This window comes from Camelina sativa, chromosome 14 (assembly GCF_030686135.1).
Source record: "Camelina sativa cultivar CO46 ecotype springtype chromosome 14, ASM3068613v1".
In the NCBI taxonomy this organism is placed as follows: domain Eukaryota; kingdom Viridiplantae; phylum Streptophyta; class Magnoliopsida; order Brassicales; family Brassicaceae; genus Camelina; species Camelina sativa.
Genome location: NC_141893.1, coordinates 31,852,742 through 31,961,070, shown reverse-complemented (window position 1 = coordinate 31,961,070; position 108,329 = coordinate 31,852,742). Strand labels below are relative to the sequence as shown.

At 37.0% G+C, this 108,329-nt stretch overlaps 6 protein-coding genes, 2 long non-coding RNA genes, 1 other non-coding gene and 4 pseudogenes across 13 annotated transcripts; 6 read left to right on the top strand and 7 right to left on the bottom strand.

Annotated features, from left to right (window-relative positions):
* The first annotated feature begins 396 nt into the window (after positions 1 to 396).
* On the top strand, positions 397 to 2,169 carry LOC147928895 (uncharacterized). Its single transcript, XM_087486311.1, has 6 exons — positions 397 to 675; positions 768 to 987; positions 1,106 to 1,287; positions 1,402 to 1,494; positions 1,598 to 1,744; positions 1,795 to 2,169. The coding sequence occupies exons 1-6, from the start codon at positions 397 to 399 to the stop codon at positions 2,167 to 2,169; spliced, it is 1,296 nt and encodes a 431-aa protein (XP_087342437.1).
* A 1,464-nt stretch (positions 2,170 to 3,633) lies between these two features.
* On the bottom strand, positions 3,634 to 4,792 carry LOC147928894 (uncharacterized). Its single transcript, XM_087486310.1, has 2 exons — positions 4,421 to 4,792; positions 3,634 to 4,260 (listed from the first exon to the last, which is right to left on the bottom strand). Exons 1-2 carry the CDS (start codon positions 4,790 to 4,792, stop codon positions 3,634 to 3,636), a joined length of 999 nt encoding a protein of 332 aa, XP_087342436.1.
* Positions 4,793 to 12,957: 8,165 nt separating this feature from the next.
* On the bottom strand, positions 12,958 to 16,272 carry LOC104742835 (receptor-like protein 7). Of its 4 annotated transcripts, XM_087483129.1 has the most exons (3): positions 15,432 to 16,128; positions 15,256 to 15,383; positions 12,958 to 15,183 (listed from the first exon to the last, which is right to left on the bottom strand). In XM_087483129.1, the coding sequence occupies exons 1-3, from the start codon at positions 16,103 to 16,105 to the stop codon at positions 13,115 to 13,117; spliced, it is 2,871 nt and encodes a 956-aa protein (XP_087339255.1). In that variant the 5' UTR covers positions 16,106 to 16,128; the 3' UTR covers positions 12,958 to 13,114. The 4 variants fall into 4 exon arrangements, with proteins under 4 accessions (XP_087339255.1, XP_087339254.1, XP_087339253.1 ...); XM_087483128.1 differs by having other exon boundaries at positions 15,256 to 16,128; XM_087483127.1 differs by having other exon boundaries at positions 12,958 to 15,383.
* Positions 16,273 to 21,876: 5,604 nt separating this feature from the next.
* Positions 21,877 to 22,432, top strand: LOC104744121 (uncharacterized; annotated as a pseudogene).
* A 4,272-nt stretch (positions 22,433 to 26,704) lies between these two features.
* Positions 26,705 to 26,811, bottom strand: LOC147928893 (small nucleolar RNA R71). The gene has a single exon (XR_015581081.1). It is a non-coding gene; the product is annotated as a small nucleolar RNA R71 (small nucleolar RNA).
* Positions 26,812 to 38,693: 11,882 nt separating this feature from the next.
* Positions 38,694 to 39,140, top strand: LOC147928892 (uncharacterized). The gene has a single exon (XM_087486309.1). It carries the CDS (start codon positions 38,694 to 38,696, stop codon positions 39,138 to 39,140), a length of 447 nt encoding a protein of 148 aa, XP_087342435.1.
* A 1,458-nt stretch (positions 39,141 to 40,598) lies between these two features.
* Positions 40,599 to 53,786, top strand: LOC109130640 (ACT domain-containing protein ACR5-like; annotated as a pseudogene).
* A 765-nt stretch (positions 53,787 to 54,551) lies between these two features.
* On the top strand, positions 54,552 to 56,879 carry LOC147928891 (uncharacterized). The gene is made up of 4 exons (XM_087486308.1): positions 54,552 to 54,896; positions 54,980 to 55,030; positions 55,137 to 55,202; positions 55,620 to 56,879. The coding sequence occupies exons 1-4, from the start codon at positions 54,552 to 54,554 to the stop codon at positions 56,877 to 56,879; spliced, it is 1,722 nt and encodes a 573-aa protein (XP_087342434.1).
* A 2,429-nt stretch (positions 56,880 to 59,308) lies between these two features.
* On the top strand, positions 59,309 to 60,320 carry LOC147928890 (ethylene-responsive transcription factor 8 pseudogene; annotated as a pseudogene). Its single transcript, XR_015579421.1, has one exon. The product of XR_015579421.1 is annotated as an ethylene-responsive transcription factor 8 pseudogene (transcript).
* Positions 60,321 to 68,656: 8,336 nt separating this feature from the next.
* Positions 68,657 to 69,055, bottom strand: LOC104744107 (putative 2-oxoglutarate-dependent dioxygenase AOP1.2 pseudogene; annotated as a pseudogene).
* Positions 69,056 to 97,936: 28,881 nt separating this feature from the next.
* Positions 97,937 to 99,585, bottom strand: LOC104779333 (F-box protein DOR-like). Its single transcript, XM_087483194.1, has 2 exons — positions 98,614 to 99,585; positions 97,937 to 98,531 (listed from the first exon to the last, which is right to left on the bottom strand). The coding sequence occupies exons 1-2, from the start codon at positions 99,284 to 99,286 to the stop codon at positions 98,518 to 98,520; spliced, it is 687 nt and encodes a 228-aa protein (XP_087339320.1). The 5' UTR covers positions 99,287 to 99,585; the 3' UTR covers positions 97,937 to 98,517.
* Positions 99,586 to 101,949: 2,364 nt separating this feature from the next.
* Positions 101,950 to 102,715, bottom strand: LOC104780537 (uncharacterized). The gene is made up of 2 exons (XR_766772.3): positions 102,467 to 102,715; positions 101,950 to 102,267 (listed from the first exon to the last, which is right to left on the bottom strand). It is a non-coding gene; the product is annotated as an uncharacterized LOC104780537 (long non-coding RNA).
* Positions 102,716 to 103,746: 1,031 nt separating this feature from the next.
* On the bottom strand, positions 103,747 to 104,755 carry LOC147928889 (uncharacterized). The gene is made up of 3 exons (XR_015579417.1): positions 104,642 to 104,755; positions 103,894 to 104,163; positions 103,747 to 103,804 (listed from the first exon to the last, which is right to left on the bottom strand). It is a non-coding gene; the product is annotated as an uncharacterized LOC147928889 (long non-coding RNA).
* Between the last annotated feature and the right edge of the window lie 3,574 nt (positions 104,756 to 108,329).

Sequence of the window (108,329 nt, the reverse complement as noted above, 5' to 3'; positions counted from 1 at the left end):
TTTTTACTTACTACTTAAACGCTTTTAGGGTTCTTTCTTTTTCTCGTAAGATCGCTTCTTTCTTTAAGCTAGTCAATCCCGTAGTCGCCTTTTTTTTCTATTTTCGTTTTTATGGCGCCTCTTGAGCTTTGCGGAAACCATATTCCCCCGATCACTTCCGATAAACACCTCGCTGACCTTCTTCAGAAACACGGTGTACCTCAGGGGGTCGAGATAATGCTCTCTCCCGGGGGCCCGTTCACTCCGGAGACTGTTCCCACGAACTTTTGCTGCGCCTATACGACATACTTCAAGCGGTGTGGGCTCGTGTTTCCTATCCCGAGAATCATCCTGCAGATCCTCCAACGCCTTCGAATGGCACTCCTCTAGATGTGTCCAAACTTCGTTCGACACGTCATGGGTCTTTACGTACGAGGTCGCGAGGAGGGGCTCGAGCTTGGAGTCGATGACATCCTCCGGTTATGCCAAATCAAGCATAACTCGGGTTTTCCTGGGACGTTTTATATGTCTCGACGCCAGGACCGAGAGATCATCGAGGTGATCCCCAACAAAGATGACTGGTGGAGAGAGAAGTATTTTTACTTCCGAGTCAGCTCAGCCTTGGTGGGAAGCTTCAACTTTGCTCGTCTCCCAACCCAATTGACCGTTTGCGTTGGTCTGGATGACCCCCTGGCCGTTTGTAAACCTTTATCATTGTCGAAACAGTTGCATTTATGTTCTTGGACTAACGTTCTTAAACTTCTTGCATTGCAAATTCCGGTGACCAGCCGAATACCCCGACGACGCAAGCATTAACAGAGAGACTGCGAGGAGGAGAGGTCAGGTGGAATTCGTTCACGCGAGCTCGCATCATTGCCGCACTCAACTCCCTTCCTGCCCAAGTTGCTCCTACTCCTGCCCCGATCGTCCCTGCCGAGAATCCAAATCCGCCTGTTTCTCCCAATCACCCTAGGGATGGAGGTGCAGATACACCGCCCATTCGCAGAGGTAACAAACCCGACCTCCGTTGATATTTTTTTTTTTTGAACTGATTCTTGTGTACGTCCCTTGACAAAGTACCCCCCGCCCTTAAGAAGGACAAACTGTTGGTTTAATGTTTGTGCAGACGTTTTGAGTTCATCTTTGACTTCCAGCCCTTTACTCGCTATGGTCAGAAAACCAACACTCCACGAGCTCAGAGAGCATACACAATCCTCCCGCCGAGTACGCGCAGGGGATGTCGATGCGGCGCTGGCCTCCGCTCTCCGTGCCGCCCAACCTGAACCGGTTCCTGTAGGCAGCAAGGAGGTGAACTAAATACTTCCCCTGTGACTTCGGCTGGACCCTCCGAACCAACCCGGGAGGTTATGCTTTTCAGATCCCAGACAACTCCCAGCAAGCCCCCGAGGACCGGAGCCGTAGGGGGCCGCCCTGAAGGGTCCACAGGCGACCCCGTCGGCAAAGGACCTTGCTGAGCGGGAGGCTTATATCGAAGCGATAGCATCCCAAGCGATGGTAAGTCCATTACCGAATCTTTTCGTGGGCTGCTTTATGTTTCGTTACGTCTCTAGTTATATATGTTTTCTGTTTTAACGAAAACAACGCATTTTTTCTACAGGCTGCGGCTGATAGCAACAAGTTGGTGGCACTCTATGAGCGGAGGTTGAAGGATGTTCCCCAGACTGCCGAGCTGGATAACACGATGAGGGTGGTCCACGAGCTGACATCAGCGCTAAAAGCTAGGAGAGGGAGGCCGTCGCGAACGGCAAGGTCGCGTCTCTAGACCACGAGGTTGCTTCCTTGAGGACTGCCCAGGAAAAGCTACTCGTCGTGGAGGCGGACCTCGCTTCTGCTCGAGCTGGCCAGGCCAAGGCGGTGAGCGATCGTGACCTCCTGCTAAAGGAGAATCGATGGTTGAAGGAGAAGGTAGAGGGGGTGGAGCAACGACATGCGGAGACGACTCGTCAGGCGGTCCATGATGCTAAGAGGCGGATGTCGCAAGACTACCGGGTTATTTTGGACTCGATCAAGAGCAAGTGGGAGAAGAAGAAGGAGCTATCCGTACTCGAAGGCGATCTTGCGGAGATCGAGTCCAACCTTCTCATGATCAAACAGATCAGTGAAGGAAAGACCTTGGATGAGCAGGAGCTACGGAGCTTGGGAGCCCAGAAGGCTGTTCTTGCTGCTTGATCCGATTCCCTCATGGTCTCCGACTTTTCAGTGAGAAAGCTCGACCTCCCCCGCTGGTCGGGAAGGAGATAAAAACTAACGACGCGTTAGTGCCACCCCTTTATTTCTTTTGCTTTTAGGATTTTGTTTGGCTTGCCCGGGAGGGCTTTCATTCGATTTTGGACTATTTGCACGAGGAGGCTTTTAAACCTTTTTAGTGCTTCGCTTTTCTATCACGTTTCTTTATTTAATCCGTTTTCAGCGCATTTGACTATTAGGTCCGAGTTTATGAAAGAATCTGTAGGTTTGTTTGTTGTCGTAGCAAGGTTTTTATTAGACTTGTGTGAGGTTGCCTTTTGGCCTTCAAGTAAGACCTCGCGGGGCTGATGGAAGAGGCCCGAGGCCAAGATGGTTAATAATAAGATTTCGAGACTCGATAAGAGGTAAAGTATGATACTTTGTTATAAGTTGAAGATCATGTGGTTTAAACCAATGAATGACCGATTGGTGTGGTGGCTGTGCTCGTTGTGACTGAGCTGCCTACGTACCCCGTAAGGGGATCAAGCTAGATCGTAGTTTGGTTATTTTCAATACTTACTGGAAGTACTTCTTTAAATTCGTGATGTTCCAAAGCCAGGGCCGCCTCTGTTCTCGTCTTTGAGGCGGACGACCTCGGTGATCTGGTAAGGACCTTCCCATTTTGTTCCCATCTTTCCGGCATTCTTCTCTTTTTTGTGATCGAAGACTTTCTGGAGTACACGCTCTCCAACCACGAAGCTCCGAGGTTGGATTTTGGAGTTGTAGAAACGGGCTATGGCGTTTTGGTAATTTTGTGCTCGCACAAGGGCATGCTCTCTCTTTTCATCGATAACAGTGAGCTTATCGAGCAGCGCCTCATTATTCGCTTCTTCATTCTTGGGGGAGACAATTCGAAGGATGCTGCCTACGGAGATTTCTGCTAGCACAACGGCTTCGATCCCGTAAGCTAGGGAGAAAGCGTTTTCCCCCTTCTACCTTGCGGGGTTGTTTGGGTGGCCCATAAGACACCGGAGAGCTGGGCGTCCCAGCCGGACTTTGCGGCGCCTAGTCGCCGCTTGAGACCATGCAGGATTAATTTGTTGGCTGCCTCGGCCTGCCCGTTTCCTTGAGGATACGGGGGTGTGGACGGGGTAAGCCGGATGCCCCAGTCGTCGCAAAACTTTTGCACTGCCGAAGACATCAGATTAGTCCCATTATCTGTTACGATCTCGTAAGGGATGCCGTGCCGGCATACCACGTTCTTCCAAACGAAGTATTTAACGTGATCCTCGGTGATCGACTGATAGGATTCTGCTTCGATCCACTTGGTAAAATAGTTGGTCACGACCAGTAGATGTTTCACACGTTGTCTCTCCGACTGTTCGAGGGGGCCGATGGCGTCCATCGACCACCGCATGATAAGATAAGGGGCGGAGACTGAGCTCATTAGCTCAACGGGCTGGTTGATCATGGGTGCATGACGCTGACATCTTTCACAGCTTTTGGCATGTACATCACAGTCGGCGAGCATGGTTGTCGTTTTATCCTGAGGGCTAGTGATCGGCCTCCGGAATGATTTCCACAGGGTCTTTCGTGAGCCTCCTTCATGATGCTTTCGGCCTCATCACTATGGATGCACCTAAGGTATGGGCCGGCGATGCAGCGCTTATAAAGTTTTTCGCCGATAAGGCAAAACCTCGCGCTTTGTGCTTTGAGCTTACACGCTTGGCACCAGTCTTTGGGAACGATTCTGTTTGCGATGTATTCGCGTATTGGGATCCGCCAGTCTGTCTTCGCCTTTGTGCTGTGCTCGTCTCCTGAGATATGTTCATCTAGGAACTCGGCGCCCTGGTCGGGTGCTTGTTTGGGCTCCTCCACGTTGGGACCGATGCCGCCCTCAACTTGGTGGACGCTCTGGGCTTTTACAGGAATAGAGATGCTGGGCTCGTCTATTCCTTCCACGGGTATGACCCGCTTGACTGAGGGATCTGAGGTGGAAGCAAGTGCGGCCAGAGCATCGGCCGCTGAGTTCTGTCCTCGTGGGATTTTGGTGAGCTCGAACGATGAGAACTGTTCTGCCAAAGACCGGACAACCTAAAGGTAAGCGTCCATCCGTTCGTTGTTTGCATCGAAGTTCAAGTGAAACTGGCTAGTGACGAGCTGTGAGTCACTGAACGCAGCGAGCTCTTTCACTCCCACGCCTAGCGCTAACTGGAATCCGGCTGTTACGGCTTTGTTATTTGAGGCCGCGAACCCGCATAAAGGATTGTTCCATGATTTCCTTAGTAGGGGAGATGAGTTGAATCCCAATCCTGCATCCTTGTTTGGACGACGCTCCATCCACATACAATGACCATTTATTTGAGCTGTTTTCCTTGTTGTCGGCAGCTGCAGCGAGCTCGATCACAAGTTTGGCGAGAACTTGCGCCTTAGCACAGGTTCGAAGTTTGTATTCGATATCGTACTCGCTTAGTTCTATCGCCCACTTAGCTAACCTGCTAGACTGGCTGGGACTGTGGAGGATTGAGTGGATGGGTTGGAACGTTATCCCCACGATCGTGTGTGACTGGAAGTACGGATGTAGCTTGCGGGCTGACATCACGACCGCCAAGGCTAGTTTTTCCATGGTGGGGAATCATGTTTCGGCGTCGACCAAAGTTTTACTGACGTAGTAGATGGGTTTCTTCTCCCCCTCGTGTTCCCGCACCAGTACTGTGCTTACTATGGAGTCTTTGACAGCGATCTAGAGGAAGAGGTGCTCCCCGTCCACCGGATTTGAGAGCACAGGAGGCTTGGAAAGATACGTTTTTAATTCCTGGTATGCTTCCTCAAACTTGCTGTCCCACTCAAACTTCTGGTTGCCTTTCAGCATTTGGTAAAACGGGAGACAGCAATCTGTAGATTGTGCAATGAAGCGGTTTTGGGCGGCTATCCGTCCTGCTAGCCTCTGCACCTCCCGGGTAGTTTTTGGGGAGGGTATCTCGAGGAAAGTAGTGATCTGCTTGGGATTTGCTTCGATCCCACGTTCAGTGACCAGGTATCCTAAGAATTCGCTAGACGCAACGCCGAACGTGCACTTGGTCGGGTTGTGTTTCATCCTGTACTGGTTTAGAATTTTGAAACACTCTTTGAGTTGGGAAACGTGGTCTTGTTCGCGTGTCAACTTGAAAAACATGTCATCGATGTAAACTTCCATAATTTTCCCGATGTGTTGGGCAAACATTTTGTTGACCAGTCATTGGTACGTTGCTCCGGCGTTTTTAAGTCCGAAGGGCATCACTTTATAACAATAAGTGCCTCGATCAGTTATGAAATTGGTTTTTTCTTAGTTAGAGGTATCCATCAGGATCTGGTTGTACCCCGAGAAGGCGTCCATAAAGGACAGGGTCTCGTGCCCGGTGGTTGCCTCGACCGGCCGGTTGATGTGCGGGAGAGGGTAATTGTCTTTCGGACAAGCTTTGTTAAGATCCTTGAAGTCGATGCAGATACGCCACTTCCTGTTTTTCTTTTAGACCACGACGGGGTTGGCCAGCCACTCGGCGTATTGGACTTCCCGAATGGAACCGATTTTCAATAGCCGGTCGACCTCGTCATTTACTGCTTTGGCCCTTTCGTGGCCGAGCTTACGACGTTTTTGCTTTATTGGTTTGTAGGTGGGGTCGACGTTAAGTTGGTGTGAAGTGACGCTTATGTCGATTCTTTTCATGTCATACGAAGACCAGGCGAAGGTCGCATAATTTTGTCCCAAGAATTGGATCAATTTGGCCCTTGTACTGGCGTTCAGATCGGCCCCAAGACCGTCCGCGGGTGACGGTATGGCCTTCCAAGACCGTCCGCGGGTGACGGGGTCCTTTCGACCCGCGAGCTGACGAGCTTGAAGCTCGTCACCAATCATTAATTGCTATTGACCGGACTTTTTGATTAAGTCGTAGACGACATCTTTGGTGTTTGCGTTTGCTTCTCTCGCCTTCTCTCCCTATTTTTCGAGGTCGATTTCCCCGAGCTCCCCTGCTTTATATTTTCTTGCAAGGAGGCGTCCCACGGTTCGGCACTCTTTGGTTGAGTGGCCTCGTATCTTATAATACTTGCAGAATTTCTCAGGATCAAAGTTTGGGTTTTTTGGTCTAGGTACGGAGTCGACCGCGAAAGCGTGAAGACCGGGTTCGAGTGGTTCCCTCCAGAAGGTTTTCTTAGGAGGATTGAAGGGTGCCTTTGCCGACATATGAAGCTCAGACATGGCAGCCCATTCTTCCTCGGCTCTAGCGAAGATCTATGAAGAGCATCGTCGAGTGACGGGGGTTGTCAGACGGTGAGGTCCTCCCGAAATTTCAAAGTGTACCATAGGCCGTGTCCGAGGGCCGCTAGGGCGACCTTGTCGTTCAAATTTGAAATCCTTGCTTTAGTCGACTTGAAGCGAGTTATGTACTCGCGGAACGACTTGTCCTTCCCCTGGACGAACAGCCAAAGGTCGGACTCCATAACCTTCGCTTGGAAGAAGACCGAGTACTGCTTCAAAAAAGCGGAAGCGAGCTGATCAAAGGTGTCGATGGAATTGGATTCCAAGGAAGTGAACCATTCCAGTGTCGGGCCGACTAGGTTCTCGGCGAAATATCGAAAGTAACCGGCCTCACACTTGCCGTCGGTAAGGTAGGCCTTGGTTATTGCTAGTCTGAAAGCTCGGAGGTGCGCTCCGGGATCCGAGGTGCCCGCGTACTCGGGCAAGCGTAGCTTACCCACATCTCAAAGGCAAACTTTCGCGACCCGGTCGGTAAACGGGGTGCGTCGTGTTTCTGCGATTACGCGATCAATGTCCGGCGCTGCGCTAGTGGTCAGATGGAGTTTAGAACGGATTTCAGCCATCTCGGCGCTTCCTTTGTCATGTATTCGGTAAGGAATTGAGCGCTGATTGCGTCATTCCTTGGGGGACTGGGGGGACCGAAACTTCCGACTGTCATGTGACGTGGAAGCCCGCTTATGAGTCCCTCGGTCAAAGCTGGGTTTGTCCTCTCCGAGGGGTTCTCGGGAGCACTGGGGGTTCTGACATCATATACCGCTGAGTCGACGTACCCGACTGAGGGCTGGTAAGCTGGTCGCGAGATCGTGTTGTTGTTTAAAATCGACAAGCTCAAGGCTCGGGGTTTTTCCGAGGATGCGAATACGGGTAGCATCTTGATCCCGGGTGGGGTAATGTGCACTGCCTCGAAGTTGAGGCGTGTTTGAGGTAGCGCTCTTTCCGCGGAATCGGTTGAGGTCGTTGCTGGAAGGCACGTGGTTTCCCGATGAAGGTCGGGGTTTTCGAGAAGTGCGAGCTCTTGCTCGTGTCGCTCGATCCGGCTCATGAGAGCTCGATCAGGACTTTGGGACTTATCGATCAGGATGGCGAGCATCCCTCGAATCTCGGAGAGATCAGTTCCGCTGAGGGTCCCCGAGGAGGACAACATAGTTGGGTGCTGTCCGGGTCGGGTTGGCTCAAACTGGCGGGATTCTGCACCGGGATGGGTCTTTGGCGGGTGAGATCCGAGCAACCCGAGGAGCTTTGGTCCGTAGTCTGGGTGTCTCTAAGCAGCGATTCCGTCCCGGGTCTGGCCGAATTTGGGCCCTCTCGATCGGACTGGACTTGGATCTGCTCACCGTGAAAATGAGCGTTGTTAGAGACGGATCCCTGGTGTGTTACCGATGATGCAACGTCGCTGGTGTGCTCGTGAATGTTTTCCGTCATGGTTGCGTTAGTCGTGGATGGATCCATTTCGCCTAGATTTCTTCAAAGTGATTGAGTTTTGAGAATAGAAAGACCTATGTCCCCACATGCGGCGCCAAATTGGTTATAGGAGAAACAACAAATAGATAGTTTTGGAAATGAAATATGATCTGGGCAGACTTTCGGTTTAAATTAATAAAAACAATGAAGAATGACGAACTGGATTTTGTATTGAATATTTTTCTTGTTCTCGGTTAAAAATTACATGCCTTTCCTCAACCTAGATTCCTCTATTTAAACACAAAACAATCTCCTAACAATTTCCTCTATCTGCTCCGAATATCTTGGCTCGTGATCCCACGATCTCGAAGCTGACTCGACGCGCCTCCTAAACGGACCCTTCTCTCGGGCCCATAACGGATCCTTATTGGGCTTCTCCTATGGGCCTGCCTATCGTCGAAACCCAACCCCAACAGTAATGAAAGAAACGATGATAATAATGGTGTTATTTCACTAAGAAGATCAACGAGACACAAAGTGAAACAAGCATGGATGAATGATTATGTTATGATGGCTGAAATAGAAGGCGAAAAACTTCTTACTATGATGATAATGGTGTTATTTCACTAAGACGATCAACGAGAGACAAAGTGAAACCAGCATGGATGAATGATATGTTATGATGGCTGAAATAGAAGGCGAAAAACTTCTTACTGTGATGAATGATGAACCTTGGGATTTTAGAGAAGCTAAAGATCACAAAGTGTGGATAGAGGCATGTGAAGACGAGCTTTCTTCGATTGAGAGGAATAAAACGTGGAATATAGTTGATCCACCTCAAGGAGTTAAACCTATTGGTTTAAAGTGGATCTTCAATGTAAAGCGTAATTCCGATGGTAGCATCAACAAACACAAGGCACAATTAGTAGCAAAAGGATATGTTCAAAAGCATGGAATTGACTATGATGAGGTGTTTGCTCCGATAGCAAGAATGGAAACTGTTCGTTTCATCATTTCTCTAGCGGCTTCAAGAGGCTGGGAAATTCACCATCTGGATGTTAAGACTGCGTTCTTACATGGTGAATTAAAAGAGGAAGTCTATGTTAGTCAGCCCGAAGGCTTCATGATCTCAGGAAGTGAGCATAAAATCTATAAGTTGGAGAAAGCTCTTTATGGCTTAAAGCAAGCTCCCAGAGATTGGAATGCAAAGCTCAATCAAGTACTTAAGTAACTAAGGTTTCGTTGATGCTTAAAGGAGCCTTCTCTCTATCAAAGGATTGATGGGGAAAATCTTCTTATAGTGGCGATGTATGTTGATGATTTGTTAGTGACAGGTTCCGTATTAAGCTCGATTAAAGATTACAAGGAGGAAATGGCAACTAAGTTTGAGATGAGTGATCTTGGGAAACTCACTTATTATCTTCGGATAGAAGTACAACAGCAAGAACATGGGATTAGCTTGAAACAAAACAGATATGCACAAAAGATAATAAGATATTATGTGAAACAGGAATGGCCGATTGCAACTTAACACAAGTGCCAATGGACTTCAATTTGAAGTTGTCTGAGTCGCAAAAGGAGAAAGGGATTGATGCGACGGGATACAAAAGGACTATTGGCTTTCTTTGATATCTGCTGAATACACGACCTGACTTGTCCTTTAGTGTTGGAGTGTTGAGCAGATATATGCAAGACCCTAAAGAATCCCATGGAGCTGCTTTGAAACAAGTTTTAAGGTACTTACGTGGAACCACTTCTCTTGGACTCTTTTTCAAACAATCAGAAGTAAGTGGCTTAGTAGGCTATAGCGACAGTTCACATAATGTCGACGTAGATGATGGGAAAAGTACCACTGGGCATATATTTTACTTTGAAGGTTGTCCTATTACTTGGTGTTCACAAAAACAAGAGACAGTTGCGTTATCTTCTTGTGAGGCTGAGTTCATGGCAGCTACATAAACTGCTAAACAAGCAATTTGGCTCCAAGTTCTTCATGGAGAAATTGTTGGAGAAACTGGCAAGAAGGCAACAATACGTGTTGACAACAAATCTGTGATTGCACTCACAAAGAATCCAGTATTTCATGGAAGAAGCAAACGCATTCACACAAGATTTCATTTCATAAGGGAATGTGTTGAAAATGAGCAAGTGGAGGTTGAGTATGTTCCTGGTAATGAGCAAAAGGCTGACATTTTGACTAAGGCGCTTGGAAGAATTAAGTTTAAAGAGATGAGAGATCTTATTGGGATTCAAGATTTAGAAGAAGATAACTTCAAGCTTAAGGGGGAGAATGTTGTGTAATCTTGAAGTACATTGAGGCTCAAGCAAAGTATATTTAGGAGTAATCTAAATATACACTTATAAGAAGAATAGGAAGTTACGAGTTATGTTAAATTTCCTTTTGTTAAGAATTCTTCTATTTCTATGCCTTGAGCAAAGCATATATATACCAAGTTGTGGATTGTGGTAATGGTTGAAGGTTGTAAGGTTTGAGTTATTTTACCTAAAGAGAGAGTTTTAATAAGAAGAGATTTTTCTTGTTAAGTTTGTGTGTTAATAGAATTTACGTTTTCAGGAAATTGGATGCCTTAAAAGATGATATATAGGAATAAAAAAATATGGTTTGATTTAAGGTTAGATCGAACATTTGGAAATATGGATTGATACTCTCTATTTTCTCACACTAATGTATGATATCTTAAGATAATTAGATCGAATCACATGCCGAATTTGTATAAATAGCTTCAAAGGATACTCATGCACATCATTTATTCTGATTTGATAAAACATGGGTGTAGAAATTAAGGACTTGAGGAAGTGATTGAATATTGTTGGTCACGGACAACGGGACAACCAATTTTTGGACGCCATGCATCATTTAGGGCCAAAATGTCAAGATGCTAAGAACTCTTGTGGTCTAAAACCACTTAGCTTGGTTAAGATCATTTTTCTTACTGTTCTGCTCTAGTTTTCTTGACAAAGGATGCATCCGATCTTCCATGCGATCCATCGAAATGACCTTCCAGCTTTTCTTGGTTTGGTCGAAGAGAGAGAATCGTCGCTGGAGGAGAGAAGCGAGGAGCAAAACACAAACAACACGGTTCTGCACATGGCTGCGAAGCTTGGTCACCGAGAACTCGTCTCCAAGATTATTGAGCTCCGACCGTCCCTCCTCTGTTCCCGCAATGCACACGGAGACACACACCTTTGCATCTTGCTGCTCTTCTTGGAGACGTAAACATAGTTACGCAGTACGCAGATGTTAAACACTGGATTGGAGTGTGTTCTGCACGCAACAACAAAAACAAAACACCTCTCCACTAAGCTTGCCTTGGCATTTTCATGGAGGCTGCTACACTCATAGTGGAAAACACGTATTCAGTCGACCTCGATGAACTCAATTTCGCCATATCAAGTGGAGCTACTTGTAAGTTTATAGTATACTAGAATGTGAAAGAGCCTAAATGTTCCCATAATATTTCTTGTACGTCGTCTTATGATCCAGTTTAGTGTTAATTAGCCTGGATGTTTTATGCGTATTATAGTTTTACTTTATCCTAGAAGCAGAAACACTTCTTTGGTTGCTGACTGAGATCAAGAGCAGAGAGGTAATGTTTTCGTAATGCTTCTCAGACTCTTATTCTGTGCCAATCATATTTTGCTTAGAATATGATTGGCACAGAATAAACTTGACTTCCTTTCTGCATTAATTTGGATTCGAATTGAAGCTCATTGCTCACCATACCACCTGTAATCAGTTTAAGTGCATAATTATATCTAATCACAGACACAAAGACAAACACAATCATGTACATCTATAGGAGAGCTTTGAGTAAACGGACGTGCTTATCAAATGGCTTGTGCATTTTAATATTGATGTTTTGTTATTGAATTAATCAAGAACTAGATTAAGACCCGTGCCAGAGCACGGGTTAAAATTTATTTTATTTATATTATAATTTTTTTATAAAATATAATGCAATAAAATCATATGCTAAATATGACGACTTGAAAAAGACACTTATTTTTGAAAAAAACACTCATATTGTTAATGATTTTAGATAAGTACTTGTGCTATAACACTAGTTAAATTTTATTTTGTACAAAATTTTGTATATTTTCTATTTTAAAAGAAAATTTTAATATGTTTTATTAGTTTATGTACGTGAAGTTATTTCAACAATGTATATTCTACCTCATGACTTGATGTCAATATAAGACATAATTTTGTTTTTGAAAAGCGAGTTATTATATTATGAGTAATTTAATATATTGTTATCCTTTTTGTTTTAATATGCTTGGTTTTTTAAAATTCTTTTATATTATAGTGACATATTATTGACATTGGTATAACAAACCAATTTAGAGTGTTTATAGTTTCTAACTTTAATATAAAGTTTCAATATTTTAAAAATATTTCAAAATAAATTATTTAAAGTTTATTCTATTATATAAAATTATAAAATTCAACAAAAAAGTATGGAACTTAATTTAAATATTCAAATTTTGACCCGTCACTCAGTAAAATTTTTAATTCAATAGATATTATTTTTAATGAATAATATTAATAAAAATTGAATATTTATAGATTGAATTATTTATATTTGTTTTAAAAATTCAACTTATGGTATATCCAGAAATAAAACTATTTTTAATTATAATTACTTCAAAAAATAGACTCATATATAAAAATGAGAACTGAAGTATAAGAATAATTAACAAATTAATATGTTAAGTTAGATATCAAAAGATTTTATTTGATGAATATTTTAATAAAGGAAATTAATATGGTAAGTTAGATGATATCAAATGATTCTTTAGAATATTCTCTTTAAGATTGTTGGAAACAATAAATCCAGACTATACAAATAATATAAAACTTAATATATAACCTATTTGTAACTAACTTATTAAAATTATAGTCTACAACACCACTCATGCTTGTATACTTCTGTTTTATTATACAGGGGATGTAATATTGCATTCACTCAACAAACCGTATTGTTGTCTTTTTTTAGCTATGGGTGATTACGGTAGTAAATAACAAAGTCAAATTATCTAATGAAATTGTAATATTTCTATTATTCACCAACTTTTATTTTTGCCAGTCTTAATTTGGTTTAATAATAGTTCAAAACATATTATACAGAACTTGATTCAGCACACACTTAAAACTTGAAATACAACAAAAATTTAATGAACTTAACAACAATGCGATAATTAAGGAAGAGAGAATGATGGATGAGTGACTTAACGAGTTCTGATGCTTTGTTGCTTGTTTCGGCCAAATCTCTTCATGAACCACCACTCATGCTTGTATGAAACTGCTATGTATCCCATCGCCAGCCCAAATACAACTCCAGGTGCAAAGCCTAAACCTGCTGCTACCCAACTGAATGATGCTTCTTCTTCTTCTTCTTCATCTTTTGTCGCCACCAGTTCGGGTTGTGGTGGTGTTGGCGTTTTGATATCTCTGCAAACATCCTTAAGGGAAGGACCATTAAGTCCGGGGTTTCCTTCATAGGACGAGCAATTTTGTCGTTGAAACTGTGTGCCTTGTGGTATGGAACCTACAAGCTGGTTATGTGAAACGTTTATCCATGCGAGAGAAGAGAGGGTCCCAAGCTCAGGAGGAATCTCACCAGAAATCTTGTTCTGGGATAGGTCTAGTGACTCCAGATTCGTCAAGTTTGCCATAGTAGATGGGATGTAGCCTGTGAAAGCATTGCTTGACAAGTTGAGAATACGAAGCTCTTTAAGCAGACCAACAGAATCAGGAATCGGTCCATGGAGTTGATTTCTTGAAAAATCGATGGCTGTGAAGATTGTAAGGATACGTTCCATCTCCATTGTTATTCCTTTACTCATCAACACAAGTGAAAAGTAGTAGTAGTAGATTCGCGTAGAACTCTGGATGTACTCTGGTTCCATATTATCATCACTCTTGGAGGACATCGCAGTCCAGTTCAAAAAGTAATCAGATGGCAAAGTACCGAAGAAGTCATTATGTGATACATCAATGATTTTCAACTGAGGAAATCCAAACCAAACCCCATCAGAATTATGTAATGTGCCACTAAACTTGTTAGAGCGAATGACCAGAACGTGAAGATTCTGCAAAGAATTCAAGTGGAAGGGAAACATGTCGTTGATTGTGTTGCTTCCCACGTTTAACACTTCCAAGGCAAAACAACCACCAAGAGAAGCTGGCATTTTTCCTTCTAATCTGTTGTGACTGACGTCAAGTGTTATTAAGTTCTTGGCGTTCTGAAATATTTCAGGAAGAATGCCGCTGAGTTTGTTGTTACGGAGATTTAGATCTGAAAGAGAACTCATCACCAGAGTCTCTAAGCACCGAGGAATTGAGCCGTTGAGGTTGTTGTTTGATAGATCTAGGACCGCTAGAGAGCTTACTCCACATATTGATCGAGGTATCTCTCCGGTGAAGTTATTCTTAGAACCCAAAAAACGATAGAGATACTTCGAAGGTGGAATGAAGAGTGGTCCTTGGAAAGCATTTGAGCTTAGATCAACTTCACTGATTTGACTCTCAGGAGAAACTTTTAAGGATCCATTGTAACCGCTGAGAGAGTTGTTAGAGAGATATACATAGGACAACTTTGGCAGACTCCACAACCAGTCTGGTACTTGACCTTTGATTTTGTTGTTGGAAAGGTCTAGCCATCGTAATTTTGTTACGTTTCTTATGAACTCAGGGAACTCAGTGATGTTGCAGCCTCGCAAGTACAAAGAATCCAAATTTGGTAGAAAATCCGAATCAGAAGTAATGTTTGTTGTTGAAAGAGGAATGCCTGAGAGAGATAATCTATCTAGCTGCTTGAGAGGCGAGAAGACATTTATGTCAACTCCTCGACCGACTCTGTTGTAATTTCTATTGTGAATTGAAAAATATCGTAAAGTAGGCAAGAAGAAAGAGATATTCCCAATCCCAGTAAATCCGTTGAAGTGGTTATAACTCAAATTGATGTCAGTCAATGAGGGAATCTTGAGCAGAGATGAAAGAATGTCTCCCGTAAAAGAATCATCTCCACCAAAAAAAGACTCTAATTTGGAGAATTGGCTGATGTTTGGTAGAAGGAAACCTGTGAACTGATTTGAAGAGAGCCAGAGAATACGTAGTTGGGTAAAATTGAGTATCGAAACTGGCAAATTTCCATTGAGCTTGTTAGAGCTAACATCAAAAACAGTCAATTGTTTTAGATTGCCAATTGAAGATGGGATTTCACCAACAAAATTATTTCTAGAAAGATCGAGATATGAGAGATGAGAAAGGTTCCCAAGTGAAAACGGAATCTTCCCTGAGAACTTAGAGAAGGAAAGGGTCAAAGAAATCAAATTTTTGAGGCTGGTAATGGAGTCGGGTATGGGACCTGAAAAGGCTGTTTTGTAAATGGTCAGCTCTACCAAAGAGTTATTTTCACGAAAAACGGGAAGATTGCCTCTAAGATTTAGATTGAAGCTTAATCTAATGGACTGTAAGCTCGGTATCAGAAGAACACTACTTGGAAATTCTCCAAAAAGGTTGCAAATTTCAAGATGTAGTGACCTTAGAGATTGCATGTTCGAAAATTCATGGGGGATTTTTGAAGAAATGTTTACATAGCTCATATCCAGTTCTCTAAGATTCCTCAAATTTTTAGCAAGTAGATGAAGAAAGGATCCCTCAATGGATAAAAATGAAGAATCAAGAGAAGAAAGATCGAGAGACACCAACTTGGTTAGCTGAAGAAGGTTGATTGGAATTTGGCCTGATAGTGAAGATCCGGAGAGATTAAGTCTTTTCAGCCCCATGAGTTTGTCAAATTCGGCTGGGATTGGCGAACTGGTGAAGTTGTTGTAAGCAAGATTCAAATCTCGGAGATGACGCATTCTAAATAGACTGCTCATGGATTTAAGCGTGCCATGGAGGTTGCTGGAACTAAGGTCTAGCCCGATCACTTTGCCGGACTTAGCAGCACAGGTGATGCCATCCCAAGAACAACAATCACTTTTATTCACCCATGATTCTGTTTTCGGAAAATATGACCGAGCTTCTGAAAAGTCCCAACGAAGCTTCTGGATCGAAAACTCACTCTTTAACTCAAGAAGAGCATCCCTTTGGTCGGAATGACACAAGTGTTGTGTAGAAGAAACAAACGTGTTTAGAAAACTTGAAACAAGAAAAAGGAAACAGATGGAACGAAGAAGGCTCATTTTCTGATTAGACAAGAAAGCTTTCATATTTGTGGAAATGAAAAAGTAATATGAAGATGAAGTAGTGATGGTAAATTAGTGTTGCAGGTCACTAACATATATATAAAAAAAACAAACACATGAAGCTCCATTGACTTGATGATTTGAAGTCTTTTTGAAGAAAAAACTTCCCTACTAAAAATCTTATGAGTCCTTCCAAAATGCAAGAGACTTGAATTGAAAGACCATAAATTCGTTCTTGGCCCCTAAAAACATGTTTTAAAAAAATTAGAAATTTGGAGTTTAGTGAGGACAATAGAAAATCAAAGTGCCGTGTAGCTTAAGCCAACTTTTCAACTTTATATGGGAGTTGGGACTCCGTATGGCATTTTTTCAGTGAAATGCCTTCATAGTTGTCCTCTATCCAATTCCAAACCTGAAACATACGTCACTTTCCAAAATTTGCATTTCCTTAATTTCGAGCCACAAAACTAATATTACTTTCAATATTATTTAATAAATAAAGACAAAGAACAAAACTTGTAGACTTGGCTAATTTGGTTGAAGAGTTTTGTTCTCAAAACTGTGCTACTTGCATTAGTAAAAAAGCGATGCCCATTTTCTAATATCACCAAACCCATACGCCACGTTTTATCTCTCATCACTGCCTCTTCATCTCTCAAATTTCTGTTTACTCATGTAGTTTCTTACATGATTCTGATGGCAATTGCTATTAAAGTTGACAATCAAATTTTTTGATACAAAATCTTCTCTTTTTGTATAAAGTTGAACTATTGTCTAAATCAACTGGTTCAGAATTGATGATTTGTTTCTGTTTAATCATGTAACCTAAAAGTGTCAAACAGATTAATTTCAAAGCTTCTTTATAAACACAGATGTGTACATTTAACATCTTATTACATTTAACATCTTATTATATATCTTACTAGAAAGTTGCCTAGGCAATGCGTGGGTTTTTTAAATAATTTTTTTAGTAATTATAATATGATTTATGGTTCTATAAAATTAAGTTGGTGTAGTGTATATAAATAAATTCGAATAATATACATCTGTAATATAACTATTGTTAATTATATTTATATTTCAAATAATTTACAATGCTAGTTTAGATTATTAGTTTCTAAATATTCTCCACGCAAGTTTTTATCTCGTTATTATATTTTAAATAATTTACAATGCTAGTCCTACTGTATCAATTGGGAAGTACAAATATGAAACCAACCTTAAAATGTGTAAAAAATTACATTCATTTGCCATTAGAAAATTTCAATTAATTAATCTTTATTAATTATTAATAAACAAAAAAAAATCGTAGACAGATCTAATTTTATTAAATTAAATCTACAAAATTAAATAAAATCTACAAAAGTAAATAAAATATATTCAAATTTAAACTAATTCGTACTTGAAAAAAAATATTATTAAAAATTTAACAGCTAATATTTTAAAAATCTAATTTAATAAAAATTTAATATCTAAGAATCTACAACTACAAATTTTAATCAACATTTTTTACCAGAGCAGGTTAATTTTTTTTAAAAAATCTAATTAAATAAAATCTATATCAGTTTCGTTTAACAGCTTAGATTTTAAAAATTAATAAATAACATAATAACAAAACAAATTATTACAATTTTTTATCAAAAAAAAAATCAGCCTGCGGATAACCGCAAGTTAGTACCTATTTTAGATTATTAGTTTTTAAATATTTTCGACGCAACTTTTTATATCGTTAAAATTATATATGTTATAACTCTAACAAAATATATATATATATATATATGTTATAAAATAATTATTATTTAACTAATTGTTGATAGAGAACTAATTCAAAATTTAACAATGAAATGATTGTGAGATGAGTAACAATTGTTGAATATAGTTTCTCATGGTATAGATAAAAAAGAATGTTTTCCTAATTGATTTGTGACTTTTATCTTTGCAAACCTTATTTCTAGGATTTTTAGTGATAATTTTTTGATGTCAGTGTAGCAATGTTTTAAAAGTATTAAGGTAATTAAAAGAAAAAAGGGGCATTTCCAAAAATACCTCCTTTTCCATGTCTCTTTTTTAAAATACCCCTTCATGTTAACCATTTTTAAAACTACCCCTCTTTATATACAAAATAACCAAATTACCGTTTCTATGAATGATAGCAAAAATGTACAGTCACCAAAGTCAAACAAATTTCCCGCCAAAAATGAAAAAATTTCCCGCCAAAAATAAAAAAATTCCCACCAAAAATTATTTTTTTCCTCCCAAATCCAAAATATTTCCCGTCAAAAATTATTTTTTCCCGCCAAACACTTTTTTTTCCCGCCAAATTTTTTGAAATTTATACCTTTTAAAAACCTTGTAAACTCTTTTAAAAATCTTGTAAAATAGTTTACGAGGTTTTTAAAAACCATATAAAAACCTCGTACAAGCGTTTACAACGTGTTTAAAAACCTTTTTAAGAACATTTTGAAAACCTTTTTAAAACCTTATAAAACCTGGTAAAAGCGTTTAAAATTTGTTTAAAAAACCTTTTAAAAACCTTTTAAAAACTTTTAAAACTCTTCTAAAAATCTTATAAAAGCGTTTATAAGGTGTTTATAAGACTTTTATAAGGTTTCTACCTTATAAAGCCTTTTAAAAACCTTTTAAAAACCTTGTAAATTTTTTTTGGCGGGAAAATATTTGGCGAGAAATTTTTTTTCTCGAAATTTTTTTTGACAAATTTTTTTTGGCGGGAAATTTTTCGAAAATTTTTTGGCGGGAAAATCTGTCGAAAACTTTTTTGGCAGGAAAATTTTGTTTTTTTTTTTATTGAATAAAATATTTTTCATCTAAGGTAAAATTGCCTTTAAAAGTTAAAGGAGGGCAAAAATAAAAGTGCAAAAAAAAAGGGTATTTTTGAAAAGGGGTATATCAAAAAGAGTATTTTTAACAAATTCTCAAGAAAAAAAAGAGAGTTCATTTAAAAGCTTAAAGGGGTATATTGTAGCAATGATTGTTGAGAATTCTAAATGAATTATCTAAAATAAAGAAACCATTTTTTCTCTCCCCCAACAAACGACGCTAGAGGCGATAAGCCAACACCATGGCTTCGGCCGACGTCTGCTCCGGCGTCGGACGTACTCCTTCTGTTCGTCTATCATCTTCTTAATTTATCTTATTCCTTCATAGATCTAGTTTTTTGTAAGATTCAGATTGTGTTCCAAGTCTTCTCTCATAAAAAGGAGGTTTCCTGGGAAGAAGATATTCATTTTTAAGGCAAGGTCTATCCTTATTATCTCAAGCATCCATTTTGGTGATTATGATTATGGTTGAAGAATGAAGATTATGGGTGTAAAAGATGAAATGGTTGAAGAATGAAGATTATGATCATGATCTCATACTCACTAACATCCTACCCCAATCAATACAAACAAGAGAAATAAATAACAATATTAAACTAGCAATACTCCAATTAATCAATAATTAATAAACCAATAACCAAACATCATCATTGTCAAGAACAATAAACCAACATCCTAACAATATCTTAATGACCAGCATCCTAACAATAAACAACAACATTGTCAATGAATACCTTTGCATCGACAGACGTATTCCTTTCTTCGATCGCTGAAGCCTCACGCCTCCACCAAATCCCTAGCTGCGTCGACCGATATACTCCTTGCATCAATCATTGCAACCGTGCATCTCCACCAAATCTTTAGCTGCGTCAATTGATGCACTCCTTGCATCGATCGATGCGGTCTTTGCGTCAATCGATGCAGTCACGCGAAACATCACCGAACACGATCTCTCTCGACTCCTCTCGGCTCCAACTGTCGTCACTACGTCTGTGATGCCTGATATGCTCAAATTAACCCTAAAGCTACTCTCTCAAATTAAGAGATCATTGTAGATCACACAATAATTTATAGAGTTTTATAATTACGCTAAACAGGTTTATTTAAATTAAGAAAAACAATGCAAACAAAAATAAATTAAAGAGTTGTAAATTCAAGGGATTTAAAAGCTAGGTCTAAGAAATTTCAGAATATTAAATCAATAAATTAATAGAATTCAATCAATTAAAATCAGATCTAGAACTCTAAACCTTATTATAAAATAAATCAGTTCTCACTGCAAATATTATCTAAGTTTAAAACCCGATTCAAATCTCTTTGTAAAATTCAAGTTAAAAACCAGCTTTGAAACAAGTTAAGATTGTTCACAAAATTACTAAATCAAATCTCTTTGTAAAATGTAATTTTGCTCATCAAAGGTTTTATCAGGAAAGTCAATTTTATTTTCCTAGGTTATTTAATTCTAAGTGATCAATCAATAATTAATATGAAAAATAACCTATGATGAAGATCTCAGAAGATAATGAATCCTAAAAATAATCAGATCTAATAAACCATAAAAATTTGTGAAAAAGCCTGAACCTAACAAACAAACTATTCAGACATGAATAATATGCAATAGAAATTAAAAGAGTAAATAGGGATTTTAGGAATCTTCTCTCTACAGATGAATTCAGATCCGTCTCTCCCAAAAGCTCTCAATATCTCTATCTCAAAAGGTTGCAGAAAATAAATATTAAGGGTTTCTAAAACCTAAAAATAATGATATATCAATGCCAAATTCATCCTTCACATGCAATGAACACCACGACAAACACTCACAAACAAACACATAAGCAATCAAACACACAAAATCACACAAAACACACATCTAATCGCTTAGATAAGCCATGGTCCTGCACTCACCTCTTAAACAAGAAGATTCTGAACCAAAACGACGAGAATCACACCACAACAAGCTTTCCACCACGCTCTTCGCCACATATCTCCACTCCATGAACAGATCTACCCAGAAACGGCTTAAAACTCCTCAAAAACGCTCACATGAACTTTGAGAGAGAAAACTCTTCTTCTTAAATATTTAGAACGACAAAACGGCTAACCCCAATTCTATGGGGTCGACTTTAACCTTCTATATGAACCCTAGAGTTGTCCCGTTAAACCGTGCTAAACCGAAGAAATTAGAATTAACCTGCACGCGAACCAACCACTAGCATCGATCGATGCCCTCCCCTGGCGTCGATCGATGCACGAACTGGAAATCCGGTTTCCGGGTGTTACATGGAATCTAATTTTTTTTAACCATTTATTTCATTAAGCATAAAATTAATACAAAATACATAATTTTTATTTTATTTTTCATTTTACGGATATCCGTGGATATTCGTAGATAATCAGATTTTTAACATATATCCGGATAACGGATATCCAAAATTTCCGAAAACGAATACAAATGATAAATTACGGAGAAAATGAATACGGATACGGATGCATGTATCCCAAAAAGCGGATATCCGCTCCGTTAACAGGGCTAGGTGATAACACATTTAGAAGTAATAAAAAGTAAGGTTAAGAGGGTGCAGTAGCCCAAAAATTGGTGGTTCACTTGTAAAACTAATTTGTAAGGGTTTTTTTTTTTTTTTTTAAGTTGATCATTCTTTCAATATTTTTGTGAAGTAATTACTACGTTTTATATAGTTTATCATTACATATATGAAAAATATCCTAAATGGTTTTTTCAATTTTTTATTTTCGATAGTTAATATAGAAGTTTTGAAATAGTAATATGGTATATTTTTTTTGACATCATTTGGATCGACTATGTCGAACCTATAAATATAATCTCTAATATGTGGGGTAATGAGACTGTTTGGAGCCAAAGTCTAACATTTCATTTATTTTCTATGTTTGTATGGGTATATTAAAGTATATCTTCCCAAATATAAGAAGTGGCAATATATGGTTAATTGCATATGGGTTTGTTTCCTTCTTAACTACCAAGATGGGCCATGGAAAGGGAAAGTAGGTAATACAGCAGCGTTTAAAGTCTTTGCAATATGTAACAACATGGCACTGTTCAAGTCATTGAGCATTGTTATTCTTCTCGTTGGCATCATACCTTACCAAAGGAAACCCTTGAAGAAATTACTAGTAGCCACGCACAGGATGATGTGGGTTTCTGTAGGGTTCATGGCAACGGCTTATTTTGCGGCATCTTGGGTGACCATACCTAATTCCCCCGGATCACGATGGTTGTTTCCGGCTATTGTCTCCAATATTGCTGGTGGATCATTGACGGTTCTCTTTTCTTATCTAGGAGTTGAGACAATCAGTCGTTGGTTTAAGCAGATGCATCGCGTAGGAGGAGGACTACCGGTTTGTTTTATCAAAAAAACCCCGTGTGAGAGATATACCTCCCATTTCAAGGGCCATCTCAGATTGTACAGTGCCTTCCCTTGCAAGGACCAACTCAGACTTCGCCGCCTCCAAAGGATCAGGCTACTTCACCTATTGAATCTTTTGGATAAAGTGTCTAGGCCTAGGGGACGTAAACAAATACCATCTATGTTGTTTCTTTAAGAGTGAAAGTCCAAAGAGTATTGTCATATATATAATAAATGATGTGCTATAAGACTTTCTCTCCTTTCCTTTGACTTTCTCTCCCAAAAACGCGATCCCTTTGTTTCACCTCTCACCTTCACCAATCTCGGCGTTGGTCCCCTACACCCTTTATAGGCAAACAAAAAACCAAAAGAAAACCCCCTCGCGATATCCCCACTAGATCCGCGTCGCGCCCAATTCCTCTTCGTCGAAGTGTACCCCGCCTAAATCTCCGAATTCAGCTGGGGGTACATCGTCATCCAATCCATCAAATCAGTTGCCTGAATCTCCCAAGATTCCAGCCGACAACAACATGACCGATTCCTGCCAAACAGTTGCCCCGGTTACTGTTGAGGTAGCAATTGAAAACCCTAGATCTAAAGTTTCAGGGGAAATTACTGCTGCTACAGGTCCTAAGACGATCGTACTAGCATCTGAAACGACTATTGTCTCCTCTACTAGGGTCGAAGGTACTCCTGCCGACTCCCTCAAAGCCACGTCGGTTCCGATAGTGCCTACTGATGCCTCTCCCAAGCCATCAGAGGAATCTCCTTGGAAAGATCTGGTCAAAGGCCTTTCTGAGCCGCTGGAAAAGAAAGGTACTCCCTACACTCTCAATTCAGGGGAGATGTATATTACTATCCCCAACTCCGTCATCGAGAAAAACAAGAAAGCTTGGGACTCCTTTATCCTCGTTCAATTCTATGAAGAACCTCCTCATCGGGGTGCATTCCATGCCATTGTGAATGGCATTTGGAGCAAACAACGAAGAGACATCACGGTATCCAAGATGGAAGGACACTCCTTCCTCTTTCGTGTCCCCTGTCCCAACGTCAGGCGCCGTATTCTGAGTCAACCTCTCTGGCAGGTTGATGGGCAGAAAATGTTTGTTGCCAAGTGGCCTCCGGATATAACACCCAAGAAGCCGGAATTAGCCAAGGTGCCAGTATGGCTTGACTTCCATGGAGTGCCATTGGAGTTCTTCAACAGAGATGGGTTGCAATACGTCGCAGGCCTAGTTGGACATCCAATATGTTTGCACCCACAAACTGAGAAACTTGTCAACATTGAAGTTGCCAAAGTGTACACCATTATAGATCCTCGTAAGCCACTTCCTGAGGCAATTAATGTTCGGTTCGAGTCTGGTCAGACTAGAAGAATCACAGTGTCCAGCCCCTGGTTACCTTCCCTCTGCAGTCATTGTAAGAAGATTGGCCACACTGATAATCATTGCACAAAAGATCCACCAACCTGCATCCTTTGTGGCTCTGCAAAACATTCTGCTGACTCCTGTCCGCGATCAGGGCATAACAAGAGAAATGGAAAAGCCCCAGTTCAGATTCAATTGCCTATTGTGGAATCAGTCTCTCGGGTACCTAGTAGCTTACCACAGCAAAAGGATGCAATCTGGCAACCAGTTAAGGCACCCAAGCATCCAAAGTGTGGTACTCAGTTGGTCGGTGAATCTAGTAAGGATTTGGCCATTGCTAAAAACTCCTCGGTGGGCATTCAAGCTTCTCCATCAAAGTAGAAACTAACCATTGACGTGGGGAAGTTATGCGTTGATCTTTTGGATAACTTGTTTACTACTTTGAGGCACAATGTGGAAAACGGGGATAGCCATTTGGATGAATCTGAACCTGACAGCGTCTCTGGGGATGATGATAATCCAGAAGCTGAGTCTGATCGTTTCTTGAGCGTAATATCCAAAAGAATAATGAAGAAAAAGGATGGTCGAGTCAGGGCTGGAGGCCCTCAAAGCCTCTAAGCCAATATCCCCTTAATGGATATTATTTGTCGTAATGTAAGAGGATTTAATGATCCTGTAAAGTGGAGAAGTTTGAGGAATTGGATTAAGGTATATAAACCTTGTTTTGGTGGGATTATAGAAACCCGCGTCTACCCTGAGAAGGCGAGTCATATCCTTTCGAGCAGTCTTCCAGGGTGGCTTTCGGCAGATAATTATGAATTTTCACCACTTGGGAAGATTTGGGTTGTGTGGCTGATAACTCTCTAATTTACATGTTTTTAGAATCCCTTTTTGTCCATATCTTGCATTGTTTTCAGCCTAACCTTAGCATTTTTAGATCATTTACTATAGGAATCAACATTTAGGCCATCTAGGGTGTTGCATTCTTGCATTTGCATATTTTGGATGAAAACAGGTACTTAAGAGCTGAAAATGGGGAGAAACAAGGTCTAATCCGAACATGTACCCGAAGGAACCATCGAGCTGGAAGAATAGTCCGAACCCCAACACGATCGAGGAAGATCCAAGAACAGAAAGAACAATCTGAGAGCCTACCCGAAGAGCAATTCGAGCGCATCCTCGTGCACCCCATCGAGCAGGACTGGGAAGCTAGGGTTAATGGGTTTCCATATATAAACCCCCCTCTTCTTTCTTGCAAACGAGCACGTCGCAGACCCTCAAACCAGAGAGCGAGAGATTCTGAGAGAGATCTTGAGGGACTCAAACTCTTTTCCACTTTTGTTAGGATTTATTTTACTTATTTTTGTTATCATTTTAGATTTCTCCTTTAAACTCTTATACTCTACTCTATCTTTAATATAATGCTATTTTCGTTTATCTATGCTTTTATGTTTCCTGCAATGAGATCTGAGTAGTGTAGTAAAGTTTCTATGGATGGGATAGATGATTTTGTGTTCCTGATCGGTTAGGATGTTTTAGTTTGATTGTAAAAGTTTTATAGATTCCCTTCTAGGTTGGTGCTCTTAATGCTGTCAACAAACCGAGAGGGTGAGATTAGATCTAAGGTTTTTTACCACCGAGAGGTGTAGATGAAATGCTTGAATCAACTAATGCTAGAGATTTACTCACTTAGCCTAAGAGATTAGATGAGTAAGGGGTTTATTGACAATAATGAATCGGTTCTTACTGCCAGCTTGGTCATGTTTCTCCAACGAGAGTTGGGTAGGGAAGTGATTAAGGTTGATTGTTTCTATCACGAGAGTGTTTTAACAAGATTTTAGAGATTCATTATCTAGGGAATATTTTCTTGAGGCATGTAAGACATCTGTATTGGCAGTAACACTTAGGATTTGATTACCCCATCCTTAAAAGCTTTCGTATCTTAATTGTTTGCATTTTTATTCATCACTTGACCCATTACCCGAACAGGTACACGATCACCTGCTTCGAGTAACACCTCGAGTTGTTCATATCTTCTTTGCTTACTCGATCACCCCACCTGATCCTGTACTCGAATGCTTGCATCGAGTGCTTAGGTCGTGTGGTTTCTTGCTTATATTCTTTCTTTATTCATTCTAGGATTGTTAGATCAAAACCATCTTTTGCCTGGCTTGACTTGCATTGTTATGATTGCATCCTTCCTGCTAGCATAAATAACCATTTGGATTGATAACCATTTGTACTACAACTGCATAGGGAATTGATACCTTGGGTGAAAATCTTGTTATCAATTTGGCGCTGTTGCCATTTGGTTGAATTTAATTTTGCTACGTTTAGGATTTCAGCACTTGCTAGATCAAGTTCTTGTATCCATATTGGTTCCGCATCTGACTTGTTTGCTTTCGTGTTTGTTTGTTTTGAATTATAGGTACAACCCGAGCACCCACCCGACTCGTCACTCGATCACCTGGATCGAGTTGACCCTCGTGTACACACTCGGTCACCTACTTGTGCATGCAAACACGATCCAAGGGTAACCAAAACCTGAGTCCATTCATCGACAACATTGATCGACCACGGTTACTTCGATAACAACAAGTTCAACAACCGCAACCAGCAACCATTGAGGAGACAATGAACAATCAGAACGGTCCACCAGCTCCTCAAGCAAGGACCAACATAGGAGTAGGAGATGCTCCATCTACTCATACTCAAAGGAATGGCATTGTGCCACCTGCTGTCCAGAACAATAATTTTGAGATCAAGAGTAGTCTCATCCAGATGATACAAAGCAACAAGTTTCATGGATTGCTAATGGAGGACCCGCTGGATCATCTAGATGAGTTTGATAGGATCTGTAGCCTAACCAAAATAAATAGAGTTAGTGAGGATGGATTCAAACTCCGGCTTATCCCATTCTCTTTGGGAGACAAAGCACACATCTGGGAGAAATCACTCCCCAAGGAGTCCATCACCACCTGGGAGGCATGCAAGAAGGCGTTTCTAGCCAAATTCTTCTCCAACTCCAGAACCGCAAGGCTGCGAAATGATATTTCCAGCTTTGTTCAATAGAACAACGAGACGTTCAGTGAAGCTTGGGAACGTTTCAAGGGATACACTACCAAATGTCCTCATCATGGCTTCAGCAATGCTTCATTGCTGAGTACACTTTATAGAGGAGTGGTCTCCAAGATACGGATGTTGCTGGACACTGCCAGCAATGGTAACTTCCTCAACAAGGATGTTGATGAAGGTTGGGACCTAGTGGAGAACTTGGCTCAATCAGACGGGCATTATAATGAGAAGTATGATCGTACTGTGCGATCTACAGGAGAGGAAGATGACAAATACAAGAGGGATATGAAAGCCCTAAATGACAAGTTGGATAAGCTCCTAAGCCAGCAGCAGCATGTCCATGCCATCTCCGAGGAAGAGCAGTTTCTGCAACAAGATGGAGAGAATGCGCAGCTTGAGGATGTGAACTACATCAACAACCAAGGAGGCTACAACAAGGGGTACAACAACTACAAACCAAACCCGAACCTGTCCTACCGTAACCCCAACGTTGCTAATCCTTAAGACCAAGTCTACCCATCCGGAGTCCAAGGGAACCAAGGTCAGCAAAAGCCTTTTGTTTAATACAATCAAGGCTATTCTCCTAAGCAGCAGTACACGGGCAACTACCAACCAATTCCACCACCTGTATTCCAACAACAGCAAAGCCCGCAGAACAATTCCCAAGAAGCTGATCTACGCGGACTGATTCAACAAATGATCCAGAGTCAAGCATCAACTGCAATGGACAATGCCAAACGATTTGCGGAGATGAGCAACAAGATCGATTCTGGATACAAGACTTGACTGCTAAGTACGATTCTCTCAACACCAAGTTGATATACCTCGAGGGCCACCACAACAACCAACCACCTCCAAAGATCAACCAGCTTCCAGGTAAAGCTGTTCAGAACCCAAAGGATTATACCACTGCTCAAGCCATTTTCCTTGATGATGATTATGAGGACTACCTCACTGAAGACAGAGATGTTCAAGATGGGGAGGCTATGGATCACTATGGGATAAATGAGGCCAAGTACTACATATCCGAGTATGAACCCAAGCCATTACCTGAGGAGAGTGATCGAGTTGATGATCGAGCACCGGTTCGAGAATCACAATCTGAAGAACCACCCGAGGCTGAACCCGATGACTCACTCGATGTTGGTGATCAGATGATACATCGTGCAGATGTTCAGATGGCAGACCAACCTCAATTGCTCGAAGCAGCAGAAGGGAAACTAGAGGAAATGTTCAATTAGAAACACTTTCAGAGCGTATGGCCAAGCGCAAAGCTCCACCTCCTAAACTTTTACCACCACACGAGCTTCAAGAGGAAATAACCAAGGAGGCAACTCAGCTGGAGATTGAGGTTAAGGAATCTGTCAAGGAGATTGGGTATGAGATTCTCAGGAGTGGAGTTGATATGTCTATATTTTGTCTCTCCCTAGCATATATTTATCATGCATTTAGGTAGGATAACACATTGTTTTGCGTCATTTTCTAGTCCTTTCTATACACTTTGCATGTTTAAGTAGTTCTTGCATCATCCTTGCATACATTGTGCATTTTGGATTATTTCAGGTATCTAGGAGACGTCGGGAACGCATCGCTCGACCCATCCGCTGCACAACACTCCCAGAACCGTCTCTCGAGCCATCTCCGGGAAGCGTCAACCAAGCCATCCGTTCGAGCCGTTCCACTCGAGTGGGATTTAGCTTCCAACATCTTCATCAAAGTTGTAGGAAATTGAGTTATCTTTCCAACGCAGTTTATTTCAAGCCAATCGGAGGCGTGGTTCAAGAGTTATCATCGTTTTAGTGGATGCGTATACACCATGCTCGAGCCATGCTCCCCCGCCACGCATTCCAGCTTGTCTGATCGAGCCATGCTCCCCCGCCACGCACTCCAGCTTGTCTGATCGAGCCATGCTCCCCCGCCATGCACTCCAGCCCGTCTGATCGAGCCATGCTCCCCCGCCACGCACTCCAACTTGACTGATCGAGCCATGCTCCTCCGCCACGCACTCCAGCTTTCTCGGATCGAGCCATGCTCCCCCACCACGCTTTTCAGCCGTCCGTCCGGGCCATGATGACATTGCATTTCATTTGACGCGCACGGACTCGATCGCACATGTCGGGAAGACGTTTGGTTTCACACGCTTCAGGAGTTTACCGAACTGACGCTTTACCTTGTCGTTTTAAGTTTTAGGGTTTTCCATGTTGGACTACTATATATACATTTTGTTAAGTCTTTGCTGAGACATCCTATCTTTTATTCTGGTATTTGTTTTCTTTCCCAGAAGGTTTTTACGCTAGCCACCAAAAACGTTCTGAGACTTGTAGTTCGACATCTTCGAGTTTATTCAGTTTTTGTACTTGATTCCTTCTACAAAGTTGTTCTTCTCATTTTTATCTACCTAAAAATGCTTGTTTCAATGTTTTCTGTTTTTGCATCCTTGAAAATGATTTTCGGATCTGAGTAGTGTAGCAGTCCTTGAGGATGGGATAGATTAGGTGGAGGATCTTAGGATGTAGAGTGTTTAAGCTTTGATTTTTATTATTCCCTTCAGGACTAGTGTTAGAAATGCTAATTTCTCTTTGATCAATTGGAACTAGGTTTGAGACATTTCCACACCCAAAAGGTGTTTGATGAAATGTCTGACCAACTAGTGTCAGAGACTTACGTTCCTAGCCTAAGAGATTAGTTGTCTAGGATGTTTGTTGACATGAACGAACTTGTTTGTCATGCCTGCTCAACAATGTTTCTCTAGCGAGAGCTGGGTATGGAAGTGGTTGAGTCTGAGTAGCTTTTGCCAAGAGATTGGATTAGCTAAGTCGTGATATTCGTTGTTTAGGGATAGATTGCTTGTGGTATGTTAAACACTCTGTAGACTAGGAGACTTCACCGACATCAATTACTCCCATCCTTAGGACCTCTTTCTTTCTGATTTTTATTACATTCCTGAGACTGTTTGTTTCTTGCGTTTTAGTTCACGCTTAGACTTGTTTCAGTTTTTATTCATTTTCGCTTCTTGTCATACATTTTCGTTTCTAGTCCTATAACACATTTCCGTTTTGCATTTTGATCACTCTAGGATTGTTAGACATAAAATCACTCTTTGAACTGGCTTAACTTGTGATTGCTTGATTGCATCTCAATTGTTAGTGAAATTTCCCAACTGAATTGACACCTTAAGTATTACAACTGCATAAGGTTAATTGAACCTACTAGGAGACACAAAAATCCTAGTATCAGGAGTGTGCTTAGATCCTGGGCTGCGAATAGAAGAGAAATTGGAAGAACCTGGCTCTTTTACTTTGCCATGCTCTATAGGACTTCGGAGTTTAAAAATTGCTTGTGCGACTTGGGAGCCTCAGTCAGCATCATGCCACTGTCAGTTGCCAACAAGATGGGTTTCAGCAGTTTCAAACCGAGTAGTCTGTATTTGGTTCTAGCTAATTGAACAATCAGACATCCGATTGGGATCCTAGAAAATTTGCCTCTCAGGATTGGAAGGGTGGAAGTCCCTACTGATTTCATGATCCTTGATATGGATAAGGAACCAGTTGATCCACTGATCTTGGGGAGACCATTCTTGGCAACAATAGGTGCAGTCATTGAGGTGAAGCAAGGCAAGATCAGAATTGAGCATGGGGAGCACTTCAAGATGGAGTTTGATGTCAAAAATGGAATTAAAAGGCCAACCATTGATGGTCAAGCCTTTTCCACTAAGACAAAGCAGAGAAAAGTCAAGCATCTTGAAGAAGTCAATACTACATTTGCTGTGGAACCTGGACAAGACTTGGGAAATCCATTGAATCAACTTGCTATAGAGGAGAGGATTCCAGAACCTCTCCCTCCTAAATCCCATGCTTAAAGAGCATGAAGAGTCAAGCTTAGTGACTTTAAACAAGCTCACTTGGGAGGAAGTCCCAAAGGTATCCTTTATTTTGTTTTAAGATTTATCTATTTATTTTTCTTGATTTTCTATTTTTGCATATTTATTTCGTTTATCTAAAATATATATATATATACAAAAAAGAAGAAAGAGAAATTTTGGGGAACCCGAGGCTCTATCTGAATCCGTACCCGACGCGCAGGCCCGACGCGTAGCTAAAGCTGGTAAAGCACAGGCTTTAAGTAGTAGATAATATATTCAAATTTATGGGCATCATATTTGAAGAGTTGTTGTGGTACAATGATCATGTTCTTCACATACTTGCAGGGCTTGACGAGTTCGAGCCTGGGAAATGCATGTTTTGAATATTTTTTTTTATTGTGTTTAATGGTGAATAATTTTTTTTTTGCTTTAGGCATCCAATTAATTTGGGCCGGCCCTGCCGACGCGCCATGTCATGTTCTCCATCGAGTGGCGAGTGGAGTCCGAATTCCACAAACCCAAGCCCAATCTCGGGGAAGCCCAAGTTGCCAACCCTCTTCTATTTAAAGGGACTATAACCCTTCTCCCTCAGCAGCACAAATCGATAAGTCTCTCAACCCTAAAAGCTTTTTGCATTCCTACTTTCTATTTTTCTCTCAAGGGAATCGAGACTTTTCAAATTCTTGGGAACTAACCCTACTAATCTCGAAGTTTAGCTTTTCTCTCTTTTGAAGGATTCAACAATGGCACCAAAGATGAACACCTACCAAAGGAAGGGAAGAAGATCAACCTCCGCCGCTGCTACAACCGGAGGTGATACCGTTGATCCCCGATAATCCCAAGGAAGAGGAGACGTTCCGCATTCCCAACCGCTGGTTGGACGTTTCGCTTCTCCAACCGATGCTCAACCCGATCCATCACCCGGTCTGGTACTCGAGCAACCGATCGTGTAGAGACTCGTGTTCTCTGCCCAGATCCTGTAGCTGTCACAATCCATCGATCTCCTCGACGTAGGGACCTGTCTACGTCCGAGAGAACCGTTACCGACCCGATGGAGGTCGATTCTGATGCCGGTGGAGGAGAACCAGAGGAAACCCAAACCTCGCGGTTAAGGAGCAGAGCTGCAGTGACGAGGGGGAAGAGACCAGCCTCTGAAAGGGCTGAGAAGGTAGCCGAGAGAGCAGCTGAGGAAGAGGATCAAGATTCAAAGGAGGAGAGCCGTGACCAAGAAGATGAGCAAAGAGAACGCACACGCCAAGCTTCGCGGAGGCTGAAGCAGAAGGAAGTGGAGACTCCGGCCAAGCTTTTCAAGGTCCTCCGCAAGATGAACTTTGTTGGTACCCGCTATCCTCCCCGTGAAACAATGAAGCAATTGGGCATCGCTTGAGACGTCGAGTTCCTGTTCGACATGTGCCACCTGGGCAAGATGATGCAAGCCAACCTCGAGGCTTATGAGGAGGAGACGGTCCACTTTCTCTCAACATTAAAATTGCACTATTTTGAGGACCACCCGACCCTACTACCCGATGTGGGATCGGGTTCATCACCTTCTCCGTGCGCAACAAGGAATACCGAATCACCTACAAGGAGATGGAGAAGCTGTTTGGTTTCAAGGCTGGGAGTGGAGAGAACATGGAGGTGAGCAAGGAAGAAATGAAGTCTCTATGGCTGAAAATAGGCGACAAGCTCCCTTACAAATCCACAAGCTCCAAATCTGCTCAAATAAGGAGCCCTCTTTTGAGGTACTTTCACGAGTCTCTAGCTTGTACCTTATTCGCTAGGAAGGAGACTGGGAATGTGAACGATCATGAGCTTCAGCTGCTAGATATTGCCTTGTGTGGAGTCTTAGATAATGCTAGGGATGGTACACCACTAGTAGGGGATGTTGCGGATACTAGCATGGTCTTTGTGCTGCTCGATCAGTTTCTTTACCTGAAATCTTGGGCCATGAAAACTGAGAGGAGGGATGGAGCTGGAGAGATCTCCATTGGAGGAATGGTCACACCAATCTTGGTTGCTTGCCATGTGCCCCTAAAGGGAGTGGTTCATGAGCCGAGATGGCTAGACGTCGACTACCTCACATTAGCGAGGTTCTTGGCTTATGAAAACCCAAACGACATGCTGCTCTTCAAGTTTGTCCATCCGACTGCCGGAGCCGCCCAATTGATCCTACCTAACGTAATGTGCACCAAGGTCCGGCTAGGGGACAACATCGACTTTGCACCACCTCTGGAGGAGCTGTACAATCCAGAGGAGGAATCAGTAGCTGAAGAGAGAGAGGCAACCGGTCAAGGACAGGGAGACAGCTCAGAAGATTATGACTTTGAGGAGTATGTTTGCTCTCAAAAACAACTCGTTGGAGTGAGGGAAGCCCACAAGAGCATCAGATGGCTGAAGAGGATGAACAAGTTTTTGGTAAGAAAGGTGAAGGATCTTACCGGTTCGGTGAAGATTATGGGAGGCCAGATCAAGGAACTGAAAGACAAGGCAAGTTGTGCCTCAGCTCCTACCTTGGCATACGCACCAACTTGGATGGGAGACGCAGACCGCTAGGAGGAATTCGAGGACTGGCACCTCCAGAAACTCACAGAGCATCACCCTACGAGCCCCAAGCAGAAGAGGGTGTCACGAGACCTGAAAGATCGCGGAGAAGCCACTCAGACGCCTATCTGATGTCCGACACGATGGGGTACACAATGCCTTATCCGATGCACCCATCGAGCAACCATTCGGGTGAGTACTCAGGGCCTTTCCCTCCGCCTTACCAAATGCCGTATCAGATGCCTTCCCGATGACCTACGCGATGCTTTACCCGATCAACCCCTCGGATGCTGGTCCGAGCAAGTCGTCCGTGCGCATAACCGAGCTCTCTGATGAGCGAATCCCGGCGCCTGCTGAAGCCGGTGGCGACCCTGGCTACACGCTGGAGAATATGGAGGCTGCTACAACCTCCTTCTTCACCAACCCATGAGGTACCACATTCATCTAACCTTTGTAAATAACATTGCATTTAGTTTTATTCCATCTTTTGTGATTCTTGGACTCCTTTTCAGACTTTTATTTACATAGGGACTGTGTAATTTAAGGTTAGGGGAGGGTCCTAGGATGTATATAACATTGTATTTTATTTTCTTATTTCAAATTTTTGCATACTAGTTTTATTCATTTGAGTCTGCATCTATTTGCATTAAAAACCCCTAAAAATTTGAAAAATTAAAAAAAAAAAAAAAAAAAACAAAACAAAACAAAACAAAAGAGTGTTATCATGTAGTTGCATTTACATATTAGGATTGAGTCTAGTTTGCTTCATATAGGATTGTTGCATATGCATCTTAGGGGACAATGATTAAAACCAACTTGTTTAAAATCAAACCTTAGGATTGAAGCTATAGCCCTTAATCACAGTTCATTGTTGCTAGATCAATCTTTGGAAAAAAATGAAAAATCTTTGCTTAGAACCTTTTGTCTTTTGAATGCTTCCTCCACTTGTTTGAACATCTCTATATTATTGGACTTAACTTGAACATAAACTATCTTGCTTATGGAATTTGAATACTTGCTCATGGTAGCTCTAAACTCGGGTTAGAACTCCATTTTTACCAATCTTTTCGTTTAACCCGATTTGTTTTTCCTACCCTTGAACCCAAACCTTTCTTTCAAACCTTGTTATGAAAGATAGGTGGTTAGCATGTTTATTTGGGTTGGGTTAAGGAATAAAAGAAAAGAAGAAAAGAAGTCCCTAAGGTTAGAATCAAATAGCTCTAAGTCTCTTAGTTAAAAAAAAGAAAAACATCTTGCTAGTGTCCTAGAGAGAAAAAAAATATATATATATACATATTAGGAGTTTAGCAAAGAAAGAAAAGAAAGAAAAAGAGAAGTGAGCTAAAAGTTTAAAGTTTAAACCTTAGGGATTGCAAAAAAAACAAAGAGTTAAAATCAAGGTTGCGGGTAGTTTAATTCTAAGGGGGTTTAAATTAAAAAAAATGAATAAGAAAAGGGTAGATTATCAAGAATTAAGCTTTGTATGCCCAAATTGTTCTCAATCTTAGATAGTTTTCACAACTTTCTAGCATTCTTTCTTTTGAGAGAAAACCACCCAAAGAATTTGTTTGAAACCACCTTACCAAAATGCCTTACCCTTGAAACCGATTGAGCTTGATTCACCTTCCATTTGCAATAATTTGTCAAACACTTAAATGAATGTGAAAGAGATATTCTTTACTTTTAGTTGGAGGTTGAACTAGATCGATGCATGGTAATAAGCATAGAAAAATATTTGTAAGTATGTTGATTGATCTTAGCACCATTAAACTATCTTTAAGGACTATAGCTTGAATCATTCTCTTAGCATATAAAGGTTATGAGCACCCATTTTCAAACCGCACCCTCTTACTTCCTTGCTAGAGAACTAGCAAGATTTAAGTTTGGAGGTCTGATAACTCTCTAATTTACATGTTTTTAGCATCCCTTGTTATCCATATCTTGCATTTTTTTCAGCCTAACCTAGAGATTTACTCACTTAGCCTAAGAGATTAGATGAGTAAGGGGTTTATTGACAATAATGAATCGGTTCTTACTGCCTGTTTGGTCATTTTTCTCCAACGAGAGTTGGGTAGGGAAGTGATTAAGGTTGATTGTTTCTATCACGAGAGTGTTTTAACAAGATTTTAGAGATTCATTGTCTAGGGAATATTTGCTTGAGGCATGTAAGACATCTGTATTGGTCAGGAAAGCTTAGGATTCGATTACCCCATCCTTAGAAGCTTTCGTATTTTAATTGTTTGCATTTTTATTCATCACTCGACCCATTACCAAAACAGGTACATGATCACCTGCTTCGAGTAACACCTCGAGTTGTTCATACCTTCTTTGCTTACTCGATCACCCCACCTGATCCTGTACTCGAATGCTTGGTCGTGTGGTTTCTTGCTTATATTCTTTCTTTATTCATTCTAGGATTGTTAGATCAAAACCATCTTTTGCCTGGCTTGACTTGCATTGTTCTGATTGCATCCTTCCTGCTAGCATAAACAACCATTTGGATTGATAACCCTTTGTACTACAACTGCATAGGGAATTGATACCCTGGGTGAAAATCCTTTTATCAGTGGCACCCTTCTGTAAATGTCACAATTTTATCAAAGTCCTTCCCGATGATCACTTGTCTGGTAAAACTCCCTTTTGTGTCAGAGGAAATGGTGGTGTTTATAGTATATGCGTCGTAAACGTGTAGTGAGGAAAGGGAAAATTTATGGTTGGAGATTCAACTTCTAGAGAGTTCATCTGCAGTGGAGAACAGGCCCTGGTTAGTTACAGGGGATTTTAACCAAATTCTATCTCCTGAGGAACACTCAGTCCCTGGTGCAATCACAACTACAAGAGGTATGCGAGACCTTATGCAATGTCTCACTGTTTCCCAACTCTCGGATCTCCCATACTGCGGTAATACTTTCACCTGGTCCAACAAGCACTCCATTGATCCCATATCAAAGCAGCTTGATAGAATTTTGGTCTATGACACATGGATGTCTGTTTTTCCAAATTTGTTGGGTGTCTTTGGTGATCCTGGGTTCTCAGACCATAGCCCCTCTTGCGTTTTTGAGGACTCTGGTAAGCCAAAGATACATAAACCCTTCAAATTCGTGGCTCTGCTCAATCACAATGCGGACTTTGCCCCTCTTATCAAACTATGGTGGAATGCTCTATCGTTTGACTGTTCAAAGATGTTGTTGGTGTCAAAAAAACTCAAAACGTTGAAAAGGGTGATCTTAGACTTCAGCAGAGATAACTACTCTGATTTGGAAAAAAGGACTAGTGAAGCTTTTGTATCACTCCAAAAATGCCAACAAGCTCTCTTAGCAACCCCGTCACCTCACTTGGCTCTATTGGAAAAAGAATCACATAAGCTATGGTGCACCTTGGCTGCTGCAGAGGAGTCGTATCTTCGTCAAAAGTCCAGAATCTGCTGGCTGGAGGAAGGAGATAAAAGCTCCAAGTTCTTTCACCGGGCTGTCCTGTCTCGTCAATCACTAAATCAAATATTATTCCTTCTTGATGAGAACGATCAGATTGTGGACTCCAAACTCGGCATTCAGCAAATGGCAGTTGGTTTTTACAAATCTCTACTAGGTGATAAAGGACCAACACAACCTCCTACGGTTGAGGAGCTTGCGGATATTGTGCCCCAAAGATGCTCGCAATCAGCAATCCATGTCCTCTCTTCACCTTTCACTCCGGAGGAGATCAGGAAAGGATTTTTCTCTCTTCCAAAAAACAAGGCTTCGGGCCCAGATGGATATAGTGCGGAGTTCTTCACAGCTCATTGGGACACTGTTGGTCCGGATATGGTAGAAACTATAATGGAATTTTATAAATCCGGCCAGCTCCTTAAGCAGTGGAACACTACCCTGCTAACCTTGGTACCAAAAACGCCTAATGCTTCAAGAATGTCTGAATTTAGACCTATTGCCTGCTGCAACTCCATATACAAGGTAATCTCGAAGCTCCTTGTCAATCGCCTCAAAACTGTCTTACCTGATCTTATAGCAAATTCGCAATCTGCTTTCATCCCGGGTAGACTGTTGGTTGAAAATGTTTTATTAGCAACAGAACTGGTGCAAGGATATAATCAGAAAAATATCTCTACAAGAGGCATGTTGAAGGTGGATTTGAAGACAGCCTTTGATTCGGTTGACTGGCAGTTCATCATCAATGTACTAAGGACCATGGCATTCCCAGACCACTTTGTCAAGCTCATCACTGAGTGCATAACGACTCCTACTTTCTCGGTTTGTGTTAATGGTGAGAGTTGTGGCTATTTCAAAGGGGCTAAGGGGCTGAGACAAGGAGATTCTATTTCCCCTTACTTGTTCACGATTGCAATGGAGGTCTTCACACAAATGCTGACTAGCAAGTTCAACACCAACCACATTGGCTTTCATCCCCAAGCGTCAAATCCTCAAGTGCCTCCTTCTGGCTTTTGCTGACGACATGATGGTTTTCTTTGATGGTAAAAAAGATTCTCTGGAGAACATCTCAATAGTGTTACAGCAGTTCTCGGTCTTATCTGGCCTTTTAATGAACAAAGACAAGACAGATCTCTACCTAGTAGGAGTGAACCAGGATGAAACCTTACAGTTTAATTCGCTTGGCTTCAACCTTGGTTCACTCCCTATTTGCTACCTTGGTTTGCCCTTGATGCATAAAAAGCTCCGGATCTCAGATTATAGACCTCTAATAGACAAAATAGCAGGAAAATTTTCCTCTTGGACTGCGAGTGCCCTTTCATTTGCAGACAGGAAAGAATTGATCTCTTCTGTTATCTATGGAATTATCAATTTTTGGGCCTCGGCTTTTATTCTCCCCAAAGGATGTGTGAAGATCATCGAGAGTCAATGTACCAGGTTCTTGTGGTGTGGGGATATTTCTAAAAAGCCAAACGCAAAAGTCGCTTGGTTATCCTTATGTCTGCCTAAAGAAGAGGGTGGCCTAGGTTTTCGTAGCTTAAACCGATGGAACAAAACTCTCTGTCTTAAGCTCATCTGGCGACTGCTAACTGCCAGAGACTCCCTTTGGGCGGATTGGCTACGGAACAACAAGATCAAAGACGAAGTGTTCTGGCAAATTGATGCAGAGAAACAAACCTCTTGGACTTGGCGAACAATCCTCCACCTGCGTTCTCTGGCTCTTGTTTTTCTTAGGTGTAATGTGGGTAATGGGAAGACAACAAGCTTTTGGAACGACTCTTGGACTCCATTTGGACCTTTGTTGGATTTTATGGGGCCAACGGGACCTTCCCAAACGAGTGTATCACTCCTGAGGACTGTGGCACAAGCATGCTCACCCAATGGGTGGATCCTCAGACCTGCGAGATCGCTGCAAGCTGAAGCCCTGCAGATTCATCTCACAACCGTACCGTTACCAACGCTATGTTCAGAGCCAGACACGTTCACTTGGAAAATTGATGATATGGAGCTTGAACACTTCAGCACAATGAAGACCTGGGAAGTCTTACGCCCAAGATAACCCCCACAATCCTGGACCAACCAAGTCTAGTACAAAGGAGCAATCCCAAGGCACGCTTTCATGATGTGGCTGATGCATCTTGACAGATTACCAACTCGAACAAGACTGGCCCATTGGGGAATACAAATCGAAAAAACTTGTTGTGTATGTGGCAGGTTTCCAGAAGACAGAGAGCATTTATTCCTCCACTGTGACCTTAGCGAGGACCTGTGGACAGAGGCAACAAGGCGTCTGGGATATAGGCCTTTCGTCTTTCACACTTGGAATGCTCTTACCGCTTGGTTAGACGTCAACGACTCCACTTCCTCCTTAACTCTGAGGTGTCTAGTCGCACAGGCACTGCTTTACACTATATGGTTTGAGAGGAATGCAAGACTACACAACAACAAGGCAACTAGTCCACATGTTCTCTTCAAGCTCCTCGACAGGCAAATCCGAGATGCCATCATCGCAAAGAAGCACCGCAAAAACTTTAAAGATCTTCTTCAAGATTGGCTGACATTTCTATAATTTTCCTTTCATGTAAAGGGTATAAACAGTTAACCCTCTCTTTTTATTTTTTTGGGCAGGGGTTATCTTTTTGTTTCCCACGCTATTGTAATTTCTACAATCGAGTTTCAGTAATGAAAATTCACATAGTTACAAAAAAAATGATGTTTTAAATGACTAGTGTTAATTTATTTTGCTTGTTTTTAATGATCGTTATAGAATAATAACAGACACATTAATCTTAATAATTCTCATAAATACCACTAAAATGAGATTTTTTCTTCAAAAATGTCATTTTAAGGTTTTTCCAAAAATATTAATAAATTTTTTATCTTCCAAAAAAACCACAAAATTTAACTAAAGTTTTAATATTAAAAAATAATTCTTAAATCTCAAACACTAAATCCTACAATCTAGAATCTATATTCTAAATCTAAAATTGTCAATCCAACCTAAAAAGAAAGACACTCTTAAAAATCCATTTTTGTGTTGGTGGTATTATTGGAAAAAAATGTGGTATTTTTGACAAAAAAAAATGTGGTATATTGAAGTAGAATGTCAACAATGATGGTCAAGTGGATTTATCTCAATTTCGGCCTGATTTCGTCTTGTTCTGTTTGAGTCCAGTTCGCTCCTAGATAGTTCAGTTCGGCCCTAATTTATGTTTTTATTTCTCTAAAGATCTGAGTTCCAGTCAGGTATGCACGTGGCTTCTTGTGGTAAACATGTGCATACCTATTGTACGTCGTAATAACTGTGATCGAACTTCTTATGACGACATAATGTTATATATAATATACACTTCATATACTGTGAATCCCAATTCATCAATACAATAAAAGTCTTTGGTTTCTCTTCAGAGCTTGACACATCAGCATTGAGAACAATTCTGAAAGTGACACATCAGTTAAAACGTGTGACCAATTAAATTAAGACAATTAAAACAGCTCAGCCCAGTTTTTTCTTACCTGGCAACATTCCGAAATATTCACGATTTTAAATTAAAAAATAACTTTGTCAAGCTCTTCTTCTACATCATTTTGGACGAGCGATCCGCTCGCAGAGAACAACAACAAGCTCACCTCCGATCTGACTTCCCTCATCCACCAGGTTAGTTCTCAATTTCATTAAGTTGATCCAGTTTCTTATTCCTTACCATTTAGTTTTTCTCCTTTTGATTCTCTTTTACACAAATCACCAAACGAATCGAGAATGGGTTCGTTTACTTGTTTCTGTTTATGTTTAATTCCACTTTGATGATTGATTTTTTTCTGGATTTGTCTTTGTTGATTAGTTTCCAAAACTGTGTTTTGTTCAATTTTAGGCATTTTTTGTCTTTGCTTTGTTTTTTAATCTTTCTAGGGTTTAGTCTTTGTTTTTATTTCCCTTTTGAAAGGGGTCTTCGTTTTGATTGAACCAATTGTGTTTTCGGTTCGTGTTAATATCAGTTTTTTTCCAGATTTTTGATTGAGATATTCATATAATATGGATGATAAGATTGCAAAGTTCATTAAAAGAGTGAATCCACCAAGGTAAATTGAATTTGTTTTGTTCTTCTTCCATAAGTTATGATCTATCTTTTCGATTTTAGGCTGAGTTTTTAATTTGATTTTCATTTTAGGATTGTGATCGATAATGAGGTATGCAAGGATGTCACTATCATTAAGGTAATCAAAATTTTCACCGGGTTAGGTTTGGTTTGAGTAGAATGGAAGAAATGAGTATAAACATTTTGTGTTTTGTTATAGGTGGATAGTATGAATAAACATTGAATACTTCTGGAGGTTGTTCAAGTTCTAACTGAGCTTAATCTCACCATTAAGAAAGCTTAATTATATCTCATTTGATGGTGGCTGGTTCATGGATGTTTTCAGTGTTACTGATCATGAACAAAGTCACCAATGATATCGTTCTTGAATATATTTGTACATTAAGTAATAGCGATCATTTTCTTGGTTTATATTCAATTTTGGTTAGTTTTGATAATACGGTTATCAACTCTTTCTTTGGTGTGTGATTGTAGCAGTCTCTGTGTCCTGATGAGTCTTCTTACTTCAGTCCATCAATGAGATCATCTATTGGTGTCAAACAATATGTCGACTTCTCTGTGATTGAGCTTACAAGAACTGACAGACCTGGTTTTTTTTATGAGCTTTCGCTGTTCTGATGGATCTGCAATCCAATGTAGTAAATGTTGAGATATGGACGCATAAAGCAAAAGCAGCAGCGGTTTTGCAAGTAACATAAGAAGAAACCTGCTGTACAATCACCGATCCAGATAGGTTATCCAAAATCAGGAAACTTCTTCGTTATGTGCTTACAAGTTGACGTAGTGGCAGAAGATTATGTGAACCGAAAATCATGGTGTAATCTGCTCTCAATGAAACTCACACGGACCGTAAGCTTCATCAATTGATGTTTGCTTATAGAAATTACGATGAATGGGAGAATAATGTTGATGATGAGGATAAATGTGGGAGAATAGTTCCAGATGTGGATGTCTCCAATTTGCATGATTTAGATTACTCAATTGTGATGATCAAATGTAAAGAAATATCAAAGCTTCTTTTTGATACCGTCTTTTCTTTGACGGAAATGGAATATGTAGTACCAAGTACTAAGTACCATGTAAGAAATACTATATCTTTGTTACTAAGTACTAAAGTAAGAAGTTCAATGTATTTAGCAACTACCTAATTATATTTATATTTACGTTATTGCATAAACCGTTGTAAAATAAATTACTGAATTATTTTCCATATATTAAATATGGAAGTACAATAAGAACAAATGAGTTTATGCAAACTGGATTTTTAACCAGAAAAATAAAAACAAAAAGAGAAACAGTATGAAATCAATTAATTCAAAAAATAGTTCAACAAATATTACAAAATTTTCCAACGGATTATGACGAAAGTCATTCAAGACGTTCAAATTATCATGAGCTTACGTGAATCATCAATCATGTTTTTTCATTTTAATGATTACAAGGTACCACCAACAGGACATATGTATACGGATAACTCTATGTTGCATTATCAAAAGTCACCTAAAAATGAAGGCATCAATCAAAAATGTCATTTACAAAGAGATATTCAACAATTTCCACGACAAAGACACATGTATTTCCAAACAAAACAAACATAATAGTAATACGTTACCCATTAAATATCTCCAATAAAACCAAAATGAAACAAATATATAATGCAGGTGAAGATAACCAAGAAAGAAGAAAATTAAGTCGGAAAAGTAACATTTCATATTTTCCAAACAACTATTCTCGATTATAAAACTCATTTCATAATCTACGGTCTTATGTAAAAAAAACAATGGCAATTCTTATAAATACCACTAAAATATGTATTTTTTTTTTCAAAAAATACCACACTTCAGTTTTTTTTCCAAAAATACCAAAAAATTAAAATAAAGGTTTAATACTAAAAATTAATTCTTAAATTCTAAATACTAAACCCTACCCCCTAAAAACTATATCCTAAGACTAAACTTATTAACCCAAACCTAAATAAATAAACACCCTTCAAAATCAATTTTTTTTTTTGTGTTTGTGGTGTTTTTGGAAAAAAAAATTGTGATATTTTTGGAGAAAAAAACTAAAGTATGGTATTTTTGGAAAAAAATATTTTTAGTATTATTTTGAGGAATTTCTCAAAAAGCAAACAATTATTCTTAAATCCAAGTAGGTATTTTACGTTACATAAACAATACGATTTAGCTATTCTACCAATAATAAAAAGCATACACAAAAAAACCAACAGAGTAGATGCCACTAAATAAAAATTAACATCCAAAATTAATTAAAACAAAACAAAAAAAACTAAGGGTACTAATGGTCCTCCAATACATCCTAATACAAGAAAAAACGAAACTGGTTATATTTTACAATTCCATGACAATAATAAAAAAAAAAAAACAGCTAATAATTATAACAACCAATACAACATAAAAAGCAACCAATGAACATTTTGTCAAAAACTATATTAATAATGATTTTTAATTACAAACAACACCATACAAAATAATCTAAAAAATAATATAAAAAATAAAAAATAATCTCACGACGTAGCGCGGATACTATCCTAGTTGACTTTAAAAGCTCAAGGATGATGAAACGAGTAGTCTCGTAATATATTGAAATTTTTTACAACGAAAATCAGCTACTTCGTGAGCCAAATGTCGGATTAGTTGAGCTTGAGTATCACACTGTTTTGGTTTTCTATCACGAGTGTTTCACTAGGGATTTTATCTTAGATATTTTAGGGAATTATTAATTGTAAGAGCATCTATTGTTTATTTAGGGAGTCTTAAAATTTTTTTAAAAATTAAAAAATTAAAAAATTAAAAAATTAAAAAATTAAAAAATAATATGAAGGTATCTTTAAAATGAAACTCATCTATATCTATCTATCTATATATACATTTTTAGAGACATTTATGAAATAAATCCTGAAGTTGGTATTTATTTACAAGGAATGCCATTAGTATTAAAATTTAAATTTATAAATTATAAAATGAAATTTAAAACCAAGATTTTGTGCAGAATAAAAATTCCTAAAATATCTCTTTAATCAATCAATGACTAATTACAATGTCTCGTTAAATATTTGTTTGTAAAATTCCTAAAATATCTCCTTAATTCATTACAATATTTAATGCTAACAATAAAAATATATGTGAAAATCCCAAATTAATCTTTACGTCAATACATAATTGTTTTGGTTTTGGTTTTGTTCAATCTATTTTTTTGAACCAAACATTAATTAAATTAAAAGAGAACTCCAAGGTTGGTTGCCCAATCTATTTAAATTACAATATATATAAACCTTTAATTATCGAAATCTATTAATAAATTACTGAAAAGAAGTACACAACATAGTATAAGTTTTTTGGGTATGTCACTATGCATTATTCGTCTTTTTGGGTGTTGTTGGTGTAGTTAAAATGACATTTGGGTAGTTCATATGTGTGGCTATGTAGTTAGAAATCATATATATTAATATTTTCAAAATATATTTTAAAGAGAATCTTTTCTTTTCTAAGATATTATATAAAATGCATTACTATTGATTTAAATAATAGATTAGGAAGTTTATCAAATGTAAATACGGAATATGAAAAATACTTATATACAGTACATGTATCTAAACAATATCTTGAATTAATTATCTACTATCCTCATAACCAAACACAATTAAAAGATTTTGTTTGAAATATAAAACAATAATTTTTAATTAAAATTATGATTTTCCTATCATCTTTGTTTGATTTATTTAGTTTAATTGCTTTAAATCATCATAAAATACATAAAACTAATGGAACTATTTTTTTTTTGTATTTTTCCTTATTTGGATTTTGAAAAATGTGCATATTGTACTTAAGCAAAGAAGAAAATTTGTGTTTAGATATCTAGCGGGATGGGTTTGGGTATTAATATAAATTAAAAATTATATCATAAAATGTTAGTAAATCATCAGTTCATTATTTTGTGACATTAGAATATTAGGCATATCTAATTGAGTTTATTAAATTAAGATTATATAAAATAAACAAACAGTACTAGGTATACCACAAGTTATATTGTGAATTTAACAATTTAAACCGGTAAACCTAAATTTTTTAACCGGTAAACCTAAATAATCATATATATAAAAGTAAGGTTTCACTCTCTTCTTATTGGCTGATTTTCATTTAATATTTTTTTTTATATTTTTATTTTATTTTTCTTTATAAATCATAATTACAAATCCATAATTTCAATATAACTTGCTACTATTAAATGCCCATATAATTCATTTTGAAGTTAATCACCCACTTACCACCATTATGATTTTTCTAATTGATTGTGTCAACTTTCAATTGACAGTTACATATTGTGCAATTACTACATATGAATTTACGTATGAATATATATCATAATTACAAATCCATAATTACAATATTACTGCCTACTATTAAATGCCCATATAATTCATTTTGAAGTTAACCACCCACTTACCACCATTATGATTTTCCTAATTGACTGTGTCAACTTTCAATTGACAGTTATATTGTGCAATTACTACAATAATGTATGAATTTACGTATGATTTTTTTTTTTTAAAACTCATAACCCATAGAAATCTTATTTATTATAAATAGTTGATTCTAGCTATCCTAACCCTCAGAAAATATGCATTATGCTGTATACTCTAGCCTTTTTTTTGGTGAAGATGATTTGTTTTTTCTTTTCTTTTTTTTGTGAAGAGCTAATTTGTTACTTCTCTTTTCATATTTCTCTATTATTTACATATTCTCTATCTCCAAACTCTAAATTTATAATTTTAGATATAGAATAATGCACGAGGGTCTTATACTCCCTCCATATGTGATGAATTATTAAGTTTTTAATAATCATTGCTTACAAATTTAAAATTTATATTTTTAAATTAAATTCTGAGTAGATCTCAAAATCTTACAAAAATTTATTTTTCAGAAAATTTATGACTTTACATACTAATGTTAGACAATAGCCTAAATAAAGTTAAAGTAAAACGTCCAAATTTTTTAGTGTTATAATAGAAGTATATAATATTATATATATTGAAAAGAGGAAACTTAAGTTCCATTGTAGGTCTTACTGTTTATTAATAAAATAAATAGTATTTATGTTTATGTATTTATAATGCCATAAAATGTTAATTATTTTTTCTAAATGTAATTTTATCATTTTATATGAATCATAGTCTATACACAATTGAATACTTTAAGATATAATAACCTAATAAAAATAGTTGCTGTTTTTATTATTTTATTTTCATAGAAAATGTATTAGTCTAATAATATATTGTTAGACTCACTTAGTTATATATGCATGAGACATTGCAGACCTAACATTTCTTATTTTGATTTTCTCTTAACTGAAATATTTTAAATCTATTTAAGCTATCACCATAAATGACTAAAAATAATGCATCACTAAGACCACAAAATAAATTTTATTAAAACAGTTATCACAATGATTTTGAAATATGACTACAACTACAAAAATATATGGCATGGAAAGTACATAGGACTTGATTGTACCAAATATATTATCGTCAAAAGAAAAATTAATTTATTTAGTTTATTTAAACTCATACTACATAGTTTTTAAATTTTGATGTACACCAAAAATAAAATAATAATAACATGTTTATTTATCTTATTTTTTAAAAATATAATAGTGATTATGAAACAATCCACGCATAGCGTGGACTAATACTTAGTATATAGATATATAAGGAATATATATTTAAAATTTACATATAGTTAATCTACTAAAAAAAATAATCTCGCGGTGTACTGCGAATTAAAACCTAGTTTTAAGGTGTTTTTGCTAACATTGTTTAATTCTAAAGTGTAGTTGTTTTCCAATTTTATTATTAAATTATATTTAAGACAACTATGAAAATATTTGGGATAAAGATGGTCTAAATCTCAGTTTCTTCGTGGCAATAAATATTTGTAGTTCACACTATCCCATATTCCACATTTACGTGTTTATATATGTTTGTAAAACGTACGTGTACACTTTATTCTTTGTAACGTACGTCTCTGGCTCATCAATAGCTAGATGATATATATAGAAGCTTCGAACATGCAGATTTTTTAATTAAAAAGGAAAAAAAATGGATAGAGAAGAAATCTCTAAAAGCACTTGCATGTCTAGTTACCGCCTTGAGTGAAAATACCCCAAATCTCTCTTGTGGAATACGTGTTACGCAGATTCTTTTGTTCGATCGTTATATCCACTTGCTATAACTTTTTTGGATTAGGAAAGAGAATTAACTTGGTTATATAATGAAGTCATATATCTATATTAACATTTTTAAAGTATATTTTATATTATGTTCTTTAAATTTTGCTTATTTAAATTTTTATTTATAACATTAACCCATAAAAAATTCCATAAATAATATTACAGAGAAACTTAAATACTAAACTTTCTTAAATCCACCAACATTTCTTACATTTATTGCCATAAAATCTTAACAATATCTATACATTCCGATTTTTCCAAAAACAGCTCAATCTATTAAATTTTTAATCTCATAAAATCACCAAAACTATCTTTAGATATTTTGTTTGTATAGACTTTCAATAGAAATTTTTGCTTTACATATTTTGATTGTAAAATGTAGATTTAGTCATCTACATTATTTGATTTGAGGTACTTAGGGGTTGATTTCTCAGATTTCTCAAATTATAATAAATAAAACTAAATAATTATCCCGTGGTGTTTCTATAAATTGAAGTACATTTGGTGTCTTTTAAGTTATACTTATTTACAAAGTTAATCCTTAAAAAATTGCAAATACAAACAGAATCAATTAGATTCCTAAAATGTCTCTACAAATTTGGTTTATAATTTCCTAAAACAATTTATATATTAAGAAATTTATTACACTTAATAACATATGCCAAAAATATCTATACAATATTTTCTTCTTTTAAAAACTATAATATTCAGTAATAAATATATTGTTTCATATGAACAATTAAATTTTAAATGGTTATTAATATGCTGATAAAAAATACAAAATAATTATTTTACGGGTTAAATCTAATAATTGGAGTATTTATAATATAAATTAATATGCGGGCAAAATAATTATTTGGGGTTAAATCTAAATAACTTTAAACTTACGGATTAAATTTAAAAACATTAAAAATTTAAAAATATAATAATGTAAGAATAATTCTTTCACGGGTTAAATCTAAAAAACAGTAAAAATTTCTATTTTTATAACCATAAGAAATTCGATACGGTACAAATATAACATTAGTATAAATAAAACTAAATAATTGTCGTGTGTTTGCGGTATACAACTAATTTAATTTTATAATTAACAGTTAAAATACAATTATACAATCTTAAATACTAAATAAAAGAAATAAAATTAACAAACAAATACAATTTTTTAAAATTTAATTTTTTTTTGTTGTAAAAATATGGTACCAGTGTACCGCAGGTTAAAATCTTATTGTCTATATAATCGTTCTTTAAAATTAAAGTTAGTATCCCGGTTCCGGTATAAGAAACGAGAAAGAGCTTTTTGAATTCAACGTGAGATATGATCGTTAATCTAATAACGCTATTTTTGTCGAAACGGCTTCGTCTGACGTGAAAGAGAGAGTTCACGCGTTTTTTGCATTAAACCGTGGTTCCTGAGCCGTGCGTCCTCGTGATTTTTGCCACGTTTCCGAAAATTCTCTCAGATGTGCCGTTGCTTTTTTTTCTTTTTTTTCGTAAATTTTCCAGATTCTATAATGCAATATCTGCGTTTCTTTAACAAGCTATTTTTATTATTGCTTTTGTTTTGCTAAATTATCAAATTTATAAACCATAATTTCACGTAATTGCTAAAGATCATTTATATATAGCAAGAGGAGGAATGATGTAAAACTTTTTGTTAACAATTATTATTAGCCTTTCATACGATTTTGATATATTATATATTTTCTCCATTTCAAAATATATAATATTTTAACTAAAAACATTCATATTAAGAAGTGTTTACTTTTAACAAGTTCAACTAATCAAAAACAATAATAGAAAATATTTAATTAATCTAAAGTTTCACAGAAACTTGAAAACATCTTATATTATAAAACAAAAAATCATCTCTAAAACATCATATATTATCAAACGGAAGGAGTAGTTTTTAACTGCACAATTATGATGATATTAATTTATGTCAAATTACTTATACTACATGACATCAACCCTTTGGCATGTAGGTTCCATTACTATCATAAATTAATAATTGTAAGAACTTATATATATGTAATTAAGAAAAATTAGCAAAATAACATATTAAAACTAAATTAAGTAAGACGCCAACCATGTTTTTAATATAAACAAACCAAAAAAAATAGTCAAGAAAACAAAGAAAAATGGAACAGTAAGACAATATAAAGTTGGCAAAATTCATAAAAAATATATAAATTATAAACGTAGAAAGAGTATAAATAAAGAAAATTCTAAAAAAATATTATAACAAAAAAATTCATATTCTTAAATAGGAAAATTTTCAAAAATATACAAATCTCTCTATTAATTAATTATTATTAACTTATCGATAAATTAATGACTCTATAATTTAATAAAATTCATAATCCTGACATTATTAGTTTATAGAAGTTTTGCTCTATAACAGCTTTAAAATAAATGTTCGACTAAATAATTTCACACTAACTACGTAAAATCTAAATGGTAATACAATAAATAAATCTATACTAATAGAAAGTAGGAGATATAAACTCCTAAAGACGTCCACATAGGATTTTAAACCTCCAATTGTGATTAGACACTTCATTAATTAACATTTTTTAAAATCTCCAGAATTTTCTATATTAAGAATTATTTTAAACAACCAATCAGGATTTGACATGTCATTCATTAACATTTTTTAAATTTCCAGAAGTTTTTAGAAAAAGGAAAATTTTAAATTTATGGAAATAAAAGAACTATGCACAATATCCCACATCGGCTAGAAAATTTTTAGACAATGGTTCAGAACCAATATAAATAAGATTAATATGCTTCCAACAACGAATGAGCAGGAAAGCTTGATTTATCAGGCGTCCAAGTTTAAAAGTATATTCGGTTTGATCCGGGTTTTTATTTGATCAAATTAAAACTTTAAAAAGTTTCAAAAAATAAATTATAATATTTAAAAATTTTAAAAGTTTTAATATTAGAAATATTGAAACTTTTAAAAGTTCTTAGCTTTTAAAAAGTTTTTAAATATTATAATTTTTAAATTTTAAAAGTTTAAAATATTATAAATATTGAAACTTTTTAAAAGTTTAAATATTATAAATATTGAAACTTTTTAAAGTTCTTAGCTTTTAAAAAGCTTTTAAATATTATAAGTTTTAAATTTTAAAATTTTAAAATATTATAAATATTGAAACTTTTTAAAAGGTTCAAAATTTATATTTCGAAACCTTTTAAAAGTTTAAAATATTATAAATATTGATGTAAAACATAAATTATCTTATTTATCTACTTTTGTGTTTTTTATTTCTTATGAGCTGTAAAACATATTTTTGTGTATGATTTTATAGATAAGTTGATATTTTCATTAATTTTTTTTTATCTTATTTTTTATTTTTATGAGAAAAAAAGGATTTTAGTTTGATGGATTAACAAGTTGTGTGGTAGTCTAAAAAAAAGGTTTTTTAGTGGAAGAAAGTGAAGAAGTTGACCAGGATGAAGAAGAAAAAAAGTATAGAGAAGAACCATACGGTAAAAGTAATGATGACGATTACCACAAATTTTGACAATAGAAATGACAAGAAAGAATATGAAGAATAAGAAAACATTGAATAAAAAACACGAAAACATAGGTGGTAGTGATCAATTAAATATGAAAACAAGTTAAATTCATGATGATAAAATTGTTTTGTTTTTCTGGTGGTCAAAAAAATGGTTTAGGATATGTGAGGTCATCAGTTTAATTCCCATCGCCTGGATGTCGAGTTAAATTCATGATTTTTTTATCGGATTTGATTTAATAACACAACTGATTTTTATATTTCAAAAAATTGTTTTCATATTTAATTTGATTTTATAACACAACTGATGTCGAGTTAAATTCATGATTTTTTTATCAGATTTGATTTTATAACACAACTGATTTTTATATTTCAAAAAATTGTGTATCTGAAATTTAACCTTTTCCTTGATACTAATTTAATTTTTTTATAAGATAATATTTTACTACAGTCATCAATCATATATAGTTTTCATCAAAATATATCAAATATATCCACGCGTAGCGTGGATTCAAAACCTAGTGACATATATAACAATTTGCTAAATTACAAGGATCTAGCTTATACGTTGTTCAAATATTCATTTTTACCAAACATGCACATAAATTGTAGCTGTGCATCCTTTTTTTTTGTCATCATGGTATCGAAAACTACTAGACAAATTTTGATGATTTTGTTCGATAATATTTATATTTTACCATTTAAACATACAAATCCCCTATATATTAATAGAGAAGCATACTCTTGAAAAAATTGATGTATCGCCGTCAGAGAGCTCTGTGCATCTGTTAGCAAAACAAACTTAAATTTTCTACTTAATTACATTAACATGCCATTATATTTTTTTGTTAACAATTAACTGAATAATAATTAGATATGGTATCATTTCTCACACAAATTTAAATATCACATATTAAAACTAATTAAATAATTACATACTATTTTAAGGCAAAATTTCACTAAAATTTACTTACAAATATACAAGTCAAAGTTATATTGATTTCTTAAAATCAATATAGAAATCAATATAAATATTGATATCTTCAAATCAATATAAGTAAAAATTCTAAAAAGCAAAGAACATATAACTTATTAACAAAATCATATAAAAATATAATATTATTTTTTATGTTACTATTATTACGATAATAATTTAAATAACAAGCTTTCAATAGTTATTATAATTGATTATAAAAAAGAGTATATTACCCCTGAATTATCTCCAACTCACTAAAAGAAACTTAATTCCCAATAAATATAGATTTATATATAATCATAAATAAATATAAAAATGACAACAAATTAGGGGATATCATGTTGTGTGATTATTAATATATATATCTAAGTATGTAAACTAATTAATCTCAACATTTAGTGTGATTATTCATTAAAAATGGAAATATTGATAACTGAATAGGAATATACGTTATAATTGTATATTCATCTATGTGCTATTAAATGAGACAATAACCCTTATCATTATAAATAAACTTAGCACCCACAAAAAATCATAATATATTTATAATGAGTGATTATTAGATTATGTAAAATTGTTATACGAGTTACTCGAAAACCCAGAAATATAAATTTGATTTTTAAAACACACAAAAATATATATTGCTATAAATTGTAACATTTTATAAATATTTTCTTTACCATGTTCACGTATTTAAATGTATTCTTACACGAATACGTTGATTTTGGAATTTCATTAATTTTTTCATAATGGTTTTTTCGGTAATAATTCGTCATTTATAGTAAATATTAACAAACCGACTAACTCCAAAGATTTAAATAACTTAATCAAAAATATTAAATCAATAAATTAGATTAGCTTCAAAAAATTTGGTATAAAATCCGATTGTTACTAACAGATAATAATTTTAAATAATTAAACTACCAAGTAATTTAGTAGATGTTGTTATGGTTATATAAGAAACATGCAAAATTGTTATGATTACAAAAATAAAACATAAGAGATATGAATTTGATTTTTAAACCACACAAAAGATATGTTGTGATAAATAGTAAAACCTCTTACACATTCAATGATTTCACGGGTGAAATTTTGTTTTTACACAAAACAACGCAAATTTGAATAAATAAATAAAAAACTTTAGTTACATATTATGTTTGACAAAAATAGATATTGGTTCTACGACAATAATTTTACTTATAATAATTTTCTTTAAATCGATTTATCCTGTACACAGTGCAGGTTATTACCTAGTAGTATATTATTTTTTTGGTCGGTACACTGAACTACAATCTGACCTGAAAAATCAGTAATATACCATTTTTATCAAAAGAACATGCAAATAAAATTTATCTAATTTTTTGTCATTTTTGTCATTATAATAACGTCATATATAACCACCTGTTAAATTTCCAAATTTCAAATATTTTTGTTTGATAATATATATATTTACCAATTAGACAAGAAAATAACAATTTCGTTTTGTTGCCGCCGTAACAACATAACAACGGTCCACTAAAATACAATGCCAAACTTTTTGTTGGCACGGTTTATCTTTTACAAAATAATATATGTAACGGTCAACTAACTACAATTGAAAAATTTGTTCAATGTATATATCTTTTACCAAATAAGCATGCAAATAAAAGAAAAAAAAAATTCTGTTATAGTAACATCATATATAGCAAACTGCTAAATTACAAAGTTCAAATATTTTTTTGTTCGATAATATACACTTTTACCAATTAGAAAATAATATATATATTTTTGTCGCCACCATAGGCTACATACTAACGATCCACTAATCTATAAATCCAATTTTGTTTTGAAAATAACATATACACACTAAACTACAATCGGAATATTTTATTTGATAATATATTATTTACCAAATAGGCATGCAAATAAAATATATATATTGTACCCTTTTACTAAATAGACATGCAAAGATATATATCATACAACTTTACTAATTTTTTTTTTATATAATATAGCTTATTAGACAAGCAAGTAGTAATGGTAAGCCAAAGATACATAAACCTTTCAAATTCCTAGCTCTGCTCAATCGCAATGCGGACTATGGTGGACTGCTCTATCGTTTGACTGTTCAAAGATGTTTTTGGTGTCAAAAAAAACTCAAAACGTTGAAAAGGGTGATCTCAGACTTCAGCAAAAATAACTACTCTGATTTGGAAAAAAGGACCAGTGAAGCTTTTGCATCACTCCAAAACTGCCAACAAGCTCTCTTAGCAACCCCATCACCTCACTTGGCTCTGTTGGAAAAAGAAGCACGTAAGCTATGGTGCACCTTGGCTGCTGCAGAGGAGTCGTATCTTCGTCAAAAGTCCAGAATCTGCTGGCTGGAGGAATGAGATAAAAACTCCAAGTTCTTTCACCGGGCTGTCCTGTCTCGTCAATCAATAAATCAAATATTATTCCTTCTTGACGAGAACGATCAGATTGTGGACTCCAAACTCTGGTAAGCGAAAGATACATAAACCCTTCAAATTCCTGGCTAGACAAATTTTGATGATTTTGTTCGATAATATTTATATTTTACCATTTAAACATACAAATAGTATATTATTTTAAAGAATTTCTCACTAATGCTCCTTCTTTGGTACCCCTTTTTAAAAATGCTCCTTCTGGTGGCCATTTTTAACTATACTCTTCATTTATTTCGTAAATACAATTTTGCCCTTCTTTATAATTATATCTAGTACCGACAATCTTCTCCGTCGTTGATTTCTCCGTCATCTCTTCACCATCTCCGATTTCTCCGTCGTCTCACCATCTCCGATTAAAACAACAATCTCCGTTGTCGTCGATTCAGATCTGATGCATTCACATCGACAATCTTAAATCTCTCTTTTACTTCGTCGTCTCTTATTCTCCCATCATGTAAGCTTGTTTCTGAATTTTAAATTTGATTTCAATTTCAAGTTTGTGTTAGCTATTAGATTGTTGTTTCGATTTCAAATTTGTTGTCAAAATATTTTTAGGTCTTAAGTACTTGTTCTTTAGATCTGTTCGTGATTATAAAGTCCTTTATTAGATCTTTCCACATCTTCCTTTAAATCTCTCCTTTGTAATTCGTGATATTGGTTTGTTTTCTCATGACTTGTTTGGGTGTACAAATGATTGAATTGTATTCAGTATGTGGATTGTGGAAGCTGAACAACATCATTCATTGGGAATTTGAGATGGATAATGAAAGGGGAGCTTCTTTGATTAACATTGATGATAATACTAGATTTAGTGATTTGGTAAAGATCCTATTAGAAGATTTTGACATTGATATTCAGGCACAATGTTTAAAGCTTAGTTATACATTGCCTGCTATGTCTTCTACCATAGGTAGTATTCCTATCTTTATTAGAAATGATAGGCAGCTTGAAGCTTTTAAACTCAAATATGCACAAAGTGGAGGAGTTCTTCATCTATGTGTTACTGTTGAGGATTTTTGTGTGACTGTTGAGCAGGTATTTTTTTTAAACTCATTCTCTTATTCTTTCTAATAATGTTTTAGAGAAAGTAACTGATTTGAGGAATGTTTCTTTATGAGGGCCAACCTAGCTCTACTCCTTTTATTGAGAGTGTTACTGCTGTTACTCAGGTAACTTTCTACTTTAGAATTTTTAATTATTTCTTGCTTACAAAACCTCATAAAATCCTTTGAAAACACTTGTAAAACTTTTTAAATACTTTACATCTCCTTTCAGGATCAAACTAGCTCAAATCTGTTTGTTGGGAATGCTATTGATGTTTTTACTACTACTCATAATCAGGTAATTTACAATGACATAAATGTTTTAATTGCCTTTTCAACCCCTTTTATAAATCTTTGAAAACAGTTGTAAACCTTATTAAATTCTTAGAAATCACTTGTAAAACCTTTTAAATACTTGTATTTTCAGGGTCAACCAATACCAAATCCATATGTCGAGAGTGTTCCTCGTTTTTATTGTTCTCTTGTTGCTTCTTCAAGTCAACATATTGGCACCGATGATGATTTTACTGCTACTACTCATACTCAGGTAACTTACTATGGCATTACCCCTTTTAAAACCTTTGGTAAATCTATTTAAACACTTTAAAAATCCTTTGAAACAGTTGTAAACAGTTATTAAATCCTTTGAAATTACTTGTAAAACCTTTTAAATACTGTACAAATCTTTTAAAAATTCATTGATTTGTAATTTCAGGCTCAACCAATACCAAATCCATATGCCGAGAGTGTTCCTCGTAACATGACAACCTCTGATTCTTCACACTCAACTGGTCTAATCGATGTTGATTCACGGTTTTGTGGGAAGTTATTCAAAGACAAAACAGAAATGAGAAGTCAGATGCGGATGTATGCAGTCAAGCATAGTTTTGAGTTTCACACTTTTAAGTCAGACAACAAGAGGTATGTTCTTCATTGTATTGATGAAAAATGTAGTTGGAGGCTACGTGCAACTAAGGTTAAAGCTTCAGATAGCTTTGTTGTTCGAAAGTATATTAGTCGGCACAACTGTGACTCTGCTTTAAAGAATGTTAATCATCGCCAAGCATCTGCAAGGACTTTGGCTGGTTTGGTTAGTAACCATTTTGCAGGAGGAAAGCTTCCCCTCAGACCTAAACAGCTCATGGAAATTTTTAGGAATGGCCATGGAGTTGGTGTCTCGTACTCAAAAGCATGGAGAGCTCAAGAACATGCATCAGAACTTGCTAGGGGTATACCTGCTGATAGTTATGAGGTTTTACCGAGTTGGTCCCACATGATAGAAAAGAAGAATCCAGGTACTATCACTTATATCAAAGCTGATTCTGATAATAAGTTTAGATACGCTTTTCTGGCTTTTGGTGCATCAATTAGAGGCTTTAAGTTGATGAGAAAAGTTATTTCTATTGATGGCGCCCATTTGAAATCAAAATATAAAGGGACTTTGCTTGTTGCATCAGCTCAGGATGGTAATTTTCAGTTATATCCTATTGTTTTTGCCGTTGTTGATTTTGAGAATGATGCATCATGGGATTGGTTTTTGCGGTGTTTGAAAACTATTATTCCTGATGAAAAGGATCTAGTTTTTGTGTCTGATCGAGCTTCTTCAATTGCAACTGCGCTTTCATTAAATTATGTACATGCTCATCATGGGATCTGCACTTTCCACTTGCAAAAGAACCTGGAAACACGATTTAGAGCTTCTGCTTCTCTCCTTCCAGTTGTTCATGATGCTTCAAGAGCTTACACTCAATATGATTTTGATTATTTGTTCAGTCAAATTTCCAATGGTAATCCGGAACTTGGAGAATATCTTTGGCTAGCTGATATTAGGAAATGGTCACATGCATATTCTCCTTCTAACCGGTACAACATCATGACATCTAATTGTGCTGAGTCCATTAACTCTTTGTTAAAAGAGACTCGCGAAGACTCGCGAAGACTCGCCACCATAGGCTACATACTAACGATCCACTAATCTAGAAATCCAATTTTGTTTTGAAAATAACATATACACAGTAAACTACAATCGGAATATTTTATTTGATAATATATTATTTACCAAATAGGCATGCAAATAAAATATATATACTGTACCCTTTTACTAAATAGACATGCAAAGATATATATCATACAACTTTACTAATTTTTTTTTATATAATATAACTTATTAGACAAGCAAGTAGTAATAATATTGTCGCTACCATAACCATAACGACCTACTAATGGTCCACTAATTTACAATATTTATTTTTTCCAGAATAACATATATAACGGTAACAACTCCAGAAATTTTTTCGTTAATATACATTTTTACCAATTAACACATAAATAATAATATATTTTTTGTCGTCAGCGTAACGACATAACAATCTACAAATCCTAAATTTTGTGTGATGAGATTTATGTTTTCCATATAATGTATATATCAGTAAACTAAACTACAAACGAACAAATTTGTTTGGTAAGATACATTTTTACCAAATAGACATGCAAATAAAAGATACTCCTACCTTTTCATAAAAAATGTTATTTTTGACACATTTTACATAAGTTAAAAAAATCTTGAATTATATAAAGTGAATGATTATTTAATTTAATTCTATGAAATGTACCTCTAGGTTAAATCTTAATTAGAAATTTAGTGTAAAAAACACTTTAAAAATGTAGAATAACACATTTTGAGAAACAAAGTTAAATCTCTAGAATGATTTTTTTTTTTTTTGAACAAAAAATCTCCAGAATGACACTCTTTATAAAATATAAGGAATATATGTTTTGGTCGTTACAAAAATATTATATAAAGCGCTAAATTACAAATTTATTTGAATGGTAATATGCAATTTTACCAATTAGACAAACAAATAATAATAATCTATAAAGACAAACAATGGTTCACTAATCTATAAAACCTAAAATTTTGTTTCACAAGATTTACTTTTTACATAATAACATATATAACGATAAACTAAACAATAATCGAATAAATTTTCAAAGTGTATCATATTTACTAAATAGGCATACAAATAAAAGGACTATATATTTTTGTCATTATAGTAACATCATCTAACAAACTTAACAAAAAAAAAATCGAAAATATTATTTTTGGCTAATTAAATAAGCAAATAATGATTTTTTGTCGCACCGCAACGACATATTAACAGTCCACTAATTTTTGTCCGAAAATATTTATTGTTTACAAAATAACAAGCAAAAAAGAAATATTTCCCTCTATTGATAGTGTAAAACTTTTAATCGAAAATATTCATTTAGTTACATAGATATGCAACGTAGTAAGTTTTATACTTATATCGACACCACATAAAACCCAAAATACTAGTATACTAGGTATCAACCCGCACTATGTGCGGGATAAATCAATTTAAATAAAATATTATGAGTGAAATTATTATTTGAGATTTAAGATTCATTTGTATAAAACAAAATATGTAAGTAAAATTCTTTTTGTTCTTTAATTTTGCATTTATTTTCGGTAAAATACGTTTCACCCGTGAAATATTTGAACTTGGAAAAGAATTCTAAAGTGGTGTAGAAAGTTTTGATGATTTTTTATGTTTCTAAAAATCAAATTCACATATGTATGTTTAACAATATTATCTATATCACTATACCATTAAAATTGATAAATTAATATTTTTTAGACTAATCGATGTAATTTAAACTAATCATAAGTTTAAAAATGTAACGAGAAAAATGATAAAAATGGTAAATTTAATTTTTTTTCTTGTTTGTGAAATGTAATTTACTTTTAATATGTAAACAGGTTATGAAAATGATAATTAAATTCATTTTCGGATTGAATAGTTGATTAAATATTTCATTTTAAAAACTAATAGAAAAATATTGGCTCATGATATTTTAATGACATATTTATGTAAATAATAATAAGAAGTTAGAGCATTTATTAAAAAAAGTACAGACTCTATGTGAGCACGATACATCAATTTTTTGGTAAAAGTGCTTCTCTATTAATATATAGGGGTTTATGTGTTTAAATTATCAATTGTGTCGTCATCTAAATTTAAACTCCATGTATATTACATTATTGTTGATTAGAGAAATTAGCGAAAAAGATTAACAATAATGTTTTATAGAGTTAATACAAACATGTTTTCAACCAATTTGTAAGATATACCTTTAATATAGGCCAGTAACTCTAATTAAAAATAACAGTTTGTACTCGATACATTATTGAACGTATTGTGATTTGTGCAGTCTTTGTTTCAACGAAAGGGTAAAAAAAAAAATATTCTTTGCAGTAGGAGCACTGAACACGTGGCCTGAGATAAGTGGATATGTTAACAAAATAAAAACAGTTTTTAATATGTGTGAGCCAAAAAAAAAAAAAAAAAAGGCATTTGGGTTTGTTTGACTGTTCACAAGCTCCCCAAAAGGAGCGTTGCTTTACTCTCTCTCATTCTCTCTCGCCTCCGATCCTATTTAAGGCATTTTGTTTTCCTTTCTCTCATTCATATCATTACCACAAAACTAAACTCATTCCTTCTTCACCGATCTTCTCGTTCCTCTCATTCATTTTCGATCAGGCAATGACGACGAACGTGGCTTCGAAACCCGACCCGGTTGTGGTTTCACCACCTCCTACAAACCCGACTCGTAACAATCATAATAATAATAATAATAATAATAATAATGCCGCCAAAGAGATTCGTTACAGAGGCGTCAGGAAACGTCCATGGGGACGATACGCAGCTGAGATCCGAGATCCGGTTAAGAAAACTCGTGTCTGGCTCGGCACGTTCGACACGGCTCAGCAAGCGGCGCGTGCTTACGACTCAGCCGCGCGTGAGTTTCGCGGTTCCAAGGCTAAGACCAATTTCCCGACGTTTCTTGAACTCCACGGGAACGCCGTCGGTGGTGGTGGTGGTAATAATAGTCCTTCTTGTCAGAGTAGCACTGTCGTCAGCTCGTCTTCTTCTCCTAAGGCGGCGCGGTTTGTTACACCACCGCCGCAGCTAGAACTCAGCTTAGGCGGCGGCGGTGGAGCGTACCGTAGGATTCCGGTTACACGTCCTGTTTACTACTTCAACATGACGACGGCGTTTCCTAAGGTGACTGCCTGCGGTTTCCAGTGCGAGTCTGAGACGTCTTCGGTCGTAGATTAACAATAATGTCGGAGAAATAGGCCGTGAAGGTGGAGCTGGGAAGATATCTCAGCCGTTAGATCTGGATCTTAACCTAGCTCCTCCGGCGGAATAGGCCGTGAGTTTTTTTTTTTGGGTTATATGTCGTCGTTTCTTTAGAGTAAAAAATAACGTTTTTTTTTTTTTTTCTGCCTTGGAAAAAAAAAGTATTATCCGTTTTTGTAGAAGTAAATGGAGAAAAAAAGCTCAAATATAGTAATTTTTAGCTGACATGGATAAGAAAAAAAGTTGTCCTATGTATATGTAGTATTATTATGAAACCCTATTATATAAAAATCAACGCAATTAACATAAGATCTGAATTATGGCAGTAATTTTAGTTTGATACAGTATGTAGGAGAAATATAAATTATTATAGTGCTTTTCTTTGGGGGGTCGTGTGTGTGCAGACGAAATATATTATTATTGTATTTGTTTGTTATTAAAAAGACTAAAAATAGTTTTATTGAGTATCGTCGTCGTCGGCTTGAAAAGACAATGGTCCAAGTGTCGTGAACACACGCACCAATCGTGGGTGAGACCGGACCCATCTCTCTCTAGCTGCGGCGTACGTTAGAAGCATTTACTTACTCCTTTACGCTTACGTCATTTTCACAGTTTGGACTGCTTTTTTTTTTTACTTTTGACTTTTTTTGTGTGTGTTTGTGTTTTGCATCAAATCTTCTTTTAATAAGTCCAATGACTAATTACGAAAGATTTGCTTTCGATTAAGTGATTCGATTTTTTGTAGAACAATAAGAAGGCGGAATTTATAGAACAATAATTAGTAGTAGCATTCGATTAAGTGATAAAAGGATAAGAAGGCGGCTTCATAATGAGAGACAAAGGAGAGGATTGAGATTTGATTTGTTTGATTCTTTGTCGCCAACTTTGTGATAAAAAAAAAAACTTTGTGATAAAAAAACGTCACCCTGGGAATATTATCCGAACCAAACCGAACCGAGATTTTCAGTTTTTGGTTCGGTTTCGGTTAAAAGAAGAAAACCGATCGGAAGGATATATAATATATAGTCGGTTATCGGTTCGGTCAGTTCGGTTCATCCTAACTGATCGGTTAACCAAATTTAACCGAATTACCCGTAATACCTGAAATTATCCGACCCGACCCAACCCGAATTATCCAAACTATCCGAAATAACCAAAATTACCTGAATTTACCCGAAAATAACCAAGATTTTTGACCTGATTTAACATAAATAACCAAACTAACCAAAAAAATAAAAACTTCGGTTAGTTTCGGTAGCCAAAAATAATAACCGAAAAACCCGATACCCGAACCGACCTGACCCGTTATTTAATTCGGTTATTTTCGGTAATACTTCTCAGATTCCGAACTACCTGACTATCCGAATTACCCGATCCGAAGTATCCGACCCGACCCGAATTCGCAGGCCTAAAAAAACGTATAAAACAGTTATAAAAGCACTATCGTCGTCGCCGTCTTCAGATCCAACGGATGGAGTCACTGTCATCGTCACCACGTGGAGGAATCATGTGATAACAACACTCTACTGTTGTAAACTAGAGAATCAAAAGGAGGAATTATCTTGTTCTTATTATTGATAATCGAATGAGGTTACATATATATAGTAAAGTACAAGGGCTAAAGCCCATAACCGACTAGGAAAAAGAATAGGCCAATGGGCCGTAAGGCACTAAACGTACATGGGCCATACATGGCCGGTTATGGAGTCCACCATCCAGTGCTTTACAACACTCCCCCTTGGATGACATAACCGTGTCGATGCAAAGAGATCGTTGCAGTACGCTAGGGGGTGCTGCCTCATTAAAACCTTATCAGAAAAACCCAATGGGACAAAACCACGGTGAAGAAAAAAGAGTGTAGCACGCACTGCTCCCCCTGTTCCAAGCATCACTCTAAGTCCTTAAGCCTCCGCATTCCAATCTAGTGCATAAGCTTCTTGAATGTTGTTGTCGGTAATGCCTTAGTGAAGAGATCGGTTGAGTTGTCGCATGACTGCACCTGTACCACACGAACTTCTCCGGCCTTTTGTAGTTCATGTGTGAAGAAGAACTTCGGTAGGATGTGCTTTGTCCGATCTCCCTTGATGTAACCTTCCTTGAGCTGTGCGATGCAGGCCGTATTGTCTTCATAGATTACAGTTGGCTCTTTGTCCGCGATCATACCGCAATTTGCTCTAATGTGTTGAGTCATCGACCTCAACCATACACTCTCTCGTCCGGCTTCATGAATTGCTAGGATTTCCGCATGGTTGGACGAAGTGGCACGATGCTCTGCTTCATGGAACGCCACGAGATCGCCGTACCATCATGTGTAAACACGTAACCTGTTTGAGACTTACCATTTTGTGGATCAGATAGATAACCTGCATCAGCAAAACCAACTAAACATCTTTGTTATAGTTAGTATAATATAAACCAAAATCTACCGTCCCTTGTAGGTAACGCAACACATGTTTAATACCGTTCCAGTGCCTTATAGTCGGACAAGAACTAAATCTCGCTACCATTTTGTGCGATATCCTGCATCTCTTTCGAAGAAATGGTAACTCCTAAACACTCTATAGCTCCACCATTAAAACAGCCTTTTATCTACCAAGCCTCGATTTCACTAGCTTAATGCCCTTAATGAGAAGCTCACGCCAATTTTAATTGAATGTAAAGAGTCTTTGTCTGGAAAGTGATCTTTTTCTGGGTTTGATTGCCAATTATGGTTCTGGTTTTGGAGATGTTTGCTGGAGAATTTTATCGGTATAGCTTGTTCTAACACATGTGGTCTGCATGTCATGGTCTACTCACGGTTTCTGAGGTTTTTGCGAGTTCCCACCTTGGCTCTCTTGCCGCTTGGTTTGAGTTTGTTTGAGGACAAACAAAGATCTAAGTCCGGGGGAGTTGATATGTTACGGTTTTGACTCACTTTGACCCCGTTTATTTGATAGTTTTGTAGTTGTTTGAGTCCTTTTCAGGTTATAATAAGAGGCTAGGAAGCTAAAAGCAAAGATTGGAACAGCAGGAGCAATCGGAGCAGAAAGGAGTTGAATTGGAGCAGAAAAGCTGATTTTAGACCCAGGAGCACATGCTCCCGATTTCCGAGCACATGCTCCCAACTCTACGGTTTCATGACGACACGTGGCAAGCATTTAGGCGCCGATTCCCTGCCTAATTCCCCTTATTTTAGGCGATCCTTTGTGAGAGAAAGAGGGCTGAGATCGCTTTTTAATAGGGAGATTTGAATTTGGAATCTTTCCTTATTTTTCTCTACTTGTATGCTATTTAACCTAGGGTTTTTAGGAGAGATGGATATACCTTTTTTTCTTTTGGTTTTTGAGCGACGCTTTTGTGAGAGGGAGAAGAGCGGCTACCTTGTGAAGCATTCTCTGAACCCTTTTTATTTTTATGTCATTGAATTTCTCATCTTTTGCTATGATTCATTTCTCTATGTCTGAGTAGTTTTCTTTGCTAGATTAGGGGTTTCAAAAGGGGTTTCATGGGTTAGCAACAGAACACAAATAGGGCTTTATATAATCGATTGTCTTCACTATTGTTAGACTTAATGCTTAGGTTGATTTGATCACCCAATCTATGATTCTAGGTTTATCTATTCATCAAAAGTGTAATAGGTTGCTAGAAAAGACATTAGTGGGCAAATTATCCTAGACCTGCGAAAGTTGATGTGTAGGTGATTTGTGAACTTATCATTCATGTTCTTTAATGCTTGTCTGCGATTCTGGGCTCAAACGACAGTTTAGGGTTTATGGACCGCCGAGCATGTGCTCCGGATGTCTGAGCACGTGCTCCGCGTTTCCGCACAGAATCGATCAGATAGAGTTATTGATACCACAACAGTGGATCAGTTTATATTTATGTTTGAGTTCTAGACTGGTACTTAATCTATGCCCTGAATAGTTGTTTAGTTGCTATCTCTGAAATTCCCGAGAATTACCCCTAATCTAGTGTTTTGCTTATTGCCTTTTTATACCGTTTTAATCGCGTTACTGTTACCAAACAAACCCAACTTTGAATTGTCTCAGCTTGAAATTGAACCAATAGAACCATAGAGTAAAACTTGGTTTTCGTGGGATTCGACCCCTAAGTACTACTTCTTTGTTGTGCACTTGCAGTAGGAAAATAGGGTTTAAAACTATGTGTATCACTGACACAGTTCCCTGTTTTATCTCTAAAGGTAGCCGGAAAAGATCCTCTGAGGCCTCAAATACCGCCTTTCGAAGCTTGGCAGTGACTTTATCGAAAAAGCCTTTGAAGCATCCGTATTCTTCCAGAGCTCTCCGCACATCACCGCTCATCAAGTCCCACTCCACAGTTCCCGGCTTTAAATCTCAGCTTGTGAAATCAATGATAGGGAGCTTAAGAGGAGGTTTGGTTTCCAAACTCACCATTTCTTGTGCTCACAAACCTGTTCTGGTTCTTCCTATGACCAATACACTTAGCTTATATTCTGAAGGGTGGGTGGGGGAAAAAATAAGTAAACAAACAACAACTACACGTTTCTTATGTTGTGACAACACATTGCTTTTGTGGGAAAAGGGTAAATTTTAACCTGTACTATTTCAAAAGTGTAAATTTCTACCAAGACAACAGAACCCTGTGTTTTTCAACCTATACCTTCACTTAGTTTAAATTTACTACCTAGACTTCGAATTTTTATCCATATTCCTATATTGACTCAACCAGCGTTAGTCAACCGTTAAATGTTTTGATCAATTTGACATGTAAGCGATGATGTGTTAAGGTCGTTGGGTTCGAAACCTTAAAACGACGTCGTTTGGAATGAAAGGTTAAAACGACGTATTTTAAATTGGGGGAAAGATCTTAAATTAGGGTACTTCAGTAAGTTTGATTTCAATATGCTTGTGTCTCTCTTTCTCTTTATCTCACCATTAGATTAGTCTTTAGTTTTTGGCACACCATTTTCGCTGAACAGACACTGAGATAAAGAGAAAGAGAGACAAGAGCAGATTGAAATCAAACTTACTGAAGAACCCTAATTTAAGATCTTTCCCCCAATTCAAAACACGTCGTTTTAACCTTTCATTCCAAACGACGTCGTTTTAAGATTTCGAACCCAACGACCTTGACACGTCATTGCTTACATGTCAAATTGATCAAAACATTTAACGGTTGACTAACGTTGTTTGAGTCAATGTAGGAATACAGATAACGATTTGAAGTCTAGGTAGTAAATTTGAATTAAGTGAGAGTTTAAGTTGAAAAACATACGGTTCTATTGTCTGGGTAGGAATTTACACTTTTAAAATACTACGGGTTGAAATTTACCATTTTCCCTTGCTTTTGTCTATAATACAGAAACGTAGAAAGACTAAATTAAACTGTCTTTATCTTTGTAATATAAAAGTTCAGAGCAATTACGATAAGATCAAATCACTGAAATAAAAAAGATTTAGAGTTTTCTTTTGTCTTTTTCAAAATTTCCTGAATAAAGATATTGTGAGCTTATCATAACATGTGGATAGATTACTTTACATGCACATAAGTGACGAGGTTTTAGTTGGGAAACAACTCAGAAGCAAAATCAAACAAATTTATTTTTAGAAAGACATTTATTTTGATATATCCACAATATAACTAGAACATTTTGCCTTGATGGTCGACTTGGGCACATGGGATTCCTTGGTGGCATTAAAAGATCAATCCTTTTGTGTACGTCAAAATTTTATGGGAATGGGGTTTAATAAGAACAAGTGTCTAGTATAATACGCATAAATTTTTGTTTTTTTTGAATTTGATGTTAAATTATATTTAAAAGAAAAATAAACGTTTTACAAAGTTTATGTGGCAATAAACTTTAAAACAGTTTGAAAATAAAACATTCAGTAGAATCTAGCCTCAAACCAAACTTGAATGGATGTGCTTTGATTTCCTTGAAGTGTGGTTAGACGGTTGCAGACATACTTGTCGATCTGCTTAATCAGGTGCTCTGTCGTCAATGGGTGTTCACAATGTCATCTTCCATTCCTTTCTCTCCAAAGTAGGTAAATGGTAGTTTGAAAAGCATAACCCAGGATGAATCTTAACGTTTTATCAAGAGCATTACCCGCAAGAAGAGAAAGAACTTCTTGCCAGCGACTTGTGTATTTGTCTGTGAGGAGCTTTTTCACTAACCCTTCCCACACCAACTGTGAATAAGAACATTGAAAGAAAAGGTGGTCTCTAGTCTCTAACGGGTGATTGCAGAAGATACAGCTTATGTTAGCCTGTGGAGACCATTGCTGCATTTTTCCCCCTGTTGCGACTCTGTTCTTGAAAATCAACCAAATAAGAAAAGCATACTTAGGAGTTGCTTGTGAGAACCATATCACTCTGTATTCAGCTAGCTGTGGGCGAGAGACATGGATGTGTGACCAAGTTTCCTTGGTAGTGAAGCTGTTCCGGTAATAGTCATTTTCCCCCTTCCAAAGTGGTACATCCTGTACCTCACGAGAGTGATGAAGCTGCAGTTTCTCTATCTCTTCCTCTACAATATTAAGTAAGGAGAGCCTATGTCGCTGTCGCCGCTGCCTAGGAAGTACTTCAGCCACGGTGCTTGTCTTTGGGATTCCGAGATCAATAAAACCCTTATCCCCCAAGACATCATATAAACAACCCAGTGAATACTAGTTATCAAACCAAAAAGAGGTAGATTCACCGTTATGCACTTCCCACTTAATGAACTGCTTTGCTAGGCTCCTATATTTCAAAAGTTTCCGCCAAATCCATGAACCACACGTTGTGTTATCCTTTTCTGCCCAGAAAGAACCACTGCGAATAAGAGACCTCTTCACCCATAATACGCATTGATTACATTACACGTATGCCACAATTTGATTCAATTTCAAACATTTTGCCATGATACTATATATACTTGGGCATATGGGTTTCTTTGGTGGCATAAAAGTTAATCATAACCATCAACAATACAAGCAGCGAGAGGCTAGAAAGAAATCAGATATAACATGCAGATTCATATACAGATTCAGAGTAAGACATTAGGACCAACTGTCTCCTCGTTAAATACAACATTATGCTTTGAGATAACTTCACATCCCAAAGAAATCCAAAACTTTATGTACAAAATTACATAAGTTCATCAAACACCAATTAGCTATAAGTGAAATGAATGTTTTATTCTATCATATAAAGGTTCATAGATTTCATCTTTGCAAAATTCGGATGTAAATTTTGTATTTAGATTTTGACCCCTACAAATTTTGCATTTTTACCACTTTGAGACTTAATTTTTACCCCCATTAAAAATAAAATTTCAATTTAAACCCTTAAATTTGCATTTTTATCCCTTTTAAAAAAAACATTTTATTTAGACCCCTCTAAATTTTTTATCTGGCTCTGCTATATATATATATATATATATATATATATATATATATATATATATGAAGTTTAGAACAAGTCTATAGTACAAAACTACAAATTAGTGAATTACACTGTATAATACACATAATTTAAACTAAACTGTATAATAATTAGTACATAAACTCATATAAAATAAATTTTATATTTTGCTCATAGGAGTTATTAAATACCTTGAACAACATAAAAGAGAGAGAGTAGAAACAAATCAGAATGCATGCAGAACCATAAAACATTTTGTTTAGTGTCCATCAGTTATTGGCTCTTTCGGTAAAAACAATACTGAGATAACGTTTGCATCACTTAAATAAGGTATTAGAAGTTCAGAACATAGTAATCTACTTCATAAAGAACATTATTACATGTGATCTCAAATTTAATTACCTTCACAGTGAATTTAATTTTTATTATTATGATGGAGATATATTTACATGGAAACCAGGAAACAGCAAATCAAACAACTTTATTCTTATTCTTATTCTTATTCTTTTATTTGGGGAAAGACGTTACTTTTTTGTATCCTCTGAAGCCACAATAAGTCCTAAGAGCACATAGATCTGTCCTTCCAGGCCCCTCAGTAGTATATTGGAAGTATCCTTCAAAATCAACAGGCTTATACAAGCGAGGATGCTCAGCGTCAACCATTTCTTCCGATGCATATATCAAATCCTTTGTTTTCGGAACAGAGAACAATCCAGCCGAGAATCTGAAAACATGTACGCACCCGACCATTCAAGAGTACCTGAAAACATGTTTTACACTGTAAACATCATATAAATTACTCTACGTTAATTTAATAAAAGCCTGGCTTAAACTTACGTGCAGCATGGCTCCGCCAAGAACGATCCATGAATAAAGAATCTTGAGAAGGATTGGCTTTGATCCAATGCTTATCGTCTTTAGTTTTCACCTCGATTCCATCTTTTACATCGTTCTGGCACAGTATGGTGAGCATGTTCCTGTCTGTATGAGCCTCCATGCCTAACTCCTCTGTTTCTTCAACTCCTTGGTATTTCATCAGCCGCACGAGACATTTCGTCGACTTCAGATGTTCGTCTATGTAGTTTTCGTCGAGCCCGAAACTCTCCATTATCATTCTTTGTGTCATGAAGTCCAGTTCTGATACTTTTTCCGCCAATGACATAACCGCCTCGCAGCGGAAACAGAGCAGTTTTAGGGTTTTTATGTATTTCAAATCCGGATTTTATACAACCACAATGAAAAACCTGAAACTGGTGTTGCCTTGGGGCCAAAGCTTATGAGTGAAGGCACTAACTTTATCAACATCTTCTGCAAAATCGACGCCCATGACTTCGAACAAAGGTAACGTAGGAATCTGACCAACATATCCTCTGTATTTTCTCTTTGACACAACTCTCTGTTTGGTTTCTAAAGGTAGTTGGAAGACCTCGTCAGAAGCATCGAAAACCGCCTTTCGAAGTTCGACAGGGACTTTATCAAAGAAGGCCTCGAAGCATCCGTACTCTTCTAGAGCTTTCCGGACTTTGCCTCTCACCGAGTCCCATTCGACAGTCCCGGGTTTTGGGTCTCGAAAATCGATGATCGGGAGCTGAAGAGCAAGAGTGGTTTCCAAACCCACCATTTTCTCTTTTTAACAAACTTGTCTTGTTTTTAGATGTCTCTTGATGTGTTCTTATATAAGCTTTCTAAGACCAATAGAGTTTTATATTTTTCAAAAATATTATCATAATTCCAAGATCATCATATATTTTTATGGAGGGAAAAAAAGCCAAAATACTCCATCTATTTTCTATTTGGACATTTAATACCTTGTCTTATTAGGTTGGAAAAAAAATACCTCATCTAATTTTCATTGGTTTAAAAATACTTGATGTTGAAATTTTTGCTAGATTCGAACCCGTGACTTAACTGTTGTTAACGGACGTTACAGATCATTTAACGGCTGTTAAAGTTTAACCACGTATATATATATATACGATAAAGTGGCGTTTAACACTCTCCTTCATGTAGATTATTTTATTAATTTAGAATCAACTGTCTTCAATGTTTAAATTTATACCTCTCTATTACAAAGATTTTATAAAGTACTTTATATGTGTGTATTTTGATATGATCTACAGACATATACGGGTGTGCATGTAAACTAATCAGATTTAAGTACCTTTTCATCCACGATAATAACTTCAATATGCCGAGATTTATTCCAGGATTATCTTTGACATGACTTCGCAACTTCGGGATAAAAGAGCTCTTCATCTTCCATTCCTTTTTCGATAGAATCAGTTAGGAACTTGACTATAATCCAATCACATCTTCATTTTGTTTCCAGCAAAGAGGATCACATATATTTTAGGTAGAAAAGTATAGAGCCGATGGAACTGAGATGAAAAAAAAAAACTAATTAAACGTTTATATATCCATGAATCGAATAAAAGTGATGCAATAGATGCAAGGGAGAGAAATAAAGATAAATTACAGTTTCACTTGAGTTTTATAATAGAGGAAGTAGGGGAACTGTTTTAAGAATCGTGGTAGTTTTTTTTTTTTGGTCAAAAGAATCGTGGTAGTTTTGGATGAGAAAAATTGGGGATTTTTAAATTGAAGATTTTGTGCTTTTAATTACTTTTACGTTTATTTTGTTCAGTTTTTACATATTTGCTTTTATTTTTTAATTTGTTTTGTTTTGTTTATTTTTTTTGAGTGAATTGCCAAATGTCACAATTTAATTGCACAAGTGACTTGTGTTTTATAGGATATAATTAGATAAATAGTGATTTATAGAAGGAATATACTGTGTGTGTTTTTTTTGATTTATAGATAGTAGTATTTTTATTATTTAAAAAAAATTAAAAATAGGGTAGTATTTTTATTATTTAAAAAAATTTAAAAATAGGGTGATTTACTCAAATGTTATCCAAATTAGGTAATATTACCAGAATCCAAAAAAAAAGATTTTATTACTAGAATATTTCAGATATTTTCAAAATACCCAGCGTGCCCTTGTTTTATGTTACCGGAAAAAACGTTATTATAAAAATGCCATTGCCATGTCAGAAGCCACGTCAGAAATCGCTGACATGTAACCATAACTCATCCGTAACGCGTTACAGATGAATGTTGCGGTTGAGTTATAGGTATGTTGCGGATGAGTTATGGAAAAAAACATTTGAGTAAGAGCGGACGGTTGACTTATAGCATAACTCAACCAAGTATTACGGTTGACTTATTAAAATCTTGTTGAGATATGCTATAACTCAACCATCCTTACGGTTGAGTTTTCACCCGATGGTTGAGTTGTCAAAATTTTGGCTGAGTTATCAATACGACACGACTGAATTACCATTTTCCGATTGGTTGAGTTATAAAAAAGGCTGACTTATGAGCAACTGTTACAGTTGAGTTATTGTACAACTCAACCGTGATAGGTTGACTTATCGTACAACTCAACCGTCATAGGTTGACTTATCATACAACTCAACCATTTGACAGTTGACTTAGTAGCAAAAAATTAATTACTAGAATGTTATTCAGTTACGGCTGACTTATTAAACGATACGGCTGAGTTACATATTTTCAGTTGATGAAGCGGCTGAATTTGGCATCAATGTTTTTGCTTTTTAATTACTGTAATGTTTTTTTAATTACTGTAATGTTTTTCATGTTGTGACTGAGTTTTATATAGGCTGAGTTATTAATTGTTTGATGGCTGACTTGCCACGTCGGACACAACATCCATGTTAGCATTCCATGTCATCTTTTTTTTTCTCCGGAAATACGAAACGTCGTTCTTCAACTGGTAAATAAGTGAACTATTAACCTTCTTCTTCACTTTTTTTCTTCACCTAGTTCTTTCTACTTCTTCTTCACATTGTTCTTCACCTTGTTCTTCTACTTCTTCTTCACCTTGTTCTTCATTTTTCTTTCATGGATCCAGTTCCGGTTCTAGTTGTTTCCGGTAATTGGGTAAAGACACTGAGATATGTATTTAACACCGACGATAGAGGTTGTATAGTTGTACAGATAGATGGAGGCACAACACACGAGAAGCTTGTGAAGCTTGTTCTTGAAGACTACAGATTGGACGCGTTTAGCCATGAGCTAAAGCTGAGCTACATGTTCTCGAACAAGGCACTGAAACTAATAGCGCATGATACTCCACCAGTTTTTTTCTCCAATGATCGACAGTTGCAATGTTTTTTGGGGCTATGGAAAACCGATCAGCTACGTCTCTGTGTAGAATTTTCAGCGAAAGAGTCTACAGGAGCTAGAGGAAGTATGATAAGCAGTGACTCGAAAGTAGAACCTACATACGAAGTGTACGGTGGGGGATTTGAAGGCACTTGTTTTGATTATGGTAAGATCGTTGACAAAGAAAACGAAGAAGAAGAAGAAGATGTCAAAGTATCATCAAACAAAGAAGAAGACGATGAATTTTCAAGCCGATTTGATTTTTTCGACGACTCCAATGGTGAGTCATCTAATGATGAGCAATTTTCTGTATTAGGCGAGCCTCAAAGTAAAGAGGAAGACCCACCTACTCCACCTCCTCAGAAGAAAGCTCATAAAGATGATAACTTTGTTGGATCAAAGATGAATCTGGAGGCTATTACGTTGGAGGTGTCTATGCTAAAAATTTCTGTAAGACAAAGATACAAGAGATAAAAGGAGTTCAGGAATCACGTGAAACTTATTTCGGTTAAGGATGGATTTGATTTTATTGTACCAGTATCAAATCCGAGACAAGTGGTTTTTAGGTGTTGGGTTGAAGGATGTCTTTGGAGAGTTCGTGCATCTGTACAAGGGAATGACCCAGATTTTCATGTTCGTGTGTACGATTCGGAACACACATGTTCTGTGACGGAACGTTCTATTAGATCCCGCCAATCAACAGCTGATGTATGGGCAGGTCTTTACAGGGACTATCTTGGTGATCTTGGTCCGGATGTTAAACCTAAAAGTGTCGGAGTCATTTTCAATAACAATTTAGTATCAAGGTAATAACTATGTTTCGACTGACTTATTGATAATAATGGCTGACTTATATGTATGTATAGGCTGCGTTATTTACATGTTACAGCTGATTTATTCATTATTTACGGCTGACTTATTCAAATGTGTCGGCTGAGTAATCTATATGTAATGGCTGATTTATTAATTTGTTTGGTGTCAACAGATGGGTTATTGGAAGGCATATCGAACACTCCTGAATGCAAGGCAGATCGATCAGAGGACTCCTGAGGATAGTTTTAGTGAGTTGCCCTCTTACATATACAAGTTAAGATGGGAAAATCCGGGTACAGTCACGCGTCTTCAAATAGATGATGAAGACAAATTCAAATATGTTTTTATTGCTTTTGGTGCGAGTATTGCTGGGTTTGCTTTCATGCGCAAAGTTGTTGTTGTCGACGGAACGTTTCTCCATGGTAGTTACAAAGGGATGCTTCTAACAGCCCTAGCTCAGGATGGTAACTTTCAAATTTTCCCATTAGCTTTCGCTGTTGTTGACACTGAAAATGATGAGTCTTGGCGTTGGTTATTTACACAACTCAAAGTTGCCATTCCTGACGAAAAGGATCTTGCGATAATCTCTGACAGACATAAGTCAATCTGGAAAGCGATTGGTCAAGTGTATCTGTTGGCTTCGCATGGAATTTGCACTTACCATTTGTATAAGAACATTGGTGAAGTTCAAAGGAAAACATTTGTTCGCTCTGGTGAAAAAAGCGGCAAGGTGTTTTAGGCTGTCTAATTTTAATGAGGCTTTCAATGAGATTGAAGCACGTCATCCTGAACTACATGGATACCTCCAACGAGCTGGTGTCCGAATGTGGGCGCATGTTCATTTCCCGGGGGAAAGGTACAATTTAATGACAACAAATATTGCAAAATCAATGAACCATGCACTGTCAAATGTTAGAAGTCTTCCCATAGTTCGACTGCTAGAATCGATACGGAATATGATGACCAGATGGTTTAAAGAACGGAGAGAGGATGCAAAATCGCAGCTAACAACGATCACTCGAGGTGTTGAGAAACTGTTACAGGTAAGTTTACATAACTCAGCCATAACAACTTTCATATATCAGCCGTAACTGTTTCCATATATCAGCCATTACCATTATAATTTCCATAAATCAGCCATAATTGTTTTCATAACTCAGCCTAAAACATTTTTTTTTGTTCTACTCCCTACTAGGAACGTATCACCGCAGCAAGACTTATGGAGGTACTAATGATTGATGTTGTACGTGTGCAAGTGAGCTATGGATCATCTTTGCATGTTGTAAATTTGGAACTAAAAAAATGCACATGCCTTCGTTTCGACCACGAGAAAATACCATGCATCCATGCAATCGCAGCTGCAGAGCATATGGATGTGTCTCATATATCCATGTGCGATCCAAAATTTAGGAGTGTCGATTTGGTTAACGGATGGGCTGGTTCAATCATGCCTCCAGATGAATCATTCCCTGCTCCTGAAGCTGTGGATAATCAGAAGTCCTTGCCTCCGATTGTTGTGAACCAGCCAGGAAGGCCCAAGAAGCGTAGGATTAAATCATCTTTGGAAGTTACCATTGAAAATAAATGCCCTAGGAAGCAACCAGCATGTTTGCGATGTAAGCAAGTTGGGCACAATGTGAAAACTTGTCGGATGTAGTTAGGGAGATTTGTTTTATTTTGTGTAATAACTCAGCCGTCAAGTCGTAAAAACCAGTCGTTTGCTCTCATATTGTTCCTTTTGATAACTCAGTCGTCAAGTCATATATATCAGCTATCTACTTTCAGATTGTTTCGTGTGATAACTCAGTCATTACTTACGATAACTCAGCCATCAACGAGACCTTTCGTTTTTCCATAAAACTATAACTCATCTGTTTAGAAAATTTTTGGCGGGAAACCGTAAGTTAACCTAATAATAGACGCGACCTTTCTTTTGATAACTCAGCCATTATGGATTATTCATTTTGATAACTCAGCTGTCACATGAATAGATGTGACCTTTCTTTTTCCCGAAAAACTATAACTCAGCCGTAACATTATTATAATTCAGCCTCAAAGTGAGAGTAGATACTAAAATGTGGAAGCATAAAAGGTGGATACATAGAACATATTAAGGTAAAACTGGAAATTACTGCTGGAAACCCTAAAGGATCTCAGAGACTTTGAGGGACAACCACAAAAGGTTACAATTTTTGCACATGATTACATAGTCTCCATAGCGGAGAGAATGGAAACCATAATCCAAACAACACATCCAAGCACAAGCGGGTTAAGGGAGTAATAGGCTGTCAGGGTAGCCATGGGAGGCTGCGTATGAGTTTTTCCGGGCCGTCTTATAACGAGATAACTCATACAGAAAATCGTTACCGGTTTCCATGGCATCCGAAGACATCAGAGGATAATGATGTGCATCAAACAGCTGAAGGTAATGGACGGCCATAACCTCATTCCCTTGACAAATATTTAGTACCCCACATGCTAAGGTGGCATCAACATAGGCCGGTAAAATACGACTGAGAATATCAATCGCACGCTGGATATCTCTATCCTCAGCCACAACCCCTAGCCCTTTGTAGTAGATGGAAATGGGGTTGCCGGGGTCAAAGCATTTGACGAAGAAAGGCCTGTACCGCCCTTTAATTTGGAGGCCACCATCAGGGGCATTGGATGTGTTGATTTGTGATGGATCAGTACAAAGGCAATAGATAGCAGCTGTCTTTAGAACTTCTTTACTGTATACTGCATTTTTTCCCCTACGACCAGCCCTTAAAATAGAACCAAGTGACCACCACTGATCCTCTGCAGCAAGGGAAACGATTTTTATGAAAACATCGTCGGGGAGATCCGGCATATTGGGTGCTCGAGCGGACATAGTGTTGTAAAAAATAATTTTATTCTAGTTTGTAGTTGAGAGGTAATAGAATAAAGAAACGGGAATATTATAACTCAATCACTTGGTTCTATTTGTAGTTGAGAGGTAATAAATAGACTAACAATTTTATTTTTTTAAGCAATATTTTGGCGGGAAACCAAAAATTAATCCTGTAATAAACGCATCGACGAGACCTTGGCTGAGTTTATAAATCAGCCGTCACATGAAAAAACGAGACCATTTCGTTTTCCCGTTAATTTTATAACTCAGTCGTCACATGAATCGAGGTGACCTTTTGTTTTCCCGTAAAACTATAACTCAGCCGTAAAGCAATATTTTGGCGGGAAACCATAAGTTAACCTAATAATAGACGCGACCTTTTATTTTGATAACTGTAACTCAGCCGTCACATGAATCGACGTGACCTTTCGTTTTCCCGTAAAACTATAGCTCAGCCGTCAAGCAATATTTTGGCGGGAAACCATAAGTTAACCTAATAATAGACGTGACCTTTCTCTTTATATTCATATAATTCATTGTATTGTTTCGGTTTCTTCTTCTCCGCTCATTGCACCTATAAATATTGGATCTTCGTCTAATAGTCCACCTTCCAATCTCATCTATCTTTACATTGCATTTCCTTCGATCGTTACACATGTAAGTCTCCTCTCCATGCCCTCTCAATCTATTGCATATTTTCCGATCATTGCATATATTAGTTGGTGACAGTTGTTTTTATATTAATAGCAGAGCTATGGACGGAGAGGGTTCCAGCAGAAGTGAAAAACACAAGGCAGAGTTGGGAGACGAAGACAATCAGGCATGCATGGCCGGCTCAAGTTCCAGTAAACGTCAAAGAAAGGAAGATTTCGAGTGGGAAGAGGAAGCACTATTGGCCGTGTCCGAAGCTTTTAGTCAGACAAGAGCCGCGGCCGAGGTGGAGACAAAAGATCACTATGCAGCAATTCTGCATATGATGGCTAATCATATGCAGAAGAAGGAAGAGAAGACCGCCCTCGAGCATCAAGTGGAACTAATCGACGCTCAAATATCCCAACTGAATTAAATCTTGGGTGGAGAACTTGTCGACTCAGAGGCAGAGCACCAAAGGTTAGAGGTTATGAGAGAGATTGCCAAGGCCGATTTTGAACAGTGCGTGGTTCCTCCTCCTCCTCATTGGGATAAACTAAAAGTTCGTGGCTCCTCCTCTTCTTAATCGGTTTTCAAAAGTTAATTTCATTGTACTGTTGTCTCGTCTTCTATGAACTCTGAACTTTTTTCTTTTGATTTCTTTCTGTAATGTTTGATATTAATATAATTTAACCGGTATTACGATAACTCAGTCATTACAAATTTATAAATTACTATAACTTAGCCGTCACATGAATCACTATAACCGATTTATAAATCACTATAACCATTTTCCCGTAGCTTTTACTTGCAGATTGTTTCTTGAGATAACTCAGCCATTACTATAACTCAGCCGTCAAGTGACATTTAGTTTTCCCCGTAAATATTATAACTCAACTGTAAAATCATATTTATCATCCATGTACTTGCAGATTGTTTGTTGTGATAACTCAGCCATTACTCACTATAACTCAGCCGTCAAATGACCTTTCGTTTTCCCCGTAAATATTATAACTTAGCCGTCAAGTCGTATTTATCATCCATTTACTTGTAGATTGTTTATTGAGATAACTCAACCATAACTTACTATAACTCAACAGTCAAGTGACCTTTCGTTTTCCCCGTAAATATTATAACTCAGCCGTAAAATCATTTTTATCATCCATGTTCTTGCAGATTGTTTGTTGTGATAACTCAGCCATTACTCACTATAACTCAGCCGTCAAATAACCTTTCCATTAAATTTGAATTGATTACATTCAGCTGTCAAATGATCTTTCATTTTCCCCATAAATATTATAACTCAGTCGTCAAGTCGTATTTATCATCCATTTACTTGTAGATTGTTTATTGAGATAACTCAACCATAACTTACTATAACTCAGCCGTCAAGTGACATTTCGTTTTCCCCGTAAATATTATAACTCAGCCGTAAAATCATTTTTATCATCCATGTTCTTGCAGATTGTTTGTTGTGATAACTCAGCCATTACTCACTATAACTCAGCTGTCAAATGACCTTTCCATTAAATTCGAATTGATTACATTCAGAGCCGTAATTCACCAAAATAATAATAATAATAATAATAAAAAGCGAACTAGTTCCCATGGGAAGGCTAATAACGAGTCTTCTGATATCACTGATTCCCATCACTAGCATTCTGGACGGTCCTGAAGTCTCAGAATGGGAGCCGGACCGAATAGATCGGACTCCAACGGTTCTTCCGCCACCAGCTTGCTCAGTTCAGATCGCAAGATATGACGATCCCGCCTTTCCATCAGCACTTCGGAGCCCTTGTACACCATCTTCTCCAAGAATGCACATGGACCTTCTATGCCATGGCTTTCGCGGAATAAATGGTCCGTTGACTCCAAGTAGTTGATGTACCTCCTCAGCCTCTCTACGCTGGCTCGATAGGCCTAGACGTCCGTGATGCGCGGGAAGTCAGACTCTCCCAAAGGTTCGTAATCACCTTCGGGTAAGTTGGGCACAACCATACAGGAGACCTGTTCTTCGCACGAGGCATGCTCAACAAGTAGACGAGTCATGCGCCACTTCACCAGAAAGAAACCTTCGGCCATGAGCTCATCCAGGACTCAAATAGTCCCTTCCAATCGGTAGAGCCGAAAGACTTGCTCGAGTTTAAGACAAAGTGCATTGATATACGCGCCTAGTCTCTTGCGGTGAGCCCGGTACATCCGGAGTTCCTTTCGCAAAGGATCCACTTCCTGCTCGATGACGTTTAAACTTGGAACGAGTTCACGGGATCGAGACGTCTCCGTCTCCTCTTGAGGGGGGCATTATCTGACGCATTTGGATCGAAACCGCTTGCTCCAGCGGCTGTCTGTTCTCGGGCTCGTTTCAACCATGCAGATCGAGTAGTCACTGGCATCTTTGATAGTTTCGGTCGAGTTTGGAATGCTCTGAACATTTCCAACCCTTCCCCTATTTATACTAAAACTTGGAACGAAACTACGATCCCCTTCCACCAATAAGATTGCGGCAGGATTCTCGCTGTGTCCCAAGACCTTTCGTTTTTTGTTTTTTACCACGCGTCCCTAAAAAATCACTATAACTCAGCTGTAACATGAATCGACGAGACCTTTCGTTTTCCCGTAAATATTATAACTCAGCCGTAAAGTCATATATCATCCATTTAGTTGCTGATTGTTAATTGTGATAACCCAGCCAAAACTAACTATAACTCAGCCTCACATGACTTTTCGTTTTCCCGTAAATATTATAACTCAGCCATAAAGCGATATTTTAGCGGGTCACCATAAGTTAACCTAATAATAGTCGAGCACCAATCAGATTGCGGCAGGACTTTCGCTGTGTCCCGAGAACCACTCTAAAAGACCGTGCAAACATTCAATGTTTTTTGCCACGCGTCCCTAAAGAATCACTATAACTCAGCCGTAACATGAATCGACGAGACCTTTCGTTTTCTCGTAAATATTATAACTCAGCCGTAAAGCGTTATTTTAGCGGGTCCCCATAAGTTAACCTAATAATAGACGAGACCTTTTGTTTTCCTATAAATATTATAACTCAGTCGTAACATTGAAATAAATCAGCCATTTATTTTCAGATTGTTTTTTCAGTGATAACTAAGCCATCACGGTTTTATTAATCACTATAACTCATCCGTCACATAATCTATCTGATTACAACAAGAAAAGGTCTTACTTAACAATCATCTGTTGACCATATTAAAGCTTACTCTCTCAATTTCCCACACTCCTTTCGTATCTTTTCTTTCAGCTTCATCTTTATCCAAACAAGCTCTGTCGTAGTTTGAGTAGAAAGATATAAGATGATAACTGGATGGGTGGCTGGACGAGAACAAATTATCCCTATGAAAATATTGATAGTTCTTGCTATTCATGTTGTAGAGACCGACCCGATCACTAGCCGCCACTGATACGACGTCGCTACTTGGGAACCAAAAGGGTTGTGCATATTCATCTTTCAACGCTGTAGGTATTGTTCGGGTTTCCCCAATAATACTTTTTTTAAGATCGAGGCATGTTGTAAATGGATAATTTAAAAGAACGAAAGACCAAAGAAAGAGAGAAGAATACGTTTACATATTATTGAGGACCGTAAACAATAACTCAGCCGTCATAAATGGTATCTCAGCCAACCCTCAAATTAGAATGACTAAATAACCGACTAAACCGAACCGAACTGAATTTTTTTTCCCCAATTTGGTATTTTTGTATTGGTATGTTTGGTTAATTTCGGTTATATTCGGCTTATTTTCGGTTATATTAGGCTAATCTACTTAATTACAATGTATTTTGGGTCATTTATGGTTATATATTAATCTATCTGACCCATAACCGGAAATAACCAAAAATTAATTTCAAATTTTTTTAAAAAATATTCAAATGGTAATCATATTAGTATATCCATATTATCACTTTAAACCAAACACATTAAAACCAAAACCAAACTGTTAAATTAAAAACAAATAATGTTACTCATCTACACCCCAGACCCTAACCCTAACCCTAACCCTAACCCCTAAATGTCATGTTTTGAATGTTTTACACATATTGATCAGAATGTGTAAAAATCACTCTTTGTCTATAATTATTACTCATTATTGGTTATAATAATTGTAGTATTCATTTTTCAATTCTAAATTTAAATTTTGAGTTATAATAATTTAAATTTACATATATTACATAAGCCAGCCGTTTAGGACGATAACTCAGCCATACCATTCAATTGTTGGGGTTTTTTTTTTTTAATTACAAAAGGTTCAGAAATTTGAATTCAAATTTTGAATTTCTTTTTATTTTAATAATAGATCGTTGAAAATGTATTTATTACGCGTGTGGATTATAACAAGAAACATAACAAGAAACGTAATTATTGTTTGCGTCTCCCCAACAACACTTTTTGTATTCTCGAAATGGTATATAATAAATTAATATGGCTGTTGCATAACTCAGCCGTATAGCTGTTAAATAACTCAGCCGTAGCAATATTGTAAAGTACATAACTCAGTCGTCACATATATTATTGTTAAACGACGTCGTTCGATTTAATGTTTTAGTATAAATGATGTGATTGTAGTGATTTTGTGTTTTAGTAATCGAGATCGAGTCAAGAAGATGGCGCAGATAGATATCTACGGCGGCAGATCCCAAGCTGATGAGAAAACTCAACCGTAAATTCATAACTCAGCCGTGTGAAGTATATAACTCAACCATAACTTAACCGTAAACCAGCCATAACTTTGAAAATAGACAAATCAATGTTTTACATACCCAAGTAAAATTCATACCAAGACAAATCCAAATGTTTTACAAATTATAGTGCAATTCCTACCAAAAGAGACAATACGAAGGGCATAATGCATTATCGCACCTGATCCATAAAATCAGGTGCCTAATCGTAGATTTCTGCTGCCATTTTAACCCGTATAGCCTGGATATTTTGATCACAGATGCCATCGAAAGACAAACCAAGCGCTAGACATTCGACAAACTTTAGAGCGTACACGCCACAGTCATCAACCTGTACGTTTTGAGGGACCTTGGACACACTCTTCCTCCTGAAACTGAACTGATCTAAAGTAGGTGTACGATATTTGTGAGGAACTATATCGTTCATCATTGCTGGAATCATCCGCGTAAAGGCCCTACAAGCATTCAGCATTCTAATATCACTTACTTTGGTTGCTTGATCCACGATGCTATCATAGCAATCAATATGCCTTCTGATGAGATCCACGTGCAGCGCCACCTAGTGATTGCCTCCAGTTTGTGGAGTAATATACAGGTGCTCCACTTCTTCTATCCACTTCATTTTTAGTCGGTTGATCTAGTGGAGCCAAACCATTAACTAAATCTTCGTAACTGTTGATGTTGAATTTAAACATTTTGGGTTTCATCTTGAACTGAGCATAGTCACGAACTATCGTAGTGGTGTACCACGAGTCTATAAACGCAATCCATTTTTTGTGGAATGGGAAGGGATCTCGTTTGTACCTAACCCTGAGGAGTCTCATAAACGCGCTCATGTGCTGTAAAACAGATAATAACAACTCAGCCATTATGTATTATAACTGAGACTTATACCTAATAAGTCAGCCATTATGTATTATATCTCAGCCGTTAATATAATAAGTCAGCCATTATGTATTATATCTCAGCCGTAAATATTATAACTCAGTCACTTGTTAAACTTACTTCATCAGACAGCCACCCATAGGTACCATCCTTCACTGGCCAGTTCTTTCTTTCGGTGATGAGAGTCCTATAGAATTTGCCTAATGGTGTACCCCTGAGAAACAAAACGGAATTAATATATAATGTTAACAAGTTGTTAAGAAAAAGGGTCTAAAGGGTCATACTCGGCGGTCTTTAGGAACTCCAAAAGTTTCTGCAACTTGACCAGATCAACAAGTGCCAGAGGATCATATATTCCAGGTCTAGGTACACAGTTCTTCCTCATGCACGTGAGTCCATTGTCTCCAATATATGGAAAAATCCTCGCTTGTGTAGCTTGTTGTGTATTCAATGCACTTCCATCCGGGGACAGCTTAACACTCTCCAGCCTAAAAGCTTTAATTCTATCAAGCCTAATCTTTTCCTCCTCATCATCCTCAGATTCAGGTTCAAGGACATCGTTTTCAGCCATAACCTCGGCTGTCATATCACATAGACTGCTGTTAGAAGCGTCGGCACAAGCGTTTGCACCAGCTACAGCTTCTCCCTCATTCAAAACAGGTTCTACAAATTGCAACGACTTCAACGCAGTAGGCTTAGTAGTCTTTCTACCTCTTTTCTTGTGCGGATTATTTCCAACCTTCTTTTCCGCCAACTCTTTGACCTTCTTTGCCGCCAATTCTTTGGCCTTCTTTTCAGCGGCCGCCTCATTTTTGGCCTTCTTTGCCGCAGCCTCTTTGGCCTTCTTTGCAGCCGCCGCCTCATCCTTGGCCTTCTTTGCCGCAACCTCTTTGGCCTTCTTTGCATCTAATTCTTTGTCCCTCTTTGCATCTTTGGCATTTTTCCGCGTGTGAGGCCGTTGATTTGGTTTCATAGCAGTTGTTGACTTCTCAATGAAATTAAGAGAATTATCTTTATCAAAATCTTTATCCAGATTCCTACTAACCCCAGCATCTTCCTCCTCACTAGCAAACTGAAACAAATACACAAAACGTCGTAAACAAGCTAACGAAAGATTACTTATATTATAAACTCACTATACACCATATCTCTTACCTTTGTTCCTTTCTTTATCTTCTTCTTCCTCTTTTGTGCAGCTCCTTCACCAGATTCACCACCGTGACTGTTGGAAACTTCCACCTTCTGGACTTTCTGCTTCTTTGCGGGAGGAGATTCAAAATCAACAGCTGCTTTAGCTTTTAGCTTTTTCTTCTTATCACTCCCCGTAACATCCCAAAGACCTTTAACAAACTTATCCTCATGTATTTCTTGGATAAGGCGATCAACTGCTGGGTCGTCTTTTTGATCTGGCCACGTGTGAAATAGCTCGCGTACATCATCCTTCATAACCATTTTAGTCACACGCAGCTATAACATAATAGAATATGAGACCCATCAGTAAACAATAACTCAGCCATCACTATAATAACTCATCTATCACTAAACAATAACTCAGCCATTACTAAATCATAACTCATCCATCACTAAACTATAACTCAGTCATCACTACACCATAACTCAGCCAGTACTAAACAATCACTCAACCAGATATAAATCTTACCTCACCAAGCGCTTTGATCTCTTTAGCAATTACGGTTTCCAGTGTTGAACGTGTACGGTTTCCACCCCATCGAAGCAACGGTATGCTACCATTTTTTTCTTTTTGTGCAGCCCCAAATCGTTCTCCAAAGCCTGTAACATGGGTGTAAAACCACTAACGGTATACGAGTTTCCCGTAGGATTCATCATCTTTATAGAATCAACAGGAGCTTCAAATGCTGACCGACCCCACGGATAAGTCTTCACGGCTTCATCATCAAAAACTCTTTTCGCACTTTCAGATGGTATTCTAAAGTTCTGATGGATGGCATAAAGTCCAATGGCTTGAAAACACAACAGCCCCAACGATTTACGGTGATCAGGGTTTGTCCATGACCGGCACACTTTCAGTCCTTCCCTGAGTTCATTTAATGATGGACCTTCCCCACCAGGCACTTTCAAAAGTCTGAAGAACTCTTTGTGTTCCTCTTCAAGTTCAAACCGTTCAGTAGGCATTGGGTCTATGTTTAACCCCGTCACATGAGCAAATTCATTTAACCCAAACCTGATAGGTTGACTGCCGACGACAAACCAAAACTCCTTCTTATGTACCCTTAATTGGTTACATAGTAGGAAATGTACAACTTTACCAGACCAGACGAATTGGCTATCAACTAGCTTAGAGATTATTCCAATAGGTACTTTCTTCGTTTCATCCCACGCATCCTGTCCTATTGATTCCCTGATCGCAGGGAATTCTCCCATCCTGAAATGGGTATTAATTTGCTTACTATATTTAATAGACTTCATTTCTGGCCAAAGTCTTGGGGGGGGGGGGGGGGGTAATCCCTTGCTTGTTCTTCAGAAATATCCTTAGCCATCTGATAAATATAATTCAGCAGTAAAGCAAAAAATAAATCAGCCATAACATATGACAAACTCAGACGCAATGCATATAATAACTCCGCCACAAATACATAACTCAGTCGTAAAGCATAAGATAACTCAGTCCCAAATTCATTGTTAACCATAGCTCAGCCACATCAACAAACAAACTCAGCCATCGAATCGAATATATAACAAAAAAAAGAGGAAGACTCATACCGGAACTCCAAGACAAGACAAGTTAGACGGAAACGAACAAGACAACGACGACGAAGATAGAAAGAGCGAATGAGAATATCTAGCGAGGACGGCGAGTGGTAACGGCGAGAGAGTAGAGAAAGACCGATTATCGCCAGCGGAATTAGGGTTCGTCGAGAGAGAGAGAGATTTCGCCGAGAGAGAGTTTTTTTTTGTTTTGGCGGTTTGTGAACAGTTAAAAACTGTTCACTTTCCCTCTCATTAAAATAAACAAAGAAACAGTCGATTCTGGAAAGATAACTCAGCCGTCAGAAACGATATCTCAGGCAATCCTCAAATTAGAATGACTAAATAACCGACTAAACCGAACCGAACCGAAAAAATATTTTTTCCCAATTTGGTATTTTTGTATTGGTATGCTTGGTTAATTTCGGTTATATTCGGCTTACTTTCAGTTATATTAGGCTAATCTACTTAATTACAATATATTTTGGGTCATTTATGTTTATATATTAATCTAACCGACCCATAACCGGAAATAACCAAAAATTAATTTCAAATTTTTAAAAAATGAGTTCAATTTTTTAATTATTTTGTATAATATATTGTGAAAAAGATAACTTTATAAATTTATTACGCGTGTGGATCTGAGCAGGCACATAATTATTTTTTGGGTTTCCCCAACAACACTTTTTGTAATATCAAGACACGACACGAAAGACCAAACGAAACCGTACCAAATACATAACTCAGCTGTACGAAGTTTATAACTCAGCCGTACAAAGTACATAACTCAGCCATTACATATATGTTTATTTAATAATTAAATATAACTCAGCCGTGTGAAGTACATAACTCAGCCGTAACATTGACAAGATACTAAACAAAGGACTTTCTTATCCAAGTACAATTCCTACAAAAAGAAATCCAAATGTTTTCAATATCCAACTACAATTCCTACAAAACAAATCCAAATGTTTTTACATATCCAAGTACAAGTCCTACCAAAAGAAATACAAATGTTTTTTACGCAAACTAATTCAAAAAATCAGGTGCCTCATCGTAGATTTCTGCTGCCATTTTAAAACGTAGAGCCTGGATATTTTGATCACAGATGCCATCGAAAGACACACCAAGCGCTAGACAGTCTATAAACGTTAAAGCGTACACGCCACAGTCACCAACCTGTACGTTTTGCGGGACCTTGGAGACAGTCCTCCTCCTGAAGGTAAACTGTTTGTAATTAGGTGTATGATATTCGTGAGGAACGTTCTCGTTCATCATTGCTGGAATCATCCGCGTAAACGCCCTACAAGCATTCAATTTTTTTTCCTCACTGTCTTTGGTTACTTGTCCGACGATGCTATCATAGCAATCAATATGCCTTCTGATGAGTTCCACGTGCAGCGTCACCCAGTGATCGCCTCCAATTTGTGGAGTAATATACAGGTGATCCACATCTTCAATCCACCTCAAATTAGTCTTTTCATCTGAAGGTACTAAACCTTTCACTAAATCTTCATAACTATTGCCAGTTAATTTAAACATCTTGGGTTTAATCACGAACTGAGCATAGTTATGCACCATCATACTACTGAACCACGGGTCTATAAACGCAATGCGTTTGTTGTGATATGGGAAGGGATCTCGGTTGTACCTTTTCCTAACGTGTCTCATAAACGCGGAAAGGTGCTGTAAAAAAGGTAACAGAGTAAAGAACAACAACTCAGCCACTATGTTTTAAATAACTCAGACATCGATAACAATAACTAAGACATTAAGATAAACTTACTTCATCAGTAAGCCACCCATATGTACCATATTTTTCTGGTCTCACTGGCCAGTCCTTTCGTTTGGTGATTAGCTTCCTATAGAATTCAATTTTGATTCCGCCTTTTGTTAAAGGAATATTCCTAACAAACAAATAAACACAAGTTAATATAATTTTAACAAGCTGTGATTAACTTGTTAAGAAAAAGGGTCTAAAGGGTCATACTCGACGGTCTTTAGGAACTCCAAAAGTTTCTGCAACGTGACCGGATCAACAGGTGCCAGAGGATCATATATTCCAGGTCCAGGTACACAGTTCTTCCTCATGCACGTCAGTCTGTTGTCTCCAATATATGGAAAAATCCTCGCTTGTGTAGCTTGTTGTGTATTCAATGCACTTCCATCCGGGGACAGCTTAACACTCTCCAGCCTAAAAGCTTTAATTCTATCAAGCCTAATCTTTTCCTCCTCATCATCCTCAGATTCAGGTTCAAGTTTGTTGGCTTCAGCAATATACTCGGCTGTCATATCACATACATCAGCTTCTGCACCAGCTTCTCCCTTATTCAAACCTACATATGGTACAATAGCCAACGACCTAACAGCAGTAGGATTTTTAGTCTTTCTACCTCTACCTCTTTTCTTTTCCTGAATTTCTCCAGCCGCAGCTACTTCTTCGGCCTTCTTTGCTGCAGCTACTTCTTTGGCCTTCTTTGCAGCCGCCTCTAACTCTTTGGCATTTCTCCTCGTGAAAGGTCGTGTTATCGTATCAGCTGGTTTCTTAGCAGCTGGAGACTTCTGAATAAAATCAATAAGATTATCAAAATCATCCATGAGATTCTTACTGATCCCATCCAAACCACTGCCATCAACAAATTTCTTTTCCTCTATAACATAGCGAAGACTTTTAACGATAATGATAACTCAACCTAAACATTCTCGAAAATCAGCCATAAAATTATCATAAATCAGACATTACCGGAGGACTGTTGTCAGAGTAGTTTTGTTGCATTTTTCCTGGAACTGCTGGTGGACCTTTTGGTGTCAACAGTTTATCCCGAATGTCTTCTGGTAACAGGTTCGTTATTTTGAAATTTTTATACGCAGATGCCGTGTCTATCGCAGGTCCCGTGTTTTGGCCAGTTTGTCTAACACCCATGGAAAGCACGTGATCTTTCATTTGTTTGAAATCACGATGAAAAGATCCAAACCTGGTTTCTATCCTTTCATTCATCTTCTTTTCCAACCTGGTTTCCAAACTATCTCCAATCTTCTTCTCCATATCAGAAGGCATATTTGCAATGTTTGTATCAAGGGTGTCAAACCTTGAGTTTAACCTAGACACCAAGTTAAAAAGAGTTCTAACCAACACATCTTCCCCCGCATCTTCCTCCTCACTAGCCAACTGAAACAAATACACAAACTGTCGTAAACAAGCTAACGAAAGGTTACACAATATATAAACTCACTATACACCATATAACTTACCTTTTTTCCTTTCTTCTTCCTCTCATGCTCCTGCTCCTTCACCAGATTTACCACCATGAATGGTGGAAGTTTCATCCTTCTGGACTTTCCGCTTCTTTGCGGGATGAGATTCAGGCTCAACAGCTGCTTTAGATTTCTTTTTCATCATATTCTTATCACTCCCCCCCCCTTAGCATCCCAAAAACCTTTAACAAACCTATCCATATGTATGTCTTCGATCAAGCGATCAACAGCTGGGTCGTCTTCTTGATCTGGCCACGTATGAAATTGATCGCAGCCATTTTCCTTCATAACCATTTTCCAAACACGCAGCTGTAACATAAGAGATTATGAAACCCATTAGTAAGTTTTAACTCAGCCATCACTAAACCATAACAGAAACATAAATCAGCCATCATAAAACATAAATCAGCCATAATAGAACCATAACTCAGCCATAAATAAACCATGACACTAAACCATAACTCAGCAATCAATAACCATAACTCAGCAATCACTAAACTAAATAATAACTCAACCATTGATAAACCATATCTTAGCCATCATTTAAAACAATAACTCAGCCAGTAACTATCAGTCTATCATAACACAATCAAAACCTTACCTCACCAAGCACTTTCAAAAGCAACGGTACGATTACACAAGATCTGATCTCTTCAGCAATAACCATTTCCATCATTGAACGTGTACGGTTTCCATGCCATCAAAGCAACGGTATGGCATCATCTTCAGCTGATGCATTTCAAAACCGGTCTCCAAAGCATTTGATGGACTCATACACCCAAGCCTGTAACACGGGTGTAAACCCACTAAGGGTGTATGATTTCCCCGTAGGCATCAACAACTTTATGCTATCAACAAGGGCTTCAAATACTGACCGACCCCACGGATAAGTCTTCATTGCTTCATCATCAAAAACTCTTTTGGCACTTTCTTATGGAATTCTACAGTTATGATGCAAACCATAAAGTCCAATGTGTTGAAGAAGAAACAGCCCCAACCATTTACGGTGATCAGGGTTTATCCATGACCGGCACACTTTCATTCCTTTCCTGAGTTCATTTAATGATGGACCTTCTCCACCAGGCACTTTCAAAAGTCTGAAGAACTGTTTGTGTTCCTCTTCAAGTTCAAACCATTCAGTAGGCATTGGGTCTATGTTTAACCCCGTCACATGAGCATATTCATTCAACCCAAACCTGATAGGTTGACCGCCGACGACAAACCAAAGCTCCTTCTTATGTACCCTTAACTGGTTACATAGTAGGAAATGTAATAGCTTACCAGACCAGACAAATTGGCTATCAAATAGCTTAGAGATAATTCCAATAGGTACATCCTTCGTTTTTTCCCACACATCTTGTCCTATTGCTTCCCTAATCGCAGGGAATTCTCCCATCCTGAAATTGGTATTAATTTCTCTTAACTCTAGATTAGAGTTTCCTTCAGCGTATAGTCTTGGGGGGTAATCCCTTGCTTGTTCTTCAGAAATAATCACCATCGACATCTGATAAATAATATAATTCAGCAGTAAAGCATAAAATAAATCAGCCATAACATAAAACAAACTCATACACAAAGTATAACATAACTCAGCCACAAATACATAACTCAGATCCAAAGCACAAAATAACTCAGTCACCAATACAAAACTCAGCCGTAACTCAGCTGCAAAATAAAACAAATCAGCCATCGAATCGAATAGATCTAACAAATCAGCCATAAACCCTAAAAGTAAATCAGCCATCGAATCGAATAGATCTAACAAATCAGCTGTCATTAACGACGGCGAGAATCAGCCGTAAATCATCGATAAAAACCCACATTCAGCCGGAAAACTCGAAACTAAACACTCGACACATACCGGAACGTTTAAACAAAGACGAACACGACGACGAAGATAGAGAGAGTGACGACGAAGAGAGAGAGTGCGACGACAAAGAGAAAGAGAGAGCGAGCAAAGACGGCGAGAGATTGACGACAAGAGATTGACGGCAAGAGAGTGGACAGAGAGCGAGTATCACTGGCGACAAGAGACGACGAGAGAGAGTTTTTTTTTTAATTTCGCGGGTTGTGAACAGTGAAAACTATTCACTTTCCCTCTCTTTGATATAAACAAGAAAAAACAACTGTCGATTTAAAGAAAAACTGTTTAGTGATGTGTTAAATCATATCTAATGTGTATTTTAATTTGTCGATGTGTATTTTTGTTTTTTACTCAAAATGGAAAAAATAAACCCAAGGGGTAAATTGTAATTACACCCAGGACGCTAAACATTTGAGTAATTTGTTGGGTTTAATAACATATGAGTAATAAACCAACTTTTGGATAACATTTGAGTAATTGTTTCTTAAAAATATGTACATGATAATTTTGTATTGTAGTTTTGTTTGTTTTATATATAAAGAATCAGTTAACTTTAGTATATGTAGTTTTGTTGTGAAATGAAAATAAAAGTTGTTAATGTTGTAAAGCACTGGGTGGTGGACTCCATAACCGGCCATGTATGGCCCATGTACGTTTAGTTCCTTACAGCCCATTGGCCATAAGCCCATCGGGCTATTCTATTTCCTAGTCGGTTATGGGCTTTAGCCCTTGTACTTTACTATATATATGTAACCTCATTCGATTATCAATAATAAGAACAAGAGAATTCCTTCATTCGATTCTCTAGTTTACAACACGTTATCAGCACGATCGTTTCTAAAGATCCAGCTGAGTAAAACCCTAAAAACCCTAAAACCGCCGTCTCTCTTCTTTACCCTTACCCGAACCCTACTTCTCTTACTAGATCACGATCAACCCTTGTTCTTGACTAGTCCTTGTTCGAGATTAGTCCAAGCAGCCTGTGCTTGGATCAAAGTTCTATCCTATTCAAGTTCGAGGTTCGTGGTTCCGGGGTAAGCCCTGTTCGTGAGCGGTCAGAATTCCGTTCGTGGGAAGCTGTTGTGGTTCTGTTCGAGGTTTGTGGTCCATCCAAGTTCAAGGTTCGTGAGAGATATCTGAGGTCTTTAGCTCCAAGATCAAAACCGGTCAGACCCCTATTGGTGTTAAGGTAATATCGAAACTTATAGGACCATATAATCGAACTTTAATCTAAAACTATTGAACCTTAAAATTCTGCAACTGCACATACTAACAAAAGGTTAAAAGCTATGATTTCTATGACCCTAAAATCGGATTTGTTTGTCATGGATTGTTTGTTGCTTGTTTGTTTATTGCAGGCATCATAAGTATAAAATCGGATCATGTACAGAATATCATAGAATTGGTTATTGCATAAATTGTTTATTGATGCATGAACCCTAAAATCGAATTAGGTAGACTTGTTTTAGGGTTGCTAAAATTCGAACCTAGTTCCTATTGGGAGTAGGAAATTTTGCTAAGTTAAAAGAAAATTTAATCTAATAATTCTAAGAATTAAATCGATTTAGGTGTTTGAGAAATTCAAACCCTAAACCCAAAAAGGTTTAAGAAAATTCGAAATTATTATGCATAAAATAAATTTGGATAATTTCTAAATTAATTATAATTATCAACTTAAAGGTTTAAGATATATTTCCTAAAATTTGTCATTATCCAATTCTAAGAAAAAGGAAATTTCTAAAAACATCTAAGAAAAGGAAATTGTTGCATGCTAGTTTCTATTTAGATTTGTTTGTTTTCCATGCACACTAAAACCAAAAATAATAAGTGAAAAGGCAAGGCGTGTTTCGGTCTTAAAAACCGCATGGCCTAAGGCATGGTTCGGTCTTAAATACCGCATGACCTATTAATTGATTGCATGGTTCGGTCTCAAACACCGCATGCTAACGATCGGTTGTCTATTTCTGTTTTATGCAGATGGCAAGGTTGAACAACCTGGACTATGCTGCTTTGAATGCTTCCGTAGACAACTACCTGCAATGGGCATTGGACACTAAGATCATGCTAAAGTCAAAGGACTTATTTGAGTGCATTGAGGAAGGTTTTGAACCATCTGACAAACAAAAGTACAAGGCCATTATGCATATGCGCCATCACCTTGCTGAGAGTCTTAAGAACCAGTACCTCATCATAGAAGATCCTTTTGACCTTTGGACAAAGCTTAAACGCAGATACGGACACCAAAAGACGGTGCTCCTACCAAAGGCTCAATTCGATTGGGAAAACCTAAGGATCCAAGATTACAAATCTGTGGATGAGTATAACTCAGAGCTTTTTAGGATTGTCTCACTCCTTAGGTTGTGTGGTACTAAGGTCACCGAGAAAGAGCTACTAGAAAAGACATTGTCTACTTTTAGCCCTAACAACATATTGCTTCAACAACAAGACCGAGAAAAGGGTTTTGAAACCTATGGGGACCTAATCTCGTGTCTACTGGTAGCTGAGCAGAACAATGAATTGTTGTTGATGAACAGTGCTATGAGACCTCCTGGTATAGCCCCATTACCAGAAGCACACAAGGTGGATGTGGTAAAGCAAAATCCGAATGAGCCTAAGGAACCCAAAGAGACCAACTATGTCCACAGAGAAAGACACTATGGTTGTGGACGTGGTGGTAGAGGACGTGGTGGTCGTGGACAGTTCCAGGCCAGCCGCTTTAACGGTAATGGCTGTGGAGGCCGCGGACGTGGTGGTAGGGGTTGTGGGTCCTTTAAACCACAAAACAAGACTAAATCCGTTTGTCACCGATGTGGTATGTCCAACCATTGGGCCAAGAATTGCAGAACACCTAGGCATCTTATTGATGCATATCAAGAAGTCTTGAAGAAGAACCCGTAAGCCAACTATGTGCATCTCGATTGTGAAGATGACTTCGACCATGAGAATGATGATTTACTAGAATATGAGACTTCTGATTGCCTTAAAGATGATGACTAAATTTCGGTTTTATTTTGGTTTAATTTTATGATTTTATGGTAATGTATTGGATAATTATTTTGGTTTAAATTCAATGATTTTATTTCAATATTTATTTGCTTGTTTTATTAAAGTTTAAAACAAAATTATTGTGAAAAATGCCAATGTTAGTACAATTGCGGGTATAGCAAGCTTGATAGAAGGCTACGGCCAAGCTCATATATTATTACCTAATGGCACACATATTGAACTAAGTGATGCCTTGTACTCACCCAGCTCTAAGAGAAGCTTATTGAGCTTTAAAGACATTCGGTTGAATGGTTATCATATTGAAACAAAGGATGAAGATAGCAAAGAATTTCTATACATTACCGAAATTGTAAATGGACATAAGAAGGTCCTAGAGACTATACCTGCACTAGCCACTGGTTTATACCATGCTAAGATTAACATGATAGAAGCTAACTTGGCAAAGCACAAAATGTTCAAAGAACAGTTCACTCTATGGCATGACCGACTTGGCCATCCGGGAACGAACATGATGCGTAAACTAATTAACAGTTCAAATGGGCACACCCTTAAGGAAAGAAAAGTTATCCCTAAAAATCTCACGTGTGTAGCATGTGCACAAGGGAAACTTATTGTACGGCCATCACCAGCCAAAGTCCATAAAGAGACTTTAAACTTTCTGGAAAGGATACAAGGTGATATATGTGGACCAATATACCCACCTTGTGGGAAGTTTAGATATTTTATGGTTATGATCGATGCATCAACCAGATGGTCACACGTTTGCTTGTTATTCACAAGGAACCTAGCATTTGCTAGGATGTTAGCTCAAATTATAAGACTAAGAGCACATTTTCCAGATTTTCCACTTAAGACTATACGTCTAGACAATGATGGTGAATTTACATCCCAAGCGTTTAATGATTACTGTATGTCCATGGGGGTGAGTGTGGAACATCCTGTGGCACATGTCCATACACAAAACGGATTAGCTGAATCCTTCATTAAACGAATACAATTAATTGCTCGACCATTGCTAATGAGATCGAAGCTTCCTGTGTCGGCTTGGGGACACGCAGTTTTACATGCAGCAGAACTTATACGCATCAGGCCATCTAGTGAACACAAATATTCACCATCCCAATTATTAACGGGTCATGAGCCAGACATATCCCATCTCAAAACATTCGGGTGTGCCGTTTATGTACCGATTGCTCCACCACAGAGAACTAAGATGGGACCTCAAAGGAGGATGGGAATATATGTTGGATATGAGTCTCCCACCATTATAAAGTATCTTGAGCCAACCACAGGAGATTTATTTAAGGCCAGATACGCGGACTGTCAATTTACAGAATCCGAATTCCCTATGTTGGATGGAGAGACTAGCAAGTTGGGTTAAAGAAATAACATGGAATCAAACATCCTTAAATTGGCAAGATCCTCGGACTCTAGCCTGTGATGCAGAGGTCCAGAAAATTATACATTTGCAAAAGCTAGCTATACAATTGCCAGATTCCTTTGCTGACCCAAAGAGAGTAACAAAATCGTACATACCAGCTTGTAATGCACCAGTACGTATTGATGTTCAGAAGGAACACAATAATCAAGTTGCTATAGAGTCTAAAGCACATTTAAAACGAGGTAGACCATTAGGTTCCAAAGATAAGAACCCTCAGAAGTCTAAAGGTGCAAAACAGACCGAGGTTAAGGGAATTAAAGAAAATACAGACATGGCCGCGGCAAGTCCTAAGGTACCAAGTGAGGTTCGAGACGCTGAACCTCAAGGACCTGAAGGTATTGATAATAATGAGATCTCAATAAATTATATCATGTCTGGAATTAAATGGAACCGTAAAAATGTCGACATCGATGAAATATTTGCATACAAGGTAGCACTTGAGATAAACGAGGATCATGAACCCACGTCTATATTAGAGTGCACTCAAAGTAAAGATTGGCTAAAGTGGAAAGAAGCCATTGACGTGGAGTTAAACTCTTTGAAGAAGAGAAGTGTGTTTGGTCCGATCTTAAGGACAACACCTGAAATTAAACCAGTTGGACATAAGTGGGTCTTTGTAAGAAAGAGAAATGAGAAGAATGAAATCGTGAGATACAAAGCACGGCTTGTAGCACAAGGATTCTCTCAAAGACCAGGCATAGATTATGAGGAGACATACTCCCCTGTGATGGATGCAACAACATTTCAGTACTTAATAAGTTTGGCTATTAGAGAAAAACTGGATTTGCGGTTAATGGATGTTGTAACCACATACTTATATGGTCCACTGGATAACGAAATATATATGAGATTACCAGAGGGGTTTGAGCTCAAAGATAAGAATGGTTCTCGAGAACAGTACTGCATTAGGCTGAACGAATCCCTTTATGGACTGAAACAGAGTGGTCGAATGTGGTATAACCGGTTAAGTGAATATTTAGCTAAAGAAGGCTATAAGAATGACCCAATCAGTCCATGTATATTTATAAAGAAGTTTGCAAACAAATGGTTTGTAATTATATCAGTTTATGTGGATGATTTGAACATCCTTGGGACCTCTAGGGAAATCTCCCAAACTTTCGAATATCTAAAGAAAGAATTCGAGATGAAAGACCTAGGCAAGACAAAATTCTGTTTGGGAATACAGCTTGAGTACACAAATAATGGAGTCCTTGTGCATCAAAAGGCATATACAGAAAAGGTACTCAAGAGGTTTAAAATGGACCAAGCTCACCCATTGACCAGCCTAATGGTTGTTAGAAGCTTAGACTTGGATAAAGATCCATTTGGTCCAAAGAAGGCCGATGAAGAAGTTCTCGGACCTGAAATGCCATACCTCAGTGCTATAGGAGCGTTAATGTTCTTGGCTAGCCACACTAGACCGGACATATGTTTTGCCGTGAACCTCCTAGCGAGATTTAGTTCTTGTCCGACTATAAGGCACTGGAACGGTATTAAACATGTGTTGCGTTACCTACAAGGGACGATAGATTTTGGTTTATTTTATACTAACTATAACAAAGATGGTTTAGTTGGTTTTGCTGATGCAGGTTATCTATCCGATCCACACAATGGTAAGTCTCAAACAGGTTACGTTTTTACACACGGTGGTACGGCGATCTCGTGGCGTTCTATGAAGCAAAGCATTGTGGCCACTTCGTCTAACCATGCGGAAATCCTAGCAATTCATGAAGCCAGACGAGAGAGTGTATGGTTGAGATCGATGACTCAACACATTAGAGCAAATTGCGGTATGATCGAGGACAAGGAACCGACCGTAATCTATGAAGACAATACGGCCTGTATCGCACAGCTCAAGGAAGGTTACATCAAGGGAGATCGGACGAAGCACATCCTACCAAAGTTCTTCTTCACACACGAACTACAAAAGGCCGGAGAAGTTTGTGTGGTACAGGTGCAGTCATGCGACAACTCAGCCGATCTCTTCACTAAGGCATTACCGACAACAACATTCAAGAAGCTCATGCACCAGATTGGAATGCGGAGGCTTAAGGACTTAGAGTGATGCTTGGAATAGGGGGAGTAATGCGTGCTGTACTCTTTTTCCTTCACCATGGTTTTGTCCCAATGGGTTTTCCTGGTAAGGTTTTAATGAGACAGCATCCCCAAGCGTATTACAGAGATCCTCTCTTTGCATTGGCACGGTTATGTCATCCAAGGGGGAGTGTTGTAAAGCACTGGGTGGTGGACTCCATAACCGGCCATGTATGGCCCATGTACGTTTAGTGCCTTACGGCCCATCGGCCATAGGCCCATCGGCTTATTCTATTTCCTAGTCGGTTATGGACTTTATCCCTTGTACTTTACTATATATATGTAACCTCATTCGATTATCAATAATAAGAACAAGAGAATTCCTTCATTCGATTCTCTAGTTTACAACAGTTAACAGTTATTTAGTTATTTGTTTGACATCAATTTCACATTGTTTTTCTTTTAATAAACTTTCGTTATTAACAGTTATTTGCTGACCAAAAAACCTCTTTGCAACCAAAGTCCAGTTCTGATACATTCTTGGTAAATGACAGAACCGTGTCGCTGAAGAAACAGAGCAAATTCTCACCAATTCTTCAGAGTTTTGATCAGTGGTAAATCACTGTGTTTAAAAGGAAGCAATGAGGTTTCCCAAAGAGTTATCAGTACATATCCACGTCAAGCAATGAGGTTTCCCAAAGCAAGCCAGTCATGCTTTTCATCTCACCGATACCCTCTATTTCAAAGGGGAAGGGTAATATCAAATAAACAAACCAAAACGTCAAAATCATCATTGTTTCAGCCATATCAAGTGATGTTGACCTTCCCATGTTCTGACTTTCTTCAGATGGTCCTGAAACTGGGAAAATCTCTACGAGGAAAGAGGGAACTAGAAAAGAAAAAAGGATTCACTGCAAGTAACATTTAAGAACAATCTCAACCATGAGAACTATAATAGACAAGTTCATTCTTCCAAGATCCTGAAACATCCTTTTTTCTAAACTTGAACCCCTTTGGGCATAAACCTATATACTCATGGTGTAGATTGATGCTTCGTATGTAAGTCAGTATGATGGCACCCGGATGTTCGTGCAAAATCCCAAAAGCATAGACTACCATCCTTGGATTCTCGGCCTTCTCAATCCGGAGGAGATCATCTACTTCCGGTTGAGTCCTGGTTCGGAACTTGCGATGGTTGAGCATGGTCACAAGACGATCTACCAAAGGACCAACATACCAATCCATCAGCCAATCTAGACACTCGCACGTTTCATCTCCAATTCTCAGTAGCTTCCCAATACCAACGTCGTCCTTGTTCCCTTTCCCGCCTTCAACTATCTCCCTGTGCAGATACACATTATCGTAAATCTTTAATGTCAAAGTAAAATAACCGACTCCTCGAGAGCTCGGATGAACAACATTATTACCAAACTGCTTGTCAGACAAGTACTCTGTTGCTTGGTCAACAGTGATGTTTCGGAAGCAAGGGTGACCAATCATCCGAAACTTGAATCGATCCGGAGCACTCTCTTTCTCAATCTGGACACCTTCGTCGTGGTAATAAGGATCAAGGCTACTCCAATTTTTTCTCATTTCACTTTCTTTGCTGACAAGAAACAGACGGCGCAGATTCTTTTGAGGCGATTTAATCTTGCAAGTAAGGATGTCACCTTCACAATGGTATGAACAATTATTATTATTATTATTTTTAATCTGAAAGGATCCATGCATTCAGTTTCATGACCAACCACAGGACAGGACATGATAAACTAAAATACATGTGTACAATCCCAGTGTATTATAATCAAGTCAGTAACATGATTTCTATGTATACCATGTCTTCTTTCAGGGATCATCATGTACAACTGACTTTGGAAACTATAAAACTACGTCTCACCAGAGATTCAAAAGAGGTAACCAGAGAAGAACTCTTACGGCATGGCCCCCTCCACTCTTTTGTGATCTCAAAACCATCAGGAAAAGAAAAGAAAAAAAATCCAAACCTTTTAAAGCGTTTTTGATGTGTATCCTTTGTAGCTCTTTTATCTTTTACTTTGGCCTGATAGGTATTGGCCACTTCTTCTTATAGTATGTAAGACACTTTTATATACACATATGGTTTGATTGTTGTTATACATGTAAAACAAATAAGAGAAAAAATAAAATAAAAAACTAGAAGCAAGAAAAAATAGTTTTACAAAGTCTAAAGCCAAAGCAAAGCAAAGCAAAAACCCCTTTATATAAGCTTGAGATTTTCTACATAGTCTACGAAGCAGTAAGCTAGTAATATATTAGAGTTAACCCCTTCAAAACCTTGGATTCCAACGCTTGTAACAATGCTTCGCTCGAGATCCAAGTAGAAAAGATAGATAGGCCGGCCTGATAGAAGCCGCGGTGACAAGACAAGTTCACATGTACCTGCCTTGATTCCAACTATGCACAAATCAGTCTGTCCAACAAGGTGCCACCACAAGAAAGGCAACTGGGAGATATGCTTGGTCCATTGGATTGCTCCTCCTCCTTGAAGAAGCCACAAACAAAAACTTGTAGCGTATCCATCAACTCTATTGGGGTTTGAACACTGCATAATACCCAGTTGGCCCTTGTGGTTAACGAGTCGTGATTCAATACCTACTGGCCACATGCCGTCAGGTTTGTTGATGAAGCTCAACTTTTCAAACCTAGTGTCAAAACAAACTATGAAAATATCTTGATAGTTATTGGACTCAGCCATATAATACAAAAGACCATTGATGCAAATACCATCACCGCCTTGTACAAGATGACGAATAGGTCTGCAGCATTCAATGGTTCGCCAAACCATTTGTTCTCCTAACGTTAGAACATAATGCTCCGCAGGAATACTTAGTGAATTGAATGGTGACCAAGTCGAGCACAACACCTTGAACTGTTTGTCAACCGGATCATACCCCAACGACATTTTCACCCAGATCATCATCTTCTCTTTCAAGGTAGGTAAGATTACATATTCCCCTGTGATTGGATTACAAACCACAAACATCCCTGTCCCATCTTCAATACAGACCCATCCACGAACAGGTTGAGAAATCTTAGATAACCCACCAGCAGGCAAATACGTGTGGTGAGGAGTCACCCATACAAGAGGCGGATTTTGAATCTGATGAGGAGGTTGTGAAGTGAAGAAAGGAACTGCTCCAGGGTCATCTATGACGGCGGCGAACAGAAACTGACGAGGACGAGACAAAGACTTGCTCAGGAACAACTCTTCGAACTCGGGACGCCCAAGTATCAGAGCCCAAAACTTGCAAACGCAACGGCACTTGCCTACAGATTTCGCCGGCAATCTCGAGATGATGTCCATTAGGACATCAGATGGGATCGGATCCGACACCAACACCGAAGAAGATGATTTTGAATTGCATCGTGAAATAGTCAGGCGACCGAAATACTTCATGGCAGCTTTCAGTCAGAGACCCAGAAACAAACAGGGACGACCAAGTATATATATATATATATATATATTTAGATCAAAACCGGGATTCTGATGCTGCAGACTTTGCCCGGACAAAAGTAAAAAACGACTCTCTGTCTTGTATGAAAACAGAGGTTGTAATAGAGGAGGACCAATTCGATTTTGTGAGAGAGAGAGAGAGAGAGAGAGAGAGGACAAACACAGAGACGAAGATCGTGGACGGCACTTCCTATCTCAAACCCCTTGGATATCCGAAACTACTGTATTTAACTTTCCCCATAAAATATGGAATTTATCTTTTTGTCCCACCAAAAAAAAAAAGAAAAAAAAAGTACTATTACTTATCTAAATAAATAGGAAATTACACATAATTTAGAAATTAGGAATATCTCTTATTATATAAAGTTGGGTTTTGAAAATTAACTATTAATAAGATTTTGACATGTGTCAAGTTATCAATGTAAGATTTTAACATTTGTAAAAGTTAAATTTAATAGGAAGAATTTGATTACAATAAAAATAAAATATTTTGTTTAAAAAAATTATTAATAATGTAAAAAGATAATTATCAAAAATTACAGAATTTATAAAAAAAAATATAAAGCTTTTAAAAATAATTATAAGGAGATTACATATATATATATATAGTTCATAAAATTCCAGATTATAATATTATTTACTTATTTTTAAAGTTATTAATTCTATAAAAAAAATAGGAAAAGCGATTAAGGAAAATATACAGTTAATTATTAATTCTAAATTTTTTAAATACTCACTTGTATAAACATAGATCGTCTCATATTTAAATAATTTATTCAAAAACATTGCTTTCAATTTGTTTAATTGGGAAAAAATTTTAAATGAGAAGGTAAATTTTTCTTATTTTTTTAAATCAAAATTTTCTCATACTTTCTTCTTTTTCAGTTCGGAATAGGTAAGATTAATATGTTGATAAAAAAAAGATTAATATATGCGTATTCTTTTTCTAATATTGTATTTAAATAGAAAATTACACATAATTTAGAAATTAGGAATATAAATTATAAAAACTTTACATTTATATTTATATAGTGTTTTTCTTCATAAGTAAACTAATAAAAAGTTAAAAACATTAAAAAAATTATTGAGTTTAGGGAGATTCTCAAAAACTTTAAGTTGTTTTTCCAAACTTAGAACACACTCTTAAATGTGACAAAATTAGCACAAACTTGTATATTATTAATAATAAAGTTAAGGGATAAAAAAAACAACAAAGTGTTGAATTTGGGAGAACCGAAGACTCTGTATTCCTCCAGTGAGAGAGAGTCGGAGAATATGAATTCGGCAAACCCAATCGAATTTGAAGCGGTGGTGAATCACAACCTGAAATTAAGGAATCAGAGATGAATCATTAGTGAAACCATTAATTGCGTTGGGGACATCACATACAAACGAGATCTCGTCGAAAAGACGATCTAGCCAAAGCTTTGCATCTCTATCTCCAATCTCTATCACCAATCCAAATTCGCAACAAGACGAGCTCTTGTTCATGTTTTCATTCCACGTTGTTACTTATGAAGATGTATTGGTTTGTCTGAAATAGTGTTTGTGTGATACAAGAAGTGATATAGGATTTTTGTTGTTTTATTTGTTCGAGAAGTTTCTAGAAGGTTTGAGAAGGCAATATTGAAGGACAGTTTGAAGATGAATTGAAGAAGAAAACTACTATTTTTTTGGTTAATTAAATTGGAGTTTTACAAGGAAAAGGAAAATAGCAAAAAAGAAAAATGTATTTTCTTATGAAATTTGGAAATCTTCTCCAATGGTGATTAGGAAGTCTTGATGGGTATATAATGAGGTGTTGGGCACGTCCTAAAGAGGCAAGAGAGTTGAGAGATAAAGATAATAATCCTAGAGAGCTTTCTCATTGTGTGCGGCTTACTTTCGCGTTTTGGTGCTTGTGTGATCAAGCTTCTTTGTTTGTCGGCTTGACGTGTGTGTGAAGGTTGTTCAAGAGAGTTGAAGATCTGAAGTCTAGGCTCAGGGAGAGTTTAGCCCAAGGTTCGGTTATCTTAGTTTGAATCTAGGCTCGGTGTGAGTTTAGTTAGGGTAGAGATTTATCCTTAAGATTTCATGTTATAGAATAGAACGGTGAATTAAGAGGGTTGTGCTTGATTTATACGTTTGTGAATATGTTGTATTTGCTTTCTTGTTCTAGTGGAATCGAAATCTGGACATGGTCCCGAGGAGTAGGAAAAACCGAACCTTGTTAACAAAGATCTTGTTTTATTTACTTTCTACACTTTATTATTTGCACCTCATCCGCATTTACAAGTGGTATCACAGCGGGTTCTCGATAGAGATTTAGTCTAGTTTCGGGTAGATCAAGGGTGAGGGTAGTTCAGGAAATAATGCAAAGCTTTGAATCAGTTGTGATGAATTCATACAGAGAAGGCACTTCTAAAACAAGACCACAGTTGCTTGATTCATCGAATTACGGATATTGGAAGGTTCGTATTAGTCTTGGTCGTTCGGTTTAAACGGGTTATTCGGGTCGGGTTATTCGGTTTTGCAAAAATTCGGTTTCTAAAAAATCCCACCGAATAGACCCAAAATAAACGGGTCGGTTCGGCAGTCGGTTTGTTCAGGTCGGTTATCGACAAAAATTTATGTTCCGAAGAAGAACCGAATTTTTTCTTATTCGGTTTATTCGATTTTTTGTTCGGTTTACTTCTTATACCAAAAAATATTTACATGGCAAAAACACAATTACAAGAGCCCAATTGACAAAATTAAAAGGCCAAACCTAATAAAATCCCAAGCCCAAACCAAATTACACTAACAAAGCCCAAATCCATCTAAATCTAGGGTTCTTTTGTTAAGCAACCAGCGATCGTTTCTAGCTGGTTCCGCCGTGTGAACTGCCGTAAGTCTGTGCTTTCAAGTTCTTCACCCTCTGTCTCATTGTTATCGTCAGAAGCCATCTACAAAACTCAGCAATTTTATCATTAGATCAAGGTAAACAGATGCAGAAATAAACAAAACAAAACGAACCTAATTAGGATTAAGATTTGAACTAATACATCCGCAAAAATCCAGAAGAATAAAGAAAAGAGATAAAAATCAGAAGAAGAACAACAAAGCAATCGACTTGAACAAAGTTAGGGTCAGGTTTTGACTTACCAGTAGGAAATTAGCCATTAGAGTTTAACGAAGTCAGACAAAAGGGATTCTTCTTCTAGATGTGATTGACAACAAGAGACGAGTTGTAGAAGATGATGATGGATGAGATACGTAATGATGATGATTAGTGATTGAGTCTTCTAGGATTCAACGGCTTAGCTTTCACCATTTTTTCGTACAGAGAACTCTTTGCTCGGTAAAGAAGCAGCCGCAGGAAGAAAAAATGAAGGAGACTAGGGTTAATGAAAATTTAATCCTATATATATTTCGGTTTATGTAAAACCGATCGGTTATGCTTTGCCGATCCGAACTGAACCGTTAACCGAATTCTCAAATTAATTTTGCCGATCGGTTTCTCTTTCTTTACAAATCGGGCACCGATAACCGAAACATTCGGTTTGTCTGGTTCGGTTTAATCGGATTCTACCGATTGCCCGGGACTAATTCGTATGCAAGCGTTTATTAGTAATCTTGATGAAGATTGTTGGAATTCGATTGAGCTTGGTTGGGAGCCTCCTAAAGTTGTGGATGATAAAAGAGTTGAGAGTCTTAAGCCAAAAGATACGTGGACTGTTGTAGAGAAAAAGTTATCAAGTTGTGTCTAATTCACAATTACTTGATCACAATTAAGACTAATTCACAATTACTTAGATCTAGGAAAATTTAAGACTAATTAAGCATTTACAACCTAATGTTGAGCGTATTTCGTTTTCATTCGTCACTGTAGGAGAATTATTAAGCTTAGTGGCAATTATAAATGTAAGAGCTTCTCCAACGGTGAAGATGTTATTTTGAGGTTTTTATTTTTTTTAAGAATATATTTTGTACTTTTTGAAAATAAGAACTTGCGAAAGAGTAATTAAAATTTTGCTCCTCCAATGGTGAAACTCTTAATGGGATTCTTAATTTTGAAAAAAATTATACACCCATCACAAGAACTCACAAAAACTCACAAGAAACAATATAAAAGAGAGGTTAAGAGAAACTGATCAGTGATCACATTTTTAATGAGTTGAGATAAATAAATTATACACCCATCACAAGAACTCAGAACAATTCTCGTTCCGTTGTTTGGTTAGTTCTACACAAAGGGATAAAAAGGGACGTAAACACCATGATTCATGGAATAGTCAGGGACTTTCCATGAGAGTTAGTACTACCTGCATTTTTCAGGGACTTTGCCTTTCTCCTTGTTAGGCTTAACAAGAACTCTTGAATCACACACAAAGTGATCAGTTTCCTTTGGACTTAACAGTCTCAGGATACACAAATGTCACAAATCCAAACATCCTCTTTTGCTGATATGGTATCCTCACATCTTGAACTGGTCCAAAAGTACTACACCTCACCAAACAACATCTTATGTCACACACAAGAACATACATTCAGACTAAAGAGAAGTTGAATGTGTTTTGTTGGCAAATTACCTGAAGTAATTGGACACATCTTCCTCCCTGAACCTACTGTCGGCAGAGCGAGTCATGAAGTGATGAGAAAGTCTAGGAGGAATCAAATTAGACCTAAGAAGCTCGATTCTGCTTGGAGAGCCAACCAAATCGGCTCCTCCATCACTATGGAAGAATCTACAGCTAGCTCTGTTATTGCAGAAGCCTCTAGCTGAATCGATAAAGCTCCTGAAACACCGATGGATGCTTTGATTCATCTTTTGTTTTTAGTAAAACTCAGTAACAAGTGATCTGCAAAGCAACAAAAACAACAAATTAAACACCAAAGATACTTGCTTTCTCGACATTTATAGACTTAGAAATGATTACAAGACGATGATCATAACCAAAACTGAAACAAAAACAGATAAGTTATATCCTAGTTCACTTTTTAAAAGCCACCATTACAATCTATATCAACTACAATGCGACATACTTCACAGCCTTACCAGCACAACTAAAACCAAGTTGCAGCTCAATTAAAACATCTATTTCTAAAGATTAAGCATCTGTTTGGTGGCATAAAAAGCATAATTCACGAGAAGCAGAGCAATAAAACAGAAAACAGAGAGAGGTAAGAGAATAAGGCAGAGACTTTGATCACATTTTACAAACAGATTACCCTAATTACAATCATGCCTATAAACACAGATAGAAACAGACTTTAAAGAACCCTAATTTCTATACCCTTACTAAACAAGAATCCATAGAATCAGAGAAAGGAAATTACCTTTATAATCGAGATTGGTTAATCAAAATCTGCCAGTTGGCGAAGGTAACGCTTTGATTTGGTGGAGAAGACTCACCGCTTTCACATTCAGACTCGTCGCTTAATCTAAAGCTCTGATATATCGTTCCGATTGGTTAATCAAAATCTTTGATTTCCGATTGATTAATCAAAATCTCCAATTAGTGATTGGTTTATCAAAACCTCCGATTACCATGTTCCGATTTTTTTTTAAAAAAAAATCTCTTCGTTTTGGGTTGAGAGTATCGCGAAAGAGAGAAGAGGAAGAAGAGAAAGAAAGGGAAAAAAAAACTTGTTTTTATTTTAAAAACCAACTCAACGATATGTTGACACGTATCTAATAAGAGCCAACTCTTAAGCTTACTAAATAAGAGGCAACTCTTATCTTTTTTATTCATTCTGATTTATTTTTAATTACAATTTGTAATAAGAACCTTGGCTAAATCCACCGTTGGAGAAGCTCTAAGGTGCTTTCTGTTTTTAAGAATGAGGTGATGGATTAGAGAAACATAATTGTTGAGGATCTCGTCGTTGTGGCCTTAATGAGATTGGGTCATGGGATAAGTCTCTCTCTACACAATTTGCAAATTGGAATATGTATTTTCTACGAAACAAGAATTTTTATATTTCTTATTTTAAACGTGAAAGAGCGATTTATCTATGGATAAATGTCATGAAAACCCATTTTAGGTGTGAGTTCTGTCACAAAAACCCACTTTCCATTAATGGTATATTTTCCCAAGTTTTTTGCTTATGTGTCCACTTTCCTTTTACATTTTTGCCCTTACTAACAACTTACCTCTCTTTCTCTCCTTCTTTTCTCTCTTTTTCTCTTCTTTTTTGTTGTTAACAGTTTAACAAAGTAAAATATATTTATTTGTTATCAGAAAACAAATTTTCTATTTATTTATATAAAATATGTTATGATTATATATTTTCTACATTTTAAGATACATATTGCTATATTTTTTATGAATTTTTAGATTATACAGTATCCATCAGTCGTTGAACATTTGTTCAATTATAAGTGGATAATCAATTGCAGTATTGTTAATAGATAGTTACTTGTGTTTATTCATACAAAATATACATACATAAATTTGGTTAGATCTTTATCCATAGCATATTATCCATAACACAACATAGACCAAATAAGTACAAAACCCTTTAATTCTAAATTTTAAATCCTAGAACATAAACCCTTGAACCTAAAACCAAAACTATTCACTTTAAAAAAAAACAAAGTTTAGTGGATAGAAAAACTGTGGATAGGTCTCCATGGATTTACAAAGCATATCTAGACATTAAGCTGAAGAATAGCAGTTGAATGGTGGCTATGGATGTGATCATGTGGATATTTCTTTGTGGATACCAATGTAGACAGACCAAAGAATCATCATACAACATCCACACAATTAAATCCATAGACACCATGAGCTCCTTGCTTCATATTTTGTGTTGGTCCAGAAACATATACACTCATAAGTGGTTAATAAACAAAATAAAAATTAACAACATTGATTTATTTAGAACATTGAATATCAATCATGTGGATTAGTAGTTATGAATAGTTATCTTATAATATCTTGCTCATTCTTTACATGAGCAGAAATTTGTCCAAGATAAATTAGCCACATAGATTTCTTTTAGCTAAATGTTTTTGTACTATTTTTCAGATAAAAGTAGGTATATTAGAACTTAGAAGTGTCACTAGAAGCATACTACACAATAAACATGGTCATTATTAATCTCAAAGCCTATCCACCAAATTCTGACCACGTGGACAAGCAATCCAGATGAAATTTATTGACAAGTTTGTTGCATGTTCAAACATCACTATAGTTTAGCCACTTAGATGTTTTTTATCCAAATGTTTTTGTACTATTTTTAAGCTAGAATTAGAGATATTAGAACTTAGAAGTGTCACTAGAAGCATACTACACAACAAACATGGTCATTATTAATCTCTAAGCCTATCCACCAAACTCTGACCACGTGGACAAGCAATCCAGATGAAATTTATTGACAAGTTTGTTGCATGTTCAAATATCACCATAGTTTAGGGTTTAGACTTTAGATGGTATATAGATTCAATGTCTATGTTTTGAGTTCAAGTTGTATTGTCTAAGGTTCAAGGTGTAGGATTTAGGGGTTAAGGTTAAAAGTTTAGGTTTAGGTATGTGGATGATGTGTCTATATTTTTAATTCATGGTTTAGGATTTAGGGTTCAAGGTGTATGGTTTAGGGTTTAGGATTTAAGATTTAGGGTATAAGATTTACGTTTTTGGGCTTATATGGATTTAGTGTCTATGTGGTGTTAGGATTTAATATTTAGGGTATAAACCCTAAACCCTAAACCCTAAACCCTAAACCCTAAACCCTATACCCTAAACCCTAAACCCTAAACCCTATACCCTAAAAGAAATCCTTCTAGCTGAAAAATAGTACAAAAACATTTAGCTAAAAGAAATCTATGTGACTAATTTATCTTGGACAAATTTCTGCTCATGTAAAGAATGAGCAAGATATTATAAGATAAGTATCCATAACTACTAATCCACATGATTGATATTCAATGTTCTAAATAAATCAATGTTGTTAATTTTTATTTTGTTTATTAACCACTTATGAGTGTATATGTTTCTGGACCAACACAAAATATGAAGCAAGGAGCTCATGGTGTCTATGGATTTAATTGTGTGGATGTTGTATGATGATTCTTTGGTCTGTCTACATTGGTATCCACAAAAAAATATCCACATGATCACATCCATAGCCACCATTCAACTGCTATTCTTCAGCTTAATGTTTAGATATGCTTTGTAAATCCATGGAGATCTATCCACAGTTTTTCTATCCACTAAACTTTGTTTTTTTTTTTTTTTAAAGTGAATAGTTTTGGTTTTAGGTTCAAGGGTTTATGTTCTAGGATTTAAAATTTAGAATTAAAGGGTTTTGTACTTATTTGGTCTATGTTGTGTTATGGATAATATGCTATGGATAAAGATCTAACCAAATTTATGTATGTATATTTTGTATGAATAAACACAAGTAACTATCTATTAACAATATTGCAATTGATAATCCACTTATAATTGAACAAATGTTCAACGACTGATGGATACTGTATAATCTAAAAATTCATAAAAAATATAGCAATATGTATCTTAAAATGTAGAAAATATATAATCATAACATATTTTATATAAATAAATAGAAAATTTGTTTTATGATAACAAATAAATATATTTTACTTTGTTTAAGTGTTAACAACAAAAAAGAAGAGAAAAGGAGAGAAAAGAAGGAGAGAAAGAGAGGTAAGTTGTTAGTAAGGGCAAAAATGTAAAAGGAAAGTGGACACATAAGCAAAAAACTTGGGAAAGTATACCATTAGTGGAAAGTGGGTTTTTGTGACAATACTTTAGGAGAAAGTGGGTGTGGGTGTCAATTACCCTTTATCTATCGGCAACTTGTACAATGTCTTTTTTTTTTCTTTGTCAAACAAGTCTTGCTTTTTCATTCAAATAAAGCCTCAAAGGCAGAGTGTACAAGAGCTTCAAGCATAGCAAAAGTTACAATAAGCATTGAAAGGGTTACAATAAACTTTAAAGGGCATACAAAAGTAAAGGTTTGATAGGCCATAGAGGATCGGAGACTGAAGCAAACGAGC

What these genes read in the sequence shown, in the direction of transcription:
- LOC147928895 (XM_087486311.1), top strand. Translation starts at nt 397, where the DNA reads ATGGGTCTTTACGTACGAGGTCGCGAGGAGGGGCTCGAGCTTGGAGTC. An exon ending in TTCCTGTAGGCAGCAAGGAG is followed by an intron (nt 1,288 to 1,401) that starts GTGAACTAAATA and finishes CCGGAGCCGTAG; the next exon opens with GGGGCCGCCCTGAAGGGTCC. An exon ending in CGATAGCATCCCAAGCGATG is followed by an intron (nt 1,495 to 1,597) that starts GTAAGTCCATTA and finishes TTTTTTCTACAG; the next exon opens with GCTGCGGCTGATAGCAACAA.
- LOC104742835 (XM_087483125.1), bottom strand. Translation starts at nt 16,105, where the DNA reads ATGAAAGCTTTCTTGTCTAATCAGAAAATGAGCCTTCTTCGTTCCATC.
- LOC147928892 (XM_087486309.1), top strand. Translation starts at nt 38,694, where the DNA reads ATGTGGCTGATGCATCTTGACAGATTACCAACTCGAACAAGACTGGCC.
- LOC147928891 (XM_087486308.1), top strand. Translation starts at nt 54,552, where the DNA reads ATGATTGAATTGTATTCAGTATGTGGATTGTGGAAGCTGAACAACATC. An exon ending in TTTGTGTGACTGTTGAGCAG is followed by an intron (nt 54,897 to 54,979) that starts GTATTTTTTTTA and finishes TTTCTTTATGAG; the next exon opens with GGCCAACCTAGCTCTACTCC. An exon ending in TTACTACTACTCATAATCAG is followed by an intron (nt 55,203 to 55,619) that starts GTAATTTACAAT and finishes TTGTAATTTCAG; the next exon opens with GCTCAACCAATACCAAATCC.
- LOC104779333 (XM_087483194.1), bottom strand. Translation starts at nt 99,286, where the DNA reads ATGAAGTATTTCGGTCGCCTGACTATTTCACGATGCAATTCAAAATCA.
- LOC147928894 (XM_087486310.1), bottom strand. Translation starts at nt 4,792, where the DNA reads ATGGAAAAACTAGCCTTGGCGGTCGTGATGTCAGCCCGCAAGCTACAT. An exon ending in TGGAACAATCCTTTATGCGG is followed by an intron (nt 4,261 to 4,420) that starts GTTCGCGGCCTC and finishes GCTTACCTTTAG; the next exon opens with GTTGTCCGGTCTTTGGCAGA.